This window comes from Chiloscyllium punctatum, chromosome 4 (genome assembly GCF_047496795.1).
Source record: "Chiloscyllium punctatum isolate Juve2018m chromosome 4, sChiPun1.3, whole genome shotgun sequence".
In the NCBI taxonomy this organism is placed as follows: domain Eukaryota; kingdom Metazoa; phylum Chordata; class Chondrichthyes; order Orectolobiformes; family Hemiscylliidae; genus Chiloscyllium; species Chiloscyllium punctatum.
This window is the reverse complement of record NC_092742.1, coordinates 22,734,114-22,856,009: the sequence shown is the minus strand read 5'-3', so window position 1 is coordinate 22,856,009 and position 121,896 is coordinate 22,734,114. Positions and strand designations below refer to the sequence as shown.

Sequence of the window (121,896 nt, the reverse complement as noted above, 5' to 3'; positions counted from 1 at the left end):
GATAATGAAGAAGGTATTTGGCATGCTTTCCTTTATTGGTCAGAGCATTGAGTATAGGAGTTGGGAGGTGACTGGACAGTTGTACAGGACATTGGTTAGGCCACTTGTGGAATATTACGTGCAGTTCTGGTCTCATTCCTATCAGAAGAATGTTTTGAAACTTAAAAAGATTCAGAAAAGAGTTAGAAGAATATTGCCAGGGTGGGAGCATTTGAGCTATAGGGAGAGGCTGAATAGGCTGGAGCTATTTTCCCTGGAGTATCAGGAACTGAGGGGTGACATTATAGGACTTCATAAAATCATGAGGGACATGAATAGGATAAACAGACAAGGTCTTTTCCCTGGGGGGGAGGGGGGAGTCCAGACGGCATAGGTTCAGGGTGAGAGGGGAAAGATATAAAAGGTACCTAAGGGGCAAACCTTTTCATGCAGAGGGTGGTGCGTATATGGAATGAGCTGCTCGAGGGAATGGTGGAGGTTGGTATAATTGCGACATTTGAAAGGCATCTGGATGGGTATCATAATAAGGAAGTATTTAGAGGGATATGGGCCAAGTGCTGGCAAATGGATCTTGATTAGGTTGGGATATCTGATCAGCATGGACAAGTTGGACCGGAGGGTCTGTTTCTGTGCTGTATATCTCTATGACTAGACCATGCCCCTCATGATTTTATAAACCTCTATATGGTCACCTGTGGATGAAATGAGGAAATTCAGGTTAATGTTGCAAACAGCAATTTCTCACCTGATATAGTTTAGTTGTGCAATCATTAACACAAGATACGAATGGCACCTTGCTAACTCTGTCCTACTGTGAGCGATGTGAGAAGTAGAATAGGTAAACTTCCCCAGCACCAACATTGATTTTTGACACGGTCCAGAGCTTCCCAAGTCTCCCTTCAGGTTTGCAAAGTCCAAAGTGAAAACTATTTGAGCCTAACTTCACTGTAAACATGGAAAGCTACAGTGGGGCTGTCTGAGCTTCCTGGCATCTCTCTCTACAATGCAATGTGGAGCCATTAACATTCTCCACCACTTCCGCACTCATGGCCTATAAAAGGTGCATTAATTGTCCCCCAGACTTCCATCCATTTAAAGGAAAAAAGTCATACAATTGTTCCAAATATCCTGTTTAAATTGGTAGTGGTTTCATAGCAAAAGCAGAGTGTGTTGGCATGTTTCCATAAACCATTTTCAGTTAATTTTAATTTAAAACAAATTCAGATCCCATGAGCTAACAAATAAAAGCAGTGACTTATCAGGCTCTTCAGTTTAAACATACTGAAGGTCTCAAACTTTCCAGGAAGACTAAGAACGAAGCTCTAAACTGCCAAGATCCACAAGCTGGTTGTGGGAACTCACGCCAGTTGGTGCTGTGTAATTTAAACCAGCTGTCAGCAACACAGAGCCTCCATTTGCATTTCTAAATGTACTTTGAGAGTGAAGTGCTCATTTTTAGCATTCCTTGTCCAATTGGCTTAACACTGAATTAGAAGGGAGCTTGAACGAAACTAAGCGCTGATCATTTCGAGACCAGTACTTTCAAGATAAAGGGGACAACGTGTGTGGAAAGGGCCTTCAACGTTTTGAAAGTTCAAATCCAGCAGCCACATAAATCTCGAAGGAGCTTATCAGAGAAAACAGGGAAATACAAGCAATTTTGCAGAACATCAGACCTCTGGATTTTTGATTCGACTTTTCAGAAATATAAAACACTTGAAAGATATCAGGTGGGTATAATGTATAAACTTGTAATAGATGTCTGAAAACACTTCATTATCCAGGTGAACACAATTACTTCAGAAGATTTTAAGTGTAATTTACTCTATAAAGCAGTATATTTAATTGAATATTAATGGGTAACACATGCAAAAATTAATTGATTGATTGATTAATCAATGTCAAACTCTCAGTCATCCCATCATATAACATTTTAATCTTAATGACCACAGGGTTATCAGACACTTTGAATGTTGCATTTAATGTATTTTGAATAACTAAATTCCTTGCATTGACCTTGATGTAAAGCAAGCATCATTGTAACAAGCAAAATAAAATAGTGTGGATGCCGGAAATCTGAGATAAAAACAGCATTTGAAAATACAATTGATCTAGTATGTGAGAGAGAAAGATGGAATAAATACTTTAATGATTGCTCTGCAAAACACAGTCTGAGGATCAGTTCTGAAGAAGTCACGTTTAACTTGAAATGTTAACCCTGTTTCTCTCTTGACTGATGTTGTCAGACCTGTTGTGCTTTTCCAATATTTTCTATTCTAAACTAATGTTATATTTGGTTGCGCAGTGTTAATGAACAAAAAGTGTGTTAATTCTCCACAGCCATAACTTATGTTAGTGCTTCTTTCTTCAACCTATCATTCAAGGGTTTTTCCAGAACCACTTAGGAATCCTAAAAAATCCAATCATTGAATGCTCTGTGGCATATAACTAGCCTTGGAAGTCAAACCTTTGCCCACAAGAGGAAGTGATCCATCATTGAAACTGCTTCTTTTACTGACCCTCTGAGAACTCAGCCATCAAGAGGCCGTTGTTCCATGACAATGATATCACTGTCATGAATTAGTTCAGTTTGATATGCTTTTTTAAATCTGGTGTTAGTTTGGAACTGTTAATTTTATTCTTTTTAAATGATCATTATAATTCTATCTTTCCTTCTTGAACTAACCTCCTTGTATAACTTCCAGGATCACGTTTCTGGCTGTATTAAAGTTTGGAACATTAGTTATTTTCAAGTTCTTTGGCACTATCTTTGGATTTAATGAGCCATGAAAAATTCCACTGCAAGTCCAGTTAAATGAATGTTTACCAACTCCAGGTTTTTAAATGACTTCTTATAACTAATCTCTGTGCTTCTCTAGCTTTTAAAGCGGCAGGGCAGTGGTACAAAACATATCCCCTCCCGCTTCTAAACAATTTTGTCTCAGATTACAAACTTGGGTTGAGAGTTGTCAATAATACTATGTTGCATTAGTGTTAGGATTGGCTAATCCGTCAGTACTGGCAGTGACATTGTGGGCATAGGTTTGTCAGTATCTTGAGAGCTGCAACAAGTTTCATCTGATTTACCTGGGAATCACATTTTAAAGAACATTCATTGATGGAGTACCTGTAATGTAGAACAAGTCCCAGTGTGCTTCAAAGAGCCCTAAACAGATAGAAAGTAGAGAGCTGAACCATGAAAAAAGGATGATCAGTCCAATTGTTGTGTGATTCTATTAAAGTGTTAAAGGAAGAGAAAGAGGAGCTCAGCGAGGATATTTTGGCATATGAGACCTGAACATCTGAAAATATGGTTGCCAGTGATCAATGTAACACTGGTAATGTTAGAAAGCCAGAGTTGAAGTAATACAGAGTTGTAGAGCTAGAGGAAATTACAGAGACACAAGAACATAGAACATTACAGCACACTACAAGCCCTTCGGCCCTTGATGTTGCACCGACCTGTGTAACCAATCTGAAGCCCATCTAACCAACACTATTCCATTCTTGTCCATATGCCTATCCAATGACTTAAACTGCCCTTAAAGTTGATGAGTCGAGTGCTGTTGCAGGCAGTGCGTTCCATGCCCCTACTACTCTTTGAGTAAAGATAATAGAACATAGAAAGCAGTGGGATTGATAGAGGTGGTACATCATTATAAAAGGCTTTGTGTGTGAGAATAAGTTGGAGACATTTAAGAACCTGGCAACATTGCTGTGATGTGTGTGTGAGAGCGATGTGCTGTAGGATAGGGTACAGTGAGTGCAGTACATGTTGCTTGCCAGGAGCACACTGGAATAGTTAAGTCTGGATTTTGTTTTCAATGTTTTAACTTCTTTTAAATAGATCCATTTTATGAGAGTGCCGGTATCTAGATGTGATTGGAGAAACAGAAATTCAACTGTTCACTGGTTGGTATCCATTATCTTAGTTGGAATTTCTTGCTACAAGCCACAGTGAAATTTGAATGCGTCCAAATAAACTTGGTTCAATGCATTCTAATAAAAATGTTTTCAGAAAGAAAGGCTTCAATGTATGCAGTCTCTCTCAGTGCAATGAAAGCCAGTTAATTGCAACCAATGTTCATAGAATCCCTACCTTGTGAAAGCAGACCATACCAACCCTCTGAAGAGCATCCCATCCAGACCCATCCTCTCCCTATAACCTTACAGTTCCTATAGCCAATCCACTTAACCTGCACATCTTTGGACTGTGGGAGGAAACCGAAACACCCAGAGGAAACCCACACAGACACGAGGAGAACGTGCAAACTCCACACAACATTCACGCAAGGATGGAATTGAACCCAGATCCCTGGTGCTGTGAGGCAGCGATGCTAACCACTGAGCCACCCATTGCTCTAAAGGAGGAAATGTCACAGCCACGTTTCCACATAACACAATCCCACAGCCAGCAATGGGTATGAACAGACAATGTGTTTTAGTGAAGATAGATTGAGAGATAAATATTGACCCAGATACTGGACAGAGCTTCCCTGCTCAACTTTAAAATAATGCATTAGGATTTTAATACCCACCTGCGAGGAAGAGCACAATAGGATTCTGTTTAATATCCTATTCAGTGGTGGCATACCCTAAGAATACAGCACTCCACCCCCCACCCCCCTCTGCGACCTGCCCATGTCCCCTGCCCCCATTATGCCTTGATGTTTTGATCTACATTTCTGCTCAGAATCCAAGATCTTCTGATTCAGATGGGGTAAGGGTGTGTGAGAGAAAAACCAACTATAGCTGACAACTGAAAGCAAGTAAAATGCACTTTCACAGATTGTCTTTAGCTGGTGCCTCAGCAATACCAAGAAACAGGAAGGTTTTGTTCCCACGCTAAACATTGCTGTTCGAGTGAGGGGGCAGGGGTTTGACAGAACAAGAGCTGGAAGGGGTTCGGTTTTAAACATCAGTGTAGCTTCACAATATCTGCTGTAAAATAATATATTATAATGCACAAAGTGATAACTTTGAAAGCAACTTTTGCTGCCTCTTCGAGTCAGATGCATTTCTCTCCCTTTTGCCTAAGGTAAACTAGCTGAGTGTAGTCCAGATATCACTGGGAGTGCATCATCAACAGATAAAAGTGTATCTGATCTGGTAATCCCCCACAGTATGGTATATAATTTAAACTGGTTCAACAGTGTAGGGGGTAATGATTGGCTTTTTGGTAACACACCACATGCACGTGGTAAAACAATTCAACTGGCCAATGTCATGTCATTATTTGAACCGAATCAACCATATCAGGAGCCAGCTATTCAGTATAACATGCCAACAGAGTGGTTATGTTACTGGGCTAGTAATCCAGTGGTTTGGAAAAATGATATAGTAATTTGCAAGTGGAATTCAGTTCATTAAATAAACAGAATGAGTGCAGTTTTGTCCTTCCTATTGGTGGCAAAGAAGCTGGTAAAAGGGGTTTGGCACATTTCCTCTGGCACATTTTTGCCACATCACCAATTAAGTGCTGGATGAGAAGGCCAATTGTGGCCTTTCTTGACACACCAGCAATTAAAACCCTGAAATGGTCAATGAACAGCCATTTAAGGATCTCAATTTGCCACCAAACTGATTTTCTGATTTCTTGAAGGGCAAGTGCCTGTTTTGTGATTGGGAACACAGGTTGTCCTGCCTGCTGAGATAGGGTGGGGCAGGAATGGAGGCAAAGGGATGGCTGCTGAATCCCCCTTCCTTGTCTCTGATGCCCAATCACCCTCTCCCTACCATTCCCATCCCATGAAAAGTGAAAGGACCCAGAAAGTGCCAGACTCTGATTGGTCGGCAGTTTCTGCAAAGGTGGACTGTGATTGGGCAATATTTCGCCACTCAGCTCCTAACAAGCTGATTGGAGCTTAATTCAGCAAGTTATCTTCGTAGTGACAGTGGTGAGTCAGTCAGTATTGTATACGTGCGCTCAAAAATTTGACTGTACATCAGAGAGCCATGACCTTCGTATTGGTGATGATTGCCATGCAACATCACAAAATAACTAACAGCGTAGAAGTGGCCATTTGGCCCATCTATGCTGGTTCACCATATAGTTCACTGGCTTAGCCTATCCCTGTAGCCCTGTTGGCTTATTTCCCTCAAATGTCCATTAAATTATCTTTCGTTGCCATTTATTGTGGCCACTTTCACCACCCTCAGAGATAATGCGTTTAAAGTAATTTGTTCTTTAATCTATGGCCTCACGTCATTGTACCGTCAGCTCATGGAATATTTTATATCGACCTTAATTAAATCTCTCAAAATCTTATATGATCAATCAAATTGCCACCGAATTTCCTTCATTCCAAGGAGAAAACCCCCTGCTTCTTCATTTTAACCTTATGGTTAAATTCTCTCATCCCTGGAACCAAGTTACATCAGAATGGTATTAAAACCCGTATTTGACCACTAGCACTGTCTTTTCTTACTTTGCCCTCTACTTGCTTCAGAGACCCAAAAATAAATCAGAAAAAGACTAATGAAATATTGATCTTTGTCTTGAAAGTGAAGATGGGTGTGGGTGGGAGAAGTGTGGAAGAAGCGAGGAAGTTATATTTCAGATGTGGGCTGCCTTGGCCAAGACCCAACAGGAGAACTGCCTTCTATTGTGGCCACCGAACCACAGGAAGGATAGAAATGTTTTACCTTGTACGGAGTGTAGCGCTGACACACTATAAGGGAGATGGGCTGAGCTGGTTGCATGCTAGTCAGATAACATTGTTTCAACAAAAACAAAATTTAAATCCCCAAATTGTGCTTGTAGTGGCCAACTGGAATTGCTCACATGTTTATTTACATCTGTATCAGTTTCTGTGGGAGAGAAAACTTCTGAAGAATCTTTATTAAATTATCCCAGGAAACATTAAAGAGTAAATTACTGTGACTAACCACTTGCAGCTGTTTGTTACATGTTGCTGCCTCATGCTGATAAATACCTTAACACTCAAATCCATTTATATAATTACTTATTCATTAGACAATCATAAATGATACATTATCAAATAAGCTTGCTTGCTACAAATACTTTTTATTTTATAACAATGAACTATGTCTTCTCCTGTAGCTATATCAATGCACCACAAATCCCAGGAATCTGTCTATTTGGCTTAATTTGAAATCATGTTGGTATGCTTAACTTGCTCATGCTGATAGTTTATTTGTTGGTGATTTATCTTTTCAGACAAATATTCTATGTCTATGTTTCGGTTTGAATTTGGGTAAATGTTTTTGGAATTTTTTCTGAAATTCAGCAGGGTAGAGGACTCTCGAAATGCAGTTAAAAATGTGGAGGGTGTTTTTATTCCTAGGCAACAAAATCATGGGACCAAATGGGGTGGTGTTGGTTTGGTTTATCTTAGTTTAGTTAGTATCACTGCTGCATCTGACTCGGAGGTTATGGGGGTAAAAGTCCCACACCAGATCAAATCACTCAACAGACACTGGCATTCCAGCACCAAGTCATCCTTTATTTACTTGTGCATAGTATTTGACACTGGTGTGGCATCCTCTGAGCCAGCTCTCAGATGAACACTCTCTAACACTCCTGTTTATTTTCTTTTCTTTTTTCTTTTTTCTTTTTTTTTTAGAAAAACCCCACACTACCGCCTAACTGCGGTAGTGCTTATTTTTTCCCCAGCACCCATGGTGTGCAGGTGTGAGACACAGTGAGAGACACAAGGTGTACAAAATCTTTATTCAATTTCCACCACCAGAAAGATAGGAAAACACCCAAGTGGCCAGTGACAAGCACTGCCCTTCACATCAAAGGGCAGTGCTGTGTGATCAAAACAGTGAAGGGGAGGGTAGGGACTAAATCAAAATAGAGTTGGAGGGGGAGACACTCCTGTTTATACCTGTCAGCCAAGGCCCCCCGATTGGACTAGGCTAGCTGACCCAATCAGGGATCTCAAATTCTATGAGGTCACCTGGCTGATCTCTTTACAATCACTACACTAAACAATTCAGTGGGGGAGCACTATACTGTTACTGGTATTGTCCATCAATAGGATGTTAAATTAAGAGTCTACCTAGTGTCTCAACTGGGTTCAATTTCTAGCGGAACAATTTAAAGGGTAGGGAATCACCTCAATTAACACTACCAAGAAGAAGTTATATGGTCATTGATCCCACCACTCTTCGTGTGATTTTGCTGCTCACTAGACAACTGTAATTCTAACACTGTGATATTATTCCTCATGAAGAACTCTTGGCAAGAAATGTCATAATTGTTAGTTTTAGGGACGTTTTACAAAAATCCAGATATGGATTGGTTTCTTGGTGGACGATTGTGTATTGCAAGAGTTATGAAAGTCAATTTTCCTTTTAGGCGAAGTGTCTTGAGGGATCCTGATCAGTGCCACACACCTAAGGTGCAATGTGATTATTTCACATTAAATCCTTTTTTGGCGCACTTTGAACTGGTGAATTTTAGAAATTCAACAGCATTCCAGATGACTCCTTTAGAGGAGATCAGATGATGATATATGATGTTTGCTAATTGTTTAAGTACATTGTTGAAACATAGTCTGACCTACTTAATAAGTGCCATCAGTTGTGAATAATCCAAGAAGTAAAAGTGTGGGTGAACCTTTAGAATCCCTCCTCTATTTTGGGTGTATAAATGATGATAAGATCAATGACATTCCTCTGGAATTCTATCCTTGAATCTCTCTCTCTCTCTATATATCTATCTATCTATCTATCTATCTATCTATCTATCTATCTCTCTCTCTCTCTCTGTTTACCTTTAAAACCAACCTTTGACCAACCTTCTGGTTACTAACTCCTTTTGGTCATTCATTGGCCGTGAGCATCATTGATAAGGCCAGCATTTACTGCCTGTCCCTAACTGACCTTCAGAAGGTGTTGGAAATTCATCTTCCTGAACCGCTACAGTCCATGTGTTGTAGCACACTCCTCAATGTGGTTTAGGAGGGAATTCCAGGATTTTGACTTAACGACTATGAAGGAATGATGATATATTTCTAAGTCAGAATAGCGAGTGGGTTGGAGGGGTACTTGCAGGTGGTGCATTTTTGTCTCTTTGCTTCTAGGTGACAAGGGTTTCAGGTTTGGAAGGTGCCAACAAAATCACAGAATCGCAGAGGTTTTAGGACCCAGAAGGAGACCACTTGAGGCATCATGTCTGCACCAGTCTCACAATGAGCGTTATGACATAATCACACTCTCCTGCCTTTTCTCTATTCCCTTGCATATTATTTCCATTCAAACACTCATCCAATGCCCTCTTGAATGCTTCCATTGAACCTGCCTCCTCACAAATCCAGAAGTCCATTCCATACCCAAACCAGCTGTGTAAAGAAATGGTTGCTTGCATCATATTGGCTACATATATAAATAACTTTAAATCTGTGTTCTCTCATTTGCTATCCTTTTATGAGCAAAAGCAGATTGTCTGCATTTACTCTTTCCAGTTCTTTCATGAAAACATCTGTCAGATCTCTTCTTAACCTTCTTCATTCCAAGATGATCCCTTCCAAACTCTCCAACCTATCCTTATGATTGAAGTTTCTCATCCCTTCTGCAGCCTCTGTCATGCCTTCGTGCAATGTGGTGCCCAGAACTGAACACAATACTCCAGCTGAAGTCGAACACGTATCTTGTACAAGTTTAACATAGGTCCCTTACTCACGTATATTTATGCTCCTGTTAATAAAGTCCAAGATACAGTATGCTTTATTCACTGCTATCAGTCCTACCATCTTCAATGATCTGTCAACATATGTAGCCAGGTTCCTGTGCTCCTGCACCCCCTTGAGTGTTGTACCTCATATTTTATAATGCCTTTGAGTGCTCTTCTGACCAAAGTGCATCATCTCACACTTCTCCACATTAAACTTAATCTGCCATGAACTAGCCACTCTACACTAAACTGCAACCTACCTACTCCACAGGGTCCTAGGAAGGATCACTTAATTGGAAGCAGTCACAATCAACTCCTCCAGACCATCAGACCACTCAAAAGTAAGAAACCTGCAAGGAAGCAGGATAAGCATGTCGGTCTACCAGTAAGACTAAGACTACACGGTTTCAAGACCCCCGCCTTCCTAGCTTACCCCTAATAAATGTACAATCTCTGGAGAAAAAGATGGATGAACTCAGATCATGACTCAGCTTCCAATGTGAACTGTGGAACTGCTGTGCATTCTGCTTCATAGAACTCATCCATTCCCGACTGCACACTTCAGACTGATGGGTTTTTTTATCCATCATATGGACTGTACAGCGCCCTCAGGTAAGACAAAGGATGGACGGATTTGCATTTTAATCAACAACTTGTGGTGCATGGACATTGCAACCCTGAGCAGCCATTGCTCCCCAAATCTTAAATTTCTCACCATCAAATGCTGCCCCTTCTATCTACCACAGGAATTTACCGCTGCTATACTAACCGCTGTGTACACACCGCCACAGGCAAAGGTTGAGGAAGCTCTGGATGTCCTGTACTCCACCATTAACACCCCGGATTTGGAACACCCTGAGGTCCTGGTTAATGTAACTGGCGACTTCAATTAAGCCAATCTAAGGAAGGTGTAGCCCAAGTACCACCAGAACATTACCTGCTCCACCAGGGGCCCAAACATTTTAGACCACTTCTACACCACTGTGAGAGATGCCTACTGTTCCATCCTGTGCTGTCTTTTCGGGAACTCTGACTGCGATGCCATGTTTCTTCTCCCAGCTTACAGGCAAAAGCTCAAGCAGGAGACCCCCTGCACAGATACAGGTCCCATGCTGGTTGGAGGAGGCAGAGGATCAACTCCGCTGCTGTCTGGAATCGGCTGTTTACGATGTTCAAACAGTCCATAGGTACCTTGGATGAATTTGTTACCACCGTCACAGACTTGATCAGCAAGTGTGTGGAGGACTGCATACCGAGGAAGTCAATCTGGGTGTTCCCCAGCAGGAAACCCTGGATTAATCAGGACTTACAGAACTTGCTAAAAATCAGGTGTGAGACCTTCAGATCAGGACACCCACTCAAATATAAGGAATCCAAGTATGACCTTCACAGAGCCATTAAGACATCCAAGGACCAATACTGATCCAAACTAGAGACCCAGATAGACACCCGTCGACTATGGCAAGGGCTGAATGACATCACAGGTTCTAAAAAGAGACAATGCAAGATAGCACATGATGACACATTCCTCCCAGATCATCTCAACGCCTTCTATGCCCGCTTTGAGCAGACTTTCGGTGGAAAGGTAACACCTATTCTGACAGGTCTTGATGAACTTATAGCAACAGTCACTACATCAGACGTCAGATCAGTTTTCCTTTGTGTGAACCCAAAGAAAGCAATGGGACCAGGAGTACTAGGCTGTAAAGCCAGAGCATGCACATATCAGCTGGCAGATTTCTTGGATATCTTCAAACTCTCCCTGCAGCAAGCCACTGTCGTTACTTTTTTCATGAAGGCCAACATCATCCTGTGCCTAAGAAGGCTCATGTAGCATGTCTCAATGGCTACCGCCTAGTGACCCTAATTTCAGTGGCCATGAAGTGCTATGAAAGACTGGTCATGGCATTAACCAACTCCAGCCTCCCCACTACTCTTGACCCACTCCAATTTGCCTATTGGACCAACAGATCCACGTCAGATGCCATGACCCTTGCCCTTCACTCCTCACTAGAACATCTTGACACCAAGAACAGCTATGTAAAAATCCTACTCAATGACTGCAGTTCAGCCTTCAACACTATTATCCCCTCGAGACTGATTACTAAACTTAGTGATCTCGGACTAAGCCTCACTCTCTACAACTGGATCCTCAGTTTTCTGACCCACAGGCTATAATCAGTGAAGATTGGGGACAATATTTCATCCTTACTAACACTCAACACTGGCTTGCGTACTCAGCCCCCTACTGTACCCACTGTATACTCACGACTGTGTCGCCAAATACCAGACCAATGTGATTTAAAAGTTTGCTGATGACACCACCATAGACGGTTGAATCTCGGCAACAAAACAGACTGCAGACGGGAGGTGGAAGACCTGGAAAAATGGTGCACTGAGAACAACCTAACTCAATGCCAGCAAAACCAAGGAACTCATTATTGATTTTCAGCGGGATGTTACTCATGCCCCCCTATACATTAACAGCATAGAGGTGGAACAAGTGGAGACTGTCAAGCTCCTGGGACTGGTCATCCACAACAAGCTTTCTTGGACTCTTCACATGGATGAACTGGTTACAAAGGCCCAACAATGTCTCTTCTTCCTCAGGCAGCTGAGGAAACTTGGCATGACAGCGAATACCCTTGCCAACTTTTATAGGTGCACCATTGAGAGCATTCTACCTGGTATGGCAACTGTACCATTCAAGATCGGAGATGGTCACAGAGAGTGGTGAACTTGGCCCAGACAATCACAAAGGCCAACCTCCCATCTATAGAATCCAACTACCAGGTCCACTGTCAAGGAAAGGCCACCAGCATTCTCAAAGACCCATCCCACCCTGGCAATGCTTTTCTACAACCTCTACCATCAGAGAGAAGGAACAGAAGTCTGAACACATGCACCAGCCGGTTTCAAAACAGTTTCTACCTCGTGTTGTTAGAATACTGAATGGACTGTCAAACTCTTAGCATTCTCCTGTACCTGTGTTTTGGTGTTTGCTGCTGTTTACCTATTATTTACTTATCCATGCTACTTAACTCTGTGATCTGTCTGTATTGCTCGCAAGGCAAAGCTTTTCACTGTGCCTCGGTACACGTTACAATAAATGCAATTCAATTGTACAGTTTACAATGTTTCTTATTTCATGTCATCTGCAAACTTTGAAATTATTCTCTCCAGGCCATGAACTAGATCACATGTATATATCAGGAAAAAATAGGGTCCCAAAAAGACTTTTCGGGATCTCCACTACAAACCTTCCTTCAGCCTAAATAATTATCCCAATGACTTTTATTCTGTTTCCTACGACTCAGTCAATATTGTATCCATGTTATTAATGTCCCTTTTATACCATGAGCAATAACTTTTCTCACAAATCTGATGGGGCACATTGTATCAAATGTCTTTTGAAAGTGCATACACAACAACATTATCCTAATTGACTCTTTCTATTACCTATTTTTTAAAAAGCCCTTCAGCAACTGAGTTAAAATGCTTCAAAAATGTGTGTTCTTTTTAATCAATTCACCTATTTCCATGTGTCTACTAATTCTATTTTTAAAAATTGTTTCTAGAAGCCTCACGATGTCTAAACTGACTGCTTTATAATTCTGGGCTTATCCTGACAAATGTTTTGAATGAGGACACAATGTCTCTGGCTCTCTTCAGTCTCTGGCACTTACTCTGAATTTAGAAAAGTCTAAAATATTTTGGTTAATGCCACTGCAACTTATAATCTCATTTCCTTTATTGTTCTTGGTTGCATTTTAACCAATCCCTGTTCCTTATCAATTTTAAGGACCATATTCTGTCCAACATTTTCTCCCTATGAATTTTAAGTCCTTCTAGTGATAGAATTTCTTCCTCTGTCATCATAGCATCTACCTCCTTAGTAAAGACGGAAGCAAACTATTCATTTAACATTACATTCATGCCTCTTGCCTCTGTGCATACATTCTCATTGATGGTCCCTATTTGATCTGACTGCTCCTCCTGCCACACATTGACTACATGATGTGTCTATGGAAGACCTTGGGATTCGCCTTCAAGTTGGTTGCCTGTCTTTTCTCAGAATCCCTCTTTGCTTCTCTAATACGCTTCCTCCCCAGCCCTCAGAAGGTTTCTATATTTCTTTAGGTTCTCAATTGTATTTTTTTACCCGACGCTGTCATAAGCACACTTCTTCTTTATTTTACTTTCTATTTCCTTTTTCATCCACAGAACTCTGGATTTGTTTGCATTCCCTTTCCATTTTGAGGGAAATTTGCCATTTCTTCATTTGAAGATAACCCATTGTTCAGCTAAAGCTTTTCCCACCAATCTTTTGTTCCAGTCTACTTGCCCAGCTTCATTCTTGCTGCACTGAAATTGTCTCTCCCCATTAATTATTCTTACTCAAGAGTGCCTATTGGCTTTTTCCATCCTCATCTTAAACTATATGGTGCAATGATCACTGTCACTTAAGTGTTCTCCCACTAGCACTTGATTTACTTGGCCCACCCCATTTCCAAGAACCAGCTCAAATAAGGTCCACAACCTTATTCACAATAGTCCGTGTATTCATACACATGTAGAGTTATGACAAAGTAAGGACTGCAGATGCTGGAGATCAGAGCTGAAAAATGTGTTGCTGGAAAAGCGCAGCAGGTCAGGCAGCATCCAAAGAGCAGGAGAATTGATGTTTCGGGCATAAACCATTCGGGCTCATTCCTGAAGAAGGGCTTATGCCCGAAATGTCGATTCTCCAGCTCCTTGGATGCTGCCTGACCTGCTGCACTTTTCCAGCAACACATTTTTCAGCACATGCAGAGTTATCCTGATTTAGACTAGCCTACTATCTCCTGTATTCAGACTTCACCTCCTGATTTATTATTTACTAAACTAATCTCTCCAAGTATCTTGTGCACCCCTGTATTCCTCTCTAATATTCTCTCTTGTTCTCCACACCCCTGCTAAGTTGATTTAAAACCAACTCAGTAGTACTGGCAAAACACCGCGTCAGGAACTCAGTCCCAGCTCTATTCAGTACAATTTATCTTGTACAGTTATCAATTTGCCTAGAGGTGATCCAGTCCCATTGTCTCAGAAATCTAAAGCCCTTCCTCTTGCACGTCTTTTCCAGCCGCACACTCTGCTGCCTTACCCTCCTATGTGTGCACTCAATTGCCTGTGGCACTGGGAGAAATCCAAAGACTGATAAGGTTGTGGTCCTACTTGTTAGTTTTCTGATTGAAGGCTCACTTCCCCTTTCCTACCTACGTAATTGTCACTGAGATGGACCACATGTTAGGTTGTTCATCCTCCCGCAGAAGAATGTCCTGCAGCTGCTGTATGACATCCTTCGCCGTGACACCAGGGAAGTAATATACCATCCTCTGTCTATTTCCATAGAGTTGCCAGAACTAATGAATCCCCTATCACTATGTGTCCTCCTTCTTTCTTCCCCATTCCTTTCCTGTATGGCCAAACTGGTCAGGATGCCAAAAACGTGGCTCTGACTACACCCCCTTGAGGAACCACTGCCACAACCAGATTTCAAAACAGAAAACTAATTTCTGAACGGGTCCCAAGGCAACTCCGAAACTAACTGCCTTTTTTTGCTTGGATTGCCCAGAAGTCATCTATTCCGTTTGTGCCTCTAGACCCTCAACCTCTCTGACCGGGCTATCTGTGAAACGCTCAGTCCCATGGACGTGCCTCAGTAACACCAACTGCTGTTTGAGCTCCAAAACCTAGAGTTTGGCAGCTCTCACTGTACATACAGTTGTTTAAGAGTTCACACGTTCCACTCAATCAAGCTGCGCTGCCATGTCCTCCCTAATGTTACCTTTACACTACTTTGGATTACTTTAATTTCTTTACTGTGTTGATTCTGACTTGTCCCTATTCCTGGATTTAAATCTTGAGTTCATCCTGATTTAAGTTCAAGCGTAGTCACTTCATCAAAAATAACATACCTTTCTAATTTACAACAATTTGAAGGACATGACAGAAACAGGGCAGTTTCTTACACTCCACTGACTTTGCAATTTTTTCACTATTTATTTTTCTTTTCACTCTCCTTTCAAACATAGTGTGGGCTGGTGATGAGAACTGAATAGTGTACCTCTCAGCCACCCAGTCCCAGGTAAGTGCTGTAATCCTTGTGCATTGGTGTCTGTTTATAGTGTCCTGTTCTGAGCTCCTCCATCACAGGTCTGCTGCCTTTCAGACTATGAATTATCCTTAGAAAGCCTATGCAGTTCATCTTTTGGATGGTACATACTATTCCACTGTACATCAGTCATGAAGGAAGGGTAGGTTTAAATTAGTGAAGGGATAGATAGATTGCTACAGTATGGAAACAGGCCCTTTGGCCCAACCAGTCCACACTGACCCTCCGAAGAGTAACCCAAAACCCTATCCTATATAGGGCGGCACGGTGGCACAGTGGTTAGCACTGCTGCCTCACAGCGCCAGAGACCCGGGTTCAATTCCCGCCTCAGGCGACTGACTGTGTGGAGTTTGCACGTTTCCTCCGGGTGCTCCAGTTTCCTCCCACAGTCCAAAGATGTGCAGGTCAGGTGAATTGGCCATGCTAAATTGTCCGTAGTGTTAGGTAAGGGGTAGATGTAGATGTAGGGGTGTGGGTGGGTTACGCTTCGGCGGGGCGGTGTGGACTTGTTGGGCCGAAGGGCCTGTTTCCACACTGTAAGTAATCTAAAAAAAATTTACCCTGACTACTGCACCTAACACTATGGGCAATTCAGCATGGCCAATTCACCTGACCTGCACATCTTTGGATTGTGGGAGGAAACCAGAGAACCAGGAGGAAACCCACGCAGGCACGGGGGGCATGTGCAAACTCCACACAGTCACTTGAGGTGGGAATCGAACCTGGGTTCCAGGCACTGTGAGGTAGCAATGCTAACCACGATGCCACTGTGCCGCCCTTTTGTCCCAGAGGATGTTGAGTGTTGTTGGATTTGTAGATAAGCAGGTAAGTATGGAGTATTCTATCACTCTTGTGTTTGTTGAAGGTGAATAGACTTTTGGGAATCAAAGGGTGAGCTACATGGTACAGAAGTCCCAGGTTCTGATCTGGTCTTATAACTATGGTATGTGTATGGCTGGTCCAATTAAGTGTCTGGTCAATGGTAACCCGCCTGGATGTCAATGATGAACGTTGAAGGTAGTTGATTAAATTTTCTCTTTTTTGTGATAATCATTGTGCATCACCTGTGGTAATAAAGTGCTTCAGTTTTTGAAAATGTATTAAAAGGCAGGGTAGCCTTTGTCAGAGGGGTCTATGCCTGCTCTCTTGTTAGAGGGAGGTGAATGCTGGTAGTTTAATCTGAGGACCACCATCCCTAAGGTGTAGGGTGAGGTTGAGACATTACCTTCATGGTGACTAGAGTGGGTGTGAGAATTGAAGCCAGGCTGTTAGCGTCACTCTGCATTATAAGCCAGCATCTGCAGTCCTCACTTTCTCCTAGTTGATTATAAGCCAGCAGCCCAGTCAACTGAGCTAACCAACCTCCCAACACAATGCATTAGATCATAAAATGAATGGAGCTACATAAGTCAACTTCTTTATTGTTCTAAGCTTGGGAACTGGAATATCACAACAGAAAATGGAAGCTGGCCTTCGGTATTCATGGGCTAAGCAATTATGTATCTGAACCTATTCCCCAAAACTCGTAAAATTTTAAGTCCATGTGATAGCTAGCATTTTTGTTTTTGGAGTCTATTGAAAGCGGCGTTTGTTTTGTTGGTGGATTGTGCATGTAAATGTGTGTATGATGAGAAGGAATGAATGGTGCAATCACTATTCACCATGCATTGTTCACCTTTCCTTTCTCGGTTTTGTTTGCAGGATGTTGGCTATGATGTTACTGACGGTGCTGCTGGTCAGAGCTGGGTGGGCTCAGGAACTTGATTCAGCGGTGTCTTTTACGGTAATTACCACAGAAAAACTTTGGGAAGATGCTCTTACAGCAGACTGAGTACAGTGTGTGTTCTTAAGACAAAGAGATTCTTAATCAAGGAAAAAAGAATGAAGGGGTGACCTTGCTCTGTTGGTATGAGCGCCAATGTGTGAGTAGTTGACCTGAATAAAATCCAATGATGTCAATTTGTGAACAAATACAATTTTGGAAATGGACAATGGCATTCATGGTCACATAAAGAACTGGTATATTAGGTATAGCTGTGATCAGAGATGGGAGGAGTGAAGTGGTCAGAGATATGGGGTCAGAACAGAGGTGGTAGACTGTGGCAGAGTGGGATGAGATGGTAGAACCAGGCTAGGAGGAGAGATCTGCTCCTGTCTTTTAAGACCTCACTCAGTTGGCTACAATACATATTTTCTGTTTTTTTGTATACATAACTGTCACACTTTAACTTTGCTAATCAAATAAAAAATGAAGCAGATGCAATTCTAAGGTTTTCTTGAGAGAAAGCAAGTGATGTTTGATGACCTATTAAGCGCAAAAGAAAAATGTAATATCTAGCACATAAGTAGACAACACAGATAGTAAGCTTAGAAAGAATGGGGGGGGGGGGGTGCGCACAAAAAATACAATTGAAACCTAATGTTTATACAGTCCTACAGTCACAAGACTGAAAGTTGAGTTCCAAATCTGTCGCTGTTTTCTATTTCTTCAGTGGAGGTGAGGTTTGCCAATATCCTTGATCTCTCATCAAATGGTTCTTGCATCAAGGTTCTTTCTTTCACCAGGTGCCAAGTTTTTTTAGTTTAATGAGAGAGACAGGTAGTTCTTCCTTACAAATGTCTATTTGGATACTCTGGAAATTGCTCAATATTTTTCCAAGCTGAAAACACCAATACAACTTTTCATCTTAACACATAACTTCTGGAATGGTGTGAATCAACGGGGAGATACTGAAATAAGTTTCATAACGATGTTACTTTCGACTTGATCCTTATTTATTGATCCTTTCATGAGCTTGGCTCAACATAATCAGGTGATCACAGCAGCCATGTTTGGTCAGCATCTGTCCATTTTAAAACCCGTTAGTCCATGGAAGGTGTCAGGTATTAGAATCAGACAATGAAAGTTGAATATTGATTATCCATTCTCAGTCCAATTGTAACGGGACAGAGTTGTTAATGCAGGGAGAGTCAGGAGTGAGACAAATTATTAACTTTGCCTACAAATCACAGAATCAGAGAGCTCTTACAATACAGAAGGAGGCCATTTGCCCCATTATACATGTGCCATCTCATCAAATGACCATCAATACTTCATGCCAATCTTCCATACACAAAAGTAGATAAGCAGATCAGGACCGCAAAATACTTGCAGGCTTATAAAAAGCAAATGAATTGCAATTATATAGAAATATCTAAATCTCTGAAAGGATCACAAGAGTAAATTGTTAAAGTTCATTTAAGGGCAATCAGAATATTGTACACAGTATACAGGCAAGTGCTCTCACCCACTGGTGGGAGGTTTAACAAAGGCCCTCACCTATTTACAAGAAATTGATTCAGGGGTGCCTAGAAAATAGTATACACATAATGTAGTTCAGGTGTTAAATGTTCATTTGTGATCAACACATGTAGTAAGGTCCACCTTTAAGATTTATTTGGTATCTGTTAGAATTGTAAAGGAGAAATACTGACAAATAAGAAGTATAGTGGTTTTTACCTGGGGGGAACACTGCTTCATCTTTGCCCATCTTTGCCCCTAGGGAAAATCCCTGTATGTCACCACCGTTATGTATCTTTCCTCTTCTGTTTGAAGTTCCATTTTATTAGCTGTCTGTAATAAGTGGACTTGCTAAGATGCTGATAATTCTTGATGAAACACTGAATAACCATGTTTTTGCACCAAGGAGGATGTGAACTGTTAGACTTCATGTTTTGTGCAATTTTTTTTAAATGGAAAATTACCATAGATGAAATTAAGCCTCTAAGTGCAAGTCTGTATCAGAGTTTTAGTAATAATTTATTAGGACGAGTGAGTAAAGATGTGGTTTGAATAAAAATTAGCTGGTGAATGCAATTAATCAGCAAATGAATATCTACTGCATATTTTGATGCTTGTTTTAAATGAAAGGATTGTTTTGTGCTGTTTATTTCCAGCAGTGTTCTGATGGATATCATTTGGACCGTTCATCTGGACAATGCAGAGGTGAGACTTCTAGATTACGCACCATTTTATGACATTTCGCAAACATGCCTCCCACACATTGAATTATATTGATACAAAGTGATTGTTGTTCTTTTTAAGCTATTATTTTGGACATAGCAAGATCCAATAGACATGAATGAACAGTTCATTATTCCTTGGATATATTAGTGGCAAACATTGTAACACCCTTGGGTGACTGTGTCTGCAAAGTTTGTACATTGTCCCTTTGTCCTCCGGGTGCTCTGGTTTCCTCCCACTGTCAAAGACGTTTGGGTTAGATGGATTGGCCATGCTAAAATTGCCTATAGTGTCTAGGTGGGTTAGCCATGGTAAATGTAGGAGATATGGTTAAAGGGCAGCCAGGTCCAGGTGGGATGCTCTTCGGAGGGTTAGACAAGACTTGATGGACCAAATGGCCTCTTTCTGCACTGCAGAAGTCCTATGACTCTGCGATTTTAAGATCTTAAGATGCCCCAAATTGTTTATCAGCCAATGAAGTCCACTTGAAGTGTAGTTACCACTATAAAATAGGCAAATACAGTAGTATCCAATAATGGGAGATAACATTCATAAGCAGATATTCTGTTTTAGTGATGTTGGTTATTCAACACAGGAGAATGCCAATTACTTGTTAAAAGTTATTGTTGAGTAAGGCCATGGAAATCATGCTGTGGAATTTTATGCATCCACCTGAGAGGCTTTGGGACACTGCATCAGGAACTCAGTCTCATCAAAATTAAGTCATAGAGATGTACAGCATGGAAACAGACCCTTCGGTCCAACCCGTCCATGCCGACCAGATATCCCAACCCAACCTAGTCCCACCTGCCAGCACCCAGCCCATATCCCTCTAAACCCTTCCTATTCATATACCCATCCAAATGCCTCTTAAATGTTGCAATTGTACCAGCCTCCACTACATCCTCTGGCAGCTCCATACACGTACCACCCTCTATGTGAAAAAGTTGCCCCTTGGGTCTCTTTTATATCTTTCCCCTCTCACCCTAAACCTGTGCTCTCTAGTTCTGGACTCCCCAACCCCAGGGAAAAGACTTTGCCTATTTATCCTATCCATGCCCCTCATAATTTTGTAAACCTCTATAAGGTTACCTCTCAGCCTCCCACGCTCCAGGGAAAACAGCCCCAGACTGTTCAGCCTCTCCCTGTAGCTCAGATCCTCCAACCATGGCAGCATCCTTGTAAATCTTTTCTGAACCCTTTCAAGATTCACAACATCTTTCCGATAGGAAGGAGACCAGAATTGCACACAATATTCCAACAGTGGCCTAACCAATGTCCTGTACAGCCGCAACATGACCTCCCAACCCCTGTACTCAATACTCTGACCAATAAAGGAAAGCATGCCAAACGCCTTCTTCACTATCCTATCTACCTGCGACTCCACTTTCAAGGAGCTATGAACCTGCACTCCAAGGTCTTTTTTTTTAGATTAGATTACTTACAGTGTGGAAACAGGCCCTTCGGCCCAACAAGTCCACACCGCCCCGCCGAAGTGCAACCCACCCATACCCCTACATCTACCCCTTACCTAACACTGCGGGCAATTTAGTATGACCAATTCACCTGACCTGCACATCTTTGGACTGTGGGAGGAAACCCACGCAGACACGGGAAGAATGTGCAAACTCCACACAGAGAGTCGCCTGAGGCGGGAATTGAACCCGGGTCTCTGGCGCTGTGAGGCAGCAGTGCTAACCACTATGCCATCATGCCGCCCATGTTCAGCAACACTCTCTAAGACCTTACCATTAAGTGTATAAGTCCGGGTAAGATTTGCTTTCCCAAAATGCAGCACCTCGTATTTATCTCAATTAAACTCCATCTGCTACTTCTCAGCCCATTGGCCCATCTGGTCCAGGTTCTGTTGTAATCTGAGGTAACCCTCTTCGCTGTCCACTACACCTCCAATTTTGGTGTCATCTGCAAACTTACTAACTGTACCTCTTATGCTTGCATCCAAATCATTTATGTAAATGACAAAAAGTAGACGGCCCAGCACATACCCTTCTGGCACTCCACTCGTCACAGGCCTCCAGTCTGAAAAACAACCCTCCACCACCACCCTCTGTCTTCTACCTTAGAGTCAGTTCTCCCTGTATTCCATGAGATCTAACCTTGCCAATCAGTCTCCCATGGGGAACCTTGTCGAACACCTTCCTGAAGTCCATATAGATCACATCTACTGCTCTGCCTTCATCAATCTTCTTTGTTACTTCATCAAAAAACTCAATCAAGTTTGTGAGACATGATTTCCCACACACAAAGCCATGTTGACTATCCCGAATCAGTCCTTGCCTTTCCAAATGCACGTACATCCTGTCCCTCAGGATTCCCTCCAACAACTTGCCCACCACCAACGTCAGGCTCACTGGTCTATAGTTCCCTGGCTTGTCCTTACCACCCTTCTTAAACAGTGGCACCACGTTTGCCAACCTCCAGTCTCTCGGCACTTCACCTGTGACTATCGATGATACAAATGTCTCAGCAAGAGGCCCAGCAATCACTTCTCTAGCTTCCCACAGAGTTCTCGGGTACACCTGATCAGGTCCTGGGGATTTATCCACCTTTAACCGTTTCAAGACATCCAGCACTTCCTCCTCTGTAATCTGGACATTTTGCAAGATGTCACCATCTATTTCCCGACAGTCTATATCTTCCATATCCTTTTCCACAGTAAATACTGATGCAAAGTACTCATTTAGTATCTCCCCCATTTTCTGCGTTTCCACACAAAGGCCGCCTTGCTGATCTTTGAGGGGCCCTATTCTCTCCCCAGTTACCCTTTTGTCCTTAATATATTTGTAAAAACCCATTGGATTCTCCTTAATTCTATTTGCCAGAGCTAACTCATGTCCCCGTTTTGCCCTCCTGATTTCCCTCTTAAGCATACTCCTACTTCCTTTATACTCTTCTAAGGATTCACTCGATCTATCCTGTCTGTACCTGACATATGCTTCCTTCTTTTTCTTAACTAAACCCTCAATTTCTTTAGTTATCCAGCATTCCCTATACCTACCAGCCTTCCCTTTCACCCTGGCAGGAATATACTTTCTCTGGATTCTTGCTATCTCATTTCTGAATTCTTCCCATTTTCCAGCCGTCCCTTTACCTGTGAACATCTGCCTCCAAACAACTTTTGAAAGTTCTTGCCTAATACCTTCAAAATTGGCCTTTCTCCAATTTAGAACTTCAACTTTTAGATCTGGTCTATCCTTTTCCATCACTATTTTAAATCTAATAGAATTATGGTCGCTGGCCCCAAAGTGCTCCCCCACTGACACCTCAGTCACCTGCCCTGCCTTATTTCCCAAGAGTAGGTCAAGCTTTGCACCTTCTCTAGTAGGTACATCCACATACTGAATCAGAAAATTGTCTTGTACACACTTAACAAATTCCTCTCCATCTTTACCCTTAACACTTATGGCAGTCTCAGTGTCTGTTTGGAAAGTTAAAATCCCCTACCATAACCACCCTATTATTCTTACAGATAGCTGAGATCTCCTTACAAGTTTGTTTCTCAATTTCCCTCTGACTATTGGGGGGTCTATAATACAATCCCAATAAGGTGATCATCCCTTTCTTATTTCTCAGTTCCACCCAAATAACTTCCCTGGATGTATTTCCAGGAATATCCTCCCTTAGCACAACTGTAATGCTATCCCTTATCAAAAATGCCACTCCCCCTCCTCTTTTGCCTCCCTTTCTATCCTTCCTGTAGCATTTGTATCCTGGAACATTAAGCTGCCAGTCCTGCCCATCCCTGAGCCATGTTTCCGTATTTGCTATGAGATCCCAGTCCCATGTTCCTAACAACGCCCTGAGTTCATCTGCCTTCCCTGTTAGGCCCCTTGCATTGAAATAAATGCAGTTTAATTTATTAGTCCTACCTTGTCCCTGCCTGCCCTGACTGTTTGACTCACATCTGTTCTCAGCTGTACCCGTCTCAGATTGATCTCTTTCCTCACTATCTCTCTGGGTCCCACCCCCCCAACCTTACTAGTTTAAATCCTCCCAAGCAGTTCTAGCAAATTTCCCTGCCAGTATATTAGTCCCCTTCCAATTTCAGTGCAATCCATCCTTCTTGTACAGGTCACTTCTACCCCAAAAGAGATTCCAATGATCCAAAAAGGTGAATCCTTCTCCCATACACCAGCTCCTGAGCCATGCATTCATCTGCTCTATCCTCCTATTCCTGCCCTCACCAGCTCGTGGCACTGGGAGTAATCCAGATATTACTACCCTTGAGGACAACCTTTTTAAATTTCTGCCTGACTCTCTGTAATCTCTTTACAGAGTTTCAACCTTTTCCCTTCCAATGTCATTGGTTCCAATGTGGACAATGACCTCCTGCTGGCCCCCCTCCCCGTGAGAACATTCTGCACCCTCTCTGAGACATCCTTGATCCTGGCACCAGGGAAACAACGCACCATTCTGCTTTTTCGCTGCTGGCCACAGAAACGTTTGTCTGTACCTCTGACTACAGAATCCCCTATCACAATTGATCTCTTGGAAGCTGACGTACCCCTCGTTGCATTGTAGCCAGTCTCAATACCAGAAACTTGGCTATACGTGCTACGTTCCTCTGAGAATCCATCACCCCCTACATTTTCCAAAACAGCATACCTGTTTGAAAGGGGTATATCTACAAAAGACTCCTGCACTAGCTGCCTACCTCTCTTACCTTTCCTGGAGTTTACCCATCTATGTGACTGTATCTGAGACTTTCCCCCCTTCCTATAACTGCCATCCATCACATACTGTTGCTGTTGCAAATTCCTTATCGCTTCTATTTGTCTCTCCAACTGATCCACTTGATCTGATAAGATTCTCATCCAACAGCATTTATGGCAGATATAATCCGCAGTAACCCTTAAACTCTCTTTAAACTCCCACATCTGACAAGAAGTACATATCACTGTAAAGGCCATTTTTTCTCCTTCACAATCTACAGACTCAGAAAATAACACCGTCTTATTCCTCTACAAGCACTGCCACAGGTTAAGTTAATATGTTTGGCTTATATTTTAAGTTTAATCAAGAGACTGATCTCCAAAAACATATAATCAAGAAAGAATCCACTATACTCACTACTGCAGCCTTTCTCTTGGACAGACTTAAAACAACAATTAACTTATCTGATTCTGTGCTGTGAACTTCGCCCAGCAGTTCCTCCAAGATTAGTTGTGAATTTCACTGTTTGTTAATTTTCCCAGATACACTCTGATGTCCAGCGACACACGAATTCAAACAGCAAAGGCAGTAACTGTGCATTTTGGCTGCATTATGTGCTGCAGTCTCAGAAAGAAAATCAGGCTTGTAATCATCAATTAGATTAGATTACTTACAGTGTGGAAACAGGCCCTTCGGCCCAACAAGTCCACACCGACCCGCCGAAGCGCAACCCACCCATACCCCTACATTTACCCCTTACCTAACACTATGGGCAATTTAGCATGGCCAATTCACCTGACCTGATCAATGTTTGAGTGAGAGGCAAAATTGCTGCCACAGAGCCAGCCCTGGGGTAATAAATTGAAGGAGGAATGTTGACCAGCTCACAATCCAATTGTTCATTCACACAGTGCCATAGAATTTTTAACTGCCATCTGAATCTGAAAAGTGACTGTAATTTATAATCCCAATCAATGAGTGTCATTCCGACAGTGCAGCACTTGTAGATGGGTGTGGTTATGCTGCTTCCTGTGCATCACAATCTCACACACTATGATGGCAGTCTGGTCCATTGCTCATTTTACCTTTGAAGAGGGAGGGAGGGAGAAAGGGAGAGAGGTAGAGAGGGAGAGAGGAAGATCTCATTGTGCTGACCACTCAATGACTCAAAAAAAGTGGTTACTGAGGGAAAGGAAATCATTGAGCAAGGTAAAGAAGGTAACATGATTGATCAATTGCTCTTTTCCTTTAAATTTCCACAGATATTAATGAGTGCCAAACCATCCCGGATGCCTGTAAAGGGGACATGAGATGCATCAATCACAATGGAGGATACTTGTGCTTGCCAAGGACTGCTGCTCTCGTCCTGGCAAATGGACCATCTAATCCCACGTACCCTGCATCTTCATCGAACGGGCGCACCGAAACTTCTGTCTACCAACCAGCCTCAATACCCAGGTATCCTATTCCACCGAGATCTCTGGTCTGTCGTTTTGGCTACACCCTGGATGAGAATAGCAACTGTGTGGGTATGTTGCTGCTTTATTCATAAAGGACTGCAAAAATCAACTTGCTCCCATCTTGATCTATCCTGTTTGTTAAATCTGGAAAGAAAAAAGTTGTATATTTGCTTTTTTTTAGATATTTTAACACCCTCTATTGAACTGGCAAGACTAATATAGAAGAGCTTGATGCAAAATGAATGATTTGGTGTATTATATATATATTTTATATATATATATATATATATATATATACATACATACATATAAATATATATATATATATATATATATATATACATACACACACACATAAAAATTGTGCAACCTTTTTACATCATGATGTAGGGAGAGGATAAAAGTGAAGATATCTGAGTAGTGAATGACATTGAGATTAGGTGGATTTAAAATGAATTAAATGACCTGGTTGGCATTGATTGTCTTTTGTTTCCAAATTCTTTGAAGATATATTTTATGACCAGCACTCATCCCAAGCACACACTTAATGCACTCAGCAATAGTCAGTGAGCTCTGATGGTTTAGATTAATTGTAAAATCACAGGATCCTATCCATTACTGTCTCAGCTCCTGGGTGTCCATTGAAAATGTGCTGAGAGACATTTCTCCCTCAACAGATATACTTACAGGACCTTAAGTATAACGTGCCTATCTGGTGCCTTTGGGTATTCAGCATTTGGGCATTTTGGCCATGATGAGATGTAAAAGATTGGGGACTTTGTTGAGTTGTATAAAATATTCAATGGGACGAGAAAGATTTGTGCAGTCAAAGCAAAACAAAAGTTGAGGACTGATGTCATGAAAAGACTTTTCTAGCCGAGAATAATTAATACCTGGGATGGATTCTGATGTGAAACAGCAGAGAAATCGATTTCTAGTGATATTTATTGGCCTTTAGATTCTGTGATGAAAGAGAAGAATCATAGAATCCCTACAATGTGGAAACAGGCCCTTTGGCCCAACAAGTCCACAGCGACCACCGGAAGAGTAGCCCATGCAAACCCATTCCCCTATCGTATTACTCTATATTTACCTCTTATGCACCTAACTTACACATCCTTGAACACTATGGGCAATTTAGTATGGCCAATTCACCTAACCTGCACATCTTTGGATTGTGTGAGGAAACTAGAGCACCTGGAGGAAACCCATGCAGACATGAGGTTAATGTGCAAACTCCACATAGACAGTTGCCCAAGGCTGGAATCGAACACGGGTCCCTTCCAAAGGTTAGTTTGGAAGAATGTAAAACAGATCATATTTATTTGTTGTATGTACTTACACATTAATGGTTATAAAATGAGATTATTTTAACTAACTATTTAACTGATACTGATGAGTTGTCTTCTTGAATACAACAGAGTGGATTGCTGGGCCACTTCAGAGGGCAACTAGAATTCAATGATTTTGCTGTAGATCTGAGGCCTTCTTCAGGTCATACTGGGTAACAGTGACAGATTTCCTTCTCCAAATGACATTAGTGAGCCATATGGGCTTCTAATGATAATCCAGTGGTTCCATGCTCAGTATTACTGATACTAGTTTATCTAGATTTATCCACTTAACTAATTTTAAACTCCACAACTGCAATAGTGAGATTTTTAACCTGATGTCTTGATTTGGTTACAAATCCAAGCCTCTAGATTGCTATTCCATTCATTTAACCAACACACTACAGTACTCCCAATGATACTGTGCACCATTAATCAAATGTAGTTTCAAAGCGTTTCTGTTGATGTGGATTATAGTTACATGTAGGCCAGCTGGGTGTGTATGAAAGGTTTCTTTCCCCAGAAGATACTGGGAAAACAATTGGGTTCTGTAGAACTTTGTACTATGCCAGGCTGTGTCAGGAGTTGGGGAAAACTGAGATTGATTTAATTGCTTGTTTATATTTCCTTTTTGTTCATGGCACAATGACTGTTAGCAAACTGTTTTGTTGTTTGTACATAATTTCTTCCAGTAAGAATGAAAGAAATGCAGCAATTTTAATGATTTAGTATTCATTTATAGAACAAAAGTAGCCTCAAGGACATTTTATTTCTGTCACATTGATAAACATAGCCAACGATATTTAAATGCTCAACATTAATTGCCCATTCCTAAGAAGTTGGTAGTAGATCTTCTTCTTTAATTGCTGGTATTGGTTTGATACAAATGAATAGTCTGCAAGGTACTTTCAGAGGGCATTGTGGTCAGCCACACTGAATTAGAATGGGAGTGGTATGTCTTGGTTATGAAATGATCTTTGCTAAAAGGCATTCAGTCTTTTTTTACAATGTCATTGTGTTTCAAGATAATTAATAAGTCTGGATCCAGCTTTTGAACTAGAAGTAAGTGAAATTATACCTGTTGTTTGTGTAGCTCTATATTCCACTCATACCTAATTTTCACACTCTTGTCAAGTGACTGTTTTACTGTGATTGAGAAAAGAATGTCACATCAGATAGGCTGCAAGGAAACGTCAGTTATATAGATGGATTGGAGAAGTGGCAACCATGTTCCTTGAAGAAGAGAACGTTGAGAGAAAATTTGATCAGTGTATTCGAAATTGTGAGATGTCTGAACAGTGTAGATAGGGAAAAAAGAAAACTGTTGATGGAAGGATAGGGAACAAGCAGTCACAGATTTCAATTAATATACAGTTAAAAAAAAGGAGACACGAAGAAAAGCATTGCCACTCAATGAGTAGTTATGATCTGGAATGCACTACTTCAGAACATGACAAAGATAGATTCAACTGAAGAATTGAGGACAAAGGTGGATTGTTGTCTGATAAGGAAGCGAGTGTAGAGCTATGGGAAGACAGTGAACGAGGGGCCCTGGGTGATTTGCTTATTCAGAGAACCAGTACCAACAAGAAAGAGTGAATAGTCTCCTTATGTGTGGTACAATTCTCTGATTCTGTTTTACCAAACTTTGTATTCTCAAAACTGATTGAACAATTTCGATATGGAATTTAGATGAAGAATTATGCTCCAAAAACTATTTCATTTTACCTTTGCTGATGGCCATCTTTAGTGAATCTACGAATTTGCTTTGAACTTTTCCCCCCACCCCACCTCACCTCATACGCCGCGCCTTACCTCACCTGTTGATGTGGTATGCAGGGCTTGGGAAGTAGTGGTACTAACACATCTTTTAGTTCTCAACAGAAGTTGTAAGCATTAAGAAAGACAGGTTGTGCATTCGTATACTGTCGTAGTGTTCACAACCTTAGGTTCATCCTATAACAATTTAAAGACAATGAAGTACCTTCTAAGTGTTCCATTGTAATGTGTAAAATAGAAGCAAAACAGCCAATTTATACAGCCGCAAGTTCCCAAAATCCATAAAATATATTTTTAGTGATGGCATTTGAGATGTGAATGTAGGTCAGAACGCCAGAAGGCAAAACCTTTCTGTGTCTACATGTGTTGGTGTTTTTATTTTTGATATGCCATTACAATAACAGACTCAAAGCTTGCTCTTGGTAATTTTGATCAATCTTTTAGTTTCCTTCCTTTGAAGACTCTCAAGACATTAGGGTGCATGCATGCCAGGTCACAATACAAGTAAATCGTGCCGAAAATGGATGTCATTAGGAGAAAGGGTCCTGCAATGAGATTGGGAATGGTCAGGGGCTTCTCAAGGGCAGTTAAGAACGGGAAATAAATTCTAGCCCAATCAGTGATGTCCACATCCAATGAATGGATTAAAACAAAATGTAATGAGTTTTTCAGAGACTGTCAGGGGAATGTGAGTTAAACAGCTAGTCTATGTACTTTACAGTATAGGGTGTGAGTTATAAAGAAAGGCTGGGACTTTTTCACTGGAGCTTAGGAGGTTAGAGGCGTCCTTACAGAAGTTTATAAAATGATGAAGAGTATAGATAGAGTTAATGGTAGTCTTTCCCCTAGGATGGGGAATTTCAAGACTAGAAGGCACATTTTTAAGGTGAGAAGAGAAATGTTTAACAAATATATGAGGGGTAATTTTGTTTACACAGAGGTGGTTCACGTGTGGAACGACCATCCTGCGGAAATGGTGGATGTGGGTACGATTACTATTTTTAAAAGGCATTTGTATAAGTACATGACTAGCAAATGTTTGGAGGGGTGTGGGCTAGGAGCAGGCAGGTGGGACTAGTTTAGTTTGGGATTCTGTTTGGCTCAGACTAGTTTGACTAAAGGGTCTGTTTCCATGCTGTATGACTGTGCTGTTTACTCTAACTGATGATTTGTTGGTGTAAATTCACTGGGAAGGCTGTTCTTTCTTTTCTGATCCTTAATAAGCTGCAGAGCTGGGCTGAGAGGTGGCAAATGGTGTTTAATGCAGACAAGTGTGAGGTGATTCACTTTGGTCGGAGTAATCAGAATGCAAAGTACTGGGCTAATGGTAAGATTCTTGGGAGTGCAGATGAGCAGAGAGATCTCGGTGTCTAGGTACACAGATCCTTGAAAGTTGCTACTCAGGTTGACAGGGTTGTTAAGAAGGCATACAGTGTTTTAGCTTTTATTAATAGAGGGATCGAGTTCCAGAACCATGAGGTTATGCTACAGCTGTACAAAACTCTGGTGCGGCCGCACTTGGAGTATTGTGTATAGTTCTGGTCACCACATTATAAGAAGGATGTGGAAGCTTTGGAAAGGGTGCAGAGGAGATTTACTAGGCTGTTGCCTGTTATGGAGGGAAGGTCTTACAAGGAAAGGCTGAGGGACTTGAGGCTGTTTTCATTGGAGAGAAGAAGGTTGAGAGGTGACTTAATAGAGACATATAAGATAATCAGAGGGTTAGATAGGATGGACAGGGAGAGCCTTTTTCCAAGTATGGTGACGGAGAGCACGAGGGGGCATAGCTTTAAATTGAGGGCTGATAGATATAGGACAGATGCCAGAGGTAGTTTCTTTACTCAGAGAGTAGTAAATGTATGGAATGCTTTGCCTGCAACGGTAGTAGAATCACCAACTTTAAGTGCATTTAAGTCGTCATTGGACAAACATATGGACATACATGGAATAGTGTAGGTTAGATGGGCTTCAGATTGGTATGACTGGTCGGCGCAACATCGAGGGCCAAAGGGCCTGTACTGCACTGTAATGTTCTATGTTCTATGTTCTATCTCTTGAACAGCCAGGTGTGTTTTAATATATGAAAATATTAAATATTAAGAAGTCTGCCACAATAAGACAATCTTGCTGTATTCAGTAAAGTTTAATAGGTGTGTAACCTATTGAGTATGCAAAACTGGTTCTGTCCAAAATAAGCAGAGCATTTTACACTATCTACCTAGCCAGGTTGAAATTCATTCTGTGTATTGTTTCCTTTTGGATGATATTTTTATTTGCTCCAGGTTAGTATGACAATGTTCCTCAACCAACAACTTGTTGATTTGAAGATAACATATTGGTACGTCTGTGTTATTTGGACAGATAATTAGTTGTGAAAATATTCTTGTCACACTGATTAGGAGTAGGTGTCCTTGTATCTAAGCTGGGGGCCTTTACTAAATTCTCTGAAGGTATACAAGATGGAATATACAAAATGTGAGTTAGTATTGGCCATCTTGTACTGAGATGCGTGAATCAATTAAATTTTAGATTAACTTGTAGATTGATATCGTGCCAATTACACAGCACCATCTGAATGCATTTCTCCTCCATGATGTCCACATCTGAAAAGAATGAAGGTAATTTTCTATGTCTACATTTTGTATGACTGGATAGATGCGAGGGTAGTGTGGGTAGATCTTGACTTTATCCCATAGTATAAAACAGATAACTTTGAGTTGCCAGCCCATGATATATCCCATCGCTTTTTCATTTACATTAGAAATAGGTTAATTGGGAGAAATGATAGAAAAGTGCTGAGTTGCAATCTTTACTTTACACTCCCATAAAACTCTATTTGTTCTTTGAAACCTGAGCACTGTATTTTAATTCATTCAACAATCTAACTTTCTTTGTGGGAAAGGCTAGCCACAAATTGGCACATATGGGTTCTGATTAGGATTTGTTGAACTTGCTGTAAAGGTGCCAGCAAGGCTAAAGCAGTGTGCCTTCTGTCAACTTGCAGCACTAACATTGCTGTATAAAAGGTAATACGGAGCTCTATCAATTAATAAACCTGGCTGCAAAGAAATAATTTTTGGCCTAGCAATTCTGCAGTGCCCATTTTTGAACTGGCAGAGAGCACAACCGCTGATTAGTGATTAAGATTTTTGATAGTGGCTTCACAACCGTTTTATTCAATGTGGCAGTTGGAGAATGTCCAGTTGGAAATGCGCACCCTGCCTGTGAAATTGGAGGCCTACAGAACAATTTCCATCCAAGTGATTTCCATGCCCTTTATTTTTCTATAACAGTACAGAATAACATGACACCTTTCATACCACACTGCCGACAGCCTTAAAAGCAGGTAAGTATCAAGGGCCAGATGAAATGTACCTCAGGTTGATGAGCGAGGGAAGGCAGGAAATAACAGGGGTGTCGGCAATAATTTCCAATTCTTCCCTGGCCACAGGAGAGGTGTTACAGGACTGGAGAACAGCTGATGTACTATTATTGAAGAAGGGATAAACCTGGAAACTGCAGGTTGGTTAGTCTCACCTTGGTAGTGGGCAAACTATGAGAAGGAATGTTGAGAGACAGAATTAATCTGCACTTGGAGAGGCAAGGTTTATTCAAGAACAGTCATTACAGCTTTGTTAACGGGAAGTCACCTCTGACTGGATTGAATTTTTCGAAGAGGTATACAAGATATGTTAATGAAGGCATTGCATTTGACGTGGTCCACTTGGACTTCAGTAAGACTATTGATAAGGTCCTGCATGGGAGACTGATAGTGAAGGTAAGCGCCCACAGGATCCAAGGAATTTTAGCTTATTGGCTCCAGAATTGGCAGAGTGGCGGGAAGCAGAAGATGATGTTGAAGAGTATTTTTGTGACTGGAAGCCTGTGTCCAGTAGGATCCTACAGGGATCAGTGATGAAGCACTTGCTATTTGTGGTTTGTATAAAAGAATGAGACTTGAACTAAGAGGTTGATCAGTACATTTACAGATGATACAAAAATTGGTAGGTGATAAATAGTAAGAATAACCTTAGATTATAGCAAAAAAAGGATAGGTTGATCAGTGGCAAATAAATTCAGCTGGAGAAATGTGAGATGATGCAATTGGGCAGGCCAAACAAGGCAAGGCAGTACATGATGAATTGTAGGACCATGGCAAGCAATGAACATCAGAGGGACCTTGTGTGCATGTCCACCAATCTCTTAAGGTAGACAAGTAGAGAAAGTGATTGAGAAGGCATATAGGATATTTGTATTTATTAGCTGAGGCATAGATTTTTAAGAGTAGTGAAGTTATGTTGGAATTATATAAAAAGTAGGTTAGGCCACAGCTAGAGTATTGTGTGCAGTTCTGAAATCTATAATATAGGAGAGATGTAATTGATCTGGAGAGGGTACGGTGGAGATTTACTAGGGTGTTGTCTGGACTGGAGAATTTTCATTATGAAGAGTAAATAGATAGATTAGGTTAGATCGCTACAGAGTAGAAACAGGCCATTTGGCCCAACAAGTCCAGACCGACCTCCGAAAAATAACAAATCTTAGACCCATTTCCCTCTGACTAGTGCACCTAACACTATGGACATTTTAGCATGGCCAATTCACCTGACCTCAAGATTAATAGTGCTGGAAAAGCACAGCAGGTCAGGCAGCATCCGAGGAACAGGAAAATCAACATTTCTGGCAAAAATCCTTCATCAAGAATAATCCCAACCTCACCATCAAACCAGCAGATAAAGGGGGTGCAGTGGTAGTTTGCTTCACTGACCTCTATACCACTGAAGCCAAGTGTTAATTAAAAAAAATTCAAAATGTCAATTTTCCTACTCCTCAGATGCTGTGCTTTTCCAGGACCACTAATCTTGACTCTGATCTCCAGCCCTCACTTTTGCCTAATGTACCTGACCTGCACATCTTTGGACTGTGGGAGGGATCCAGAGCACCCAGAGAAACCGACACAGACACAGGGAGAATGTGTAAACTCCACCCAGACGGTTGCCTGAGGCTGGAATTGAGCTCAGGTCCCTGGTGCTGTGAGGTAGCAATGCTAACCACTGAGCCACTGTACTGCCCATAGATTTGAGTTGGAAGACAGAAGACTGTGGGAGGGACTTGATTGAGGTGTATAAAATTAATACTGGCATAAGTAGGCAACATTTCACCCCCCTACGACCCACCCTCCCATTCTGGCACTTTCCCCTGCCACCGCAGGAACTGTAAAACCTGTGCCCACACCTCCTCCCTCACCTCAATCCAAGGCCCTAAAGGAGCCTTCCACATCCATCAAAGTTTCACCTGCACATCCACCAATATCATTTATTGTATCTGTTGCTCCCGATGTGGTCTCCTCTATATTGGGGAGACTGGGCACCTCCTAGCAGAGCGCTTTAGGGAACATCTCCGAGACACCCGCACCAATCAACCAAACCGCCCCGTGGCCCAACATTTCAACTCCCCCTCCCATTCTGCCGAGGACATGGAGGTCCTGGGCCTCCTTCACCACCGCTCCCTCACCACCAGACGCCTGGAGGAAGAACGCCTCATCTTCCGCCTCGGAACACTTCAACCCCAGGGCATCAATGTGGACTTCAACAGCTTCCTCATTTCCCCTTCCCCCACCTCATCCTAGTTTCAAACTTCCAGGTCAGTAACTGTCTCCTTGACTTGTCCGGACTTGTCCGACCTGCCTATCTTCTTTTCCACCTATCCACTCCACCCTCTCCTCCTTGACCTATCACCTTCATCCCCTCCCCCACTCACCCATTGTACTCTATGCTACTCTCTCCCCACCCCCACCCTCCTCTAGCTTATCTCTTTATTCCTGATGAAGGGCTTTAGCACGAAACGTCGATTTCGCTACTCTGTGGATGCTGCCTGAACTGCTGTGCTCTTCCAGCACCACTAATCCAACTTTTCTCTTTTGTTGAGGAATCATGACCAGGGTATATAGATTTAAGATAACAGGCAGGAAGTTTAGAAATGTGAGCAAAATGTTTTTCACCCAGAGGATGGTGGAAATTTGGAACTTCAATCTGTAAAGGGCTGCTAGAGGAAGAATCCCTCATCATGTTAAGAAATATTTACATATGCACTTGTGAAGTCAAGACATATGAGACTATGGGGAAAGGGCTGGAAAATAGGATTAGAATGATTAGTTGGTGCAGATCGATAGGCCAAAGAGACTTTTTGTTTGATGCTGTTGACCTTCATGACTCTATGACTATTATTCATATCTTTAAGGAAAACTGGACTCCCCATAGACAAGAGTGGATTTCATAAATCCCTTTATCTGCTTGCGAAGAAAACATTTAATGTATGTCAGCAGAGAAACAGGGAGGCAATATAAACCCATTGCCTCCCATTGCAGTTCTAAAGAATATGCAGGAACAGAGGGATCTCAGGTTATGTTCCCTCTAAGTTATGCAGAGGGCCTGTGCACGCTGATTGATGCCAACACACTGACTTTCAGTTCTCGCAGTCATTGCTGTGCACTGACCTTGGAGGTCTGCACAGAGACAGTAAAGATGACAGGGATGTAGACTTTAGGTTTCATGTCTGTAGATTTTTGAAGGTGGAAGGATGAATTAATAGCACTGTGAGAAAAGCATGTGCGATCTTAGGATTCGTCAAGAGATATTAAGTGAATGTTGAACCTTTGTGAAGCTATGCTAGGCCAGAATTGGAACATTGCGTCCAGTTCTGATCACCACACGTGAAGACTGATATGAGAATCCATGAGACATTGAGAAGGAGATTGACCCGAATGACTCCAGGGTTGAAAGGAGTTTTGCTGGCCCTCTATGGAGCACATATATTGAGGGGAGGTTTGACAGACATGTGCAAGAATATGAGCAGCTGGTATAAAGACGGCAGAAATGTGGATTTAAATAAAACAAAGAACTGCGGATGCTGGAGACTCTGAAACAAAACAGAAATTGCTGGTGAAACTCAGCAGGTCTGGCAGCATTTGGAGGAAGAAAGCACAGATAACATTTTGAGTCCGGTGACTGTGGATTTAAAGTTTAGTACTAAAGAGTCAAAAGTTGGATGAGAGAGAGAACTTACTTTACACATCAAGTGCTCATGACACTTTCCCTGTGCAAATGTCAGAAATAGAAATGGTGAATGAGTGCAGAAGGAAATTGGATGAGCACTTGAAGGGAATAAACTTCCAGGGTTACACGGATAGAGTGGAAAATGGGACTGATTGGACTATTTGACAGCTAGCCAGCATGAACTCAATGAGCTAACTCCCTTCTTCTGTACTGTCATGACTCTGTAGACTTTATAATAGTAAGAGTTCGTGAACCTGACAGTAAGCTCGCAAATCACTCATTTATTCAGTCACTCAGTCATTCATACCAACTTGGGCTCGATGTACAACCACCAGCAATGATGCAGTGAACTTCAGGTATGTGCAAAGGGTGAGGAATGGTGCAGCGTTAAGGTCTCATTGGATGGTAGGCCTGGGGAACTTAATAGGAATGAAAGCTGGACAACATGCCCTCATATGCTTGTATAATTCCAGACATTTTTCTTTATAACACAGACAATAAATAATCCACCAACTATGATGAGGTTAACGCAAGTATGAAAGAGCAAATAATTCATGCATGTTGCTGGCATTAACCAGCTTTGCTGATCTGTGGCATGTGAGCAGGAATGCCTGGATTTTGTTGTCAACGATGAGATCTTTTATTCAGACTCTGGGCAGAATGTTTGCTGAAAATAAATGAGTTTTGGATTGTTGCACACTCCAAAGAAGCCCTTTGTGAAAAATATTAATGTGTGCTGCAACAGAGTGAATAGTCATCATCCCATACAAAATGGCAAATTAATAATGCCTTGCAATGTTGCACAGGAAGGCTAATTGAAAGAAGAGAATAATGTCTATTTTCCCTCATCAAAACTGGCCTCAGTTCGAGATTGCTAATGTTTGATTAGATTAGATTACTTACAGTGTCGAAACAGGCCCTTCGGCCCAACAAGTCCACACCACCCCGTTGAAGCGCAACCCACCCATACCCCTACATCTACCCCTTACCTAACACTATGGGCAATTTAGCATGGCCAATTCACCTGACCTGCACATCTTTGGACTGTGGGAGGAACCCGGAGCACCCGGAGGAAACCCACGCAGACATGGGGAGAACGTGCAAACTCCACACAGTCAGTCGCCTGAGGTGGGAATTGAACCCAGGTCTCTGGTGCTGTGAGGCAGCAGTGCTAACCACTGTGCCACCGTGCCGTTCATATGGTGCCAGAGAGGCTAGCTAAATTCAAGAGAGGAGCATCTCACCCTGTTTCCAGTGGTGATGTGTGTTTTAAGTTTGCAGTGTTTCAGTTCCAGGTCTTCTCCTTGCCAAGTGTTGAGATACAAAATCAGCCATGATCTTATTAAATTGCAGAGTTGGTTTGAAGGGTCAAATGACTTACTCCAGCTCCTATTTCTTGTGATATCATGCCTGACAACATAAGTTAGTGCCAGTTTGAAAGGGGGTGACTCTTTTAATAGGCAAAACATAGGACCGCACGCACTATTGTATCATTAAACAGATCAGTTCCACAGGCAATAGAACTGAAGAGACTCTAAGAAGATATGTATCCGTATTATTTTTTGTGAAGTGCAGAGGAGGGTTACTGCCCCTTTGATTTGCATCAAACAGAACTGTCAGGTGCTGCTGACTTAGTCTTGACTTCCACACAAGGAGTAATCTCTGGGGTTTCAGCTGGTCTGCTTTGTTGGCAATACCTACACTTCACTCATCTAGTCTACTACATTCACTGCTCTACACTGGGGAGATGAAGTGCAGACTGGGCGACCACTTTTCAGAACACCTACATTTATCTGCTGCTTCACCCGCCATTTTCCTCTGTCTTGGCCTTGCTGCAATGCTCCAGTAAAGCTCAGAGCAAACTGGAAGAACAATACCTCATTTTCTGCTTGGAGACCCCGCAACTGTTGGCTTTCAATATCGAGTTCAACAATTTTAGGGCCTGAGCATCTTCTCCCATGTCCTTACTCCTAACCCTACACACCAGGCCTTGTCATCACATGAGCTGATACCACAAACACATTTATCAGCCATTAACAGTCCCTAACCATAGCTATTCATTCTCCCAGGCTGACCTTTACCAATTCCCTTGTCTTCCCATCCATGTTTCTCTCAATGTGAGGTCCACACCCACTTATTGTTTACTCCTCCCCATTCTCCCCTCACTCAGCTTTAGGATATATACCAATCTTTTCCCAGCTCTCATTGGTTCTGAAGCAGGGTCTCTGTACTTGAAATGCTAACTCTGCTTTCTCTCCACAGATGCTGCCACATCTGCTGAGTTTCTCCAGAAATTTTGATTTTGTTTCTGACTTCCAGCATTTGTAGCTTTTTTTCCACCCTGAATGTGCCATTCAGGGGTTACCATTGATCAGAAGGTTACCATTGACAGCAGTAAGTAACTCACCTTCTGACTCCACAAAGGCTGTCCTCTGTCTACAAAGCACAAATTGGGAGTGTGATGGAATACTGATGAATTTTCTATGATAAGTGCAGCACCAACAACACTCAAGAAGCTTGACATCATCCAGGACAAAGCAACCCGCTTGATTGGCATCTCATCCATAAGTATCCACTCTCTCCATCACTGATGCTCCGTAGCAATTTGTGTACTATCTACAGTATGCAAAAGATCCCTGGACAGAACCTTCCAAATCCAAAACTACCAATTCCTGTCCTAGCCACTCATAAGAGTTATAGAGATGTACAGCATAGAAATAGACTCTTCAGTCAAGCTCACAATCCTGACTTGGAAATATATCATCGTTCCTTCACTGTCACTGGGTCAAAATTCTGGAATTCCCTCCCTAATGGCATTGTAGTTCTACCTACAGCACATGGACTGCAGTTCAAGAAGGTAGCTCACCACCACCAAGGACAACCAGGGATGGGCAGTAATAACTGGCCAGCCATGGATGCTCATGTCCTCATGAGTGGAAAAAAACTGCCATTCATGCACCATCCTTTCCTTGTTGAGTGATTCATTTGTCCATGGGTTGAACAAACATCCTTGGAATTACTCCCTCTCTCAGATTTGTTATTAATGTTCAATGACGTTGAAGCCAGTCAGTGCAGAGTTTTCTGAAATTATTTTTGCAGCCTCCTTCCCATCTGATGGGTATGTTTGGCATGCATTTGAAGGAACTCACTTTTCATTCACCTTCAGAAAGTGCTGTCCTACCCTGAGCTGACCTGTCTTTGCCACTTGGCAAGGAGAAGACCTGGAACTGAAACACTGCAAACTTAAAACACACATCACCACTGGAAACAGCAACTTGAAGGTATTCTTCAGCTTTCAGACACTGAAAAATATGTAAGTGCCTCTAGACAATAAACAATAGAGGCCTCAACTAAAGATCCAGAGATCCTGAGTTCAAATGTTATATTGAGAATTTGCAATCCATTTAAAAGAATTTGGAATTTAAGCTGGCAATGAAATATCTATGTGTATACTCACCACCACCAGATCAAATTCGGCTCAGACTTCTGCCAATTTGGACTGATATTGGCTCAGTTTGTATTAGATCTCATTGCTACCAGGGACAATAATGGTAGAACTGACTTTAAGAGAGTAGAAGCCTCAAGACAATTGAGAATGGTGCAGCATTGATGTATTGTGAATTTATTTCCAATTTCCAACATCACTTAATAGCTCCACACAAAAGCGAAACACTGTAGACGCTGGAAACATGAAAGGAAAAGGTAAATGCTCAAATGGGCAGCATGGTGGCTCAGTGGTTAGCACTGCTGCCTCCCAGCACCCGGGTTCATTTTCAGCCTCAGGCGACTGTCTGTGTGGAGTTTTGCACATTCTCCCCGCGTCTGTGTGGGTTTCCTCCAGGTGTTCCGCTTTCCTCCCACAATCCAAAGTTGTTCAGTTTAGGTGAATTGACCATGCTAAATTGCCTATAGTGTTCAGGGATAAGTAGGTTAAGTGCATTAGTCAGGGGTAAATGTAAAGTAGTAGGGTAGGGGAATGGTTCTGGGAGGGTTACTTTTCAGAGGGTCAGTGGGGACTTGTTGGACCAAATGACCTGTTTCCACACTGTATAAATTCTATTCTACTCTATAAAGGAAAAATACAGCGGATGACAGAAATCCAAAACAAACACAAAGAATATTGGTGGAATTCAACAGGTCTGACAACATTTCTGGAAGGAGAAACGAAGTTAACGTTTCAAGTGCAGTATGACTCTTTTTCAGAATGGTCAATAGCTCAGGTAGGATCTGTGGAGAGGAAAACTGCAACAACATTCCAGTTTTGTAACCCTACATCAAAACTGGGAAAAGTTCGAGGTGCTGTAGGTTTTGACCATGGAATTGTAGTGGGGAGGCAGAGAACACAAGGGAAGGTCAGTGCTAGGGTAGAAGGCAGAAGAGATAAGTGACAAAAGGAGTGATGGTGAAAGGATGGTAGCAGAAGAAACAAAAACAAACCACAGATGGGTTTCGAAGAATGGGTCACTAGACTCGAAAGGTTAATTCTGCTTTCTGTTCAAAGATGCTGCCAAATCAGAGTTTCTCCAACAATTTCTGTTTTGGCTTCAAATTTCCAGCACCTGCAGTTCTTTGTTTTATTTTCATTACCAACAGCGGCTGTCTTAACACATGGAGGCAATGATCAGCTGAACTCAGAAGACTGTGAAAGTGCTTCACTGAACATTGAATGTTGTTTCACAACTTCATGTGGAGTTTCATTAAAAGTGAGGTCAGGGTTGGGGTGAACATTAATATCATAGACAATGTAAAGACTCAAGATCACGCTTGTGGAGAAAATAGAAGCTTTCTACAAAGCCAATCAGCATTTAACCTTCCCACTGTATAGCAGACCATTTCATGAGCAGTGAATGAATACAACGTGCTAAATTGAAAGAAATACAAATAAATCACAGTTTCACAGAAGGCGTGTTTGTGGATGCTGCATAATGGGAAGGGAGGAGATAGATATTGTATTTCCTCTCCTTACCCAATAAGGTCACATTGTATACATAAATTATCTCTGTGGATTCTATCAGGATATTTTAGGGGTCTTTCTCTCTTTTGAACCCTCTGCATTTTAGGAATTATTGAAGAAGTGCGCACTTTGCTGCAAGCTCATGTATCTCTGACCACCTTCTACTGATGCTGCTAAATCTCTAGAGCTCACTGTTTGAAAAATAATTCCTCTTGGCAGTTACTTTCTTCAAAGAACATTGTCTCCGTCAGTGGGAGGGTTGCAAGAGTAGTTTTCATCAAGAACGACAGTTTATTCATAAGCAAGGCAATGAGACGTTTCCTGTACAATGTTTGCTGGGACTCATGTTGCATCAAGAGTTTAACCTTTTTGATGCCCACATTTGATGTATTTTCTGAAGGGATTGATTGTTCCTGCAATAGACCATTGGCTTTTATTTCTTCCATGTGCCATAAGTTAGGAATAATCACATCTGTAACTCAAAATGCTGTCATTTCATCGATTGCATTCCCTCCAGCTCTCCATCTGGTTGGTGAACTGACAGATGGGCATATCATTATTCATGCCCGCAGAGTGCAGCAGTAAAACATGGCACCTTGGATATGCATTCTCTAACAATTAGTTCCTATTTCAATAAGAACAATATAATATTGGTATTCCTCAAATGAGGGGACAGAGAGTGAGAAGTTGCATCTGGCTCCATCAAAGGCAGCTTCTCAGAAAAACCTAACTTTTCAGTGAATAGTGAGCAGGACTACTCCTCTTGCTAAACTGTGGGTTTTAAGGTCAGCAGTAATACTCCAACTACAGCCCCAGCTGCATTTTCAAATGTGAAAAGAACACGCTAAATGTTCTAAATAATTCCAAATGACCCTTCTTCAAAACATTCCATTTTGAAAAAGGGTCACTGGACCTGAAACATTGACTGTACTTTCTTTCCACAGGTGCTGCCAAACTGTTGAGTTTCTCCAGCAATTTCTGTTTTTCTTTTAGATTTGCAACGTCCACGATGTTTTGTTGCATTTTAGCTGGAAATCGGGATTGTTTGAGTGAAAGGTAGGATTACCAACTCTGACAGGCATATTCCCGGATATGTCATCACATGAGCTCTTGTCACATCTGCACTGACCCCACACTCATGTCTTTGCTCTATTTTTCAGACACAAGTCTTCCCACTGTCAATTGGATTGACAGTTTGTGAAAAAGTCCTTCTTTCCCCATCACTAGTACTTTTATATCTAATAGATGGAAGAGTTCAAAGAAAAGGGGAAGAATCCAGTTTTAACTCTGAGTCTGTGGTTTACCTTCAGCGTGGTCCTGAAGATTAGTGTGCAATACCTGCAGGCTCTAGGCCAATGCCATAGAGTTGGCAATCTCAGTGTGAGATCTACTGCTTTTTTTAAAATTTCTTGTAACTTTTAGGAAGGTGTTCCACTGCTGTCTATAGACTTAATCGTGCAAACAAGTATCAACCAGCACAATCAGTAATAGTACAAAACAACTGGGCTCTAATAAAGGGATTATCTTCCCAGCCTGTGCCATTCTGCTACTAAGGCATTTTAAGCTGTTCCAAACTTAATTGAGCGATATTGTTCCATAAATGCTTCTAAGACTAACACAAGGGATGAGCTGCCCCTTTGCTTCATAGACTTCAACACAGTCCCTATGGAAATCAGTAAACCTTGTGATGTTTGCTACGTGTTACTTGGGGTCAATTGTGCCTGCCTTGCCTGGCCTCAGCAACTTCATAGAATTCCTACAGTGCAGAAACAGGCCATTCAGCCCATCACATCCACACCAACCCTCCAAAGAGCATCCCATCCAATCCCTGAATCTCTGCATTTCCCATGGCTAATCCACCTAACCTGCACATCCCTGGACACTATGTGCAAATTTAGCATAGCCAATCCACAATAACCATGCAACATCTTTAGACTGTGGGAGGGAACCTGAGCACCTAGAGGAAACCCATAACAACAGGGGAAGAATGACAAATCTCTATGCAGACAGTCGCCCAAGGGTAGAATCAAACCCAGGTTCCTGGAGCTGTGAGGCAGCAGTGCTAACCACTGAGCCACCGTGCCATTCCTTCAATATTATTGTCAGTTACCTTCCTGCTCCATTAGCATTAGCTGACCATGCCTCTGCTATTTTGAAATGCCCAGAGTTAACCCTGACTGATTTAGGTACCAGAATGAGCAAACCGCTGCCTTATGATGTACTGGGGATGGTTTTTTTTCCTGCGGGCAATGGAACTGGAGAGGCCCATTAAAGTTAAGTGTTGAATTATTTTTGTAGGCCCCAGAGGAAGAGTTCACATTTGGAGCAGATGTTGAGATTGTTGAAGCCAAATTCTCTGAAGTGTGAGACTTTAACTGGAACCAGGTGGCCTCTGTTAGCATTGGCTAACAGCCATCATTGGGACAGAGTGAGTGTAAAATAGGCTTTTACGTGCGAATGTAACGATCTACATTATGCTTTGGGATTGATCTACATAGGCACTTGGTGCCTTCTATTATTATAATCTTTATCTTGATGAATTCCATCAACTGTAGTAATGATTTCATTCTGTAACAATGCCTTTTATTTATATCTTCCAGCAACAATGCAAATTATTTTGTGAATAAGTCCAAAAAAGGAATCTCTTTTGCATTCAGAAACCACATGAATCTGTTGTTCTTAATCTTCTTTCTGGCAAAAATATAAAGTTTCATTTGAACATGCTAACGCTCGGCTGACTCACCTCAGTTTTAATTGAACTGATTAGTGTCTGTTAGTACTGGAGCAGTCAAGTTGCGTTCAATCTTTCACAAAGATTCAATCTTACAGGCACACTGTATGCAGAGATGGAAGTAAAACAGACTGGTGAATTTACACAGTTCACCAACATCTTCAAGGGCAATTAGGGCTGAGCAAATAAATGCTGGCCTAGCCAGAGACACCCAAGTCCCGTGAACAAATGTTAATAAAAGTCTACATTCATAAAACTGCCCATTCTGAGTGGAATATGGATCAGGAGAGTGGTAAGGTATTTGTTTAGCTGCTAAGACATATTCCATTGACAGAGACAATGCCCTCTGGAATAGATTACTAGGGAGCATGGATTCCTTGGTGTCATTTAAAAGAGAGTAAGGCAATCTCCTGCCTTACTATGATTATTTCGGGTTTATTAAACATTAGCTGGGATTAAAAGAACAAATTGGTTACTTCAATCATCCAGAGATTTGCTTGACAATTAAAAAGAGTTAGAGAGGAATTTGAGCTTTTATTCATTGGCCTTATGCTGGAATATGGACTAATTTGGGGCTGATGGTGAGCTTGTTGAATTGTCAAGTGTCTAGGTGTAAGAGTTTGCAGACAGTAGTTTCTATGTTTGTATTGTGTAACACATGCATCTTGATAGCTTAATCAAATAACACTAAGTTCTAGTAGCCATGCCACAGTTTGTGGAATCTCTCCTGGTAATTTATACAATTTCTCTTTGTACTTAATGTGGATCCTGTTACATAAATCAATACCGTGCTCCCTTCAAGATCAATATACCCCTTCACCGATGTGATACTCAGAACTGAACACAATAATCCTGGTATATGGTCTAATAGCTTTGTATAGCTGTAACATGCCATCTCACCCTTTGGATAAGAGATGTTTACAGTGCAAGAGGGCACTTTGGGAATTGTGTCTGTGTCGGTTAACCAAGATCTGACTACATAATGCCAATTTCAAGCTCTTGGCCCATAGCCTTGGGCACAGTGACAATGCAAGTGAATATCTACATATGGCTTAAAGGTTTCAAAGTTTTCTGACTCAATCACCCTTTCAGGCAGTGAGTTCCAGACATCCAGAAGTTTACCTCCTACCTCAAGTATATGCCCCCCTACTAATGGAGAATGTGCCTTCCTACTCACCCTTTCTGTGCCTGTCATAATTTTATACACCTCGAGAAGTTTCCTTCTCAACCTTCATTGTTCAAAGAAAACAATTCTTGCCTAATCATAAGACCATAAGACTGGAGCAGAAGTAGGTCAATAGGCCCATTCGATGCATTCAATTTTGTTCCCTCCATGACTACCTGGTCAGGTCCATACCCCCTAACAAGCCACTCTTTCCTCCTGGCACCTTCCCCTGCCACTGCAGGAATTGCAAAACCTGTGCTCACACCTCCCCCATTCTCTCTGTCCAAGGCCCCAAAGGAACCTTTCACATCCATCAAAGTTTCACCTACACTTCCACACATGTAATTTATTGTATCTATTGCTCCCCGATGCTGTCTCATTTACACTGGGGAGACTGCTCATCTTTTCACAGAGCGCTTTAGGGAACATCTCTGGGACCCCTGCACCAGTCAACCCCACCACCCCGTGACTGAACATTTCAACTCCCCCTCCCACTATGCCGAGGACATGCAGGTTCTGGGCCTCCTCCATCACCACTCTTTCACCACTCGACACCTGAAGGAAGAACACCTTATCTTCTGCCTCGGGACCCTTCAAACTCCAGGGCATCAATGTGGACTTCACCAGTTTCCTCATTTCCCCTTCCTCCACCTTACCCCAGTTCCAACCTTCCAGCTCAACACTGCCCTCATGACCTGTCCCACCTGTCAATCTTCCTTCCCACCTATCCATTCCACCCTCCTCTCCGATCAATCACCTTTACCCCCACCTCCATCTACCTATTGGACTCTCAGCTACCTTCTCCCCTGCCCCACCCCCCCTCCCATTTATCTCTCCATCCTCGAGGCTCCCAGCCTCATTCCTGAAGAAGGGCTCCGGTCTGAAATGTTGATTTTCCTGCTCCTTGGATGTTGCCTGACCTGATGTGCTTTTCCAACAACACACTCTCAACTCTGATCTCCAGCATCTGCAGACCTCACTGTCTCCCATTCAGTGCACTGTCATTCAATGAGATGATGGCTGATCTGATCATCCCCGACTTCACTATCCTGCCTTTTTGTAATAACCCTTGTTTCCCTCACTGATTAAAATCCAGCCTGAACAGCCTTCTGCAGTAATGTATTCCACACATTCACTATCCTCTGACAGTGGAAGTTCCTACTTATTCCTACTCAATTGTGTGAACCCCTACAGTGAGATTATGTCCAATGATCCTAGGCTGTCCAACAAGGGGAAGAAAATCTGTCCACATCTACCCTGTCAAGTCCCCTAAGAATCTTGTATGTTTTAATAAAGACGCACCACTCAATCTTCAATAGTCAAAGTATCAACCTGGTTAACCTTCTCGTAATTGCATGTGATACTGTTACCTAACCAATGTTTAACCAGTCATAGCAAAATTTCCCTACTTTTGTATTCTATAAAGTTGACTTGTGAAAGCAATATTTCATATGCCTTCTCAACCACCTTATCAGCCTGTGCTGCTACCTCAGGGATCTGTAGTTCTGTACACCAGGATCCCTCTGATCATTAGCAGTTTCCAGGGTTCAACCAATTAAAGTGTCATCCCTTGCCTAGTTAGCCCTCAACAAGTGCATTACTGCACACTTTCCTGCATTGAATTCCATTTGCCACTGGATATGTCCACGTAAACAGAGTGTTAGTATTCTCCTGCCGTTTACAGCTATCCTTTGCGTCATCTGCAAACTTCTTGGTCATACCATGTACATTTAAGTCCAAATCATTAATGTTCACTACAAATAATAAGGGCCAAGCACTGAGTCCTACAGTACCCTCCTGGTAACAGACTTCTAGTTATGGTGGCTTCCCTCAGTCATCACAATCTGCTTCTTGTCTCTCAGTCAATTTTGGATCCCATGGGCTCTTAGTTTTTTTTGACCAGTCTGCCATGAGGGACCTTATCAAATCAATGTGGAACCAGGCCATTTAGCCTCGAATGTCCACACTGACCCTCCAAAGAGCTTCCCACCCAGACCCTCCTTATCCCTGTAACCCTGCATTTTGTATGGTTAATCTACCTGGCTTGAACATCCCTGGATGGTTTAGCAAGGCCAATCCAACTAACCTGTACAATTTTGGGCTGTGGGAGGAAACCAGAGCACCCGGAGGAAGCCCGGGCAGACGCAGAGAGAATGTGCAAACTCCACACAGACAGTTGCCCAAGGCTGGAATCGAACCCAGGTCCCTGGCACTGTGAGACAGCAGTGCTAACCACTGAGCCACCTTACCCCCGGTAGCAATGCCTTGCAAATCACATCAAATACATTATTCTCATCAATACTCCTGGTTATCTCCTAAAAAAAAATCAGTCTCCCTATATGACTTGGTGACATATTTTGATTTATATACTCCTGTGAAGTTTTTGTGCATTTCATTGTATTATGATATTATTATTTAAATATAGGTTGTCATTTAGAAATTATTCTGAGGGAATGCTGTGCTGTTGAAAATGCTGATCCTTAGATGACACATTAAACAGAATCCTGTCTATTTTCCCAGGTGGCTATAAAAGTTCCCATGACACTGTTCACAGAAGGTGCAGAATTGTTAAGGTGCAGAAGGCTATCATTTGGCCAATCATGTCTGCACTCGATGTTTGAATATTTTAGCTTTGTGCCAAGCTCTTGCTTTTACCTGTAATCATGAATATTGTTCCTGTTTAAATAATCATCTAATCTCTTAACTGCATCAAATGAATCTGCCTCCATCACACTCCCAGGCAGTGCATTCCAGTCCTCGCTACTCACTATGTAAAAAAGACTTGTCTCATTGCATATTTGCTTGCTTTGGAAAACACTTTAATGTTCTGCCCTTTGCTTTCATGAACTGGAACAGGTTCTTCCTATCTGCTCTGTCTAGGTCACTAATGTTTTTGAAAACTTGAATGGAGTCTCCTCCCAGCCCACCCCTCTCCAAGGAAAACTGTGCCAACTTCTCCAATCTATCCTTATAAGCAAAGTTTCCAAACTCTGGAACCGTTTTTGTAAACCTCTTCTACACTCCCTCCAATGTATCCACATCCTCCTAAAGTGTGGTGCCCAGAAACTGTATACAATATCCAGCTGAGGTCCAACCAGTGTCTGATATAAATTCGGTATAACTTGGACTCATGCACTCTATGCCCCTGTTTATGAATCCTATTTAAATGAAGCCGATAATACTGCATGCTTTATTAACAGTTCTTGCTAATTGTTCTGTAACCTTTAGATTTAGATTTTATTGTCATGTGTCCTCAAGTGGAGGGGACAGGAGGACAGTGAAAAGTATACAAAGTCGCCACTCCTGGCACTATCTTAAGTACCGAAGTACTTAGGGGTACAAAAATGGAAGAATAAAGAAATAAGTTAACAAGTTTATCACTATAGTTCTTCCTAGTATAAAGTAGGAAAAGAATGAAGTAGTGAGGTAATGACATATATGTGGATTTTGAAGTTATCACTGTTGTCCGAGCTAATACTTATTGTTCAAACCCTCAGCTGACATCATTACAGAAAAGTGGATATCTGATCAATAAATTATTTCTCTTTATGAGTGTTTCCTTTATGAGTGTAAAACTTTGCTGGCATGTTCTTACATGACAACATTGACTAATCTTCAAAAGAATGTCACTGGCTCTGAAGTGCATTAGGACATCCTTAGGTCATATGTAACATGCTTTCTTAATTAGGATAATTCCCACAATGAGATTTGTTTAAAGAAACAAAAATTACAATGTATAGAAGCAAAATTATAACATTTTGAACAGGTTTAAACAGGTGAATTGTATTGAGAGCCAGATAAACATTGCTACTCTTATTGAGAGTACTTTGTTATTCCTTCATTTGAACTAATGCATTGATGGTGAAAGGGGCCCTGAGGATTTATTATTTTCATAATAAATTCTATCCTTAATTGTAATATCAGATAAATGACCACCAGGGAGTTCTGTTATGAAGATATAGAACAGGAAGGGGTTATTACCATCTGATAGCTGAATGAGCAATAACCAGTACCGTAGGAATATAACAATTCAATCACTGCAATGGAATCTTTGCACTTCATTTGTGTAATGTTTTTGAAGAAATATGTGTGGTTCTGCAAACACTAGCAAGAAATTAATCGGAAGAGTTTCTCCCTGGATTGATTTAGTTATATTTGTTTAGGAGATGCTGTCTCGATAATCACATGGCAATTTTTTATTCATCAGCGCTCTTTCACTGACTCAGTTTGCCCACTGAATTAGTGGTCAAATTCACATGGGCACTGTTCCCAGATCCTCTCTCTAAATATTTTAGGACCTCCCTATTATTGGGATATGCACATTCTTAAGAGGACTACAGTTTAAAGTCCAATGTGTATAATTTTTTTGTTAACTCAGAGATCAGTATGGTTTCGAAGGGAAATAATGGGATTGTTTTGCATGTCCAGAATAATAGGCAGTTTGTATAATGAGTACACAATCTTTTGTGTCCAGTGTTCCTGATGCCAAATTCTGTTTGATAATCATTTCTGTGAAGGCTCTTTATTTGTTATAAGTTTATATGGTGCCTTTAACATAATAAGTTCTTGTTGCTGCTTTCATCTGATGTTCCATTCTCCAAGTATACAGAAACAGGAATATTTATTCTTAATTGCCTTTCTGTCATCATTAAAAGCTATCAAGAAGTCCAGAGCCCAGAGAAAGTATATTCCTGTTTGGGTGAAAGGAAAGGTTGGTAGATACAGGGAATGCTGGATGACTAAAGAAATTGAGGGTTTGGTTAAGAATAAGAAGGAAGCATATGTCAGGCATAGACAAGATAGATCAAATGAATCCTTAGAAGAGTATAAAGGCAGTAGAAATATACTTACGAGGGAAATCAGGAGGGCAAAAAGGGAACATGAGATAGCTTTGGCAAATAGAGTTAAGGAGAATCCAAAGGGTTTTCACAAATACATGAAGCACAAAAGGGTAACTGGGGAGAGAATAGGGTCCCTCAAAGATCAGCAAGGTGGCCTTTGTGTGGAGCCGCAGGAGATGGGGGAGAAACAAAAAGAGTATTTTGTATTAGTATTTACTGTGGAAAAGGATATGGAAGATATAGACTGTAGGGAAATAGATGGTGACATCTTGATAAATGTCCATATTACAGAGGAGGAAGTGCTGGATGTCTGGAAACACATAAAAATGGATAAATCCCCAGGGTCTACTCAGGTGTACCCTAGAACTCTGTGGGAAGCTAGGGAAGTGATTGCTGAGCCCCTTACTGAGATATTTGTATCATTGATAGTCATAGGTGAGGTGCCGGAAGACTGGAGGTTGGCAAACGTGGTGCCACTGTTTAAGAAGGATGGTAAGGACAAGCCAGGAATTACAGACCGGTGAGCCTGACGCCGGTGGTGAGCAAGAGTTTGGAGGAAATCCTGAGGGACAGGATGTACATGTATTTGGAAAGGCAAGGACTGATTAGGGATAGTCAACATGGCTTTGTGCGTGGGAAATCATGTGTCACAAACTTAGTTGAGTTTTTTGAAGACGTAACAAAGAGGATTGATGAGGGCAGACCAGTAGATGTGATCTATATGGACTTCAGTAAGGCATTCGACAAGGTTCCCCATGGAAGACTGGTTAGCAAGGTTACATCTCATGGAATACGGAGAGAACCAGCCATTTGGATACATAACTGGCTCAAAGGTAGAAGACAGAGGGTGGTGATGGAGGGTTGTTTTTCAGACTGGAGGCCTATGACCAGTGGTGTGCCACAAGGATTGGTGCTGGGTCTACTTCTTTTCATCATTTATATAAATAATTTGGATGTGAGCATAAGAGGCTATAGTTCGTAAGTTTGCAGATGACACCAAAATTGGAGATGTAGTGAACAATGAAGAAGTTTACCTCAGATTACAATGGATCTTGATCAGATAGGCCAAAGGGCTCAGAAGTGGCAGATGAAGTTTAATTTCGATAAATTTGAGGTGCTGCATTTTGGGAAAGTAAATCTTAGCAGGATGTATACACTTAATGGTAAGGTCCTAGGGAGTGTTGCTGAACAAAGAGACCTTGGAGTGCAGGTTCATAGCTCCTTGGAAGTGGAGTCACAGGTAGATAGGATAGTGAAGAAGGCGTTTGGCATGCTTTCCTTTATTGGTCAGAGTATTGAGTACAGGAGTTGGGAGGCATGTTGCAGCTGTACAGGACATTGGTTAAGCCACTGTTGGAATATTGCGTGCAATTCTGGTCTCCTTCCTATCGGAAAGATGTTGTGAAATTTGAAAAAGTTCAGAGAAGATTTGCAAGAATGATGCCAGGGTTGAAGGATTTGAGCTATAGGGAGACGTTATATAGGCTGGGGGTGTTTTCCCTGCAGCCTCAGAGGCTGAGGGGTGACCTTATAGAGGATTATAAAATCATGAGGGGCATGGATAGGATAAATAGACAGTCTCTTCCCTGGGGTGGGGGAGTCCAGAACTAGAGGGCATAGATTTAGGGTGAGAGGGGAAAGATATAAAAAACCTAAGGGGCAACTTTTTCACACAGAGGGTGGTACGTGTATGGAATGAGCTGCCAGAGGAAGTGGTGGATGCTGGTACGATTGCAACATTTAAGAGGCTAGGATGGGTATATAAATAGGAAGGGTTTGAGGTTTATGGGCCGGGTGCTGGTAGGTGGGACTAGAATGGGTTGGGAAATCTGGTCAGCATGGATAAGTTGAACCAAAGGGTCTGTTTCCATGCTGTGCATCTCTATGACTCTAAGAAGGTTCAATTTCAAGTTCAAGTGCAACCTGTCCTGGGAGTGTGTCACAATATGTTTGAATAAGTTGATGCATAATATTGGTATGGACTAGGCCAGACCACTCTAAACATTCTTAAGTAAGCCGCCCCAGACCATAACTTTGCAATTTGTTTCAGTCAGTGTACAGTGAAAATTATCCGGAGTAAGATAGCTAGGTTGATTTTAAAACAGACAAAACGTTGTTCACAAAGTTGAACAATGAAACACAAAGAACAGAATAAAGAACCCCTACAGAAATCAACCTATCTAACTATACTTAGTTATGCTGTTCCGTAATACAGAACAGTCCCAATAAGCAAACTCCCTTTGAGAACCAGTATAAATGGAACACATGCTTACAGGTTGAAGTTGAGAAGCAGAAAAGAGACAGAGTTTCCACACAGCTCCCTGTTGAACTTCTCAGTTCAAGACTGAATTAAAACCACTCGAGAGCTGACCACGCCCCTTTCATTATACAGGTCATTTCTAAAACATGACCACTTTGGTCTGAAGTCTCATCTATTTACATATGAACAAAAAGGCCTCTCAAAATCCTTCTCATCTCTGTACCAAACCAGATTGATTGGAGCCCGGCCTGGTTTATTACCCCTCTGAAAAAGAAAATCAAGGACAGAGTCACCTTGAGCCAAGGAACAGCTTTTAGGAAAAAAGGGACTAGCTTTGTGAGAATATTTTAAAATCTATGAAAGAGTTAATATAATATGTGCACAGGAGCTGTCCTTTAAAAGTTAACCAAGTAAATACACTTTTGACTGAAATTTCATGCGGGATCAGTGAATGCTAAAGCAGTAAGTAGAGTACAGTTGTAATTAATAATGATAGCAACAGCCATGGCATCTTTTCATTACGGTAAAATGTCTCTTGGTGACTCACAGAGATGAAATGACTGGTCTTACAAAAGATGGGTTATGGTCGTTAACCAATGGCAGAGCTGAAGATAAAACAAAAATTGAAATTGCTGTAGAAACTCAGCAGCTCTGGCAGCATCTGTGGAGAGAAAGCAAAGTTAACATTCAAGTGCGGGAGCCCTTGTGAATTAGATCAAGTATCACTGGACTTGAAATGTTAACCTTGCTTTTCTTCCACAGATGCTGCCAGACCTGTTGAGTTTCTCCAAAAAATTTCTACTTTTTGTTTCTGATCTTCAACATGCCCAATTCTTTGTTTTCTTACAGGATAGCAGTGTTGAAGTAGTAGACTTTAGAGACATGTTTTGAAGGAGGTAGTAGGAATGAGTTTAGGAAGGAAGTTCTAAAGTGTGGAAGGAATTTGGTTGAAGACTTGGCTGTTAAAAATGAATGAAAACCATGGAGATCAAGGATCTATCAATTAAAATCCAAAGTGGAGGCATTGTTATGTTAGAACATTTCCCCAGAATGGTGTCTCTGTGATAATGTCTGACCATAATTATGAGGAGGTTGCAGAACTAAAGAGGGTTTCTGTCTTGAGCACTGATGTCTGAACATAGGCATGGATACTGACCAGTGCGTTAGGTTAAGTTTCAGTGATGTTTCAGATGCATTTTAGTTTATACAAGGTAGTACTGAGGATGTTTTTGAGGTTGGCCGTGAGTAATTAAATGGTCTGAGCCAGTAGCAGGGACTGAAATTGTTGTTTAAGATAGTCGGTCTGTGAAAGTTACCTCAGAAAGTTTGGAATAGCTCCTCCCACTGGTAAATAAATGATTGTTTCTGTGACGAGCTAGTCAGTTTGTTATTAGTCGGGTCTCCAGTCTGTATGCACACAGTGTAGACCGAGTTACGATCTCTTATGAGATAACAACATCTTTTATCTAGTGTTAAGGTGGTAAACCAGTCTTAAGCTTATTTATCCTACAATTGTGTAATAAACTATTACTGCTTACTCAAACATACATCTCATCTGTTGAAGTCTTATTATTGATTAATCCTTCACCACATATTACATAAAATCCGCAGACTTGAATGACATGAAGAGTTTGTGGCAACTTGCTTATCTAAAAGAAGATTCTAGAAGAACCAAGTTCCAACCAAAAACATCACTTAAGACACGGTGTCTAGTGCACTGGATACCTGGCTTCAAAGCTGAAGAAACTGTCTTCAAGACAAAGAATGCGCAGCTTCACAAGAATAAGGAAGTGGAAAGGTCTGCAAGGAAAGAAGACTTCAAGAATGCAACCATTTTAAATAAGATGCAAGGAGCCAGCCAGAAACAATGACAGCAGCCAGTCCATTTAGACTGGAAAAGCAGCACAGCAGCCTCCTCAGAAACAGCGAAATGGGTAAGGCCTTTACTTAGGGTTAGGCAGACTGTGGTGGCACCTCATAAAGCCTGAACTGTGAAGTGGAATCTGGATCTGCCAGGATCCCACTCTCTGTTCTCTGTACAGCCTAGTTTAGGTCTCCTGTGCTGAGGTGGGTGAGGGCATCTCAGGGACTTGCAGACTGCACCAAGAGTTTCACCTTTTGTATTTTTCATCATTTCAGTAGAACTTCCTGAAAGTGATTGAAGTAAGTTTAAGTTGCCAAAGTATTCAATCAGGAAGTATTAGTGATGGAAAATCTCTGTCATTCTTGGTACTGTTGAACAAATATACTTATGGTCCATTGAACTGTGTCTGGGTGGTCGTTCTGTGGTCAGAACAGTGCAACACCACAAAGGCAAACCTGGTTTGCACTGGACAAACCTCTTACTGTGCAGTGGCCCTGAACATGAAAACGATTCCATTGCTGGAAGCTGAACAAGGGTCTGTACCTGCCGACACAAGTGGGAGTCCCAGTTGATCACACTTGTAGCCAGGGCCAGTGACCTCAGAATATCTCCCAGTCTGACTGGGAGCTGTGATCAGGATTGTTTTGGGAGTGCATTGGTATGGGAGGATGTCAGAGTGGAGGATAGGGCTGCCTTGTCCTGAATGGTGTGAAGCTCCTTGACTGTTGTTGGGGCTGCACCCATCCAAGCAAGTAGAGAGTAGATGGTGGACAGGCTTTGGGGAGGCAGGAAGTGAGTTACTCACTGCAGGATTCCTAGCTTCTGAACTTGTTTGTGTAGCCACTGTATTTATATGCCTCGTCCAGTTCAGTTAATTGAGCACAAAAAGATATTGGCGATACTCCAGTGTAGCAATGAAGTTCCAGCCTTAGACTCAATTCTTCTGTCATTTCTCTAAAGTGGGCATTAGAGACCCTGTGATTCTATTGCTAAGAAGAGTGAGACAGTTGGTCTGGCCAATATTTATCCCTCAACAATGTCATTGAATAGATTATCTTGCTATTATCACATTATTATATGTGGAAGATTGCTGTGCAGATTGTCTGCTGTGTTTCCTACAGCACAAGTGTCACTGGACTTCAGAAGTGCTTTGTTGATGTAGTGTCCAGGCGCTGCAAGAAATGCTGTTTGACTCTATTTTTCTTTACTTTTTTTTCTCTGTCAATGAAGAGAGAAATATCCAAGCCCTTAACTTGGAGATTTACAGCCGGTTATAAAGTGAGAGTATAAAGAGAAACTGTCCCATATGTTGTTATGCTAGTTCACTCTCATTTCTCCAGTGTATTCACTTAATAAAGGTGCCACACAAAAGATTAATACACAAGGCAAAATCACATGAGGTTAGGGGTAATTAGCTTGGATAAAGGATTGGCTAACCAACAGAAAGCAGAGATTCAGGATAAATGGGTCTTTTTCTGATTGGAATGCCACAGGGTTCAATCCTTGGTGGCTTATGTACATCTAGGATTTGGATGCATAAATAAGAAATTTACAAACTGATATGGATAGTTTCAGTGAATGGACCAAAATTTGGTAGATGAGAATGACATGGATAAGATCATCCATTTTGTTCAAAGGAATGGAAATGCAACTTATTAACTAAATGGAGAGAAATTTCAGAGTGCTTTATTGTAGGGGGATCTGGGTGTCCTTGTGCATGAAGTGCAGGTACAGCAGATAACAAGGAAGGCAAATGGAATTTTGGCATTTATTGCTAAAGGAATAGGATATAAATGTAAGGAGTGCTGCTGCAGTTGTACAAGGCATTAGTAAGAATGCACCCGGAGCATTGCATACAATTTTATATGATCATATTAAATGGAGGAGCAGACTTGAAATGCTAAATTGCCTACTCCTGCTCCTAGTTTTATCTTGGTATGCGTAACAGTTCTATCTGTCATATTTACTATGAATGAGTAAGTCATCTCTCTTTAACTCTCTTTGACAAATGACCTTAGCACCTTGAAGTAATTTTGCAGCATCATCAACATGTTTGTCTTTCTTCCCCTGTACAGATATAGATGAATGTACATCAGGAACCCATCAATGTAACCCTTCGCAGATCTGCATAAATACTGAGGGAGGCTACAGCTGCTCCTGCACTGAGGGTTATTGGTTAGTAGAGGGACAGTGTATGGGTAAGTGTTGATTCATTTTATGATAAGAGAAGGAATTAAAATAAAATTGTACATGATTCTTGCTCAGTAGTGCTATCCATGCAGGAATAAATGGGGAGGAAATAGGTAGGGCTTAAATTTTTTGTAGTTTTAATGCTCAAGTCCTCAACAATTTGAGCTCTGTCATGGTGAGCCTTGGGTCAGTGAGCTAGCTAACTCTAAGAAGTAGAAGCTGCAACACAAGTACACTGGACTTTCCACATTCCCTGTCAGACTGAATGGTCTCACATGGGCACTCTCTCCCAATTGCAGGTTCTCTGGTGCCACCTGCACCACCAGACCTCACTGACCTAGCCCAGATTCCACTCTTTTTCCTCCCAAACTCCATCAGGATCAGACTTCCCATGTTTCCAAGGTTTGAAAGCCACCCTCTCCGTCAATCCTGATCAGCAGGAGCCTCCTTCCCAGAAGGAAAAACCAGTAAAATTTGCAAATAATGCATAGTGGCCTAACTTGCCTTGCATACCTCAGAACAGCGCACATCTAGTATGACCAGTATGTTCATTCCCAAGTCTGACTCTATTTTTTACTGGTTTATTCCCTCTTAGCTGTTGGGGACCTTTTCTGTCACTCTCCTCCTGCCAGAATGCCAGAATGCCACAATATAGATGATGGTACTGTGCTTTGCCAGTACTACATCTCAGCCCCTCAACTATGTTCCAATCAGATTAAAGGACAGCCTGATGATTCTTCAGTCAGTTCTGGTACTTTCCCTGTCTCCATCTCCCTACGTTAAACATTACCTATCTACAGCACATGATCTGCAGTGGTTCAAGATGGCTGCTCACCATCACCTTCTCAAGGGCAACTAGGGATAAGCAATAAATGCTGGCTGAGGCAGCAATGGCTGCATTCCACAAGTGAATTTTAATATTAGCAAATTTGCTGATGATACAAAGCTGGGTGGCAGGGTGAAATGTGAGGAGGATGTTAGGAGCTTACAGGGTGACCTGGACAGGCTAGGAGAGTGGACAGATGCATGGCAGATGCAGTTTAATGTGGATAAATTTGTGGTTATCCACTTTGGTGGCAAGAGCAGGACGGCAGATTACTACCTAAATGGAGTCAAGTTAGGTAAAGGGGCAGTACAACAAGATCTAGGTGTTCTTGTACACCAGTCAATGAAAGCAAGCATGCAGGTACAGCAGGCAGTGAAGAAAGCTAATAGCATGCTGGCCTTCATATCAAGAGGAATTGAGTACAGAAGCAAAGAGGTTCTTCTGCAGCTGTACAGGGCCCTGATGAGACCGCCACTGGAATATTGTGTGTAGTTTTGGTCTCCATATTTGAGGAAAGACATTCTGGCTATTGAGGGAGTGCAGTGTAGATTCACGAGGTCAATTCCCGGAATGGCGGGACTATCTTACGTTGAAAGATTGGAGTGACTGGGCTTGTATACCCTTGAGTTTAGAAGACTGAGAGGGGGTCTGATTGAGACATATAAGATTATTAAAGGATAAGACACACTGGAGGCAGGAAGCATGTTTCCGCTGATGGGTGAGTCCCGAACCAGAGGACACAGATTAAAAATAAGGGGTAGGCCATTTAGAACAGAGTTGAGGAGAAACGTCTTCACCCAGAGAGTGGTGAGTGTGTGGAATGCTCTGCCCCAGAAGGCTGTGGAGGCCAAGTATCTGGATACTTTCAAGAAAGAGTTGGATAGAGCTCTTAAGGATAGTGGAATCAAGGGTAATGGGGATAAGGCAGGAACAGGATACTGATTGAGGATGATCAGCCATGATCATAATGAATGGTGGTGCTGGCTCGAAGGGCAGAATGGCCTACTCCTGCACCTATTGTCTATTGTCTATTGTCAATTCCCATTCCCATTCCCATTCATTGGCCAGGACACCAGAATATCTAGGTTTGATGCAGGTCTCAGCATGTGTAAAAATGTAAGCCTTTTTGCAAATAGTTCTCCTCTCTCTCTGTCAGGAACTGCCTACCTTCTACCTGGTGCCTCATCTAGATTAGCAGGCTCAGCTGGGTGTGGATGATATTTTCTGGTTGCTATGCAGCAACAGGACAAACAAATTATGACCTGAGGCAAAATGATAAATGCATTGAGAAACAAGCTCTATTCTCCACTGTGCTGATAAAAGGTGATTTTCCCAACTTTGCTGACAAAGTTTGAAAGGAGGAAACAATTCCTGGCTGGAATCATTGTGGCCCCGCAACAGTGGAGAAAGTGCAAACTGCGTTTCTGATGAAGGGCTTATGCCTGAAACATCAATCCTCCTGCTTCTCGGATGCTGCCTGACTTGCTGTGCTTTTCCAGTACTACATCTCAGCCCCTACATCTCAGTTTGAAGTACAGCCTGATGATTCTTCAGTCAGTTCTGGTACTTTCCCTGTCCCCATCTCCCTACGTTAAACATTACCTATCTACAGCACATGATCTGCAGTGGTTCAAGATGGCTGCTCACCATCACCTTCTCAAGGGCAACTAGGGATAAGCAATAAATGCTGGCTGAGGCAGCAATGGCTGCATTCCACAAGTGAATTTTAATAAAAGCAAATTGACTCTCAGTTAACAATAACACTTTAGGACAGTGAAACATTATGGATTATTCCTGATTTCTCTCCAGAATTACAGCCCTTTTTAACTGTTTGTACTTCAAAGAGTGTGGCAATCTTCTGTTGGAGAAATCCCATGGATTTTCCAGGGGTACTACGTGGTGCACTGACTTCTTTTCCATGAGGTAAATTAAAGCTGGAGCTTGTTCACTACAGTGACAGGAATGACATATGAAGGGAAGTCAAGTAGACTGGACTTTAAATCTTTTGGAACTCAGGGGAATGAAAAGTCATGCATTGGAAAGTATACATTTTTTGAGAGTTTGACAGGTGCACAGAGGCTGCTTTTTTTCCGCCTGGAGAATTTTGGTGTACACAGTCTCAGGATAAAGGGCTGGACATTTCAGATTGATATTGGTTGTGAATCTTTCAAATTCTCTATCCTAGATGCTATGGATGCTCAATATCTGGAAGTATTTAAGATTGAAAGTGAGAGATAGTTGAGGACAAAGGGAATCATAAGCCTCATATTGGCCCTGGGGTGGGTTCAGAGAAGGTTCACGAGAATGGTCCCAGGAATGAAAAGCTTAACATATGAGGAACATTTGAAGACTCTGGGATTATACTTGATAGAGTTTAGAAGGATGAGGGGGGATCCAAGTGAAACTTACAGAATACTGAATGGCCTGGACAGGGTGGATGTTGGGAAGATGTTTCCTTTGGCAGAGGAGACTAGGGCCTGAGGGCACAGACTTAGAGCAAAGGGAAGACCTTTCAGAACAGAGATAATGGGAAACGTTGTCAGCCAGAGAGTGGTGAATCTATGGAATTCATTGCCAGAGAAGGCTGTGGAGGCCTTGAGTATAGTTAAGTCATTGAGTATAGTTAAGACTGAGATAGATAGGTCCTTGATTGTCAAGGGGATCAAGGGTTACAGGGAGAAAGCAGGAGAATGGGGATGAGAAATTTATCAGCTATGATTAAATGGTGAGGCAGACTCGAAAGGCTGAATGGCCTAAGTTCTGCTCCTACGCCTTATGGTCTTATCTTATGGTTTTCTCATATTCTTTGTCCTAGCTTGGAGTGAGCAAATAAGTATTTTTCAAACATATTTAATTAAAATGAGGATTAAATTAAATTATCTTTTAAGTTTATGGGATCTCTTAAAATAACATCACCTGTACCACAATACAAAGGGAAAGTTCTTCCTTTGCATTCACCCCTGAAGTTAAGGGATAACTAAAGAGGTAAAACGCTATGTGATTATCGCTTGTTTTGAATGTGAAAACATGTCTCTCTCTACACGCCTGTCTGTTTCTTCTCCAGATATTGATGAATGTCGACATGGATATTGTCAGCAGCTGTGCGCCAATATCGCTGGCTCCTACTCCTGCCAGTGTAATGCTGGATTCCTACTGAACGCTGATGGGAGATCATGTCAAGGTAATGAGCTTTTAGATGTCATTCCATCTAAGTGGCAAAATGCAGAGTGGGACGTGCCACAGTGACTTTTGAAATCATTGTATGTTCCAGTTTAAAATGCATTGGAGCTGAGTTGTTTCTTGATGCTTTTGGCATGTCCCGATATTTCTAACCATGCCCCAACAATGGCATAATTTCATCAGAAGCTAGAAAGAAACGTTCACTTCATCATTAAAGCCATTGATAGACCATTCTCAACATCTTCCTGTATTAGGAAGAAAGCCTAGATTTATCCAACCCTTCATAAAAAACTACAATGTCCCCTCCTTGTACCAGCCTGTCCTGGATGGTAACACATTTTCCTCTGTGCCAAGAGATTGTGGATTCAAGTCCCAGTCCAGGACGTGAACACAAAGCTCAAAGATGACACTCCCACCAAAGGTGAGATGCTTTGTCTTTAAGATGTCATGTTAAACTAAGGCATTGAGTGCACATTCAGGTGGATGTTAAAGATCCCATTGAAATGCTTCAATAAAGAGCAGGGGAGTCATTGTCAGTATCCCGCCCAAAGTTTATATCTCAAACATCACAGAGACAGATTATCTTGTTATTATTACATTGTTGTGAGAAAGTGAGGACTGCAGATGCTGGTGATCAGAGTTGAAGAGTGTGGTGCTGGAATACCACAGCCGATCAGGCAGCATCCTAGGAGCAGGAGAGTCGACATTTCGGGCATAAGCCCTTCATCAGGAATGAGGCTCGTGGGCCAAGGGGCCTGAGAGATAAATTGGAGGGGAAGGTAGCTGGGAAGGCGATAGGTAGATGAAGGTGGGGGTGAAAGTGATGGGTCAGAGAGGAGGGTGGAGCAGATAGGTGGGAAGGAAGATGGACAGATAGGACCATTCAAGAGGGCGGTGTCGAGTTGGGAGGTTGAGACTGTGTGTAATTGTGTAAATGCTGATATGAATAGTAGGAAAGTAGTTTCCCTTGCACGAAATACAATCAATTTAACACTGAGCTCTTTGCTGGTTGCCTCTTTAACCCCAGTTCAACACTCTGGAAATTTATGTTGGTTATTAATAGTAGTCACCTGACAAACACCGTGACAATATTTTCATAAGGAGATAAAGGATATTTTCTATATTACATTGTAACAATGATTTGCTGTGCTGACACTGATTCTGTATGTCCATGCTCTAGATGTCGATGAATGTGCAGGAGAGAATCCTTGTAGCCAGCATTGCATCAACACCTATGGTTCCTTCCTTTGTCGCTGCGATACTGGATATGAGTTAAACTCAGACGGAACAGGCTGTGAGGGTAAGAAAAGGAACAGAATTATTTAATCTAGTTTCTTTTAAAAAAAGCCTGTCTTTGTTTTCCTGCCGGCACGGTGGCTCAGTGGTTAGCACTGCTGTGTCACAGCTCCAGGGACATGGATTCTATCCCTGCCTTGGACGACTGTCTTTATGGAGTCTGCACATTCTCCCCGTGTCTGCAAAAGTTTCCTCTGGATGCTCCAGTTTCCTCCCACATTCCAAAGGATGTGCAGGTCAAGTGATTTGGCCATGCTAACTTGCCCATAATGTTAGGTACATTGCCCATAATGTCAGGGTGGCACGGTGGCTCAGTGGTTAGCACTGCTGCGTCACAGCTCCAGGGACATGGATTCTATCCCTGCCTTGGACGACTGTCTTTATGGAGTCTGCACATTCTCCCTGTGTCTGCAAGGGTTTCCTCTGGATGCTCCAGTTTCCTCCCACATTCCAAAGGATGTGCAGGTCAAGTGATTTGGTCATGCTAACTTGCCCATAATGTTAGGTACATTGCCCATAATGTCAGGGCGGCACGGTGGCACAGTGGTTAGCACTGTTGCCTCACAGTGCCAGAGACCCGGGTTCAATTCCCGACTCAGGCGACTGACTGTGTGGAGTTTGCACATTCTCCCCGTGTCTGCGTGGGTTTCCTCCGGGTGTGCACAGTCCAAAGATGTGCAGATCAGGTGAATTGGCCATGCTAAATTCCCCGTAGTGTTAGGTAAAGGGGTAAATGTAGGGGAATGGGTGGGTTACGCTTCGGCTGGTCGGTGTGGACTTGTTGGCCTGAAGGGCCTGTTTCCACACTGTAAGTAATCTAATCTAATCTAAATTAGTCTGGGTGGGTTACTCTTCGGAAGATTGGTGTGGATTTGTTGGGCTGAAGGGTCTGTTTCCACACTGTAGGGAATCTAAACACTAGAGAATCTCTAACTAAAATGTGCTCTTCATTGAGTAATGCATGAACTCATCCATGTTTTTACTAACATTATTAGCTCATACTTGGTCAGTGCTGAGATGTAGTTGTTGACGTAACTCCCAAAACCTTTCCTCTTCCATACAAATGATGCACCACGACCAGTATACAGCCACTCAGGGGCTTTGCTGGAAACTAATAAGGCTTATTAGATCTTCACTTGGAACAGATTAGATAAATGGAACATATTTCCACTATTACGGCATGGGGGTATACTTCTGTAAAAAGGCTTTTGTGCATGAATGCGAAAATAGAAGCAATTAACTAGGGTGAAGCCTAAGAAGAACTAGGGCACCCGACAGTGGCCAAATGAGTGGGAATATATGTGAGCATCAAACTACATTGCATAGAATAATCTAAAATTAGTTGCAGTTAATATAAAACAAATGACAAATTTGTCAGCTGCTGGATAGAGAAACAATGCTGTAATTGATAAAGCTTTAGCTACATTTTATCCAACTTGAATTCCAAATGAAATATTAATTTGTACTAAGTTATTTCATATGGATAGTTTTGTCAACAATGAAAAATGTTTGAATAGTGTCCCACAGTTGTAATTTGGTTGAAATAACAGAACAACACATTGCAAAGAGGATATTATGATGGGAATTGTAGACTTGATTAAAAAGGATAATTCAACTGAGATTAGAGTCATAGGGTCATAGAGATGTATAGCACAGGAATAGACCCTTTGGTCCAACTCATCCATGCCGACCAGATATCCTAATCATTTGCCAGCACTTGGCTCATATCCCTCTAAATACTTCCTATTGATATACACATCCAGATGCCTTTTAAATGCTGTAATTGTACCAGCGTCCACCACTTCCTCTGGCAGCTCATTCCATACGTGCACCACTCTCTGTGTGAAAATATTGCCACTTGGGTCCCTTTTACATTTTTCCACTCTCATCCTAAACACATGCCCTCTAGTTCTGGACTCCTCTATCACAGGGAAAAGACCGTGTCTATTTACCATATCCATGTCCCTCATAACTTTCTAAATCTTTATAAGGTCATCCCTCAGCCTCCGATGCTCCAGGGAAAACAGCCCCAGCCTATTCAGCCTCTCCCGTTGGTCAAATCCTCTAACCCTGGCAACCTCCTTGAAAATCTTTTCTGAACTCTTTCAAATTTTACAACATCCTTCCAAGAGGACCAGAATTACACAATAAATTCCAAAAGTGGCATCAGCAATGCCCTATACAGCCACAACTTGACCTTTCAACTCCTATACTCAATGCTTTGTCCAAGACAGGAAAGCATACCAAAAGCCTTCTTCTCTATCCTATCTGCCTGTGACTCTACTTCCAAGGAATTATGAACCTGCACTCCATGGTCTCTTTGTTAAGCAACACTCCCCAGGACCTTACCATAAAGTGCATAAGTCCTGCTCTGATTTGCCTTTCCAAATGCAGCACCTCAAATTTATCTAAATTAAGTTCCATCTGACACTTCTCAGCCCATTGGCCCAATGATCAAGATTCTGTTGTACTCCGTGGTCACCGTCTTCGCTGTTCACTACACCTCCAATTTTGATGTCATTTGCAAACTTACTAACACTACCTCCTATGTTCCTATCCAAATAATTTATATAAATGATGAAAAGCAGTGGACCCAGCACTGATCCTAGTGACAAACCACTGGCCACAGCCTCCAGTCTGAAAAGCAACCCTCCATCATGAACCCTCTGTTCTGTATGGCTAGTTCTCCCTTTACACCATGACCCCTAACCTTGCCAACCAATCTACCATGAGGAACATTGTTGAATGCCTTACTGAAGTCAACATAGCTCTGCCCTCATCAACCCTCTTTGGTACTTCTTCAAAAATCTCATTCAAGTTCGTGAGACATGATTTCCCATGCACAAAATCATGTTGACTATCCCTAATCAGTCCTTGCCTTTCCAAGTGCATGTAAATCCTTTCCCTCAAGATTCCCTCCAACAACTTGCCCATCACTGATATCAGGTTCAGCAGTCTATAGTTCCCTGGCTTTTCCTTACCACCTTTCTTAAATAGTGGAATCACGATCATCAACCTCCAGTCTTCTGGCACCTCACCTGTGACTATCGATGATACAAATATCTCAACAAAGGGCCCTACCTTCCCACAGAGTTTTAATGATCAGGTCTTGGGGAATTATCCACTTTTATGCATTTTAAGGCATCCAGCACCTCCTCCTCTGTAATATGGACATTTTTCAAGATCTCACCATCTATTTCCCCACATTCAATATCTTCTGTGTCCTTCTTCCCAGTGTACACTGACGCAAAATACTTGTTTACTATCTCTCCATCTCCTGTCGCTCCATATATAGGCTGCATTGCTGATCATGAGGGGCCCTATTCTCTCCCTAGTTACCCTTTTGTCCTTAATATATTTATAAAAAGCATTTCGATTCTCATTAACCCTATTTGCCAAAGCTATCTCATGTGCCATTTTTGCCCTCCTGATTTCCCTCTTAAGTATACTCCTACTGCCTTTATACTTTTCTAAGGATTCACTCGTTCTCTGCTGTCTATGCGTGGCATATGCTTTCTTTTTTTAACTAAATCCTCAATTTCTTTAGTCATCCAACATTCCCTACACCCACCAGCCTTGCCTTTCGCCCTAACAGCAATATACTGTCTCCGGACTCTCGTTATCTCATTTCTGAAGTCTTCCCATTTTCCAGCCGTCCCTTTACCTGGGAACATCTGCCTCCAATCAACTTTAGAAAGTTCTTGTCTAATACCATCTAAACTAGCCTTCCACCAATTTAGAACTTCAACTTTTAGATCTGGTCTATCCTTTTTCATCACTATTTTGAATCTTATACAATTATGGTCGCTGGCCCCAGAGTGCTCCCCCACTGACATCTCAGTCACCTGCCCTGCCTTATTTCCCAAGAGTAGGTCATCGACATACTGAATCAGAAAATGGTCTTGTACATGCTTAACAAATTCCTCTCCATCTAAACCCTTAACACTATGGCAGTCCCAGTCTATGTTTGGAAAGTTAAAGTCTCCTACCATAACCACCCTATTATTCTTACGGATAACTGAGGTCTCCTTACAAATTTGGTTCTCAATTTCCCACTGACTATTGGGGGGGTGGTCTATAATACCATCCCAATAAAGTGATCATCCCTTTGATATTTCTCAGCTCCACCCAAATAACTTCCCTGGATGTATTTCTGGGAATATCCTCCCTCAGTACAGCTGTAATGCTATCCCTTATCAAAAACACCACGCCCCCTCCTCTCTTGCCCCCCCTTACTGTCCTTCCATTAGCATTTGTATCCTGGAACATTAAGCTGCCAGTCCTGTCCATCCCTGAGCCATGTTTCTGTAATTGCTAAGATATCCCAGTCCCATGTTTCTAACCATGCCCTGAGTTAATCTACCTTCCCTGTTAGGCCTCGTGCATTGAAATAAACACAGTTTAATTTATCATTTCTACCTTGTTCTCTGCTTTATTTCCTGCCTGCCCTCACTATTTGATTCATTCCTTTTCCCAACTGTACCAGTCTCAGATCGATCTCTTTCCTCACTATCTCCCTGGGTCCCAAACCCCCCCACCTTAGTAGTTTAAATCCTCCTGAGCAGCTCTAGCAAATCTCACTGCCAGTATATTAGTCCCCTTCCAATTCATGTGCAATCCAGCCTTCTTGTACAGATCACTTCTACCCCAGAAGAGATTCCAATGATCCAAAAATGTCAACCCTTCTCCCCTGCACCACCTCTCAGCCACACATTCATCTGTCCTATTCCTACGCTCACTAGCTCATAGCACTGAGACTAATCCAGATATTACTACCCTTGAGGATGTCCTTTTAAAATTCCTGCTTAACTTTCCATATTCTCCCTTCAGGATCTCATCCCTTTCTCTTCCTATGTTAATGGTTTCAATGTGTACATTGAACCCTGATGATCCCTCATCCCTTTGAGAACATTCTGCATCCTCTCCCTTTCTACAACTGCCATCCATCACACCCCTCGCTCCTGTCAATTCCTTATTGCCTGTAACTGCTGCTCTAACCGATCCATGCGATATGATGGGATTTGCAACCAAAGATACTTCCTGTAGACATAATCATCAGTAAATAGAAACTCTCCCTAATCTCCCATATCCGACTGGAATAGCACATCACTCTACTAAAGGCCATCTTTGCTCCTTCACAATCTACAGAACCAGAAAATAGCACTGCCTTATCGCTCCAGGCCAACTTAATATTTATGGCTTATATTTTCAAAATTTAATCAGGAGACAGATCTCAATAAAACATATAATCAAGAAAGAGCCCATTCTATTCTCTATTGTCAATTTACAGCAAAACTACACTTAAAAACTATGCACGTATTTGTTCCTGTGCTGTGAGCTCTCCCACACAGGTTCCTCCAAGGTCAGCTGTGAATTTCGCTGTTTGTTGCATAGTTAAAATATACAGTTTAAGAATGGAATGGATGTCATAGAGTCATAGAGATGTACAGTATGGAGACAGACCCTTCGGTACAAACCGTCCATGCCGACCAGATAGTCCAACCCAATCTAGTCCCACCTGCCAGCACCCGGCCCATATCCCTCCAAACCCTTCCTATTCATATACCCATCCAAATGCCTTTTAAATGTTGCAATTGTACCAGCCTCCACCACATCCTCTGGCAGCTCATTCCATATACGTACCACCCGCCATGTGAAAAAGTTGCCCCTTAGGTCTCTTTTATATCTTTCCCCTCTCGCCCTAAACCTATGCCCTCTAGTTCTGGACTTCCCCACCCCAGAGAAAGGACTTCATATATTTACCCTATCCGTGCCCTTCATGATTTTATAAACCTCTATAAGGTCACCCCTCAACCTCTGACACTCCAGGGAAAACAGCCCCAGCCTGTTCAGCCTCTCCCAATAGCTCAAATCCTCCAACCCTGGCAACATACTTGTAAATCTTTTCTGAACCCTTTCAAGTTTCACAACATCTTTCTGATAGGAAGGAGACCAGAATTGCACGCAATATTCCAACAGTGGCCTAACCAATGTCCTGTAAAGCCACAACATGACCTCCCAACTCCTGTACTCAATACTCTGACCAATAAAAAATCATTTCCTATCTTCATATTCTACTCAGAAATATTTCCAAAATACAGCTCTAGTTTTCTCTCAGAAAGTAAGAATTTGGTCAGGGTCCTGAGGTTGATTGACATCCAAAAGATAATGAGCCACCCTTAATAGGTTAGTTAACAAAGTGGAAACACATGGAAAGAGAGAGGGGCAGCAGGGATATGAGATTAGCTGAGAGACACAAAACATTGCTGTGAATGGTTGCTTTTTGTTCTGGCGAAAGGTACACAGTGAAGCTCAATAGGAGTTGGTGTCACTGTTGGACCACTGTTTTTCTTCTTTATATATAACATTAACTTGACTGTGCATGTCACTATTTCCAATTTAGCAGATAACACAAACTTGAAACTATTGTGAACTGCTGGGGGAATTACAATACACTTTAAGAGAGCAGGTTTGGATTGCGTGGAGATGTGGCCCATTAACTTTAATGCAAAGAACTATGAAGAGAGACATTTGGTTAGAAGAACAAGTTGAGACAATATAAACAAAAGGCTATGATTTTGAAGATGTTATAAGGATTTGAGTGTTTTATGAATGTTCTGTGTTCAAAAGGCAGCAGTTTGGTCTTCACACTGTCTTTATTGAAGTTATTGCAAAATGGCTGCCTCAAATATGTATGCTACATGGTAGCAGTCACATGACTACAGCATGCCAAGAGGCACATTGGTAGAGATTAAATTTCTATCCCAAACAATGTGCATAGATTGTTGAGGGTGGATGGAAATGTTAAGAAATGGCTAAAATGCATACAGAATCCTTGCTTTATATATAAATGTAGAGTACAACAGCAAGGAAATTATGAAAAACCTTTGTAAAACATTGGTTTTGCCTCAATGATAATATTGTGTAAAGCCTTGAGCACCACATTTTAGAAACATGGTAAAGCACCAGAGAAAGCAGAAAACATTTACAAGAATGGTTCCAAGGATGAGAGACTTCTTTATGTGAATAAATAATGCTGACACGGTGAGTTGAAAGGCCTCTTCTGCACTGTAAGATTCTATGATTCTGTGATGAATCTGGGGCTGTTCTTGGAGAAATGAAGTTTGATAGGAAATAAGATTGTTCAAAATCATCAGGGCTTTGGGAAGAGTGGGTAGAGAGAAACTGTTTCCATTGGAAGAAGGGTCATTAACCAGAGGATTAAATTTACCATGGTTGTCATAAGAGGCTTTGGTGACATCAGTAAGATCTCTTTCGTGCAGTAAATGGTTAGGCTCTGGGAAAGGTTTCAATTGTGGCATGGAAAAGGGAATTGAATAAGAACCTAAAAAGAGAGAAAATACAGGGCAGGAGAATTGGAATAACAGGGTTGCCAGTGCAAAGATTAGCAAGGTGGGTCAAATCACCTCCTTCTGTGCTATGATTGCTTATCTCTGCAATGTTAAAAATCATACAACATCAGGTTATAGTCCAACAGATTTAATTGGAAGCACTAGCTTTTGGAGCGCTGCTTGACAACCACCTGATGAAGGAGCAGTGCTCCGAAAGCTAGTGCTTCCAATTAAACCTGTTGGACTATAACCTGGTGTTGTCTGATTTTTAACTTTGTACACCCCAGTTCAACACTGGCTTTCCCACTGTTACCCATTATGTTATAGGATTTACTTCGGTGACTCAATTCACTTCAGGCTGGGAATTTTGAGAAATAGAATGTTTTCCAATTTGTACCACTCAGCATTGACCATGCTCAGGTCAGGGTATGACAGAGTAAGGCTCGCTTTGCTATGTCTTAACAATAAAACCTTATTCCCAACATAAAACAGAACCAACACCCCCAAGGGAGTTCCCTAAGTTCCCAAAGACCATAAGGTGTAGGAACAGAGTTAGGCGCATCAAGTCTTCTCTTCCAATGAGTTCCATAGAATCCTCTTGTGCCAAGTTAGAATGCAAACTGCAGATGTGCAGAAAGTCTTGTTTGTAGCCTCATCTGTCAGATGGATTCAAACATATTTCTGAAAAGACAGGACAGTGTGTTCCTCTGAGAGTCCTCAAATTCCCCGGTGAGCATATTTAACAAGAAAATTATTATATTGTATGTTTTTGCTGGGTGGTATGTTATCAAAGGAGCTACTCTGGAGAAGTCAGTGCACTGATAGTGTGAAACAACTGTTAATAACTCTGGGTTAGTTAGGCCATCTCAGTGTTGATACTGCAGTAGTCCTCAATGGTGCCATCAACATTTGTTGTTTAAATAAAGTAAACCTTGAAAATACCAGACGATAAATTCAGCACATTTTTAGGAAGATGGTTAACATTTGTGGTTTAATCCTTACAATGGATTGATCTTTAGCAAGGAATTTCACAGCCAAGGGTAAAATGTACAGGATAAAGCCTGAAGGAAAATTCAACAAAGGTGGGAGTCATAGAGTCAGAGTCATACAGCACAGAAAGAGATCCTTTAGTTCAGCTAATCCACGCCAACCAGACATCCCAATCTGACGTAAGCCCATATCCCTCTAAACCTTTCCTATTCATCTACCGATCCAAATGCCTTTTAAATGTTGCATTTGTACCTGCCTCTACCACTTCGACTGGCAGCTCATTCCATATACTCGTTCTGCATGAAAATGTTATCCTTCAGGTCCTTTTTAAATCTTTACCTTCTCAACTTAAACCTATGTCCTCCAGTTTTGGACTCCCTCACTCCTAGAAAAAAGACGTTGGCTATTCACCTTACCTCATGATTTTATAAACCTCTATAAGATCACCCTTCAGCAACACACCCCAGGACTTTGCCATTAAGTGGATAGGTCCTCTCCTGTTTTGTCTTTCCAAAATGCAACACCTCACGTTTATCTAAATTAAACTCCATTTGCCACTCTTCAACCAGATAGCCCATCTGAACAAGGTCCCATTGTACTCTGAGATAATCTTCTTCACTGTCCACTACACCATCTATTTTTTGTCATCTGCAAACTTACTAACCATACCTCTGATATTCACATCCAAATCATTTATAGAAATGATGAAAGACAGAGGACCCAGAACTGAACCTTGTGGCATACCACTAGTCACAGGCCTCTAAAACAACATCCCTCCACCACCACCTTTTGTCTTCTACCTTCAAGCCAATTTTGTATGCAATTGGCTAGCTCCTCCTGGATCTCCTGTGATCTTACCTTGCTAACCAGTCAACCATGCAGAACCTTGTTGAATGCTTTGCTGAAGTCCATATAGACAACATTGCTCTGCTTTTGTCAATCTTTTTTGTCACTTCTTCAAAAAACTCAATCAAATTTGTGAGACATGATTTCCCATGCTGACTATCCTTAATCAGTCCTTGCCTTTCCAAACGCATGTCAGTCCTGTCCCTCAGAATCCCCTCCAACAGCTTAACTATCACTGACATAAGGCTTACTGGTCTATAGTTCTCTGGTTGTTCCTTACAGCCTTTCTTAAATAATGGCACTACATTAGCTAAACCCTAGTCCTTCAGAACTTCACCCGTGGTTATCCAAGATATAAATACCTCAGCAAGGGCCCAGTAACCTCTTTCCTCACTTCCCACAAAGTTCAGGGGTACACCTGATCAGGCATTATCTACCTTTGTGCATTTAAAGACCTCCGGCACCTCCTCTTCTGTAATATAAACTCTTTTCTTGACGTGAATATTTACATCCTCAAGTTCCGTAGCTTCCGAGTCCAAACTTGGTTAGAGACAAAAAAACTGCAGGTAGTGGAATCCAAGGTAGACAAGCAGGAGGCTGGAAGAATCCAACAAGTCAGGCAGCATCAGGAGGTGGAGAAGTCAACGTGTCGGGTGTCACCCTTCTTCAGAAAAGGTTACACCCGAAATGTTGACTTCTCCACCTCCTGATGCTGCCTTGTTTGCTGTGTTCCTCCAGCCTCCTGCTTGTCTATCTGAGTCCAAAAGGCAAAGTAGTGGAAGCAGACACAAAAGCAGCATTCAAGAACCACCTGGATGAATACATGAATAGGACGGGAATAGAGGGATATGGATGCTGTAAGTGAAGACAGTTTTAGTATGAAAGGGCAAAATGTGTCAGCGCAGGCTTGGAGGGCTGAAGGGCCTGTTCCTATGCTGTATTGTTCTTTGTTCGAATGTCAATGAGATGAAGTGTGAAAGGTGTTTGTTTTGACTCTGTTTACTAACCCCGAGGAACATGTACACTCCAGGAAGGTGTGTGCACATGTGCTAGTGCAGAAGATTGATAGGAATGTGCGCACATGCAAATCTTTGACACTGGCCTGCCTGCTAATATGAAATAGTATGTGCTTCCTGATGCTAAGGGCACTTAGCATTATTCCATGACCACACTATGTGTACTGAAGGATGCAACCATGAATAGGGAGGGGGTCGGGAAAAGATTGGGATTGGGGGGGTTGGTGGAGAAGAGATTGGATGGGGGAGGTGAAGGGAAACAGAGAATAGTCTCTCTTTCCCCTGTCCCTCTAGGACCTAATCATTCCCCAACCCTCATCCATTCTCTCTCCCCTTCTTCTCTGGTCTATTCTCTCTCCCCTACTCTACTAACTCCTCCCTAGTCTGTTCTCACCCGCCCCCACCACCCCTCCCTCCCTGGTCTGTTCTCTTTCTTTCTCTTGTCCCATTTCAGGCTGTGTGCACATGTGCAGTGAAGACATTTGTGGATGACACAGCAGTGTGCAGTGCCTGGAACTGTGTACATACATGTTGCAGTGTGAGTATGTATGTTCAGTTACTCCAAAGTTTCCATGTCATCAAACACTGCTATTTGTTTTTCCATTGTGAGAGGGTACAGTCTCAGTCTGGAAGATGTAAAGGAGGTGATGTCAAATCAGCGGCCTCATCGCAACTCTCCAAATTAAGATCAGTTGAAATAAAATCCAGGGGTGATGTGAGACAAGCTGCAGTTTTAAATTCATGCACAAATTAAAATTCAAGCATTCTAATGTAACACAGACCAGAACTGGTTATAAATTGGAGCAACATTGATTCGTAAGTAGAGCTGCTGTGTTAACAGCAGTGGTCAACAGAACATTCAAGGATTCTGATAGTGGAAGGGGCAGGAATGCAGTCCTCAAATGTAATGTTATAACTTGCCTGGTTTTTGTGAGATATTCATGCATTTGTATAAAGCCGTTAGACCATAAGAACATAAGATATAGGAGCAGAAATTAGGCCATTTGGCCCATCGAGTCTGCTCTGCCATTCAATCATGGCTGATAAATTTCTCAACTCCATTCTCCAGCTTTCTCCCCGTAACCCTAGATCCCCTTTACAATCAAGAACTTATCTATCTCCGTCTTAAATATACTCAATGACCTGGCCTCCACAGCCTTCTGTGGCAATGAATTGCATAGATTCACTACTTTCTGGCTAAAGAAGTTTCTCCTTAGCTCTGTTCTAAAAGGCCTTCACTTTACTCTAAGGTGTTCTAGTTGTGTTCTAGTTTCTCTTACCAATGGAAACATCTTCCCAACGTCCACTCTGTCCAGGCCATTCAGTGTTCTCTATCTTTCAAATGGATTACCCCTCATTCTTCTAAACTCCATCGAGTATAGGCACAGAATGTTCAAATGTTCCTCATATGTTAAGCTGTTCATTCCTGGGACCATTCTCGTGAATCTCCTCTGAACATGCTCCAGGGCCAGTACATCCTTCCTGAGATATGGGGCGCAAAATGTAGTTTGATCAGAGCTTATAGAGCCTCAGAAGTATATCCCTGCTTTTATATTTAAGTCCTTTCAAAATAAATGCCATCATTGCATTTGCCTTCCTAACTATTGAGACAGTCTGCAAGCTTACCTTGAGAGAATCCTGGACTAGAACTCACAAGTCTGAATTTTCTCCTCATGTCTCTATTCTTCCTACCAAAGTGCATGACTTTGTCCTTTCCCACATTGTACTCCATCTGCCACTTGTTTGCCCACTCTCCTAACCTGTCCAAATCCTTCTGCAGTCTCCCTGCTTTCTCAATGCTATCTGTCCCTCTACCTATCTTTGTATCATCTGCAGACTTAGCCAGAATGCCCTCAGTTCCTTCATCCAGATTGTTAACGTAGGAAGTAAAACGTTGTGGTCCCAACACTGAGCCTTGTGAACATCACATGTCACCCACTGCCACCCGCTCTCTGCTTCCTGCCAGACAGCCAAGCATCTATCCATCCTAGCACCTTGCTTCTGACACCATGGCCCCTCATGTTACTCAGTAGCCTCCTGTGCGACACCTTGTCAAAGGCCTTCTTGAAGTTCAGTTAGATAACATCCATTGGTTTTCCTTGATTTAATCTGCTCATTACTTCCTCAAAGTATTTGAGCAGATTTGTCAGGCATGACTTCCCCTTGATGAAACCATGCTGACTCTGCTGTATTTTACCATACCCTTCCAAGTATTCAAAAATCTCATCTTTTACGATGGATTCCAGGATCTTACCAATGACTGAGGTTTGTTTGTAATTGGTCTGTAATTTTCCATCTTCTGCCTTACTGCCTTTTTAAACAGGGGTGTTATGTTAGTGATTTTCCAGTCCCTCCCTTATTCAAGTGATTTCTAAAAGATTATCACTAATGCCTCCGCTATCTCTTCAGTTATCTCCCTTAGAACTCTGAGGTGGAGTCCATCTGTTCCGGGTGATTCATCTACATTCAGGCCATTCAGTTTTTCTAGCACCTTCTCCTTGATTATGGCCACCATACCCAACTCTGCCCCCTCACTCTCTTGAATTTTTGGGAAATTACTCATGTCTTCCATTGTGAAGACTAACATGAAGTAATTATTCAGTTCCTCAGCCATTTCTTTGATCCCCCTTTCTATCTCTCCTGCATCATTTTCCAATGGCCCAATCCACTTTTGCTTCTCTTTTGCTCTTTATATATTGAAAAAGCTCTTAGTCTTCCTTTATATTACTGGCTAGCTTACCTTCATATTTAATCTTCTCCCTCATTTTTTTTGTTGACCTCTGTTGGTGTTTGTAAGCTTTCCAATCCTCTGGTTTGTCACTGTTCTTCGCTACTTTTTATGCTTTCTCTTTTGCTTTTATGCTATCCCTGACTTCCCTAGTCAGCCATGGTTGTCTCATCCTCCCTGTACCATGCTTCTTTTTCCTCAGGATGAATCTCTGCTGTGTCTCCTGACTTACTCCCAGAAACTCCTGCCATTGATATTCCACTGTCTTTCCTGCTAGGTTCCTCTCCCAGTCAATTCCACCCAACTCTTCCCTCATGCCTTTGTAGTTCAGCTGAAATAGCATTTCCTCTGATTCTGTCTTCTCTCTCTCAAATTGCAGAATAAATTCAATCATGTTATGATCACTGCCTCCTAAGGGTTCCTTCACCCTATCAAGTCTGCCATATTACGCAGCCCTAAATCCAATATTGCCTGTTCCCTAATGGGCTCCAGCACAAGCTGCTCCAAAAATCCATCTTGCAGACATTCCACAAATTCCTTTTCTTGTGAACCACTACCAACCTGATTTTCCCAGTCCACATGCACATTGAAATCCCCCATGATCACTGTAACTTTGTCTTTCTTGTACATCTTTCCTGTCTCCTGGTGTATCTTGTGCCCCAGTTCCCGACTACTGTTTGCAGACCTGTACATAACTCCAGCTATGGCTTTTTTACCTTTGCGGTTCCTCAATTCTACCCACACAGACTCTATACCATCTGACCATACTTCTTTTCTTACTATTGATTTAATTTCATTTCTTACTATTATTGTAACCCAACCCCTTTACCCACCTGGCTTTCTGTTTGATGGGATGTATATCCTTGAATATTCAGTTCCTAATCCTGATCCCATTTGCAGCCATGTCTCCGTTTGCCCGCCATGCCATAACTGCCAATTTCGATCTGCACCACAAGGTCATTTACCTTATTCCTTATACTGCATACATTCAGATATTACACCTTGAGTCCTGTATTAACCGTCTCTCTTCTCATTGTTGTTCATATGTCTAGTGTACTTGAAGTTTGATTGCTAACCATTTCCAGATACTCTGTCCTATTTGTATCTGCTGGAGATTTTAATAACCTCTCCTGAGTTCTGCATTCTTACCTCCTCCTTTCATTTGGGTTTTCTAATTTCTCCAATAACTGAATCCTCCCCCTCTCGTCCCCTCATCCCCTCTTTCTCTCTCTCGTGCACATACACACACACCATTTAGTTTAAAACACTATCTATAGGCCTATTTATGTGATTTGCTAGTCCTAGCAAATGGTTCAGATGAAAACCTAAAGTTGGTGAACTGCATACATCCAGTGACCATTGGAGGGAAATATGGTAGCGAACTTGCTCACAGGAAGGTCAGAAAAACAATATGATTGTTTCACTGATGTTTATTGAGGGATAAATATTGAGCAGAACACTGAGGAGGTCACCCCTGGCCCATTTTGAAGAGTGGGCCATAGGATCTTTGGATCCATCTGAGAAGCAGACAAGGGTCTTGGTTTAGTGTCTCATCTGAAAGACCCCACATCTGTCAGCGCAGCATTCCCTCAGTACTGTATTGTCAAGTGTCTAGGATGTGGTACCAACGATTACAGAAGATTTATAAATTAATGGAATGGAAGCCTTTTCTGTTGAAGAGGATTGCCACATTATGAGATGGCCTCAGCCTATTTAGTCTGTAGCACCCTGTGCCTGGGGGATGCCAGCTATGTTGGCAAAGCCTACTGGCCAAGCAGGCAGCAAATGAGATTAGGCAGTGTGATCCAGTAAAAGCTATATCGGGAACAGCTTTAATTGTAGGTCAAGAGTTGAGAGATCCCCGTAGATCCCCAGTGGATTGTTGGAAGCAACCATTAGCATAACAGGTAAGTGTCACTGTCACCTTGATAGCTGCTAGGCTGACATGGTCACCTGCTCTTCAGGTTGCAGGTCCTACTCCAGCTTTTCAGTATCAACGTCCTGGGACATTGTCAGTCTGCAGCAGCACTGCTCACCGAGAGGAAGTGGCATTGAGGATGGTAGACTCCAGGCCTCCTGTACCTCTTCTGGGAAAATTCACCTCCACAATCTGCCACTACCCTCCCACTGGTGACTGGAAAACCTGTCATGCAACAAAAAAGAGCAAATGGTATCTTAAATATGATCTGAAAGGAAGAAACATAAAAGCTAACATATTTCTTTTCTTCTGATTTGTCTTTTAAAAGTTTGTAAAAGAAGTTGCAGTGAAAGAGAACCAGAAAAGACAATACTTAACCTAAAACAAAAACCTGTAATGCTGAAACCGCCACCTTGTGGCCTTTCTATCACAATACATTATTTGCAGGAAACTCGGCCACTGCTCATGACTATTGCAGACATTGTGTTAAAAATTCCTGGTTTCTATTACATTTTTAAAAGAAATGTAATATTTCTATTTTTTGATTCAATTTTGATCTACTTGTATCCTGGCTTACCATGTAGTTCTGGTTATATGAATTAAAAGACAATTTATTTAAATTATCCAGTCAATCTTTCTAAGCTTACTTGGTTGAGTTATTTACATTGCTGAATTCAAATTATTAGCTGTTAAAAATATATTATAGCATAAATTTTCAATGAACTGCAATACACTGCGTAAATATAAACGTTTCATCCGTACAAGTTAATAATGAGTGAGAGAGACCATTTTACTGGTTGAACTCATTTAGAAAAATAACATTTGCTTATATGGAACATACTGTTTTGAGGCTAAAATATAAGCCTTCTCAGGAACAAAAATACAAGTAAATGAATTACAGGAACAACCTGAAATTTTATGGTGCCTTTTAATGTATTAAAACTTCCTGAGGTGAGTCATAGCAATATAATCTGGCGGAATTTAAACTATTTTCTAATCACCTGTTCACATCTCTGGAATGGAACAATTGAACACCACAGCCAAAGCTCATGTGATGCCAAGACTACGGGAGAAGTGAATTAGAATAGTGAGGTACATGTTTTTACCTGGCGTGGACCCAATGGGATGAAAGGCCTTTATTCTGCACTGTAGACCAATATGATTCCATAAGGGTTTAATTAAAGGAGGGCAACTGGTATTTTCCAGATGCTGGTAGTCATCTAACTGCCCGGAGTGGTTTTCTGTTGGCAGATGGGAAGTGGTGTTGTACAATGTCCCAGGCAGGGCCTAGGGCTGTCCCTCCCTCTTTCTCTCCTGCCCATGTTGAATTGAATTGAATTTATTGTCATGTGTACCGAGGCACAGTGAAAAGCATTGGCTTGTGAGCAATACAGGCAGATCTCAGAGTTAAATACCATAGATAAGTTAATAATAGGTAAACAGCAGCAAATCAAAAACACAAGTACAGGCGAATGCTAGTAGTTTGAGAGTCCCTTCAGTATTCTAACATTAGTAGGGTAGAAACTATTTTGAAATCGGCTGGTGTGTGTTTAGGCTTCTGTATCTTCTCCCCAATGGTAGAGGTTGTAGAAAAACATTGCCAGGATGGACCTTTGAGAGTGCTGGTGGCCTTCCCTTGACAACGGGCCTGTCAAGATGTATTCTATAGATGTGAGGTTGTTCTTTGTGATTGTCCGGGCCGAGTTCACCACTCTCTGTAACCATGGGTAGGAGCAAGCATTGTCCACCTCTTGAGCCATTCCTTTGCAGGATCCATTTTTAAAATTTGAATTTAGTAAATTTGGAGAGAGGACACTGACTTTATGAGGCACCTCCTGTTGCAGCCTGGAGAAAGTGAGGACTGCAGATGCTGGCGATCAGAGTCGAGAGTGTGATGCTCGAAAAGCACAGCAGACCAGGCAGCATCCGAGAAGCAGGAGAATTGACGTTTCGGGCATAAGCTCTTCATCAGGAATAAGTTTATGCCTGAAACATCGATTGTCCTACTCCTCGGATGCTATCTGGCTTCCTGTGCTTTTTCAGCGCCACCTTCTCGACTCCTGTTGCAGCCTGCTGTTGCTTTCAAGGTGGAAGGTCTCTAGCTGTCCATTTGGTCACTAATTTGCCATTAGTTGGGACTGTCAGATCTTGTAATATGGCTGCACTATTGATCGAGAGGCCCAGACTGGGGTTGGGATAATGAAACCAGAAAGTGCTGGAGAAACTCAGCATCTGCTGAGAGAGAAAAACAGAGCTAATGTTTCCATCCCAGTCTGACTCTTCTTATAATCCTCTGGACAGAGAATGGGAGGCATGGTGGCTCAGTGGTTAGCATTGCTGTCTCACAATGCCAGGGATCCGGGTTCAATTCCCATCTCCGGCAACTGTTTGTGTGGAGTTTATGCATTCTCCAATGTCTGTGTGGGTCACCTCTGGTTTCCTCCCACAATACAAGGATGTGCAGGTCAGGTGAATTGGCAATGCTAAATTGCCCGTAGTGTTAGGTGCATTAGTAAAGGGTAAATATTGGGTAGTGGGATGGGTTACTCTTCAGAGCATCGGTGTGGACGTGTTGAGCCAAATGGCCTGTTTCCATACTGTAGGGAATCTAATCTAAGACACTTGGTTTCAAATCAAACCAGGGCAGCTTTTGGAATTTCAATTCAATTAATAAATCTGGAATTGAAAACTAATTTCAGTGATGGTAACCATGAAATGATCATTGAGATATTTTCTAGTCAACTTATTCAGCAATGTTATTGCACACCTCTGGAACTAGTGAGACTTGAAACCAGTCCTGAGGAGGTGATGTGTATTATGGGAACATTTTTTGAAACGATCACTTTTGTTATGAAAACCTGTCTGGTTCAGTAACCATTCTCATCAGGTCTGGCCCACATATGACTCCAGATCCATAGTAATGTGGGTGACATTTAAATAGTCATGGAGTCATAGAGATGTACAACACGGAAACAGACCCTTTGACCCAATTTGTCCTTGTCGACCAAATATCCTAAATATATCTAGTCTCACTTGCCAGCACCCAGTCCAAATCCCTCTAAATCTATTTCAGATACCCATCCAAAGGCCTTTTAAATGTTGTAATTGTACCAGCCTCCACCACTTCCCCTGGCAGTTCATTCCATACACGTACCATCCTTTGCATGAAAATGTTGTCTCTTAGGTCCTGTTTAGATCTTTCCCCTCTCACCTTACACTTATGCACCTAGTTTGAAACTCCCCTACCCTGGGAAAAGACCTTGACTATTCACCCTATCCATACCCCTCATGATTTTATAAATTCATAAGGTAAATCTTTAACATCCAATGCTCTCAGGAAAATAACCCCATGCTCTCTGAAATAGCTGATCAAGCCGATCAGTCCAAGGGAAATTAGAGATGGGCTGCAAATGGTGTTCTCATTCCATGAAAGAATAATGTTTCTTAAAAATTGCATTGGCCAGCGCTGTGGTGATCACAATGTGTGATTCTTCTTCCCTCACCATCTCCAAACTCGATGTACTGTAGCAGCTGGAAACGGTCCCAGCGTCTGGATCCTCACCCCCAGGAAATATCCTGCCCCATTATTGTGTTAGTTTCTATTTGTAAATGTTTCTATGCAACAATAACTCTGCCTGAGTTTACTTATTAATTTATATTCAACCCTGATTGATAAGGCTGCATAATCTAGCAAACAACCATATTCATGTGTTTGCAAAAAGAAGAGAGAATTAGAATGTAACACTGGGTTAATAATTGGCCTTCTACATCTGTGACTTATTTTTGAACTAGAAAATTGGAACTAATGGTTGTTTTTCCTGACGTTGTAAGGCTCCAATCTGATTTGAGTTTGGGTCACGTCAGTACAAGCGATAGAGAATGATAGCATTAATGATCAAATGATGCTCTTTTATTAAAGTATTTATAACAAAGTTTTAATAATTTTTTTTAACTTTGTGAAGAGAGCAAAATATTGCTATTTTGAGCAGTATAAATATGTCCCAGAAGAGAAACAACTGATTGGAATAAGTCTAGAAAACACACAAGGGGCTTCAGTTTAAAGTTATTAACCAAGTAATTTTGGTTCTTGTTTCTAGATATCAATGAGTGCAGTTTCTCAGGTTTTCTCTGCCAGCACCGATGCATCAATGAGCCAGGAGATTACTTCTGTACCTGTCCTGAGGGCTACACTATGTACAATGACAATAGGAGTTGCCAAGGTAAAGACTGTCCAGATTATTCTCAAAGTTTTTATCAAGGACCATATTTTACTTGAAAGCCAATCCTAAGGAAGAAAGATAAACCTTGTGGATCTCTCACACGGGATTAATTAATTCCTATCGTACAACTGTTTGACACAGGATTAGAAGGACACTAAGTGGGGATGGCTAATTTTACAATTGGCTCTTCAAACAAGGAGTGTTGTAAGAAACATAGGTCATATATCTCTATCACTTGGTAACAGAATCAGAACTATTTTAATATAGACTTGTCAGACAACCTTTCCTACCAATCCTTACCTTCCACTGCTCAGGTGAGTCACTTGTGCAAGGAAGCAGCAGAGGCTCATAGCTTGTTGGAAGGCTTTGAAAGGTTCCCGGCAGATTCTGTGCATTACATTTCCTCCTAGGATTTTTAAATACTACACACCCTATGCTTTTACATCAAACAAAATTCCCTGAGGCTCAAAACATGAAGGGTTATTTATGGAACTTTTACGTTAGCACGCACTGAAGATGGTTTCCCCTGACGTTGCACATATCTAAGGTGCCCAGCACATTTGGAAAAGTGATGAGTTCTCTTGAAATACTCTTTGCATGTATCGGGGCTGACCCTTCGTCTGACTTGCCTCAACTTTGGAGATCGGGCGTGTGACCTCGTCAGTAGGGAAAGTGAGGTTCAAATTTGGCCGGCACGATGGAAGTGCATAAATCGGTTCGCAGGGCAGCTCCAGGCTCTGTGTAGAGACAGTAGGGATGGCATTGAGACTGAGACACCAGTTTCATGGAGGTTGGATGATCAAAGGTGGTGACCAGCCGCCCTGAGCTGCTGGCCTGGCCAAAGAGCTGGCCGCTGGGCAACCTCACCACACAAGGGGTAAGAGGTGACAGGAGGAAAGAGAAGGCATGTCCAGACTGAGGGGTCCTCACAGGCAGGTATTTAGTTTATTTCCATGCCAGGGGTAGTCATTCCCCAGCAGTTAAGTGGGAAATCCCTCTTCCAGTTGTGAAGGTGGGGCCATTGCTACCTCCAATTCCAAGTAAGGGAACCTCTGAAACCAATGCTTCTCACCCCAGCTTATCACCAGGACACCACCTCACTCAGCTGGTGGGCTCCCCTTAGCCAGGGGATGGTGTTCCAATGGTGGCAAAATGTCAGCAGCTTGGTATCACAATCATAATCAGAGGCTCATACATCATAAATAGGGCCCTTCAGCTCACTGAGTCTATGCTGACTTACCTACACTAGTCCCAATTTCCATCACATTAGATTCCCTACAGTGTGGAAACAGGCCCTTCAGCCCACCAAGTTCACACCAACCCTCCCAGATCCATTTCCCTCTGACTAAAGCATCTAGCATCATGGGCAAATTAGCATAGCCAATTCACCTGTCCTGCACATCTTTGGACTGTGGGGGGAAACCAGAGCAAACCCATGCAGAGATGGGGAAGAACATGCAAACTCCACACAGTTGCCTGAGGCTGGAATTGAATATGGGTACCCTGGTTCTATGAGGCAGCAGTGCTAACCACTGAGCCACTGTGTCATCACTTCTCCCATGGCCTTGCATGTGATGACATTTCAAGGGCTCATCCATTTACTTTTTTAATGTTGTGAGGTTACCCATTTCAACTACCCTCCCAGATGATCCATTCCAGATCCCATCAACTGTGAAGCTAACTGGGAAAAGTTGAACCTCTGCCTTCCCATCCTCTGGAAAACATTCAGCTGAAATCTGTTCAGTTTTACTGTCCCTCCTGCCTCTCAGTCTGTCTCTGAGAAAATCCTGCCTTGAGTCTTTTTATTAATAAAAAGGGAGGCTGGTCAACTTGCGTCAATCACCTTTACTTTCACGTACCGTGCAGAGACCGTAGATTCATAAAGTCCATATAGTGCAGAAGACACCCTTCAGCCCATCGAGTCTGCACCAAAACGTGAGAAACACTTGACTTTCAACCTAATCCCATTTACTTGCACTTGGCCTGTAGCCTTGAATGCTATGATGTGCCAAGTGCCTCATTCGGGTATTTCTTAAAGGATGTGAGGCATTTCACCTCTCTCACCCTCGCACCATTTCAGGCTGTCACCACTCTCTGGGTAAAAATATTTTTCCTCACATCCCTTGTTCACCTCCTGCCCTCACCTTAAACCCGTATTCCCTCTGACTGACCCTTCAGCTCAGAGGAACAATTGTTCCTTATCCTGGAGTTCTGTCTGTGTTCCATGTAATCTTGTACATATTAATCAGATCACCCTTCAGTTTTCTCTGCCCCAGTGAAAACAACCCAAGCCTATTCATCCTTTCCTCATAACTTAAATTTTCCATCTCTGGCAAAATCCTGGTGAATCTCCTCTGCAGCCCCTCCAGTGTAATCGCATCCTTCTTGTAACGTGGCAACCAGAACTGCACGCAGTACTCTCGCTGCAGTCTGAAAGTTTTATCCAACTCCACTTCCCTGCTCTTGTAATCTATGCCTCAAGTGATAAAGGCAGTTGTCCCATATGCCTTTTTCACCACCATACTCAGATACTCTTCCATTTTCAGAGATCTATGGGCAAACACGCCAAGGTCCCTCTGTTCCTCAGAACTTCCTAGTGTCATGCTGTTCATTGAATACTTTCTTGTCAAATTATTCCTTTCAAACTGTATCACCTCACACTTTTCAGGGTCAAATTCCATCTAGCACTTATCTGTCCATTTCACCATCCCGTTTGTATCTTCTTGTAGCCCAAGACACTCACCCTCGATGTTAATCACTCAACCAATCTTTGTGTCATCCGTACACTTACTCACCCAACCCCTCTCACAGGCATCAATGTAATTTATATAAGTGATGAATAATAGGGGAGCCAGCACAATCCCTCTGGTACTCCACTAGACACTCACTTCCAGTCACGAAAGCAGCCTTCTGCCATCACCCTCATCACCATCTTCCTTGGTTGGCATGGTATCTCAATCCAAAAGGCTTCAACTTGGGAAATAGCATGTGTATGGTTTGTATTTGCTTTCTGTCTATTTCATTTCAACATCATGGATAACAAATCCTTGAATCTCTAGACACTTGCATCCCACAGGAAGATTCCCACAGCAACAACCAGTGGGCAGTTAACATATGGGAAGACAAAACCAAGACATTGAGGTTCTGGTGTCTCTGTCACTGATCTATCTATAAAATAAAATTCCTTTCTGTGCTCCCAGCAACAGGAAGGACTAAGTGAGCACAGCATGTGAACCCGATCCATTGTGCCCTGACCGATTTTTATAGTGCCACCACAGTGTTGAGATTTAAAGAGCCACCTATACTGAAATTTTTATCAGTTCAACCTGTCTAGCATTGACCAAGAACCTCAAAAAAAATTAAAAGTTAACCCCAAGATGAAACTATGAGCCACATGGGAGAAATATCCTTGGTAATGCTTTTTACAAATTGTTTGATTTGTTAATTCTAAAGGTTTTGGAAATGGGTATGTGGGAACAAATGCCTGTTTGTGTGGGTCCAAATCATCCAACAGGATAGATGGAGAATTTGTTTTAGGATTGATTTGGGGAGATGGGACTGCAAGATGGACATGTCATGGGACCAATAGTTTGGTTAGCTCAGTTGGCTGGATGGCTAGTTTGCGATGTGGAGTAACGATAACAGCACAGGTTCAATTCCCACACTAGCTGAGGTTACCTTGAAGGTCCCACCTTCACAACCTCATCTGACGCATGGTGACCCACAGGTTAAACCACCAGCTGATGAGAGTTTGGGGCTATGGTGATTTGATCTTTACCTTTAGTGGAAGTATAGGTATGGGACAACCATATGGAAAGGTCATGTGTTGAAATGTCTAGGGATATATCCAGCCAGAGCTGACAATACTACATCCCATGAATATTTACTGGGAGAGAGAATCACAGCACAGACCAGAGTTTGCATAATATGTATCTCAACATTTTTCTATTTGTTAGATATTAATGAGTGCGAGGCTGCAAATCACACATGTACAGAAGAGCAAAACTGCTACAACATTCCAGGAGGATACAGATGTCTGCAGCCAGTGAAATGTCAAGATCCTTACATACAGTTGAATGAAAAGTGAGTACTCTGGTGGACAGCCCTATTGGGAAGTTGCTTTTTAGCTCAAAATTGATGCCAACCCATGGAAAAAAAATAGATTGAATGTGTTTATAGGGAGGTTATCATCTCATTATGGAAACTATCCGTTGAAATGTTACTTCCCTGCTTGTGTTGCAGTCGTTGTATGTGTCATGGGGAGAACCCAGGCTGCACGGAACAGCCATTCACCATTTTGTATAAATACATGGACATTGTGTCAGGAAGGAACGTGCCCTCAGATATCTTCCAAATGCAGGCCACAACACGCTACCCAGGTGCCTACTACATCTTTCAGATCAAATCTGGGAACGAAGGCAGGGAGTTCTACATGAGGGTAAGACCTTGACATCTGTGCTTGAGAATGCAAAGGAAAAAAAAATGTGTTACCCAACCTAAAAAGAAAAATGTGTTTTGCAAGTATTAACCTCATAAATTGTTTCTAAAGTAAACATGACATGCTCGATTGAATTTTCGTTTGGATCAAAACATCTATCATGTTGGCTTTATTATATGCTTTCATTCTTTCACATGTTATTTCTTTGTGTCTCTTGTAAGTCCAGTTAACACCTACCACATTCTTCCTTTGATCTGCCAACATTCTTGACCTTATTATCTTTCAACCAAATCATTCACGTTCCACAATTTACCGACAAATAGTTCGTTATTTTACTATGTGCTACATGTTTTCCTCCTAACTCAAGGGCTGATGTTGGTATTATTCTGGTATCAATGGTATTATCACTAGACTAGTAATCCAGAAAACCAGGTCATGTTCTGGGGACTTGGGTTCGAATCCCATCACAGCAGCTGGTGAAATTTGAACTCAATAAAAGCCACGAAATCTGGAGTTAGGAGTCTAATGATGACCGTGAAACCATTGTCAGAAAAACCCACCTGGTTCATTAATATCCTTTATAGAAGGAAACTGCCATTGTTAGTATGGTGATTCCAGATCCACACCAATATGGTTAACTCTTAACTGCACCCTGGGTAATTAGGAGCAGGCAATAAATGCTGGCCTGACCAATGATGCCTACACCTAGTTAATGAATAAAAAGAAAACACCATCTAAGTCTCTATCAAGTCCAGCTCTAATCAAGGCTGGATAATACTTCCATAGCTGGACTCATTTCTCCATCACATTTACATTCTTAGGGCTTAACTATATGTGAACCCACTGAGGCAATTTTGGAATCGTAGTTGGGGTGTGTTTAAAGAGATGGGGGGCGTGTTAGGTGGCAGCCCCGGGGGGTGGGGACACTTGACGTCAGCCATCCCATCCCATAAATATTTGAAGGTTTTAAATGGACAATTTATGCCCAATGAGTTTGCTAACCCTTGATGTTTGTCTAGGGGTCTTCAGGAATAGATGACTACAACTCCCCATAACAGAGGTGAGAGTAATCCAGGGAGAAAAACAAAATGGGGGATTTTCCCAATTTCTCATGACCATTTGATTCAGGATGGTTTTGGAGAGGGGTGTAGTTAGGGAGGAAACAGTTAGAGGTAGGAACCCTCTTAATTAAAGAACAGCTGGAATACTCCCAATTAGTACTACACAAAATTACATCCAAATCTGTTGCTGTGAATAGTTAAAAGTGAATAAGCTCATCAATTATGAAGGAAATAAACAGGATAGAGGAGGGAGGTTGCTTCCACTGTCAGGTGAAACTTGAATTAGGGAGCATAGTCTCAAAATAAGGGGGAATAGATTTAGGACTGAGTTGAGGAGGAACTTCTTCTCTCAAAGGGTTGTGAATCTGTGGCATTCCCTGCCCTGTGGAGCAGTTGAGGCTACTTCATTAATGTTTTTAAGCAACAATAGAAAGATGGATTTTTGAACGGTAAAGGAAGTAAGGGTTCTGGTGAATGGAAGAAAGTGGAGCTGAGTCCAGGAAAAGATTAGTTATGATTTTATTGAATGGTGAAGCAGGCTCGACAGGTCAAGTGGCCTACACTTGCTCCTAGTTCTTATGTAATAACGTATGAACTGAAGCATCATTAATTTGGCAATACCTGCATCAATCCCTGGCCATTTACCAAAAATCTATGTATTTTAGCATGGAGTTACTCCCTAACTGAGTCAAGGAGAGCCAATATAAAACAATCACTATAACCCCAACTTGATTGATTGCTGAAGCCCATGTTATAGAATCCTCCCTCTGAAACCTCCCTCATTCTCCACACCACAAAACACAATAGAACATAGAACATTATAGTGCAGTACAGGTCCTTCAGCCTTTGATGTTACGTCACCCTGTGAAACCAATCTGAAGCCCATCCAATCTACACTATTCCAATCTCATCCATATGTTTATCCAATGACCATTTAAACGCCCTTACAGTTGGCGATTTTACAATTGTTGCAGGCAATGCATTCCAAGCCCCTACTACTCTTTGAGTAAAGAAACTACCTCTGACATCTGTCCTATATCTATCACCCCTCAATTTAAAGCTATGCCCCCTCATGTTAGCCATCACCATCCGAGGAAAAAGTCTCTCATTGTCCACCTGATCTCACTCTCTGATTATCTTATATATCTCAATTAAGTCACCTCTCAATTTTCTTCTCTCTTATGAAAACAGCCTTAAGTCCCTCAATCTTTCCTCGTAAGACTTTTCCTCCATAACAGGCAACATCCTTGTAAATCTCCTCTGAACCCTTTCCAAGGCTTCCACATCCTTCCTATAATGCGGTGACTAGAACTGCATGCAATAGCAGCCGCACCAGATATTGGTACAGCTGCAGCATGACCTCATGGTTCTGAAACTCGATCCCTCTACTAATAAGTGCAACCACACCATATGCCTTCTTAACAGCCCTATCAACCTGGGTGGCAACTTTGAGGGATCTATGTACATGGACACCGAGATCCCTCTGCTTATCTACACTGCCAAGAGTAGTACCATTTGCCCAGTTCTCTGCATTTCTGCTGCTCCTTCCAAAGTGAATCACCTCACACTAATCTGCATTAAACTTAATTTGCCACCTCTCAGCCTGGCTCTGCAGCTTATTTATGTCCCTTTTAACCCTACAACATCCTTTGGCACAATCCACAACTGTGGCGACCTTAGTGTTGTCCACAAATTTACGAACCCATCCTTCTATGCCCTCATCCAGGTTGTTTATAAAAATGACAAACAGCAGTGGACCCAAAACAAATCCTTGTGGTGCACCACTAGTAACTGAACTCCAGGCTGAACATTTCCCATCAACCACCACCTTCTGTCTTCTTTCAGCTAGCTAACTTGTGATAGTGAAGACAAATGTCCTGGAGGCATTTGTTACATAAAGGTTAAATTCTGTGAACTTTGAAACCTATCACATGATAGAAATAATGCCTTGAAAGGAAGAATTGCCAAGGACATGGTGTTCAATTGTAACTTCTTAAATAATAAGGTTTTCTTTTTACTTCTTTCCAATCCAACAGCAAACAGGGCCCGTCAGTGCCACCTTGGTGATGACCCGCCCAGTCAGCGGACCAAGGGAAATTGTACTGGATCTCGAAATGGTCACCGTGAATACTGTCATCAACTTCCGAGGGAGCTCAGTGATCAGGCTGACTATCTTTGTATCTGAATATACATTTTAAACCCCTGATTTTCCGGGGGTCGCTGGGGTCCAACATTTGACCGGTTATTCAGCTATGTTTGTTTTAGTGAGTGAATGATTCATTTATGTCGTTGTGACAGAAGGATGCTTTTTGTAATGCATTTCAACTGTGTAGACTCTTAATTCTGTTTGTTTTTTTCTTCCTGGCATGGACAGAGATATTTGTATGACAGCCCATAAACAAAGATGAAAAGCCTTGAAGCTACAATATATTCATTAAGGCTTTGAGAGTTCTTAGTACTTGTTTTGAAACAGTATATTCAGGAAGAGTGACTGTATGTGAAGAGTTGGGGGAAACAGCAAGAGTAGATATTTTCCATTCAGGAAATGAGTGAGGCTGGCAAGACCACATCAAGCTTGAAACTCAGAAAAGGCAGTGGTAAACCTTTTCTTTGAACTTCTGAAACTCTTGGTAAAAGTACAATCCTGATGTTGTCAGGTGGGAAATTCGAGGATTTTGACACAACAGCATTGAAATAATGGTAACTAATAGAGTCATAGAGATGTACAGCAAGGACACAAACCCTTCGGTCCAACCCGTCCATGCCGACCAGATATCTCAACCCAATCTAGTCCCAGAGCAGCTATACTAGATCAGTACCTGGAATGAGTGGATTGCCTTATGAGAAAAGGCGAGATACACTAGTATGTATCCTCTGGAGTTCAGAAGAGTCAGAAGTAACTTAATCAAAACATAAAAGTTCCTGAGGGTACTTGGTTGGGTGGATGTTGAAAGGATGTTTCCTCTTGTTGGAGAATCTCAAACTACGGTTCATATTTTAAAAATAAGGGGGTCGTCCATTTAAGACATGATGAAACATTCCCTTCTCTCATTTGGTTTCTCAAATGGTGCAGAATCTTTAAACATTTTTTGGGAAAGGGTAGATGGACTCTTGATGACCAAGAAGGTGAAACATTATTGGGGGTATGCAGAAAAGTAGAATCAAGTTTAAAATCAGATCAGCCATGATCTTATTGAATGATGGAGCAGGCTCGAAGGGCCGAGTGGCTTCCTCTTGTTCCTTGTTTGTATGCATTCAACAATGTGTCATTTAAGGGGGAGTTTCAAGTGATGGTAATCCCATTAGATTGGTATTTTCTCACCTTTTATTAGTTGATAACACATTTCCTTGTAGGGATGAATTCAGGACTCTGGAGTGAGAGGAAAAGAAGGATAATTACTATAATTTGTGAAAGCATACTCCCTGAATTGTCTCTCCTCTTAACATCCCATAATCGTGCTTGCTCCTGTAGCATAATCTACAAAATGTTGACTTCGGTCACAGCCAGGGGTTGTTTTGACAAATGCTATGCTTTCATTATATATTTAAACAATTGTGCTTCCTAAAACTGTACATTGCAATGTTTTTTACATTCTTAGAGTCATTGTCATAGAGTCATACAGCACAGACATTTGGTTCAACCAGTCCATGCCGAACATAATCCAAAACTAACCTAATCCCACCTGTCTGCTCTGGGCCCATATCCCTCCAAACCTTTCCAATTCATATACTTATCCAAATGTCTTTCAAGCATTGTAATTGTACCCATATCAATGACTTCCTCAGGAAGTTCATTCCACATGCAAACCACCCTCTGTATATAAAAAAAAATTGCCCCCATGTCTTTTTAAAAATCTTTAGAAATCCTCTCATCTTAAAAATGTGCCCACTAGTCTTGAAATCCCCATCCTAGGGAAAGGACAACTGCCATTACCTCTATCTATACACCTTAATATTTTATAAACTTCTATAACCTCCTTCAGTCCGGTGAAAAATAGTCCCACTGGGGTGCTATAATGCCATTTTCATCTTAACAAAAAATCTTTACTTATTATTATGAACTCATAATTAGCTTATGACCCTTTGCAAAATTAGCCATTGGGGGCAGATGAGGTGCTTTTTAAAATTTGTTCAGCAAGATCTAGAATAAACTAACCAAAAGAGTGGTGAAAGCAGATTCAATAGTAAATATCAAGGGCGTTAAATCAAACTTAAAATGAAACCCCTTACAGATGGTGGGCAAAGAGCACGGGTTCAAATTTAGTTAAATAGCTTTCAAAGAACCAGAACAAAAGATCCTTCTTCTGTGTTGCAATAATTTATGACACGAACACCGGAAAAGAAATATTGAAAATCAGTGTCCACTAATAGAGCTGTTGGATAATATTATGTTCCATGTGATAGCACTGCAGCTAATTTCATTAGAATATGATAGTTCTATTTAATAGGCGTTGAATGGAAATGTATCAGGTACATTACCACACCAGGGAACCAGATTTTTCAATTATAATGTATCCACTTGTTTCACAAAACAACATCTATTGTCTTTAAGCAACTAGACTATCTTTCTTCGAAACAACAGAATCTATTTTAGTCACTCAGAATAAGAACCACCCTTCAAGAAGATTTCTATTTATCCCTCTGGGAACCAACTTCATAAATACCTGAGAAGTGACTCACAGAAAACTTACAGGCAAATAGCTGTCGATTTGTGTATTGTTCCGGGGGCATTAAAAGTGATCTAATTTCTAAAGTAATTAATAGAGAAGTATAGTCATTGGACTATGTGTGTCTAAGATTAATTAAATCAATCCCTCCCTGGGGATATCAATTTAGGTCAGCTAACACCATAAAACTGTACATATATTGTTAATAAAAAGATACTTGGGAAGGAGATAGAGTCTGTAACACCATCTCAGATGATGGTATAAATGTTCAAGATTCATCATTATGGCTTATACCCTTTTAACACTGACCTAAACACTTATCTGTTGCTTTAAGGACCACTCCAGGGTTGTGGATCCTGAGGTGATAAAGATTCTGATGTTGGATCCAAGCACTCTCCAATAGGTAGTGTTTGAATGGGTGTGTGGGTGGGATGTTCAGTTTTCACACTGTTTCCATCCACTGTTTATGCATAACTCCATCACCCAGATCTGTGGAAGATACTCGAAAGGGTTGGCACCTTTGCAGCAGCAGCTTCTCAAATTTGGGCAGTTTTAGCAAGATGTTTTTACAAGTTGGTGGGGATGTTGGTTTTTTCAGGAAGGCTTTGTGGAAGGCTTTCCTCTGGCCTCTGGTAACTGTGATGAAGCTCAGAGGACAGATCTTGTTTTGCCAAACAGACAATGTTTAAGCATATGGACAATGTAGTAGCTAATGGAACCAGCACTGAGAGAGCACAGTGGTGCTGGAGCACCTATCGTACCGCTGAATCTTTCTGGTGCTATTTCTCTCAGGATTTGAGGTGTCTGCTATACACTTTCACCTCTGTGATGCATACAGGGGATGTGGGGTGGTGGGGGGAAGCAGGTAACACTGATGCCCTGCAGATCATGATCCTGGTGCTGGGACTGAGATCTGTGTTCAATGCTTTACTCCTCAGGTGGCCAATGTTGGTGCTGGTCTACTGAAGGTGATGTTGAGTTTTATCCTTGATATCTGCCCTTGCTCTGAGGAGATAGCTTAGGTGTGAGACTTGATCCATATTGTTCATTGAACATAAGAATATAAGGAGTGGGACTAGCCATCTGGCCTGTTGAGCCTGCTCCACCATTCAGTAAGGTCAGGGCTCAACTTCACTTATCCATTGCTCACCAGAACTCTTGATTCCTTTACTGTTCAAAAATCTGTCTTTGTCTTAAAAACATTCAATGAGGTAGCTTCAACTGCTTCACTGATCAGGAAATTCCACAGATCCACAACCCCGTGGGTGAAGAATGGCTTGCCATGGATTTTGATAGCTTGTTGTGGGGACAGCAGCGTTGTGTGATGGGGGTAGGCTGGTAGAGGAAACTGTTGGTTTCTGGATGTTTATCCTCAAGCCCATTCTCCCATGCAACTGTATGTACAGTGACAGTGGTTTTGGAGCCAGACGTATGAATGTGCGCACAGGCAAGCACTGTCTAATCGCTTGGGTTAATCTTGGTTCTAGACTGGAGGTGTTCTGTAGATTCACTGCACACCAGCATGGAGCTTAATGGAGATAGATGGAGTGTTTATCCTGAAGAAGATGGAAATAGTGTTGGTGCAATGGCACAGCCTTGCTTGACTCCAGTTTGCACTCTATTGGGTCTGTGCTGGATCTGTTTGGTGACACTCACCACTTGTACATCATTGTGCAGCAGGCAGAGGATGTTAAGGAACTTCTGTGGGCAGTCAAATGTAAGGATGATTCTTCATAATTCCTCTTGGTTGTTGAAGTGAATTGCGTTAATCCTCTGGGTCATCCAGATTCCTTTCTGAATCCTGTTGTCAAACACTGCTTTATCTAAGGCCCTTCTTATAGATACTGGGTTTATAAAAACCAGCCCCAGATAAACTGTGCTCATCGTGGCTGTAAAGCTCATAAAATTTTGAATGGCATCAGTCCGTGAGTGGACAGATGAAAAGAGATCAATTGGTATCCTTACCCCAGGAGCTGAATAGGAATCTGACTCTACACAGTGGAATGAACATTTTCTCTTGTCTTTTTGCTAATTATAAGTGCCGTATGTGATTGAAATTTGGGGTGAGAGTGGAGTTCACAGCAAAATTAAAAACTGTCATCTGACTTCACATGTTTCTTCCTTCTCAGTCATTATTCAAAAAAGATGACAGTGTTCATCACCTGGGGTACTTGGTCAGGATCAAGTGGGTATGGGAGATTACCACTAACGCCACTCTGCCTGGAGAGCGCTGCTGTAAATAAGACAGGATATCACAAATAATTGTGCTTTAGACAGCTTGCTGCCTTGGGATTTTTTCTCCTTGCATTTTTCCTCTGTCTCTTTGACGTGTCCTATCTTTTGAAGATAATGGATTCAGTTTTTCTTTAGTTGTGCAAAGAATCTTCTCCCAGCGTTTCCTTTAACTGCCATGGGTGTGTACCTCAACCTTGAGCTCTCCCAACAGAATTCACTCTCATATCGTGTGCCAGGCAAGCTGGTCTAAGGACCAGGCTAACTCAGTTATGAATGTTTCAATATGGTGTGTGGCAAGCCAGTCTGGGTCAGCATCTTGTGTCTGGTATTTTGTCCTGCCATCTGATTGTCAGAATCTTACAAAGGCAGTTCAATTTAAGTTTCTTGGCATGATGCCAGTACAGTCCAAAGTCTCACATGTGTAGAACAGAGTGGACAGGGCTTTTGCTCTAGAGACTTTCCATTTAGACAAACATTTTTCATTCCTGAACTAATAGCCAAGAGTTACACTTGCTTTGGCAATTCTGGCCACCACTCATTGTCAATATATCCATTGTCAATGGATCAAAAGAGTGTGCAGTGGTGATAAGTAAACACTAATACCTCTCATAGGCTCTAGCCATAGTTTGGGGCCTTGCTTTCCTGGAGCAGACATTACTTCAGTATGCTTCGCACTGATCATGAAGCCAAAATTGTGGCATATATTGAAAAACATGTCAATGCAACATTGCATGGCAATCTGTGAACCGGGACCTAGTCCATAGTCATTGGCAAACAAGAAATTAATTATGTCCTTGTTCTTTCCCTGGAAACATCTTAAATTAAGCTACCTCATATTTACACGATATCCAATTTTGATTCCACGATTCCCATCATGCATCGGAGAACGTGGCAGCGGAAAAAGTGCTGAAGAGAGCTGGCGAAAGTGTGTGCCAGAAACTCATTATCAAGCAGTCTGTGCATGGGCACATCATCATGAAACTGCTAAGTTATTATGATGAATTTCTCAAGACAGTCAAATTTTTCCATGTGCAAGCTGAAATGGTGAGGATGGCTATTTGGTCATTTTATGTTGTGCGTACACAGATGCCCTGCCGTCCTTCTTACTTTCTTGATTAATTACAGAAATTATGCCTGCACTATGCGGTCTGAGTCTGTACAACACACACTGATCATACTTGTGGACAGAAGATTGAAGAAGCACTTCTCGATATCAGTTAGTTATACCACCGTGCGAATGAGACTCCTGGTTTCACTGCCATAGTTGAAAGCAATAATTTAGGTGTACTTATTGAATAGCATTAACAATTTTACATCTTGCTACAAGATCTCCTCTGCGAGGCTTCATTTCTATGGTGTACAACACAGTTTTATCCAGTCCTTAACCACAACTCTGGCATCCTGACACAATCAGTTTTGTCATTAATCTCTGGACCACCTCCAGCACTTGGCCAATATTTACCAACCAGGGTTGGATAGTCTGACCAGAGAACTATAAAGTTCCTTATTACCTCATCTAACTTATGATTTATTATCTGGGTTGACTAATTCAACAGTTTATTAGTTTTGTTCATTTCTGCCCTGAGTTGGCTTGATGTCATGCTAAAGACAGCTCTTGAATCGTATTCAGCTTAATTCTTGGATATTTTAACAATAAGTATAAAATTCTGACCTACTTTACACTTATCTGCATTAAATTTCATCTGCCATATTGTCCAATTCACTTCCATATTTGGTTCAAATTTGTACAATTGCATAAATTGTCTTCTGACTTCTCAACTGCCTCCTCTGTTTCATCTTCCTCTCTACTGATTTATTTACTTTGCATTTCTGAATCCACTTACATCATTTGGAAACAGTGATTGAAAAGAGGAGGCTTGAGTTTCTCCATTCAGCGCTGCTGCAATTAAGGCTTAACTTGCCTCATGATTACTCATTGAATTGAATCCTTCAACCAGTGGCTGATCATTCCCATGGCTTTCGATTTAATGACCAGCCATTCCTGTTTTACCTTTCAGATCAGACTTTTTGGAAAGTTGAGGGTCAATGTGTCATAGAGTTTACCATAGTTCCAATGAATTGTCACTTCCAGAAAGAAACAAGCTAAAAGAAAACTTGCATTCGTATAGCACCTTTGCAATACCTCAGGATTCCCAATGCAAAACATTAGGCATTTTTGAAGTGTAAAGTCACTGTAAGTAATGCATGATGTACTCGCAAACAATGTAGCAAACAATTTCTGCACATGAAACCTCCTCAGATAGCAGTAAAATGAATGGCCAAGTAATGGTATAGATTAGGGGTTAAATGTTAGCTGAATCACCAAGGAGTAATACCCTGCTCTTCTTAGAATAGTGCCATGGGTCCTTTTACATCCATATGGAACCTTGGTTTAGCACATCATATGTAAAATGGCTTCACCAATAGTGCAACATGTTTTATTATAGAATATTAAAAAAAAATCAAAGGAGATCATAAAGAATGAAAACATGTAATGACAGATATTTAAAATCGACTTTTTCTTTCTCTTTAATTAATCTGTCCAAGGTGTTCATTTGCCTGATATTCTTTAATTAGGAGAGAATCTTTATAATGGCTTCTGTTGTATTACATCTTTACTATATAGGGTATTTTTGACTCCTAAATCAAAAGATAAATAGATAATAATTCTGATTTTGTATCTAATGCTCCCAAGGTGATTTAAAAGATCTTTACTGTATATCAAACCTGAATGAACAAGATTAAAAATAGTTCAATCCTTTTAAGCAAAAGCAGGAATTCATGAAAAAAACAGGAAAAGAAAAGGAAATCAAAGGCTACAATGGTAAAAATTCATGTCCATAGCATTGACTTTCAATGAGCCTTTGGCAACTCAAACCTTTTAGAATACGTTTGGATATTTATTGGGGGTACCCCTCAATTTGTGTAGAATTTGGAAGTCAGAAACTCCATTCTTGTAGAGCAAACATCCAGGATGAAAGATTGATACATTTTTTAACTAAGGTATTGCTTGGTTTGAACTTTCACGATATCCTTGAGTTCCTGATCTCATGAAGATGCCAGTTGATATTACTGAGTCAAGCTGAGGATTACAATTTTTATTGATGAACAACACAAATCACATTTTCAAAACTGACAAAAAATGAATGTGGGTGAGGCAGGTATTGAGGAATAAATGATAAAAGGGCGAATTCAGTGTTGGAAAGGCAGCAAATGCAAATCTTCTGTCTACTTTTGGGTATTTAACTGGTTATGAATGATATTGTCAAAAACCAAATATGTTTTTTGTTGAATTCTAAGTAATGTATATTTTACACAGTAAGTATTTTATAAACAAATAGATAACATTTTTGTTCTTCTAAAGTTTAAGAAACTGTACTCTGTAATCTTAAAGAGACAGGAATGACTTCTTTGATCGTCATGTCTAAATTAGTCTAATATTACCAGTTAATCTCCAAAAATTGTGGTGGAAAGTAGTTTAAGATTAGAGCACAATTGTAAATGTTAGCCAGTAATCTGACCTATATGTCCCTTTAATACTCTGCCCGGGTATTTCCTGTTAGGAGGTGATCGAAATTGTTTCAAAGCTACTTACTGCCATTGGTTATCTCTGTAGATTGTCATTTGCTTGGTTTCTCTCAATACCTTGATAGGGTCCAGAGAAAGAGGCATAATTTCTTCCTTTCTGTATTTTTACAAAGATTGCAAAATCTTACCATTATTTTAAGTGCTTCTGTTTGAAACCTTTACATGTGAGGTGGGAGGAGAGAAAATATCAATGGAATAGTAATCCATAGACTCATATGCTGGCAGCATGCATTCAAATCTCACCAGAGCTACCTGTAGTGTTTCAATTGAATTAATAGAATCTGTTATTAAAAGGTAATTTCATGGTTGCCATCATTGATTTCATTGGGTTCATAACTGTTAGCTCATACCAGAGAACTTGGAGTAGATATACCATATGCGAGAAGAGAACTGATTGGTTGATATCACAGAATGTGACGCTGGAGACGTGAATCTGCAGTCGGACAACATTTGCTGTCCAAATGTCTAAAGAATTAGATCAACAACAAATTTAGGATTGTCAGTATGGCTGGCTGTGTGGAACACTTGGAAACTGCAATATATTAATGCATAGGACCTGTCCCTGTTTCAACTCAATACAATAGGTGGCAGCCATTTAGATTAGATTCCCTACAGTGTGGAAACAGGCCCTTCAGTCCAACAAGTCCACACCAACCCTCCGAAGAGTAACCCACCCCCCTCTGACTAATGCAACTAACACTATGGGCAATTTAGTATGGAGTAATAACTTCTCTGAGATCTCTTTTCTCTGCGTTCTGAAGATGAGTCTTACCAGACTCAAAACATTAATTCTCTCTCCACGGATGTTAACATACTTGATGAATTGTCCCAGCACTTTTAATTTTTGTTTACACTCCCTGAACTATCCCAATCTGTTCTATAACCTAATGCTAAGAACATAACAGAAACCTCTGTTTGATCTGTTCAAGAATTACAGACACGATTTCATTGCATCTCCATTCCTTGGCTTCTTGCTTAGCTCTCAGTTAGGCTTGTAGGTATAGTATGACTGGAGATTGCTGGCTCTGTCTTGGCAGATTGAGAAAAACAACATGTATATTGTCCACCTGCTGGGGCAGACTGATCAATGTTTAGACTTACTGTGCTTCTAACTAAAATTTCAGTACACTCTTGGCAGGCTGATACCTGGAAAGTCTGCTAAAAGAATATACATACGTTCCACAAGTATACAGCCGTTCCTGACTATTGAGTGGATAATTCAGATGTAGACTTGTTAAAAACGTAAGTAGGTTAGTAGTAAGTTCATCGTTATTCAATACAAAACTAAATTAGAAGAAAATTCAAAAAGCTCACTATACAATTGAAAGTTTGAACAGCCGTCAGTTGTACACTGGTTAATCCAAGAGGTCCTGTCTCTTTAAAACCAGAGTTTCAATTTACTGGTGGAACAGATTTATATATTGACTGATTCAATTGCAAATAAACACAGTTAAATCCATGTGTGTTTTACTGGCTTAATATGCATTCTTGACACATTGGAACATAGAACCATTGAAAATAGAAATAGGAGTGTGCATTCATTATGTACATGGCTGATCATCCAACTCAATGACTCTTTTCCTGCTTTTGCCGCCTGACACAAATCACTTGTTAGCAAGGTTCGGTCAGAGCTATTATCACTGACTTTGATATTGAGACATTATCCACACATGTTAACAAATAAGTGAAATTATTTTGCTTACTTTTTGTGGAGGCTAGAATGACCCCATCCTCATATCCTTTATCCTAAGGATCATTGTAATGAACTTCTTCTGAACTCCTTCAAACACTACCACATCCTTCCTTGGATACGGGGACCAAAACTGCTCACAATATTCCAAATGCGGTCTGACCAGAGCCTCATACAGCCTAAGCAGTTCTGTTATTACATTCTAGCTCTCTTGAAATGAATGCTAACATTGCATTTGCCTTTCTAATCACCAGGTGATCCTGCATGTTAACCTTAAGAGAATCCTGAACTAGAACTCCCAGGTCCCTATGGTGCTTCAGATTTCTGACACCTTTTCCCATTTAGAAAATACTTTACACCAGTGTTCTTTCTACCAAAGTGCAAAATCTCACACTTTCCCATATTGTACTCCACCTGCCATTTCTTTGCTCACTCTAAGTCCTTCTGCAGCCTCTCTGCTTCCTTAACACTACCTGTCTCTCCTATTTTTGTATCGTCAATGTCCTTACTTTCTTCATCCAGATCATTAATGGATAGTGTCAATAGTTGAAGTCCCCACACACTTACCCCATGGATCTTCACTTGTTGCCCTGATGATAAAACCCTTTTATCCTTACACGTTTGATCACATGGAATACAGGGATAACTAGCCATTTTGATACAGAACTGGCTCAAAGGTAGAAGACAGAGGGTGATGGTGGAGGGTTGCCTTTCAGACTGGTTGCCTGTGACCAGAGATATGCTACAAGGATCAGTGCTGAGTCCACTGCTTTTCGTCATTTACATAAATGATTTGGATGTGAGTGTAGAGGTATAGTTAGGAAATTTGCAGATTATAACAAAGTTGGAGGTGTAGTGGACAGTGAAGAAGGTTACCTCAAAGTACAACAGAATCATTGTCAGATGGCCCAATGGGCTGAGGAATGGCAGGTGGAGTTTAGAATCATAGAACCCCTACAGTGTGGAAACAGGCCATTAGGCCCAACAAGTCCACACTGACCCTCCAAAGTGTAGCCCACCCAGTCCCATTTCCCTACCCTATTACTCTATATTTGCCCCTTACTAATGCATCTAACCTACACATTCCTGACTACAATGGGCAATTTAGCACGGCCAATCCACCTGGCCTGCACATCTTTGGATTATGGGAGGAAACCGGAGAACCCGGAGGAAAACCATACAGACACGGGGAAAATGTGCAAATTCCACACCAGATAGTCACCCGAGGCTCAAATCAAACCTGAGTCCTTAGCGCTGTGAGGCGGCAGTGTTAACCACTGAGCCACCGTGCCACCCAATTCATTTAGAGAAATTTAAGATGCTGCATTTCGGAAAGACAAACCAGGGCAGGACTTAGACACTTAATGGTAAGGTCCTGCGGAAGGATATTGTGAAACTTGAAAGGTTTCATAAAATACTTACAAGGATATTGCCAGGGTTGGAGAGTTTGAGCTACAGGGAGAGGCTGAATAGGCTGGGGCTGTTTTCCCTGGAGCGTCGGAGGCTGAGGGGTGACCTTATGGAGGTTTATAAAATAATGAGGGACAAAGATAGGGTGAATAGACAAAGTCTCTTCCCTGGAGTGGGGGAGTCCAGAACTGAGGGCACAGGTTTAGGGTGAGAGGCCAAAAATTTAAAAGGGAACTAAGGGGCAGCTTTTGCGCGTAGAGGGTGGTGCATGTATGAAATGAATTGCCAGAGGTAGAGGTGGAGGTTGGTACAATTACAACATTTAAAAGACATCTGGATGGGTATATAAATAGGAAGGGTTTAGGGGGATATGAGCCAAATGCTGAAAATTGGGACTAGATTAGGTTAAGATATCTGGTCAACACAGATGAGTTGGACCAAAAGGTCTGTTTCCATGCTGTATATCTCTATGACTCTATGACTCTGCTTTCTGCCAGTCAACCAATACCCTCTCAATACCAATTCCTTGTCCATGGGCTGTTACCTTATTCTGCAACCTCCTGTGCGGCACCTTGTCAAAGTCCTTCTGGAAATCCAAATAGATCACATTCACTGGCTCTTCTTTGTCTAACTCGCTTGTTATCTCCTCAAAGAATTCTAACAGATTTGTCAGGCATGACTTCCCCTTGACAAAGCCATGCTGACTCTGCCGTATTCCACCATGTGCTTCCAAGTTCAGGTTATTCTGTTAGAATGCACGTTTTGTCAACGTAAATTCGCTGTAACACAATTGATATATTGCGAATGTGTTTCTAAAGTGCAAGCTTTTAAAACCTGCTTTAGTTGTAACGCAATTACATCGCTAACACTTTAAGTGCTGTTTCTAAAGCGCAATTTTTCTATAACACGGGCTTGCGCAAGAACGCAACCATCGTATTACAGAAGAACTGACTGTATTCCACAATCTCATCTCTAATGACATACTCTTAAAATCTTACTAATAAACCCAGGTCAGGCTAACTGGCATATAGTTTCCTGTCTTCTGCCTCCCTCCCTTTTTTAATAAGCCATTTTCCAATCACCTGGCATCCAGCCTGACTCCAGTGATTCCCGAAAGTCCACCATAAGTGTCTCTACAATCTCCTCAGCTATCTCCTTCAGACCTCTGGGATGATTTAAGCAGCTTCAGAATTTTCAGCTTTTCCCAGTACCTTCTCCTTAGTGATGACTGCCACACTCACATCGTCCCTGACTCACTTGAAGTTCTGGCATGCTGCTGAAATCTTCCACAATGAAGACTGATGCAAAATACCTATTCAGTTCCTCCACCATATCTTTGTTTCCTATTACTATTTCTTAGCCTCATTTTTCAGTTGTTCAATGCCCACTCTTGTCTCTTTCTTCAACGATCTAAAACAAAACTCTTACAATCTTCATTTATATTTCTAGCTAGCTTATCTTTGTTTTAAAATGTCTCACCCTTATTACTTTTTTAGATATCATATATTTCCCAATCCCCTGGCTTCCCATTCATCTTCAACACATTTGCCTTTTCTTCAACACAAATATGCCTTTTCCTTTGCTTTTATGCTGTCTTTGACTTCCTCCATCAGCCATGGTTGCCTCATGCTCTCCTCAGTATACTTCTCTTTCCTTGGGATGATTTTCTGCTGTGCCTTCTGAATTAGCCCCAGAAACTCCAGCCATTACGACTCCAGTATCTTTCTTCCTAGGCTCCTCTTCCAATCAACTTTGGTCAGCTCCTCTCTCATGTCTTTGTAGTTACTTTTACTGAATTACTAATACCATTGCATCTGATTCCAGGTTCTTCCTCTCAAACTGAAGGGTGCATTCTATCATATTATGGTCACTGCTCCATAGAGGTTCCCTCACCTTGAGCTCCAATATCAAGTCTGCCTCATTACGTATCACCGAATCCAGACATTGCCTGTCCCCTAGTGGGCTGTACCACAAGCTACTTCAAAATCCCATCTCATAGACATTACAAACGCTGAGCCCAAAAAGCAAGCAATAAGTACCCCTTTCCCCTCTGCACCGAATTCCTACTCTGCCTCTAATTCCCCGAACCAAAAAACATATACATAGAACATAGAACAATACAGCAGAGAACAGGCCCTTCGGCCCATGAAGTTGTGCCGAACATTTGGCCTAGCTTAAGCACCTATCCATGTACCTATCCAATTGCTGCTTAAAGGTCACCAATTATTCTGACTTTGCCACTCCCACAGGCAGCGCATTCCATGCCCCCACCACTCTCTGGGTAAAGAACCTACCCCTGACATCCCCCCTATACCTTCCACCCTTCACATTAAATTTATGTCCCCTTGTAACTCTCTGTTGTACCCAGGGAAAAAGTCTCTGACTGTCTACTCTATCAATTCCCCTGATCATCTTATAAACCTCTATCAAGTCACCCCTCATCCTTCGCCGTTCCAATGAGAAAAGGCCTAGCACTCTCAACCTATCCTCGTACGACCTATTCTCCATTCCAAGCAACATCCTGGTAAATCTCCTCTGCACCCTCTCTAAAGCTTCCACATCTTCCCTAAAATGAGGTGACCAGAACTGCACAGAGTACTCCAAACGTGGCCTTACCAAGGTCCTGTACAGCTGCAACATCACCTCACGACTCTTGAATTCAATCCCTCTGCTAATGAACGCTAATACACCATAGGCCTTCTTACAAGCTCTATCCATCTGAGTGGCAACTTTCAAAGAGCTATGAACATAGACCCCAAGATCCCTCTGCTCCTCCACCTGACTAAGAACCCTACCGTTAACCCTGTATTCCACATTCTTATATGTCCTTCCAAAATGGACAACCTCACACTTGACAGGGTTGAACTCCATCTGCCACTCCTCAGCCCAGCTCTGCATCATATCTAGATCCCTTTGCAGCCGACAACAGCCCTTCTTACTATCCACAACTCCACCAATCTTCGTATCGTCTGCAAATTTACTGACCCACCCTTCGACTCCTTCTCCCAAGTCATTAATAAAAATTACAAACAGCAGAGGACCCAGAAATGATCCCTGCGGAACTCCACTTGTAACTGGGCTGCAGGCTGAATATTTACCATCTACCACCACTCTCTGACTTCGACCGGTTAGCCAGTTCTCTATCCAACTGGCCAAACTTCCCAGTATCCCATGCCTCCTGACTTTCTGCATAAGCCTACCATGGGGAACCTTATCAAATGCCTTACTAAAATCCACATACACTACATCCACTGCTCTACCCTCATCCACATGCTTGGTCACCTCCTCAAAGAATTCAATAAGACTTGTAAGGGCAACACCTACCCCTCACAAATCCGTGCTGGCTGTCCCTAATCAAGCAGTGTCTTTCCAGATACTCATAAATCCTATCCCTCAGTACCCTTTCCATTACTTTGCCTACCACCGAAGTAAGACTAACTGGCCTGTAATTCCCGGGGTTATCCCTATTCCCTTATTTGAACAGGGGCACGACATTCGCCACTCTCCAGTCCCTTGGCACCACCCCCATTGACAGTGAAGACGAAAAGATCATTGCCAATGGTTCTGCAATTTCCTCTCTTGCTTCCCACATAATCCTAGGATATATCCCATCAGGCCTGGGGGACTTGTCTATCCTCAAGTTTTTCAAAATGCCCAACACATCTTCCTTCCTAACAAGTATCTCCTCTAGCTTACCAGTCCATTTCACACTCTCCTCTTCAACAATACGGTCCCTCTCATTTGTAAATACTGAAGAGAAGTACTCATTCAAGACCTCTCCTATCTCTTCCGACTCAATACACCATCTCCCACTACTGTCCTTGATCGGACCTACCCTTGTTCTTGTCATTCTCATGTTTCTCACATACACATAAAAGGCCTTGGGGTTATCCTTGATCCTACCCGCCAAAGATTTTTCATGCCCTCTCTTAGCTCTCCTAATCCTTTTCTTCAGCTCCCTCCTGGCTATCCTGTATCCCTCCAATGTTCTGTCTGAACCTTGTTTCCTCAACCTTATGTAAGCCTCCTTCTTCCTCCTTACAAGACATTCAACCTCCCTCGTCAACCAAGGTTCCCTCACACGACCATCTCTTTCCTGCCTGACAGGTACATACATATCAAGGACATGTCATATCTGTTCCTTGAAAAAGTTCCACATTTCAACGACATCCTTCCCTGACAGCCTATGCTCCCAATTTATGCTCCACAGATCCTGTCTTGCATTGTCGTATTTACCCTTCCCCCAATTGTAAAACCTGCCCTGTTGCACGCACCTATCTCTCTCCATAACCAAGGTGACAGTCACAGAATTGTGGTCACTATCACCAAAATGCTCACCTACTAACAAGCCCATCACTTGTCCCGGTTCGTTACCAAGTACCAAATCCAATATGGCTTCCCCTCTGGTCGGACAATCTACATACTGAGTTAGAAAAGCTTCCTGGACACACTGCACAAACACCGCCCCATCCAATCTACTTGATCTAAAGAGCTTCCAATCAATATTTGGGAAGTTGAAATCGCCCATGACTACTACCCTGTGGCTTCTGCACCTTTCCAAAATCTGTTTCCCAATCTGTTTCTCCACATCTCTGCTGCTATTGGGGGGCCTAAAGTAAACACCCAACAAGGTGACTGCACCTTTCCTATTTCTGACTTCAGCCCATATTGCCTCCAAAGGCAGATCCCCCTCAAACTTCCTTTCCGCAGCCGTTACACCATTTCTAATTAGCAATGCCACCCCCTCTCCTTTTTTACTACCCTCCCTAATTTTACTGAAACATCTGTAACCAGGAACCTGCAACAACCATTCCTGTCCCTCTTCTATCCACGTTTCCGTGATGGCCACAACATCGTAGTCCCAAGTACCGATCCACGCCTTTAGTTCATCCACCTTATTTCTGATACTCATTGCGTTGAAGTATACACACTTGAGCCCATCTCTGTGTCCGCAAGTATTCCCTGTCAGTGCTACCTTCGCCACAGCCTCCCTATATTCTTGGACATCCTGAAAAACAGCTAACCTACTTGCTGGACTACAAGTCCGGATCTCATCCCTCTGCCAAAGTAGTTTAAACCCCCCTGAAGAGTGCAAGCAAACCTACCTCCCAGGATATTGGTGCCCTTCTGGTACAGGTCCCACCTTCCCCAGAATGCAGTCCAATTGTCCAAATACCCTCCCTCCTACACCATCCTTGCAGCTATGTGTCAAACTGCACTCTTTCCCTATTCCTTACCTCACTGTCACATGGTACCGGCAACAATCCAGAGATGACGACTCTGTCCGTCCGAGCTTTTAGCTTCCAGCGTAACTCCCTGAATTCCTGAATGACCTCCCCACCCCTCTTCCTACCTATGTTGTTGGTGCCAATGTGCACCACGACTTCTGGCTGCACACCCTCTCCCTTAAGGATTCTGAAGACACGGTCTGAGACGTCTCGGACCCTGGCACCCGGGAGGCAACAAACCATCCGAGAGTCTCGCTCATGTCCACAGAACCGCCTGTCTGTCGCTCTAACTATAGACTCTCCTATAACTAGCGCTCTCCTCCTCTCCCCCTTTCCCTTCTGGGCCTCAGAGCTGGTCCTCGTGCCAGTGACCTCGTGCCAGTGACCTCGTGCCACTGCAGCTTACCCCTGCTAAGCTGTCCCCCCCAACAGTATCCAAAGCGGTATACTTATTGTTGAGGGGAATGACCACAGGGGATCCCTGCACTGCCTGCTTCCTCCCCTTCCCACCTCTAACTGTTACCCAGCTACCTCTGTTCTTTGGTGTAACTATGTCCCTGTAGCTTCTATCTATCACCCTCTCAGCCTCTCGAATAATCCTCAGTTCATCCAACTCCAGCTCCAGTTCCCTAACGCGGTCTGTGAGGAGCTGGAGCTGGCTGCACTTCCTGCAGGTGAAGTCGGCAGGAGCATCGGTGGTCACCCCTACCTCAAACATCCTGCAGGAGGAACATTCCACTGCCTGTGCTGCCATAACTCTACACTTAGTCTCCAAAACAAGAACACTAAGTAGCTTACCTGTTCAGCTGACTGAGTCCTTTTTTTTAGGTTAGAGGAGGAGGGAGTGTGGGAGACACTGCACGTGTAGTGTCTCGGGTTCCTTCTCCACTCAAACTTCTTACCTTCCCAGAAGCCTCTGTTGACGATTTCCGGGTTCCCACTCCTAGTTGAAAAAAAAACACAGACTGCGAAAAGAAAAACGTTAATTTAAACTGGTTTCCGCTTACCTTCCGCTCCCCTCTCTGTGCGCTCGCTGTAGCACTGTAGCACTGGGAGCGGCACGGTGGCACAGTGGTTAGTACTGCTGCCTCACAACGCCAGAGACCCGGGTTCAATTCCCGCCTCAGGCAACTCTCTGTGTGGAGTTTGCACGTTCTCCCCGTGTCTGCGTGGGTTTCCTCCAGGTGCTCCGGTTTCCTCCCACAATCCAAAAATGTGTAGGTTAGGTGATATGACCATGTTAAATTGCCTGTAGTGTTAGGTGAAGGGGTAAATGTAGGAGTCTGGGTGGTATGCGGGTCGGTGTGGACTTGTTGGGCCGAAGGGCCTGTTTCCACACTGTAAGTAATCTAAGCTAATCTCACTTGGACTGTGTCTCATTCCATAGACATTCCTTTTCTTGATAATCACAAGCAACCTGATTTTCTCTGTCCACCTATATTGATGTCCCCCATGATTATTGTAACAGTGCTTTTTTTACATGCCTTTTCTATCTCCTGGTTTATTTTCTTCCCCACCTCCTGTTTACTGTGAGGAGGCCTGTACACCACTCCCATTAGGGTCTTTTTTTCTTTGCAGTCCCTCAATTCTACCCAAACAGAGTTTATGCTTTCCAACTCTTGCTCTCAATTTAATTTCAATTCTTGCTAACAAGGCAACCCCACCCCCTCTGCCCATATAACGGACCTTTTAACAGGATGTTTATCCTTGAATATTTAGCTCCCAGCCCTGATTCCCTTGTAGCCATGTCTCTCTGATACCCATAACTTTTTATCTGCCAATTTAAATCTGCACTACCTGCTGGTATACCATATTTTCTATACTGCGTACATTTTAGTACAACCCCCATAGTCCAACATTTGACTGTCCCCCTTCTCATAGTTGCCCCCTTAACTGTTGTGCCTGAACTTAGTTCTCTGACTCTTTCCTTTCTCTGTCCTATTACTTGTTCTGAAAACTTTAATAACTTCTGCTGAACTCTCCACAGTCCATTTGACATTTTCCATGCCACTAAACACCGCTCACCCCCCCATCCCACTGTCCCACTATTTAGTTTGAAGTCCCATCCATAGCCCCAGTAACGTGATTCACCAAGACACTGGTCCCAGCATGATTCAGGTGGGGCCCATCCCATTAGAACAGCTTCCTCCTTCCCTGGTATTGGTGCTAATGTCATGTGAATTCAAACCCATTTCTCCGACACCAATCTTTCAGCCACACATTTACCTCTTTAATCTTGTTGACCCTGGTGCCAAGTTTTCTCATGGCTCAGGTAGTAATCTGGACATTATTATCATCTTTTTGGTTCTGTGTTTTAATTTAACACTTAGCTGCTCATATTCACTCAGCAGAACCACTTTCTTCTTTTTACCCATACTGTTGGTACCTCTGTGGACCATGGCAACTGAATCTTTCCTCTCCCATTCCAAGTTTCTCTGCAGCCCAGATAAGATATCCTAAACATGGACACTAGGTGCCCGGGCACACAGTCTATTCCCCTGACTATATTATCCCTGATTTTGACTATATCTATTCTTTTCTCCCCCTCTTGAAAGGCTTTCTGTACCATGGTGCTATGGTCAGTTTGCTCATCCTCCTTCTACCACCCCCCTCCCCCCACTGTTAGCCGCATAGGAAGCAAAAATCTCAAACCTGTTAGGCAAGTTCAAGGGCTGAGGCTCCTTTGGCACTATCTTCTGATACCGTGACCTGCCTCAATGTTAGTCAACACCCTCCTGTCCCTGACCACAGATTGAATTTGAGGTAATTAATTGATGGAGTGTGACTGCCTCCTGAAACATAGTGTCCAAGTAACTCTCCCTCTCCCTGATGTGTCACAGTGTTTTAAGCACAGACTCCAGCTCATCAGCTCTGAGCTGGAGTTCCTCAAGCAACCAACACTTGCTACAGATGTGGTCACTATGAACCACAATGAGGTCCCATATGATGCAGTTACACTTTCTTTTAATTGTTTAGTTATTAATTTTGTTTTTAAAATACCAACAAATAAATTTTAACAGTGATGTCCCTCTTTTATGCTGGGCCTGTGGTCCTGGGATGAAATTTATCTTGCTTAAAATAAACCTTACAAACTATGAGCGCAAAAAAGCAACCCTTTCCCCTCTGCACCAAACTCCTACTCTGCCTCCAATTCCCCGTACAAAACCTCACTTGGAAGGTGTCTCATTCCTGACTGTGATCTCTTATTCCTGACTGTGTGAAACTTATTCATTACTGCATGGGGCAAGCTACGTTGACTATATTTAAGGTTAAGGGAGACAGGCAATGATGGAGTATCCAGAATATACCATGACAGAATATTTCAAAAATTCACATTCCTTGGTGAGAGAAGAAATTTCCCCTTGTTTCAGTTTAAATTATCGTTCTTATCCTGATACTGTGCTCCTTTGTTTTAGGTTTCCCAGCCAGACAAAACAACCTGTCAGTATTCAAATTGTGAAACCACAGAAATATTGAAAATCTGAGCAGGAGTAGGCCATTTGGCCCTTTGAACCTTCTCCACCTTTCGATGTGATCATGACTGAACATCCAACTCTACATTGTCCACAACTTCTCCCCATACCCTGTGATCCCTTTAGCTCTTCGAACTGTATCTAACTCCTTGTTGAAAAAAAGATAACAACACAAGAGGCCTATGAGTTCACTGGGGTGGGGGAGCTTGAGGGAGTAGGTTTAGGGTGAAAGGGGAAAAATTTAAACAGGACCTAAGGGGCATCGTTTTTACACAGAGGGTAGTGCATATATGAACTAACCTGCCAGAGGAAGTGGTGGAGGCTGGTACAATTAGAGCATTTGAAATGCATCTGGATGGGTGTATGAAAAGGAAGGGTTTAGAGGGATATGGGCCGGGTACTGGCAAATGGGACTAGATTAGGTTAGGATATCTGGTCAACATAGACGAGTTGGACCGAAGGGTCTGTTTCCATGCTGTACATCTCTATGACTCTAGAACATTGTCTTTCAATTTTTACTTTTTTAATCATCCTGTTCAAACAAGTTGTAACACACTTCTGGAGGAAGTGGGATTTGAAGCCAAACCTACTGGCCCAGAGGAAAGGACACTTTCACTGCACAATTCAAGCTCCTGGACTTGAACTTGAACCTTCTGACACAAAAACAGGGATTCTGCCACTGCAGCACAAGAGTCCTTAAAACCCTGTCATAATCTTGAACGTTTTAATAAAATCACCTCTCATTCTTCTAAACTCTGAAGAATGTAGCTCTAATTTACTCAGCCACTTAAATCAACCTTCTAATCCCAGTTCAAAATCTAGTGAACCTTTGTCTTACTATCTCAACTGCAAGCATATCCATAAACTGTTGGCACCAGCAATCACTTTGCAAATGATATGAATCTTGGATGGGGCTAATTGCTTCTGTTGTGAAGAAAGACCCCCACTATTGCTTAAGGCAATAGTTGTGAGGACAGCAATAACTGGTCACTCAATTCCCTTGAATATCCAAAATCTCTGTTTCTGACCCAGATAGGATATAAAGTTACATTGTTAATTACCTCTGGTGGTTTTGGGTCTGCTTTCTGACGGCGGATCCTGCAGGACTCAGAAGGTAGGGGAGAAGTCAGTGATGGACTCATCATTGAATGCCTTTTTCCTGTTTCTGTACTCCAGTATGGAAATAGATTAACTATCCACAGCCTCTTTGAGAAATTACAAAGAGAAGGTAAACTAATGCTTGAGGTGGTAGTTTGGGTGAGAGAGTAGGATGTCAGCTAGATGAGGGTGTAACCATTCCACCATTCAATATGATAATGGCTAATTGTCCATCTCAGTGCTATACTCCCACTTTCTTCTCAAACTCCTTGACATTTTTAGCTTCTAGAAATCTATTTCTCTCTTAAATATATTCAGTGACTTAGCCTCTACAGCCTTCCACAATAGAGAATTGTGAAACAACTTCTGCATGAGGAAATTTCTCTTTATCTCATGGAGGTAATTGAGGGTCATGGGAGGTAATTGAGTTGGAGGAATAGTCAGATAGTAGTTGGGAGGTTGGAAGTAGTTAGTCAGTTCAAGAAAGAGGGATGGTGATAATGGAGTCTAGTGGGGAGCTAGGGACCAGATGTATAGTTACTCAGGTATTAGAATTGTTTTTTCATTCATCCAGCCCTTCCTGGGTAACTGTCCAGATAAATAATCAGAACTCTCTAATATCTCCTCAGAGCTGGAGAATTTTGAAGTGTTCATGATGCAGGTCAGTTTAAAACACTTTGGGCAATTCCTGCTCCCAACTGCTTTGGGTCCACTAAGTGGCTTCAAGGGCTACCTTGTAAGGTACAACCAACTTTCAATGTCACTTACTGTTCAGAGATTGGAACATCTGGGAAAACATAACATGTTCTGGAAAAGTAAACCTGCCTCTCCATTGGAAAAGGACTAGAAAGTCTGGAAAAGGACTTAATGTCAGACAATAAAGTTAATATTTATAGCAAGTTTGAAGGATATGTAGAGCAAGCGATAGAATCATAACAACTGACTTTACATTCCCCTCCAGCTGACACAGATGAAGCAAAATAAGTGAGGCATTAAATGTGAGCATTTCAAGTGCATTACATGTATCCAAAGCCCAAATCCAAAATGGGGAAAGAATATCAGGGTTGCTGCATTGTGACAAAAAAAAACTGCCATTGCGAAGTGAAAATGTGCCTAAGAACAGTGCTGATAACAAAGACACCGTTTTCTTGCTTCTCCTTGTATAGTTATTGGGGGACAGGCTGGTCTGAGTGCAGGAGTAAGAAAGTGTTATTGAAGCTGTATAGGGCATTAGTAAGACCACATCTGGTTTTTTGGTCTCCTTAGCTAAGAAGCAATACACTTGCCAGAGACAGAGTGCAGCAAAGGTTCACCAGACCAATTCCTGAGATAGTAGGTATGTCCCAGGAGGATGCATTAGGTCAATTGGATCCAGATTCATTAAGTTTAGAAGAATGATAGGGAATCTAACTGGAACATATAAATTCTGACAGGGCTGGACAGACTAGACACAGGGATAATATACCCCAAGTAGGTAGGCATTCCAGAACAACAGGCCACTATCTCGGGATATGTGAGAGGCCATTTTGGCCTGAGATGAGGAAAAATTTCCTCATGCAGAACTTGGTGAATCTGTGTAATTCTCTATTGTGGATGGCTGTAGACTCCAAGTTACTGAATATATTTAAGAGAGAAATAGATTTCTAGAAGTTTGGGAAGCAAGTGGGAATATGGCAATGAGATGGACAGTTAGCCATGATCATATTGAATGGCAGAGTGGACTAAATGGGATGAATGGCCTACTCCGACACCTATTTTTTATGTTTTAATCACTTATTAGTATCTCAGTCTTATTACTATGTCCTTGAGGACTTATCCTGCTCGGTCAGCAGTGGTGCTGCTTAGCCACTCTTAGTGATGGACATTGAAAGTCTCACACCCTTACCACCCTCGGTACATTCTCTAAGTGGTGTTCAACATGGGGTAGTAGTGATTCACCAGCAGAGTGGAGATGATGGGTAATAATCAGCAGGCACCTTCCATGCTTGACCAGATATCGTGAGGATATCCACACAGTAGTTCCAGACAGAGCTGTCCAATTTACCTATCTCAGCTTCTTCATTTAGAATAAGATCAAAGTAACTAGAAAATTTGACACGTCCATTAGGACCCTTACCAACTTTTACAGTTGCACCATAGAAAGCATTTTATCTGGGTGTGTAACAGCTTGGTATGGCAACTGCTCTGGCCAGGACCGTAAGAAAATACAGAGAGTTGTGCACACAGCTCAGACCATCTCAAAAGCCAACTTCCCATCTGCAGATTCCATCGCCACGTGCCATTGCCGCGGAAAGGCTGTCAATGCCATCAAAGACCCGTCCTACCCTGATTATATGCTCTTCCAACCTTTTCCATCAGGCAAATGATACAGAAGCTTCAACATATGCACCAACAGGTTAAAGAACAGCTTCCTCCCTGCTGTTAATAGACTGCTGAATACACTTCTCTAATTTCAAATCTAATGTTGATCTTGCTTTTGTTCACGTCCTGTGTGACTGTAAACTTGTATGCCTTGCATTGTCTAAACGCCCTGTGATCTGTATATCTTTGTATGTTATGATCTGCCTGTAATGCTCAGAAAACAAAACTTTTCATTGTCTATGTGACAACAATAAATAAATCGGATCAAAACCCATTGCAACATTCAGTTGACTCATAAATCACAGAAGGAACATTGCATGCTCCAATCTATCAGAACATCCATTTGGTGTGTTAGTAACTCAGTCTTCAAAGAAAATCTTCCTGCTCTCAGTCCTACATTTACCCTTTAATACCTGCGTGACCTTGCCCTATTTTTGCAAATCAATTAAAAATATTTTTTCTATATTATTTACTATTCTTCAATTTCTGTAAGATCATGTCTCAACTGTATCCTTCCAAAATTGAAAGTCTCAGATTTCTTTTGATTTTCTTCATAATTCTGGCATAAGGGATTGGTTATTTGTTTTGTCACTAGCCCAATTTTTGAATGTTTCCTTAGGGGCACTTTTCGTACAGCACTGTACAGTTTGATGAAAACTTGTTCCAATTTGTGTTGTATGGTCTTGGCTCTGAAATTCAACATTCTGGCTGGAAATTCAGAGTTTGTGGGTCTCCCAAGTACCTTCTACTCCCTCTGCTGCCTTCCTGTTTGATTTATATTGAAACTTTGCCCCTGCCCATGAGGAACAATTCTCAATAATGCATCTGATAAGACTCAAAGTCTGATGTTGACCCAATGGTTGCTCTGTTCTTTTATTGAATGTAGTTTTGAGGGGAGACCGTTTCAGACAAACTAGCATCTCCTCACAATGATTGTCAGTTCCTCATATATCCTCCTTTGGTCTCTCTCAGCATTCTGAAATAAATGTCATTGGCTTGGATTTCTTTAAAAGTTCTTTTAATGACCTGTGTTACAACATATAAATTGGTCAATGTTCTGGAAGCCATTAGGGAGAACTATCCTGCAAGGACACTGCTGCCTTATTTATTCTTATTTAGTCCAAAGGTGTGAAGTTGAGGTGAATAGGCCATGGGAAATGCAGGGTTACAGGGATAGGGTAGGTGCTTGGGTCTCAGTAAGATGCTTTTCAGAGGATGTGTGTGCTCTTGATGGGCTGAATGGCCTGTTTCCATACTGTCAGGATTCTATGATTCTATGAAGATGATCCTTTGTGCTCTTATTGGATTTCAACCTTGTGTTCTCCATACAATATAGAATGCCACAGCACAGAAGAAACCCATTCAGTCCATGGTGCCTATGTCAACTATTTGGTACAGCTATTCAATTAGCGCCATTCACTCGCTCCTTCTCCATAGTTTCCCTTCCATTATTTCTCCAATTTTTTCAGGTAGCACAACATTCCAGATTTGGATTCACCATCTAAATATAAATATGTCCTCCTGTCAGCTTTTGCTATTTCCATTTGCAATAAAGTTATTTAAGTTGGACAACATTGCTGCATTACTAGTGAATACATTGGCCTACTAAACTCCCTAGTTTGCCATGTTTAATTGTTACGGTGGTGTTATGAAGACATGGAATCCCGATACCGTTTTAAAAATTATGTGGATCTATAAAAATACATTCTAAACTTTTAAACGGAGGACGTTTTGCTAAGAAGAGGACACTGTGAACAACAGCAACAATCTGCAAGGAACTGGGAGCTCAGATCATTCAATCTGAACAATGTTCTCAGAGATCACAATTTTTGATCTTGGGGGGAGAGAATTTGACCTGCCTTAAGAGCAACAACTTGCTGTTGTCTCTTGCTTTCTTAGCAGTGTTTGAACTGAAAACCCAAACCGAAGTCATCTTTACCACACTGGGAGAATTCCTGAACTCCATATTCCTGGAATCTATCCTGTTGTCTGAAGCAAAGGAAATTCAGTCAAATGCAACTGTGCCAGCAGCTTGTGGGTATGCAAAATAACTTCAGAATAATTGATGAAGGGCTTTTGCCCGAAACGTCGACTCTCCCGCTCCTTGGATGCTGCTTGACCTGCTGTGTTTTTCCAGCACTACACTCTCGAGAATAATTTCAGATCAGAATGTCATTTGGGACAATCTGTGTCTTATTCTTTTTTCATGAGTTTAACTTGGCTACAGTACTTAAAACTTAACTCTTCAGAGTTCTTTCTTGTTCCTTGTCAAATTTGTGTGTGTGTGTGTGTGTGTGTGTGTTAGTTAAAAGAATGCATATCTAAACTGTTTGTCAGTAATCTTTTCATCTTTTTTGAGTATGTTTGAATGAACTTGCTAACTAAGAAACCTGACTGGCTTGTTCTTCAAACTGAACCTGAGACCTACATAATTGACTGTGTTATCAACCTGGTTGCATTTAAAACACGTTGTGACCAATGAAGAAATGGGACTCGACAAGGAAGCAATGAACCACTCCAACCTTGGTTATAAGATTAGATTAGATTCCCTACAGTGTGGAAACAGGCCCTTCAGCCCAACAAGAGCACACCGACCCTCCGAAGAGTAACCACCCAGACCCATTTCCCTCTGACTAATGCACCTAACACTATGGGCAATTTAGCTTGGCCAATTCACCTAACCCGCACATCTTTGGACTGTGGGAAGAAACCGGAGCACCTAGAGGAAACCCATGCAGACACAGCAAGAATGTGCAAACTCCACACAGACAGTCACCTGAGGTTGGAATTGAATCTAGGATCCTGGTGCTGAGAGGCAGCAGTGCTGACCACTGAGCCACCGTGCCGTCCCAAGTGATGGTTGATATTGTGGTATTCTGGCAATCAGGGCAACTGCATTGCTGATGTGCATTTCTTTACAAATGGAAGTTTATCTTTACATATCTTGTGTGACTTAATGATTGGAGCTTCTGTCAAATAATATAAAGCATGCTTATTTCCAACCAGTTGTTGGCAACAGTCCAAGCCAATTTTAATATTCAGCAACTAGATACTTTAGATGCCACACAATTTCTTCCTACATCTTAACCCTCCAGGCTCTCCAGATTTAAGTAGGGTGATGTTGCTCTCAGTACTAAATGAGATATGTAGACAGATCGACGAGGGAGAGGCCATTTTGGATTTGGTGCTCGGCAATGAGTCAGGACAGGTGTCAGATCTCACGGTGGGAGAACACTTTGGTGACAGTGATCACAACTGCCTCATATTACCATAGCCTTGGAGAGGGAAAGGAGTAGTTACCAAGGGAAGATATTTAATTGAGGAAAAGGAAATTATGATGCTATCAGACAGGAGTTGGGAAGTACAGACTGGGGGCAATTGTTCCACAGAAAGGGCGCAGCAGACATGTGGAGACTATTTAAGGAGCAGTTGCAGTGAGTGATGCATGAATTTGTTCCTCTGAGACAGGTAAGAAGGGGAAAGACTAAGGAACCTTGGATGATGAGAACAGAGGAGTTTCTCATCAAAAGGAAGAAGGCAGCGTATGTAAGGTGGAGGAAGCAACGATCTAGCATAGCTTTAGAGGGTTACAGACTTACTAGAAAGGAGCTCAGAAATGGACTGAGGAAAGCCAAGAGGGGGCATGAAAAAGGCTTGGCAAGAAGGATTATGGAGAACCCAAAGGCATCTTACTCATACGTGAGGAATAAAAGAATGATCAGGGAGAAGGTAGGGCAGATCAGGGATAGCGTAGGGAACTTGTGCATGGAGTCTGAACTGATAGGGGAAGCCCTAAATGAGTTTTTTACTTCGGTTTTCACTAAGGAAAGGGACCTTGTTGGGAATGAAAACTTTGAGGATCTGGGATACAGGCTTGACCAGGTTAAGATTGATGAAGTTGATGAGCTTGAAATTTTGGAAAGTATTAAGATTGATAAGTCCCCAGGGCCAGACCAGATTTTTCCTAGGTTGCACCAGGAAATGAGAAAGGAGGTTACTAAGCTGCTGGTGAGGGTCTTTGCCTCCTCACTCTCTATGGGAGTCATGCCAGAGGATTGGAGGGAGGCAAATGTTGTTCCCTGGCAATTACAGACCAGCCAGTCTTATGTCTGTGGCCAGCAAAGTTTTGGAAAGAATTCTGAGGGATAGGATTTATGATTATTTGGCAAAGCATAGTGTGATTAAAGGCAGTCAGCATGGCTTTGTGAGGGGCAGGTCATGCCTCACAAATCTTACTGAGTTCTTTGAGGAGGTGGCAAGACAGGCCGATGAAGGTCGAGCAGTAGATGTGGTGTATATGGACTTCATCAAGGCATTTGATAGGCTCATTCATAATGTCAGGAGGTATGGAATACAGGGAGATTTGGCTATCTGGATTCAGAATTGGTTGGCTGACAGAAAGCAGAGAGTGGTTGTAGATGGAAAGCATTCTGCCTGGAGGTCAGTGTTGAGTGGGGTCCTGCAGGGCTCTATTCTTGGGCCTCTGCTCTTTGTAGTTTTTATAAATCACTTGGGTGAGGAGGTTGAGGGGTGCGTTAGTAAATTTGCGGATGACACAAAGATTGGAGGTGCTGTCGATAGTATCAAGAGCTATTGCAGACTGCAGCGAGACATAGACAGGATGCAGAGCTGGGCTGAGAAATGGCAGATGGAGTTCAACCTGGATAAATGTGAAGTGATGCATTTTGGAAGGTTGAACTCGAATGCTGAATATAGGATTAAAGACAGGTTTCTTGGCAGTTTGGAGGAACAGAGGGATCTGGGTGTGCAAGTACATAGATCCCTCAAAGTTGCCACCCAAGTGGACAGGGTTGTTAAGAAAGCATATGGTGTTTTGGCTTTCATTAACAGTGTGATCGAGTTTAAGAGCTGTGAGGTTTTTCTATAGCTCTACAAGACCCTGGTGAGACCACACTTTGAATATTGTGTCCAGTTCTGGTCGCCCTACTAGAGGAAAGATTTGGAGGCTTTGGAGAGGCTGCAAAGAAGGTTTACCAGGATGCTGCCTGAACTGGAGGACTTGCCTTATGAAGAAAGGTTGAATAGGCTCAGACTTTTCTCTCTGGAGAGAAGAAGGAAGAGAGGAGACCTGATTGAGGTATACAAGATAATGAGAGGAATAGATAGGGTCAATAGCCAGAGACTTTTCCCCAGGGCAAGATTGACTGGTACGAGGGGTCATAGTTTTAAGATATTAGGAGAAAGGTATAGAGGAGACATCAGAGGTATGTTCTTTACGCAGAAAGTTGTGAATGCATGGAATGTGTTGCCAGTGGTGGTGGTGGAAGCAGAGTCATTGGGGACATTTAAGTGACTGCTAGACATGCACATGGATAGCAGTGAGTGGAGGGGTGCGTAGGTTAAGTTACTATATTTTACATTAGGATTAAACCTCGACACAACATCATGGGCTAAAGGGCTTGTTCTGTGCTGTACTTTCCTATGTTCTATGTTCTGTATGAGATTACGGACAGTGGATAGTATGTTAAATACAGAGTTTGAGTGAAGAGAATATAAAAATATCTAGTAACAGGAGGACCTGCAGCTGTCAAAGAAGCTTCATAGGGAAAAATTCGTGAAAAACTGAACTGTAATCCCCTCTAAGTATCTCAGATGATTATGATGAATATCCATGATCTTTTTCCCATGATAAGGGAGTCCAGAACTAGGGAGCATGGGTTTAAGATGAGAGGGGAAAGATATAAAGGGACCTAAGGGGCAACTTTTTCACACAGAGAGTGGAGTGTGTTTGGAATGACCTGCCAGAGGAAGTGGTGAAGGCTGGTACAATTACAATTTTGAAAGGCATCTGGATGGGTGCATGAATAGGAAGAGTTTAGAGGGATATGGGCCAAATGAGGACAAATGGGACTAGATTAATTTAGGGTATCTGGTCAGCATGGGTGAGTTGGACTGAAGGGTCTGTTTCCATGCTGTACAGTTCTACAACACTATGTGTGAAGATGATGGTTAAAAAAAAAAGAGGGATCTGGGCATTGTTGCATTTTTACCCTTTCATGGATGCATAGGTTCAACAGATAAAAATGAGCTTAAACTCTGACCTCTGAGTGCTAATGGTGTGGCACCTTACTGTATTGGACTGGATGTTGTGAATGTTCCAGTTTGAGAGCACCTCTTCAACATAGTTAAAGAAAAGAAAAATACACTGTCTAACTTTGACTACTGCCAATTATCAAAATCTACTCTTCAGCTATCAAAATCAATGGTCAATTATGTGCGTTCACCTATTATTTTCTAGTATCTGATAAGTTCATTCGTGAAACACCTCGTGAAATTGGATTACAAATTTATTTAGTTTTGGAGAAAGGTTAAACAAGGGTGTAAATTAACCTTGGTGTGGCCAATCGAAGAGTCAGGTGAGTAAAGAAAGGGAGCCAGTTCGGCCTTTGACAAGATCCCCCATGGCAGACTGATACAAAAGGTGAAGTCATATGGTATCAGGGGTAAGCTGGCAAGATCGATACAGAACTGGTTAAGTTATAGATGACAAAGGGTAATGGTGAAAGGATGCTTTTTGGAATGGAGGGTTGTGCCGAGTGGTGTTCCACAGGGATCAATGCTGGGACCTCTGCTGTTTGTGCTCCACATAAATGATTTGGAGGAAAATGTAGCTGGTCTAATCAATAGGTTTGTAGATGGTACAAAGATTGGTGGAGTTGTGGACAGTGAAGAGGATTATCAGAGGATACAGATCAGTTAGAGGTATGGGGGGTGGAAAATGGCAGATGCAGTTTAATCCAGACAAATGTAAAGTGATACATTTTGGAAAGTCAAGTACAGGTGAAAATTATACAGTGAATGGCAGAACCCTTAGGAGCATTGATATCCACAGGGATCTGGATGTGCAGGTCCACAGATCACTAAAGGTGACAGCGCAGGTAGATAAAGCAGTAAAACAGGCCTTTTGACATACTTGCCTTCAGTGGAAGGGGCATTCAGTTTCAGGATAGGCACGTTATGCTGTAACTTTACCAACTTCAGTTAGGCCACACTTGGAATATTGTATACAGTTCTGGTAACCATACTACCAGAAGGATGTAGATGCTTTGGAGAGGGCACAGAAAAGATTTAGCAGGATGTTGACTGGTGGGGGGATTTTAGCTATAAAGAAAGCTTGGATAGACTGGGTTTGTTTTCTCTGGAATGTCAGAGGTTGAGGGGGGAACCTGATAGAAGTTTATTAGATTGTGAATGGCATGGATAGAATGGAAAATAATAGGCTTTTTCCCGGGGTGGAGGGGTCAATTATCAGGGGACACAAGTTCAAAGTGTGGAGGGATGGAATGTTTAAAAAAGATTTAAGAGGCAGATTTTCACACAAAGGGTAGTGAGTGCCTAGAATGCACTATCAGAGGAGATGGTGGAAGCAGACACAATAGCAGCACTTAAGACGTACTTGGATGAACACATGAATAGGAAAGGAATAGAGGGATGCAGATCCTGTAAGTGAAGACAGTTTCAGTATGGAGGGGCAAAATATGTTGGTTGAAGGGCCTGTTCTTGTGCTGTATTGATTCATTGTTCTTTCTTCTTCCTGACTCAGTAGCTTGACAATTTAATGTGTCCCATCTGGAAGCATAATAACTTAGGGAATATTACTCAGGTGCTGGTCACAACAAATGCCCAGCTTTTTTTTTGGCCCATTTTCTTGACCCTGCTACTGTTTTTAAGTTGTCAAACTGTTTGTGCGATTTTCGGTACTAGGGGAGCAGTAATTTTACGAACTAAATATCAGGAAATCTGAAACATTATCTTCAGTCCCCACCAGAAATATTGACCACTAGCTACAGATTTCATCTGAGCTGAAACGGAGCAAGTCTACTTTCAGAATGAAACCTGCCTTGATAGTGTGATGAAGCTGCTCCTTTAACAAGGTTAGTGCATAGAACATAGAACAATGCAGCGCAGAACAGGCCCTTCAGCCCTCAATGTTGCGCCAACCTGTCAACTATTCTCAGCTCATCCCCCTACACTATCCCATCATCATCCATGTGCTTATCCAAGGATTGTTTAAATCTCCCTAATGTGGCTGAGTTGACTATGTTAGCAGATAGAGCATTCCACGCCCTTACCACTCTCTGAGTAAAGAACCTGCCTCTGACATTTGCCTTAAATCTATCACCCCTCAATTTGTAGTTATGCCCCCTCATTCAAGCTGACGTCATCATCCTATCTAATTGTCAATCATCTTGTATGTCTCTATCAAATCCCCTCTTAGCCTTCTTCTTTCCGATGAGTACAGATCCCAGTCTCTCAGCCTTTCCTCATATGACCTTCCCTCCAGAACAGGCAACATCCTGATAAATCTCCTGTGCACCTTTTCCAATTCTTCCACATCCTTCCCAAAATATGGCGACCAGAACTGTACACAGTATTTCAGGTGTGGCCGCACTAGCATTTTGTGTGGTTGCAGCATGATATTGCGGCTCCGGAACTCAATCCCTCTACCAATGAAACCTAACACACCGTATGCCTTCTTAACAGTACTATTAACCTGGGTGGCAACTTTCAGGGATCGATGTACATAGACTCCAAGATCCCTCTGCACATCCACACTACCAACGATATTTCCATTGACCCAGTACTTCCTGTTATTCTTCCCAAAGTACATCACCTCACATTTAGCTGCATTGAACTCCATTTGCCACCTCTCAGCCCAATTCTGTAGTTTATCCAAGTCCCCCTGTAACTAGTAACATTCTTCCAAAATGTCCACTCTCCACCGACTTTAGTGTCATCTGTTGTCCTTTTTCCTTTCAGAGAGGTCGTAAAAGGCACAGACTCCAAAAAGTCTGGCTTGGATGAGTTTTAGGGCCAATTTGATTACACTAACAGATGCCAACTCAGGCAAAAGGCTTTTAAGCTTAAATCAAACATGTACAATGAAAGGGAACTGGCCAGTGTTCCCAGCTCAATTTTTCCCGGGTCTGGTTGGGTTTTTTTGCATGGTAGATTTTTTGAAGCTGCTGGATCCAAAGAAACAGGTCCAGATTGGTACCCTCTCTCTGACTTCTATCCTGTAACAATCTGTGGTTGATTTTACCTTTTGTGCCAAGGGGTCTTTGTGGGAATTGTTGCAAGTATTTGGAACAGCATCATGAAGTTGGGATGATCTGTGGGTTTTCAGATAGATGAAGTTATTCAGTTCAGCTCTGTTATATTTGTGTTTCATTCGGTAATCTTGTAAATAAATTCTGTTTTGTTTAAAACTAAGTGGTTTGGCCAGCTGCATCACTCCTGGCATATCTACTTTACATCTTCTTAAAACGACTAGCAAAGTTAGGGTCTGGGCCACTTACTTGAAATGTTTTGTGGGGATCTGGCCTGGTCCATAACAATAAAGCATAAGTTTTACTTTTGCAATTTGTTTATTGTGGTGATTAATCATTGAATTTATGCACAAGAGGCTGCCAATGCACTTTTAGTAGAAGAACATCAACATTTATTACAAAAATCTAATTACATTACATGCAACAAGAACTTGTTATCACAGACCTATTTTAATCAGAAATAAAATTACTTCCTCTTTGCCCTCAACAATAATCTTACAGTTACTCAAAATTGCGTTTAAGAGAGAGGTAGGTAGGTTCTTGATTAGTCAAGAGATCAAAGATTATGGAGAGAAAGAAGGAGAATGGGTTTGAGAGAAATGTATCAGCAATGATTGAATGGTGGTGCAGACTCAGTGGGCCAACTGGCCTAATTTTGCTTCTCTGTCTTATGGTCTAAAGGGTCACTGTGTTTCTACTTTAAGGTTTCTTGTTCAGCAGCGCTGGCTGCTATTGGTCCCTTTTTGACAAAATTCTGTGCTTACTCAATGTTTTTTTCTTTCATTAAATTCTCCTTAGAGAAACTACTCACATAGCTCAATTACTTCTTAACATGGGTCCTTTAAGTTCCTCTGCCACAACCTTCTGTTTTCTGGACATTTTCTCTTACTGACATTAAACCACTGAGGATTTCGTTTTCTTCTGCCGTGACCTTCTGTCCTTTTAACTTAACTGATTTCTATCTCTATCTCTGTTGACATGTGTCATAGAATACTACTGTTGCTACGCGACAGCCCAATTATTTTTTTGTCTCCTAACCTTGTTTCTGAGCAAGGGGTTTAAAACGTCTCATTTAAATAGTTGTAACACTTTGCAGA

The 121,896-nt window shown here is 41.9% G+C and overlaps 1 protein-coding gene across 2 annotated transcripts; it reads left to right on the top strand.

The window, feature by feature from the left end:
- The first annotated feature begins 1,319 nt into the window (after positions 1-1,319).
- Positions 1,320-97,927, top strand: fbln5 (fibulin 5). Of its 2 annotated transcripts, none has more exons than XM_072568244.1 (11): positions 1,320-1,730; positions 17,502-17,583; positions 19,740-19,785; positions 25,740-26,006; positions 55,993-56,115; positions 59,998-60,114; positions 61,294-61,413; positions 80,357-80,479; positions 84,436-84,562; positions 84,722-84,917; positions 88,015-97,927. In XM_072568244.1, the coding sequence occupies exons 2-11, from the start codon at positions 17,503-17,505 to the stop codon at positions 88,174-88,176; spliced, it is 1,362 nt and encodes a 453-aa protein (XP_072424345.1). In that variant the 5' UTR covers positions 1,320-1,730; position 17,502; the 3' UTR covers positions 88,177-97,927. The 2 variants fall into 2 exon arrangements, with proteins under 2 accessions (XP_072424345.1, XP_072424344.1); XM_072568243.1 differs by having other exon boundaries at positions 19,737-19,785.
- Positions 97,928-121,896: the final 23,969 nt, after the last annotated feature.

What these genes read in the sequence shown, in the direction of transcription:
- fbln5 (XM_072568243.1), top strand. Translation starts at nt 17,503, where the DNA reads ATGTTGGCTATGATGTTACTGACGGTGCTGCTGGTCAGAGCTGGGTGG. An exon ending in TTCATCTGGACAATGCAGAG is followed by an intron (nt 19,786 to 25,739) that starts GTGAGACTTCTA and finishes AAATTTCCACAG; the next exon opens with ATATTAATGAGTGCCAAACC. An exon ending in TACATACAGTTGAATGAAAA is followed by an intron (nt 84,563 to 84,721) that starts GTGAGTACTCTG and finishes CTTGTGTTGCAG; the next exon opens with TCGTTGTATGTGTCATGGGG.